This window comes from Pinus tabuliformis, chromosome 8 (assembly GCF_031772625.1).
Source record: "Pinus tabuliformis cultivar Carrire ecotype Pingquan chromosome 8, CPIR1, whole genome shotgun sequence".
NCBI classification, from domain to species: domain Eukaryota; kingdom Viridiplantae; phylum Streptophyta; class Pinopsida; order Pinales; family Pinaceae; genus Pinus; species Pinus tabuliformis.
The window spans coordinates 497,870,138-498,014,316 of NC_142294.1; the positions used below are offsets into that span (position 1 = coordinate 497,870,138).

The 144,179-nt window shown below is 36.3% G+C and overlaps 1 protein-coding gene, 1 long non-coding RNA gene and 4 pseudogenes across 5 annotated transcripts; 3 read left to right on the forward strand and 3 right to left on the reverse strand.

The window, feature by feature from the left end:
• Positions 1-22,062: 22,062 nt before the first annotated feature.
• Positions 22,063-25,888, forward strand: LOC149236259 (uncharacterized). Of its 3 annotated transcripts, none has more exons than XR_016246210.1 (5): positions 22,063-22,437; positions 22,523-22,584; positions 22,766-22,902; positions 24,863-24,949; positions 25,664-25,888. It is a non-coding gene; the product is annotated as an uncharacterized LOC149236259 (long non-coding RNA). The 3 variants fall into 3 exon arrangements; XR_016246211.1 differs by having other exon boundaries at positions 22,063-22,418; XR_016246212.1 differs by lacking the exon at positions 24,863-24,949.
• A 9,055-nt stretch (positions 25,889-34,943) lies between these two features.
• Positions 34,944-35,495, forward strand: LOC149236260 (F-box/kelch-repeat protein At5g26960 pseudogene; annotated as a pseudogene).
• Positions 35,496-44,277: 8,782 nt separating this feature from the next.
• Positions 44,278-97,902, reverse strand: LOC149236261 (uncharacterized). Of its 2 annotated transcripts, XM_089461541.1 has the most exons (6): positions 97,592-97,902; positions 97,226-97,484; positions 89,815-89,925; positions 44,948-45,034; positions 44,762-44,854; positions 44,278-44,590 (listed from the first exon to the last, which is right to left on the reverse strand). In XM_089461541.1, the coding sequence occupies exons 3-6, from the start codon at positions 89,923-89,925 to the stop codon at positions 44,393-44,395; spliced, it is 489 nt and encodes a 162-aa protein (XP_089317667.1). In that variant the 5' UTR covers positions 97,226-97,484; positions 97,592-97,902; the 3' UTR covers positions 44,278-44,392. The 2 variants fall into 2 exon arrangements, with proteins under 2 accessions (XP_089317667.1, XP_089317666.1); XM_089461540.1 differs by having other exon boundaries at positions 97,226-97,902.
• Positions 46,297-48,065, forward strand: LOC149236262 (putative potassium transporter 12 pseudogene; annotated as a pseudogene).
• A 21,590-nt stretch (positions 97,903-119,492) lies between the features above and the next one.
• On the reverse strand, positions 119,493-120,607 carry LOC149236263 (cleavage stimulation factor subunit 50 pseudogene; annotated as a pseudogene).
• Positions 120,608-123,679: 3,072 nt separating this feature from the next.
• LOC149236264 (cleavage stimulation factor subunit 50 pseudogene) lies at positions 123,680-124,658 on the reverse strand (annotated as a pseudogene).
• Positions 124,659-144,179: the final 19,521 nt, after the last annotated feature.

Genomic DNA, 144,179 nt, shown 5'->3' on the forward strand with positions numbered 1-144,179 from the left:
AATTTGAACCAAAAAATTGACCTAAATAGGTCTAACCATGAAAGTTGTTTCGTTAAACATATTGAGAACATGTAATCTACAGGTCATGAATGCATATCTGAACATAGGGGTCTGATACTTATTTGAGAATCATCAAGAAGGTCTAATGCCCTCTCATAATAGTTGCAATAACATTTGTTAGCTCATGCATTCATTAACCATTCATCAATAAATCAAACATATCAAGAGCCATAACTAGAACCTGTTATGAAACCATGCTTATAACCAACATATAACCAAAATAATAACCATGATAGAATAACCATCAAAGCCACATAATAACAAGTACAAATACTCATGAAATACAAGAGGAAAATATCTCTTATTAACATATGCAAACCCAACTAAGTTAGGGACTTCCACGTTCCACCTGACCACAGACTCAACTAAACCAAATCCTTCTTTCAGCCAATCACCCACGTATTGCATTCCAAGCATGAACGTGGGACTCAATAAAAAACAACCTGGGCATCCTGGAGATTAAACGACATCCACCTTCAGGCATTATCGCAATCCCACCAAAACCGATCAAGGGATCACTATGCCCAAAACAAGAATATAAACAACTAGGCTTTGCCGCAATCCCACAAAAACTGGTTAAGGGATCAATAGGCCCAAAACAAGCTTGGATGCCTATAAATTTATTCACCAATACTTTGAGGAATTTTCCCATCTCCAACTTAGGGTTTATTACAATCCTGCCAAAACCGGTTAAGGGATTCCTAGGCCCTTGGGATTTTTCCTGAGACCACCTCACCTAGTTCCAAAACCATCTAGAAATCCAAAGCTCAACCAAATAAGAGAACCCCACCACACCATGGCTATCCATAAATGGCAAGGCAAAGCTAAAATCACTGTCACACCTCGCAAAACCCATGCCAATGAGAACAAGAGAACCAAATACAAACATGCATGTACCATGCATTCACAAACCAACTAGCAAATCACACATGCCTGCAAGTGTTCCTACTAAGACTACTTGATCCAACTTTTCCTTGCTTGTCCTTTTCTTTCCTTGTCTTGATCCTTTGCCTTCCTTCTCTTTCTTTCCTAAATGCTAGAGTGCTCCAAGAATGATCTAAGTGTGAGAGAGTGTAGAGAATAGAGAGAATATCTAGAAATCTCCAACATAAGGCTATCGAAATCTCAATTGACAAAAGTTATGAACTCATCCTCAAAAGACATTTTATCATAGACGCCTCTATAAATATAATTTCAAACTAACCATTTATAAATATAATTTCAAAATCGCTGGCCATTACAACTTGCATCCCTTTTTGTGTAGAGACAACTATCTTAGGCCTTTTTTGGATTTGGACAAGAATCTCATGGGTGAGTGCCAATACTAATACAATAACTCATGAAATCAAAATCCACCATAGACCACATATCAAACTCTTGATATTCTTTGTGTGCCATCAACAAAACACTTTGTACAAAAACCCTGAATAGTACCATGGTGAACCTATAGGCAAGTAAGCTTCTTCAATGGGTGATAAATTATCTGAGTCAACCCACGTCTTCACAAACTCTACGATTTTATTTTGGTTGAATCGTCATACCCCTGATGAATTAGGGGCTTGACGTATTAGCAAATGGAAAATTCATGTAGGTTTTAATTTGAAAATGAAAAATTAGTTCACTCTATCCACCATGTATCAATTTTTGACACTTTGGTTTTTGTATATATTGCCTTTACACGTGGCGCTTAAAACTTGGCAACTCTTGATTGTGAATGCTTCTGCTAACTGTTATAGGATACCTGTCAATGAATTTGACACATGGTTGATCTCGCTATACCATTTCTCCCTTCTAGGCTTGACACTTGGCTTCATGTAGACGCTGGCTCCTTTTTCATTTGAGTGATTGGGCACTTCGGATCATAGGGTTTGGAAAACGTTGCCTTGTGATGCAACTTGTGAGCGCTCAGTGTATTAGATGTTGCGTTGGATTGTTTGTCTCAAGAACTTAACTGATTTTATTTTATATATTGTGGGACATATCACACATCTATAAGGTAAAATATTTTGTTTCTTTTTATATGTATCAATGCCCCATAACACCCTTGAAGTGTTGCGAAAAGACTAGCGCCCCTTGTGGGCTTGTTGCTTGGCTTGATTTTTGGTCTCATGGACTTGGTTGGAGATTGGCCCTAAGGGGATGATATTTTTTATAAAAAAGTTATAATAAGCCTGTAAAATACATGAGAGCATAATTAGAGAGTTTAAAACCAATTTATTTTTTTCCAAACATTATTCATTTCTTCCCAACTTATATCTCTTTTTCGTTTTACCCTATCGGTGCTAACATTGAATAATGGGCACTATAAAATGACCAAAACCTTCAGAACTATAAAATTATCATGTGACAAATCAGTGCTGACAAATTATCTTCCAGCACACCTCAATTTTTCCCAACCTATATCTCTTTTTCGTTTTAGCCTATCGGTGCTAACATTGACTAATCAACACTATAGAATGACCAAACCCTTCGTCACTATAAAATTATCATATGGCAAATCAGTGCTAACAAATTATCGTCCAACACGCCCCAAAGTTGTTTAAAACTTAGAACACCATATTACATTAAGTTTCCCATGAAACTTAAACTGTGATAAAAAAATACTAAAAAGGATATATCTCCTTGATCTTAGATTTGGGACAAGGTAGGAAAAAAGAGAGTTATGGGGAATTGTCATGATATTTGCAAAGTATCATTATGATCTCAATGTTGCTAAAAACAAGAAGAAGAAAATGCAAAAGTGTGATAGATATATATGCATGGAATCGAGAAAAGGGCAATGTTCATTTTAGAGAATAAAAGAGTAAGAACTTGATAGTGCAATAAATTGAATGAATAAAGTGACAATTCTCATTGTTCTAATCCTAATTTAAAGGTTTTTGATGTGGACAAGATTAATTTTGTGCAAGTTCATATCTAAACTTAATCAAGAAGCTACAAATAAAATTAAAAAATTACCAAGCTCAGTAGACTTTGTAATCCCAAACAAAATTATTAAATAATTTTATGTAAAAAAATGCATTATATTTATGATGAGTTTGACCAAACTTGTACTAGATTGTTGGATTGTTGAGAGATTTACATTCAATTCCTAGTTATGTGTTTTATTCCCAAGATATATATATATATATATATAGCGAGGATGGGATGGATTATGTGACTAAGTGATTGAGAGGTGATCCAAAATATATGACTTGATTTGTAATTTTTATGTGTGATTAGCTTGATGGGTGAATGAAGAGATTGAACTAAATAAATAAAGAGAAGAAAAGAGAGAGACAAGAAGAACTCAGGTTATTAATAGAGTTTACCTAGTTTGGACTACACCTCTGAACCAACTCCCAATGAGTTTTTGTTCCATTAAGTGATGCAAAATCAATGTTTACATTCACCAAGTTTTCAACTTGCAATAAGACTTGTCCTCTAACCTGCTACAGAGATGGTGGTTTCTAGAAAATCACTTACTTCCTCTCAGACTGCCCAAAACAAGGCCAAAATTCCCCTTTCTTCAATTACATAGACTAAAATCCCTACTCAAAAAAACATTAGCCTAACAATTCTTTCAAAATTCATCTCTATGGAAAAATAGCCAAAGCATTGTGTTAATATTATAGAGATCATACGGTCAAGCCTGTAGTGGGCTATTGGAGATATTTCAAAACTAGGAAAATTTGAAACCTTAACAACATATTTGTTATTGGTCCTTTACATGGAATATCATTTGGCATAGTGGAATACCATTGATTTATTACTGGGGAAGTCGTAAAGTTCAACCTCGTAGACCTTCTACTTCTAGCCTTCGTACAACATTCAACTTAAAATATTGATTGTTTTCAACTCATTTCCAATGATGACAGTTGGCATATTGGTAAAAGTTGTTTGGTTTGTTGGTGCCGATTGGTCCACCTATCATGCCACATGCCAATAACTATACTTCCATGTTAGCATCCATATTGTTGATACTGCCACATGTCACACCCTACAAACTTTTTTCCTATTTCATTAAAACTTCATAATTCCATAACTTCATCTGACGTTTGTTAGAATCCATTTAAGTGGTGTTGGAAATATCTCGATGAGCTCTTAAACATGGAGCCCTTTTCATTAGCATTTAAAAACATAATTTTTTTCAATCATGAGGATGCATCTCGATCAAACCTCCCCACTAAAATATTTTGACCCACCACAAGTATGGATTACATTGAAAATAAATGAGGGTGTAGCTCCCTCCCTTTCTTGATCTATATCCACTGCTCTTTGCTTAGATGTACCCATTTAAGACCCACTCAAAGGTAATCCACTATTCCCCTGCATGAATTCCTTATCTTCTTGTCAAGGATAACTTTTTTTTGCAATTAATTTTAGTATTTAAGAAAAATTCAACAACAAAAGGAACTTGACCATTCTCATCCTAATCCACAATCATAGGAGGTTCATACAACTTCAAGTTCTCAACATTTACAACTATACATATTTTCATATACTATGGAAAATCTTGGCATAAATCATTAGTACCAATCTTCTCCAAAACTACAAATGGGCCATACTTGATTGGTTTAATTTTTTCACCTTCACTTTTCAATCTTTCCTTGCTGATGTGTAGCAAAAATTGATTACCAGCTTGAAATTGATGATCCACCCAATGCTTATCATGCCTCACCTTGTACTTGACTTGGATCTACTCCATTTGTTCATGTATTGCTTGATGCACCAATTGGATTTTTTGAATAAACTTCATTGCTTTGTTAGAATCATTGTGTCCATTTGCCACAATATCTTTCCCATGAGAAAAATCCAAACGAGACTTAGGAAGGTATCCAAAACAAGTTTCAAATGGATATTTTTGCATGGAAGAAAGCACAACACAATTGTAGGAATGTTGCACATAGTGTCGTTATTCATGCCAAAGCTTAGAATGCTTGTTGTAGTATCCTCGAAGCATATGCACTACTATTTTGTTCAACTCCTTTGTTTATCCATTGGTCCATGGATGAAATTTTGTGTTCTTCTTCAACTTCGTTTCCATTAATCACCAAAAAAATTACCAAAACTCCCCAAGAAAATGAGAATCCAAATCGTAACCCAAAATGGACCCATACATGCTAAAAGAACACGTCTGTAGTTTGTTCAATATATACCTGCTTCTAACAAGGAATTAAAATGCACATCTTGTTGAACCTATCCACTACTACATACAAGTAATCATGACCCCTTATAGACATAGGTAACCCTCCCACAAAATCCATAGACACGCTTTCCCATGGATGGGAAGGTATAGGAAGTGGTGTATACAAACCTACTTTCCTATTACTTAGTTTACAAGTAGCACATAGAATACATCCTTTTACATACTTGGATATTGTTTCATACATTCAAGGCTAGTAATAATACCTTTGCAATTGAGCCACTATTTAACCTACCCAAAAATGTCTAGAAATAAGAGAAGTATGAACTCCCCTAATGACATAAATTCTTTGATCACTGGGATTCCATAATTTTATGATATAGTAATTTGTTGTACATATGATAATTTAATTCTTCTACTTGATTACCATGAGTTAATGCTTCCAATACATCCTTAAAGTCTTCATATTTAGTATATTGTGAAGTAAATTTAACTGGAGAGATAATTAAAATATTTACCAAAGAGATAAAATTAGTGAGATAAAAATATTAACACAACAACAATAATAACCCCCAACTCCAGGGAAAACCCACCCTAATTAAATTTCATTAGCCTTGGCCAAAACCTTAGCCAACTCAGCCAAGTGAGCCTTCACTACTCACCTCCCTAACCTACATTACAATGAAGTTTTCCCAATCTTTTATAGGCTTCATTACATGCAATAACATGGGCAGAAAACCATGGGTACACAATACCATGTGCCCCTAAACCATTGTTGTTTAACTTGGTCATCCTTGACTCTAACCTCGAGTCAATTTTACCTAAAATTTCCCCCTTAAACTTGACTTGGGGTTCCTTGACTAAATCCAACCAAAACTGCTAAGTGAGACAACCCCCCTAGCTTTAGCCCTTAACCCTAAAAGTTTTTACCCGAGGTACTTGTTAACGCGAAATCCCCCCTATCACTTAGGTCTAACCCAGAATTTACCAGTGACTTACCCATGGGTATGCATTCCTTACTAGGTCTTATGCCCATTTACATGCCATAAAAAATTTAACTTCATTATATATATATATATATATATATATATATATATATATATATATATATATATATATATATATATATATATATATATATATATATATATATATCTATATCATCTCACATTAACAAGCTCTAAGCCTCATGATATTCATAACTATGTGCAATCTATGGTTTCATAGTGCCTTTGCAACTTCACCATTGCTTGATCCACGAACCCATGACTGCAACCACACCCTCCACGCTTCCATTGCACCACTCTGATTTATGGTTCTCAACATAAGTAAATTCACTATTTCACCGGGCACTACAATGAATTTCTCACCATCTCCTCATGGCACTCCACCTACTCAAGGTGGTCCACGACTGTACCACCACAACAAACAACCTAATATCTTTCCATTTCCTGAGTAGGACTACTTGACATGATTGATCTCATATTGAGATATAAATTGTGGATCTACATCTCTTTAGTTGGGTCGTGCACAACAACGAGATTTGCTTTGACCAAACTAATCTCAGCCTCTTCCACACCTTCAGATTTGAGGCTCTTAAGTCCATGCTTTGAAACCTAATACACCTTCGCTATAATTATAGCTTCCTTCCTGGCTCAAGATGCTCTATGGTGTATTCATCAGTCACATTCACAATGAACATAACTCCATAGCCTTTCCCACTACACAACAACACCCATCATAGTTTCACCAATGTTAAACAACATAGGTATTGAGAGATCTTGATCCAAAATGCCTGCACTGATGGTATTAATCCACAAAGACACATTCTCCAATGTCATGGCATTTTTTCCTGACATACCTTCTAAACATGAGATGAATATCCTCTTTCCATAGCCCCAATGTCACTGAGCACAATGCCATCTTTGTAATAAGGCACCATGACTTTACCCAAAACATGGACATCATCTTGCACAACATGATTTGAAACAATGTGAATTCTAGCAAGCCTTTTACATCACCATTCCACCACAACTACAAGAATATGATACCTCTGTTATGCCTCTAGTACTTGTGCCTGCCATCTCATCCCCTAGCACCTCTATGCCAACTGATCTTTTGAATTCGGCCCTCAAACTGTAGTCGTGAAGTTTTCACGATCATGTTCTCTTTGCATATTCACCTCGACTATGAAACAACGTCAGTTAGGTTAATGCTCCTCATAGCATGTTTGTCTAGGGTATCTTGCTAACATATCACATTCGCCATGAGGATCCATTGTTCCCTTAAAATGAACCCATTTCATCTTGATCACTTGAGCATCGTACCATCAACCATGTACAATCCTTACGCTCGAAATTTCAAACAAATTTTGTGTCCCCTTCCACCATGGATGCCTATCTATCCACAATCGGGCGCTCACAATCTTTCTTTTTCCTTTTGCTATCTCCATCAATCTAGGGTTTTTTTGCATCTTCTCCATTGATTTGGGCACATTTTGGGCCTTGTTTTGTAGCATATTCTCATCATACTATCTCAACGCTGCTCCTTATTCCAAATCACTACTGCAATAGATATAATTCTTCCACAAACCACAAATTCAACCTCAGAGGCATTATCATCCCACTCATAAAAGAGTCCAGGTTAACCTGGGCTATAAGGGTATCCCTCTAAAGCCAAAACCTACACCTGATCCACCTTTGGCTTTGGTACTAGATGAAGCAAATTTAACCAAAGATATAATTAAAATGTTTACTGTAGAGATAAAATTACTGAGAGATAAAATTAATGAGAGAAAAACATTAATACAACAACTATAATAACACATAAACACAAATGGAAAAACCCCAACCCCCGGGAAAACCCACCCTAATGAAATTTCATTAGCCTTGGCCAAAACCCTGGCCAACTCAACCAAGTGAACCTTCACCACTCACCTCCCTGGCCTGCATTACAATGAAGTTTTCCCATCCTTTTATAGGCTTCATCACATACAATACCATGTGCAAAAAACCATGGGTACACGACACCATGTTCCCCAAAACCACCGTTGTTTAACCTAGTCAACCTTGACTCCAACCCTGAGTCATTTTTACCTAACATGTTGTTTTAACATAACTATCATGAGCTACATAATTGTTTTGTATAATAATGGATGCATTTGTAGGAGGTGCAGACTACATGTCAACAACTTTGTTTTGTGTACCCTTTTTATATCCAACGACCAAGTGAAATTGTTTTAAAAATCCCATCCATATAAAGTGCCTTGATATTTGTAGCTTTTTATGTGATTGAAGATATTATAATGGTCGATGATCAGTGTCTATGATTGTTTATTTACCCATTAAGTAGTGTTTCCTTTTCTTGACACTTAGAACTAAAGCATGCAATTCTTTATCATAGGTAGGATAATTAATTATGATTTTAGAGGTGGTCTCATAATGATAACATATCAAGCTCCTTTGTTGCATTACTAATACTCCCATTCCATGCTTGCTTGCATTAGTTTTAATTTCAATTGTTTGTTTTAGATCTTGTAATTCTAGCACTATTGTGGTGCTAATCTTTCCCTTCAAAGTGTCGAAGGGTTTCTTCTTCTTTCTTCCCCACTGAAAGACCTATTTAACACTTTTCAAACATGTAAAGGAGTTGCAATAGATGAGAAGCTAGCAATAAAATTCCTCCAATATCGGGCTACTCCAAGGAATCTTTTAACATCAGTTACATAATTAGGCTTGGGCCAATTAACAATAATTTCTACTTTAGAGGGGTCTATCCTCAATTCACTATCCCCTACAATATACACCAAGTATACTAAAGATGTTTTTACTGAATTCACATTTCAACATCTTTAAGTACAATTTCTCCCTTTTTAACACATCTAATACTTTCTTAACATGATTGACATGGTATTCCCAAGTTCTACTAAAAAAAAGAATGTTATCTATGTATAGTATAAAAAAATCAACAATGAATGGTCATAACACATTATTCATAACCCACAAGAAAGTAGCAGGAGCATTACAAAGTCCAAAAGGCATTATTAACCATTCAAATAATCCATGTTTTGTTTTAAAAGTAGTTTTCCACACATCACCTTCAACAATTCTTATTTGATGTTAACCACTTCTTAAGTCTAACTTAGTGAAATAAGTTGCATTATTTAATTTATCTAACAAGCCATCAATGCAAGGAAGAGGGTAACAATTTTTCATCGTGATTTTTTTCAAAACTCAAAAATATATGCACATATCCCATGTACCATCTTTCTTTGGTGCCAACACAATAGGTGACCCACATGGAGATGTACTTGGTCTTATGACTCATTTATTGAACAATTCTTGAACCCACTTCTTAATAGTTGCATTCTCTAATACTAACAACCTTTTCATACCAATTTTAGGAAGTGGGGCATCTTGTCACAACTGCGTCTCATGTTTTATCTAACTTTTTGGAGAAAATCCTTCAAGTTCTTAAAACAATTCATTATAATTAAAAATAATTTTAATTAATTCATCTTTAAGAATAGGATCACATCCTTTAAAAGAATCAGATTTATCAGTATCATTAGCCTTTACAATCATACATACAAAGTTCTTGCTAGCATTTAAGAGTCTCTTCATTTGTCCTATGCTAACAAGAGATAGACCTTGGTCTTCATGTGATGAGATCTCATAATATATTCAATTCCATCTTCAAAGAGATGGTACTTGTTATCTTCTCTTTAGAAGATGGCTTTCTAGTCATAAAGATATTGGCTTCCCAACACAATTCCATAAATATCAAGAGGTACCAGTAACCACATCAATTCAACCCCATCTATGAAGTTAGAGGTCATTGAAAATATGAGTTTACATTATGTAGTTATTTTCAATTTTACATCATCGCACACCCATCTCAAACGGTAAGGTTTTAAATGAGTTTTAGTTTCCAATCCTAACTTATTGGCAATTGCTTCAAAAATGATGTTAACATGGGAATGACTATAAAAAAATGTGTCAACCTTAGTATGCCTTGTTATATCCCTAATATTTAAAATCTCACCTTTTTTTTTCTTTCTTCATGTTTAATTTTAGAATTATGAGACTTAATAGTAAAGCTAGAACTAGCATGAGGAGATATTCCTTACACTACCATAGTTGTGATCTTAGTTTCATCACCTAAGTTGGATCTGAGATCTTGTTGAATTGGAGCAGTAGTCTTTTGTTTCCCCTTATTTCCAAATTTCTTTGGTCTCACTTCTGGATGCATCTTCCAACCTCTAGCCATGTCATGTCCTTCCTTCTTGTAATGAGTACATGTAGGCTTTTCACCCTCTTTCTTAATGGTAGTTTTCTATTTTCCTTTTCCTTTTCCTTTTGACATTCCTTCAGTATACTTAGATGGTCGCTTCAAAAAATCATCATGAATATTCTTCCCTCTAGATTCAAGATGTGTGTCTTAAATACAAGCTTCATCTAAGTTAGTTGAATTGAACATAGATAGTATGTCAAATGTAACTATGCGAACCACCAATATACTTGAGAATACTTTCTTGTGTATATAATGGAACCCAGAGTCAAATATTTCTTCCTATAATCTCGAGTGTATAAGATTACCTTACCTTGCCTTAAATTTTTCCAGTCCATTGTGGCTTGTTGCATGTAGCCTAATGGATATAGTTTTTTCTTAATGTAGCACTAAAATATGCCATGAAGAAATTATTTTACCACTGCAGAGGAGGTCTTCTTAGGTTCTTCTATACCATCAAATCAAGATTGTTCCACCTAGTCAAAGAGAGACAAGTTGGATCTTTGTGTTATCATCCACAATCTTCTGAATCCTACAATAAAATTTGAGTTTCCTGATCTAATTATCCAACTTCATTGCATTAAGTTCATCACCATTCATAGGAAAATCAAAATTAACATCAAGTTTTAACAAAGGTAATTTGGGTGCTTAGAATGTTTCTTTGAAGAAGAAATTTCACTTGAACTGGAAGAAGAAGACGATGATTATGTTGAAGATGGAGGATTGTTAGGAGGATCACCAAATTCTTCAAAGTTTATTGATTTTCCACTCTCACCATACTTCTTTCATTTATAGTACAACTCTTACATCATTCCTTCCATTGCCATGAAGGCTTCATGAAAATACTCTTAATAATTAAAAGGATTCCCTCCTCTAGGAAATATCATTTCTTTACTTTGAGTTGCACACGTCAAATTAATATCAAGGTTATATCTCTCCAATTATCCTTCTCCTCATTTACGCTTTGATCAGGTAAGTATCCACACTCATAAATTTTGTAACACCTGCTCTGATACCAAACTTGATCCAAAATTTATGATTTGATTTGTAACTATTATACATGTGATTAGCTTTATGAGTGAATGAAAATATTGAACTGGAAAAATAAAGAGAAGAAAAGAGAGAGACAAGAATAACACAGGTTGTTAATGGACTTCACACAGTGTGGGCTACGTCTTTGGGTCAGGTTCCAATGAGTGACCGCTCTATTAAGTGATGCAAAATTGATGTTTACATTCACCAAATTTTAAACTTGCAATAATACTCGTCCTCTAGTCTACTTCAAAAATTGTGGTTTTTAGAAAACCACTTATTTCCTCGAGGGCTACTGAAAAAAAGGCCAAAATTCCCCTTTCTTCGATTAAATAGACTAAAAAATCTGCTCAAAACAACATTAGTTTGAAAATATTTTATTCAACTCTATGGCGCAATGGAAAAAGCATTGTGTTGATATGATTAAGGTCTCAAGGTCGAGTTTGTAGACCATTGGGCTATTTTAGAACTAAGCAAATTTGAAACCATAACAACATATTTGTTGTCTGGCCTTTAGATGGAATATTATTTGGCATAGTGGTTAAGGTCATCTATTATTACCCCATAAGTCATGGGTTCAACCCAATGGTGTAGTATACTTAGGGAGATAGTATGGGGTACAAAGGGAGGTGCCCAAGGGAATAATGTAATAATGGGATGGGTCATAGTTATATGGTAAGCCCATGGTATTAGATATATGGTATTGAGAGAACCATGGTAATGACCCATGGTATTATTTATATGAATCATATATAGAGGCTAGAGACTCCCCATTGAGGATGTCAAGGATTATTGTATTGGAAAGCATACGGCATGTGGAGTGTTCTCCTTTCTTAAGGAGTAGTTGTACGGTGTTACCCTACCTTAAGGGTTTTGATTAATAAAGAGAAGCATTTATATATTTAGTGTTGTAATTCTCTTGAGATTATTTACAATTATTGGTATATTTGTATTCTCATATATTTATGGGATAGATCTATTACAAGTGGTATCAGAGCACTTTCTTGGGCAAAGCAGAGAATTATTTTTATTTTTTGCAAGAATTTTTTGGGCGGTGAGTTTACAGATCAGACTTGGAACTTTTGGTGCAAAATTTGCAGAAGCAAATTGCAGATATGGCTTCTTTGTGAAAAATACCCAAATTCCAAAAAACTATTGGCCAAATCAGAGTTCGGATGAGGGAGATATCGCTAATTTAAAAATCAGTTGTGTTGCAAAAAGTTTTTTTCGAAAATTTGTGGATGACGGATCTCTAGTTAATTTTGAACTTTTTTGTGGGGAATTTTGAGAAACTAATTACAGATCTGAGATCCTCTTGAAAAATGACCCAATATAAAAAAAAACGGTCGAATCAATGTCCGAATGGGGAAGATGTCGCTGATTTAAAATCAACTCTTTTTAGAAATTTTTGTGATGGCAAGACAGTCGCAGTGCAAATCCGAAATTCCAGTGCCTAGATCAGGATTTCTATCACATGGGAAGATGCAGCATGGTCGTTACGTTTCCAAAAACATGTCATAATAGGGATTCTGAGCACTATTCACTGAACTGTGACCATTTTAAATTTTCGCCAAGTAAGTGATTTTTTTTCAAACCCCTCTTCATAGCTTCTAGCAAGTTGTTTTTTACAGGAAAAGATGATAGCCCTACTATTGAAGAATTCATAAGCAATGAAAATCACATATATGGGAAAAATTGTAAAGGTTTTGTATGGCTTGGTTGGCAAGATGAGGCTGCCATATGGTGGAGATCACTTGACTGCAAGAAGTTGTTAAGGCTTACTAATGAAGAATTTGAAAAATTCCTTTTAGACAAATGGTCTCATTTTGGAAAACAAGATAATGAGAAACATATGGGGTTATTTTCTACTAGTATCTCCTTATTACAGGTTCATGGATATATTCAGAAGGAGAAGATCATGGTATCTATAAATCCAAGTTGCAAGCAAAATCTTATAAATGTTAATTTGGAAAAAAATTGCAACTTCTAGCAAAACACATGGAAAACACACAGGTTGATAATGCGGATGTTAAAGTTTATAAAGATTTGAAGATTTCTATGGATAAGTATGTCTTGCATTCTAATTTTTATGCTTTAGATATGGATAATGTGGATGTTGTTTTGGGATACCCTTGGATGGAATCTGTTTGTACTATCAATATTAATGTGTAGAAGAAATTCTTGAAGCTCTAGTATAAAAAGAAGAAAATTATGTTACAAGATATTTCTATCAATAAACAGGCAAAGTCCAAGGAGGCTGAAGCAGAAAATGTTACAGGTACTAATACATCATATGAGGAATCCGTGGTTGAATTAATATTGGAAGATGAGCAACAACAACAGGCGCCACAACATGTATTAGATACCAATCAGGCTCCATTAGGTGGTGAATTAAATAAAGATACACTGTTGGTTAAAACTTCAGCATATCACCACCCACATCACCCTGCAAGAAAACAACCAACACGATGGCAACAAATTAGCCACAAGGACAACAACCCCCGCATGAAAGATAGAGAGGGGCGACGATCCACCCACAACACATCAACATAGAAGAGCTGCCAGGGTCAACATCCATCTCAAGAGAGCAAAGCACCAGCTAGATCGAGGGTTCACCTTTCTCTTAGATGGCTAGATGCACATGCATCGTACCAGTGGACTACTCTTTTAAGTATATCTTATTATTTGTGTTCTTCTTATGTTTTGGGGACGAAACATGTTTAAGGGGGGTGGAATGTAGTATACCTAGGGGAGATAGTATGGGGTACAAAGGGAGGTAACCAAGGGAATAATGTAATAATGGGATGGGTCATAGTTATATGGTAAGCACATGGTATTAGATATATGGTATTGAGGGAACCATGGTAATAACCCATGGTATTGTTTGTATGAATCATATATAGAGGCTAGAGACTCCCCATTGAGGATGTCAAGGATTATTGTATTGGCAAACATATGGCTTGTGGAGTGTTCTCATTCCTTAAGGAGTAGTTGTATGGTGTTACCCTACCTTAAGGGTTTTTATTAATAAAGAGAAGCATTTCTATATTTTGTGTTTGTAATTCCCAGAAATATATGAAATGATGCCAATATACCCAGTAACTATAAATAATCTCAAGAGAATTACAAACACAAAATATAGAAATGCCTCTTTATTGATCAAAACCCTTAAGGTAGGGTAACACCATATAATCACTCCTTAAGGAAGGAGAACACTCCACAAGCCGTATGCTTGCCAATACAATAATCCTTGACATCCTCAATGGGGAGACTCTAGCCTCTATATATGATTCATACAAACAGTACCATGGGTCATTACCATGGTTCTATCAATACCATATATCTAATACCATGGGCTTACCATATAACTATGACCCATCCCATTTTTACATTATTCCCTTGGGTACCTCCCTTTGTACCCCATACTATCCCCCCAAGTATACTACAAATGGACATTCCACTCCCTCTCTTCGGATAACACTCAACTTCAAATATAGATTGTTGCCACCTTATTTCCAATGATGATGGTTGGTGTATAAGTGAAAGTTGTTTTTTCCATTAGCAGAGGTCATGGAGTTAATCCCCGTCGATGCCATTTATATACATGTGAAGTTTTGATGCACTTTATATATCACTATGTTCCCATCGATGTCAACTATGTTGGTTCAATTTGTTCCATCGAGGTTGGTGGTTCAAACTGCCTGCCAATATTTTCACAACCATTACTCAAACCTTCTTGGACAATTAGAGGTTGCCACATGGTGGCTTCTGATGGTCCATGTCATGCACATTCAACTTGTCAAATCAACCTTGTCGCATCATTTTTGAGTTAGCTAGCCACATCACTACATGTCAACTTGCTACATCACTAGTCATATAGTCAAAATACCATGTGTCATATATTGATTGGTCCACCTATTAGAATTTGTACTGCCACATCAACGTCCATACTATCTGTACTGCCATGTGCCACACCCTAAAAACTTTTTTCCTATTTCATTAAAACTTCAAAACATCATAAGCTCTTCATTTGACGTCTCTATGACTTCATTCAAGTGGTGTTGGAAAGCTTTCGATGAGATCTAAGATATGGAGCCCTTTTCGTCAACATTTGAAGCATCATTTTTTTATCATGAGGATCCATCTGAATTAAGAGACCTCCTAATACAACTGTGAGGATGAGATGAATTATGTGACTAAGTTATTGAGAGGTTTTTCAATGTGTTGGAATAATAATAATAATAATAATAATATACCAAAGCTATAACCATGACATGAATTTTAATAAACAAACACACAACATTGTGAATGTAGCAATTATCTATAAATCAATATGCTCGATGATATTAATGAGATGGAATATTCGAAACAATAAAAGGAGTTGTCTATAATGCGACTTTTTGGAGATTCCGGTGACCGAATCCGGCGGAAGAAATTGAGGTTAAATCTTGATTTGTTGCAGTTAAAATGGTTTTTTAACTTCATATTTGGATTCAGCACCCTCGAAAACCCCTGGGACGCTTTCATTGTGCAGAAACTAGCTATCAAACTTGTGATTCCAATAAATTCTTGCCGAATTTCGACCGGAAAAACCGGGCGGACAAGCTTTCAAAAAGTTGCGTTATAGAAAACTGCACAATAAAATAGAAATACGACTTAATTTCCATGTATTTGTTCAATATCTATTATTTTGTCTTCAAAAGAATCATTCAAAATTCATTTATAATTGATCTTACTAATAAGCTCTCACTTCCATGACAATTTACATCCATAATTTGTGACTAATTATTTTAGTTTTTCACAAAATTAAGAGTGGATGAAAAAATAACAAAAGAAATGAAACTATAATAAATATAAGATTAAAAAAATAAGTATATATCAAAATGTGATGCTAATTTTCATATTAGCGAGACTCAACAAGACCAATAACTCATAAATTCATAAATATATTGACAAAAACCATACGTCTAAACTTATTTTAGAAACTTACATTAAATGGTGATTAAATTATTATATACACAAATTAAATAATAATATATATATTTAGATGTAAAACATATAATAAATTTAATAATTTTAAATATCAAATACAAAATATTAAAAATCAATGTGGTCGCATTTAAACATTGCTCCAAAATAATGAAATTGATAAGTTATTATTTATATATATATATATAAATAATATTCCGTACAAAAAATAAATAAAGGAAATTTTTAAATTTTAATAATAATTTCAAAAATTTATAATATTAAATTAAATTAAATAATTATTTAACTAATATTTACTTAATATATTATCTTATTAAGATTAAGATTCTTATATGTATCTTATTAAGATTAAGATTCTTATATGTAGTTAGATAAAAATAAATAAATAAAATTAACTAATTAATTAATTATTTAATAAATACTTATATTTTTTATTTTAATACTTCTTGTATCAGTGTTAATATGAATTTATTTATATATGACAGGGGTTTCTGCAAATCACATTAACAACCAATTGTAGATCACATTACAATGAATTTATTTAGTTGTAAAATGAAATAATATTTTTTTGGTAAATATAAATAGACTTGTAATAAAATTCACTATTCATTTGACTAATTATTTATTTCACTAATATTTGATCCTATAATATGACTTATAGTATTATAAGTTTATATATAGTTTATTTAAGAGGATAATGAATTATTTATTAACTTTAATGTTTTTAGTTCATTAAAAAGAAATTGATTAATTAAAAGCCGGTATATTTAGATTTAAATAAAATAAATAAATCTTACAAATTAATTAATTAATTAACTAATTTTTTCCTAACTCTGGGTCTTGTCATATGTAGTCGTTGACCAGACAATTATAGTTGTTCCTTATGGTTAAAAGTAATTGTTTCTTTCTAGTCCTTGAAATGCTCGGAGCATGTGTTTCCTCCTAAGAGGTCACAGGTTCAAAACGAGAGGGGGATAGAGTATGTATGCCTTCATAGACTTAGCAGTGAAATAACTGTGGAGAAGTGGGTCCCTTATCCCACAAACAAGAGGGTCTCATACATAAATTTGGTGTCTAGCTTGACCGTGACTTTAAAAATAAATATTATTATTATTATTAAGAAATGAATTTCGATATAAATATCACCAAAAACATGTTTCAAAAAATATTAAAAAATTTTCACTCAATTTTAAAAAAAGTTTAAACCCCATTGGAAAGGAAATGGAAATTTCCATTTTGATTATGGATAGAAGGAACGTGAAAAATCGAGTTGAAAAAGTAAAATCACTTCATGCCAGCGTGGAGTTCTCTCTCTTCACATGTTGGTTGTCCATATTTAGGTCGATAGGCCTTCCTTTGAAAGGGACCTTTCGTCGTCCTTTTCTTTCTGATGTTGACACCTGGCATCTATGCCGTTCAGCGAATTCAGCGTCTTCTTCAATTACTTGTCATGCTGTCCGTTTTCTGCTCTGCCTGTTTTGCGTTCGGAGATTTGTTCGCGGTTTTCTCCGCCTGCCTGTTCTGCGTTCGGAGATTTGTTCGCGGTTTTCTCCGCCTGCCTGTTCTGCGTTCGGAGATTTGTTCGCGATTTTCTCCGCCTACCAATGCCGTCGGAGGCACAATTTCCTATTTGGTTACCTATTCTTTGCACTACAGAACTATGTCTTCTTCCACTGCTGTGCCAAAATTAAGACATTCTACAGAAAATGATGTGATGGACTCCTCTTCATCTTCATCAAGGATGGATGTCTTGTAGAGCTTCAAGCAAAGCTATAGACTGTGTTGAACGCTAGATCAATCCCAATGCACGATGGCAAATCCAACTTAAATGCCTTCTCTCAAATCTGGTGGATGATTCTCTGTGGAGTATCGACCCTATCACAGAGTTTTATGCTTTCCCTCTTTTATTTTTAAGCACTATTTCTGAAGATACACTAATGCTTTGTCTCCTACATGTGATGAAATGAATCCCAATGCACGATGGCAAATCCAGCTTAAATGCCTTCTCTCAAATCTGTTGGATGATACTCTATGGAGTATGGACCATATCACAGAGTTTTATGCTTTCTCTCTTCATTCTTTAAGCACTATTTCTAAAGATACACTAATGCTTTGTCTCCTACATGTGATGAATGGTCTCATGCCACCACAGTGCTTGAGTGTATTAATGAAGTTTCCACACAGCTCCAAATGGTCTATTTCTAAAGAATTATAATTGGAAATGAAAGTTGATAAACGACATATTCAGCCCAAAGACTATTAAGCTTATTCAAGATAATAAGCTGCTGTGCAAAGGTGTTTACAGAGTTGTTGCACTTGGTACATAAAATGACAAATCGAGCCAGAGCTTTTACACCAGGTAAGGCTCACCATGTGTTAGTGCTCAAAGAAGAGCATGATAATATAAGAGGGGACTGTTACCCACAATAGTGCCTTGCGCAAAATTGGGGTAACCAGGAGGGCTATCCCAGTAAATAAAAAATAGTGATAACAGTCAGAAGTTTGCAAGCAATGTGTACCTGTGACAGTGTTTGCAGAACTGATCAGTAAAAAAAAATATAACGCTTTTGCACTCCATAACTATGGTGATGAAGGTATGAAGAAGTCCTTGAGGAGGTTTGATACGCATTTCCTTGTTTATGCAACCCAGAAACAGCTGCGTGAGATGAGCAGTGTATCTGTAATCATGAGCACCATTAAGGGATGAGTATTCAGGTCAGAAATTTTGCATTAATATGCTGTGTTAAATCCAACGGAATTGGTTTGGATGAGATCTGTATCTACTGCCCAGAACACTACCATCAAACTTGACTATCTCATCAATAAACTGTTTTCCTCCATTTGAATGTTGCCAAAGTGTCTTGATTGCTTGATCCCTATCAGGTGGAGCATTGTCTCTGCCAGGCAATCGAATGAACTTACATAGCCTTCTTCAAGAGCAGTTCCACCATCCAAACTTAAGTTCCAGTCAACGCCTCATCATCAAATGCCAAGCTTACTGTCCACATACACCTTTGACATCAATGCTGAAATCACCAACACGTCTCTTTCTCTTCAAGTTTTCTTTCATGCAGTCAATGTCAGATCTGGTAGGTTTGCTTAAGTGCTCGAGACAATTTATTTATCTCTCTTTTTCCAGTTAGTTCTACTTATTACAGGAGAGATCGGACTAGACTATGTTGAACAAGTGCACAAGAATATTACATGTTAAAGGCAGATCCCTGGCATATCTCTTTGGAGCAGAAGAAGCCCCGTCTCCTAGCTTTTAACTTCCTTGAGGAAATTATCCAATTCACTTCTTCAAGGGACATCAACAAACAACTATCAAGGATCATATAAAAGGGTCCCACTGCAGTGAATTGTTCTTCAAAGGACTCCCTTCTGCAGGTTATGGGCAATGAATCAGTTGTTGGTGACAACGAACAGGTACTGCCTCACAGTATAAATTTTACTTATTTTTTGTACATTGTCTTCAGATTTAGATCATAGATACTGTATGTACTTGTGTACCAGATGTAAGTCCCATCCTCTAGATCAATTATAATCATACATGGGTGTTCACGCAATATCCTTCATTCTCTTTAATCATTTATGAATGGTTTGTGGTGCATTTGATTGCCCTTCATCCTCTTTTTGATGCAGGCATTGTCCAAGAGTTCCCTAAATTTTGGTGTGCATTCACTCACCATGAAACTTGGGACTTTTTTCACATCCTCCGGGGCACTGTGCAACACTATGCTTGTTTCCATATTTACTTTAGTTCCTTTGAAAGTCAGAAATTATAATCATATTGCCTTCGTCACTACTTACCTTTATATATGCTTGACTATCTATAGAACTTTCTTCCTTTCACTAATCCTATCGGCCTCTCTTTGTACCTTTTGGGACAATTGCTAGTGTAAAATTCATGCATGATATTTGTGCGCGTGGTACCTCTTCACAGGTCGGTCAGCTAGTCTCCGACTACTGGGTAGAATGAGTGACTATGAAATAACAAATGTAAGATCGCTCTATGTTGTTTCAACCTATGGAATTTCAATTTTTTTTTTGCGATGTTTTTCATACTTGTTTTTTAATTTTTTTTTATGATAATTAGTGAGTGTCAAATTTTTCTCTGGTTAAATATAAATTTTGTATGAAAATTGAGAGGTAGATTTAAAGTTGTCATCCTCAAAAAAAAAAAAAAAAAAAAATACAACACTTTAGAGTTTGGTTTTATAGGTCCAAAAATATATTGAGATTCAAGTGATTTTTGGAAACCACAAGTTTCTAAAAGTCACATTCTAAAACTTCTAAACAAAAACTGTATATTGGGGAATGGATAAACCTAAAAATAAAAATATGAAGAATGAACTTCTATTTATTTCAAAACTTTGTTTGCAATTAAAAACTATATAATAATATGACACATAGGTTAAATAAGTATTAAATATCTTTAAAAAATATGTAATTACAAAATTTCTTTTTTGCACCTTTGCATCCCATCTAAAGTATGTTTGGTTTGTTATAATTCTTTATTTCACATATATAGATATCGATGTAAAAATGGGAAATACCTTTTCTAAACTTTTAAAATTGCAATACGATACCTCTTTCACTTACTAATGGTGAAGGTTCTTAAGAGAGAGATAATGGATGGAAGGGGATTAATAATTATTATTGAATGTACATATATCCAATAAATTCTTATTTTTGATAAAGATGAATAGGGAGAACTTTCAAAACTTTATAATTGTTGAAGACAAAGTAAATGGTTTATAAATGTATGTCAGAAATGTGTAACTACAAAATGGCACCACTCCAATCTTTCTCTATATTCCCTCTTATGTTTATAAGAATCTCATTTCAAGCTAATAGACAAAGGAATGGTGATAAGAAATGGGTGCTACAACTAAGCAAAGGACATATTGTCTACCTCAGTCTTTGTATGTAAACTAATTATCAAAATTTAAACCACTAATTAAATTTATGACATGCAACTAAAATATTTAGATGGGGAATTTATGATTTGAAATTATTTTTACTATCAAATACCATTAAAAAAAATTGATCACCATTGTTGATTTTAAAACTGAATTATGATGTTCACTCCTGACAAATTGTTATATCCTCATAGTAGCATGATCACTCCTGATATATTGTGTGTAGCTCAATGTAAACAAAACATAAACAGACTGGTACTAAAAAAGATTTAACATTCATGGAATTTTCACTTGAGAGAGGCGAGGTGAACTTGAAATTCTAGGCCTTATGATGATCAATCCTAACAAATTGTTATATCCTCATAGTAGCATGATCACTCCTGATATATTGTGTGTAGCTCAATTTAAACAAAACATAAACAGACTGGTACTCAAAAAGATTTAACATTCATGGAATTTTCACTTGAGAGAGGCAAGGTGAACTTGAAATTCTAGGCCTCTTTAGGATGATTCTACCATTCAACAACCCTAAATACCATATTTAGGCCGATAGGCCTTCCTTTGAAAGGAGAGTTTCGTCGTCCCTTTGCTTGTCAGACTGACACTTGGCAGGGCATAGAGTCGGCATAAACCCTCTAACCAGCCACACCTTCATCGCCTTCTTCTGCGCTGACAGACGGTGAATTTCTTCTGCACTTACTTCGAAAAGGCAATAATCAAGCAAACAATGGAGGCGGAGAAGGAGATTCTACCGATAAAAGGAGGAGGAAACAAGAAGCCATCGCCGGTTCTTCATCATCAGCCGATGAAGAGCCATGGCAGCTAAAGGATCCAGCAGTTGCAGAGCCTTAAACTGATTTGCTTTCCTGGTCTGCATTCCAGTGCAGGGCAGTGGGCAGAGACAACCTACCAATCCATCGTCTAAAAATGATCAGCCTACTCTATTAAGTGGAACCGATTATGTTCTCACTTATGAAGATAATGAAGGGGATCGTATGCTGGTTGGAGACGTACCTTGGAGTGAGTATAATTAGATATGGAATTGTCTTGAAATACCAGTTCATATACCCAGCTGTTCTGATATCTAATCTTGGTGTTTTTGCAGCATGTTTGTGAGTACAGTGAAGAGGCTGCGTATCATGAAGAGCTCAGAAGCACGGGGATTAGGTACTAACATTTTCTGCCTTGTCTCAGTTAGAAGGCTTCTTTTGCCTATAGTTTGGGTTCATAGAGCTTCTTTCACTCAAAGATTGTCAAACTGTGGTATATACATTTTTATTTAACTGCGATGGTGTTTTGATACCTGCATATATCTTGATGCCAACCATTTTTCTGGTGTATTGAACAGCACCGAGGCATCCTCTGAAGCCACAGGGTCAAGTGACCCAGTGACTAAATGATTGAAAGCTCCAGTAAAGGGATCCGAAATGGAGGAGATCCCATTAGCAGCAGTGAAGGTTGGGGTGGTTTAAAGTGTGCGGGAAGGTAGGCAAGTTTTCATCGGGAATTGAAGAATTTTTTCTTGATGGTGGGGTGTAAAATACGATTTGAATATAATGTCAGTAAGAGTATCCAGAGAGGTATTCTCTTGCATGCATCATGACTTAATGGTTGTGTTGTATTATTTCGGCAGTTTTCTTCAAAGGCATACAAGAAATGCCTGTCTTCTCTCTTGGGATGTGCTGGAGGCATTGCCTTGTGACTCCAAGCACATTCCGGATATTGCGTGGCTTCTTTCTCTGAAACATGAACATAGACTAGGTTTTTTGCTTCCTTTTTCTCTTTTGTTAACTGACATGGGGAATGTTTCCCATCTCTGTACTTTGAGGAACTGACCTCATGTTGTTTGTATATTTATTTGTATGACCTATTAAAATATGGTTTGAAGTGCTTTCCAATTGCAAAGGTGATTTCACAATGTTTCTTTGTGAGAACAGCTCCAATGTGGGTTTTCTTTGTATGTGCTTTGGATGGGTCACGTGTGCTGATTGTGGCATTGCCATTGACATGTAGAGCTTCAGGATTGTGCTTGGAAGGGTTTGTCCAGCACATATTTCAGGTTGGATAGCTGGGGTCTCGGAGAATTAAAATGATTTGACTATTTTCTCTGCTTGGAAAATTCAAGTTGCCAACAGTTGTGTATAGCAAGTGCAGTCTTGTAAATCTGGTAGTAATGAGGTGCTGCTTGGCAGCTATGGACTTTCTGTACCTGTGGGGTACTTTTTCATTTATTTAACATTAGTTTTAGATCATGAATCTCCTTACTGTAGTGATCTGGGTCTAGTATACCTTTCTTTTTAGCAATTTACAAATCTTTTGTGAAAGCCTCTTTCTGTTTCTTTGAAAGGATAAGTGTTGCTGAATATGGTTGACTAGAAGTCTATTGGTATTTGCTAAACAATGAGAAATTATGATTGTGAATTGGAATAGCAGTGCCTATCTAATTGTGTACCAATGAGAAATTATGATTGTGAATTGGAATAGCTGTGCCTATCTAATTGTGGATGCTGAGTCTGACCCATGGTCCTCTGTCTCTCTCTAATCATGCTGTAAAAGATATTGTGGAGTATTTAACTATTGCCCCTATGTTTGCATGCATTATAATGCATCTATTAGCAGGTTTAATTTAAAGACATAATGTAGTGATTGTAACTACTGATTATAAATAACTAAATTATTTATATAATTACACAAAATATCTAAATAATGTCGGTTTATAAAAATATACTTGTGAAGAAATCGGATCCCTCTAGGCTCATGTTAGATCCTTATTTAAATTGATCTATGCTGGTTTTAAATAAAGTAGTCTAATAAACGTTTTTGTCTTTTTTGCTGGATTTAGTCGATATAATTTTTGGTAAAATTGTGAATTTTAGTTGTTTTAAATGTGTTTTTTAAGGCAGAAATAGATTGATTCAGCTCACTGGAAAATTCGTGGGGCAGATTATACAGTTGGAACTTATGATTCCAAGAAATCCTTATCAAATTTTGAACAAAATTGATAAGAAAAAATGCCTAGGAAAAAACAAAATGTCTAACAATTAGAAGGTATCATTTTTTAACAGGTAAATCAATGAGAACTGATATATTTTTAAGAAACTGTAATTCACAAAAATAATGTCATATGCACAGCCTATTGTCTCAAATTTGTAATGATTTGATCATTGAATTGGCCTTTGGGAATGATATTATTTTACAGCAACATAATGCCTATTGGTACAAAACTGTAGTGTGCTGATCATTGAATTGGCCATTGGGAATGGCAGGCTATAGAATGCATTGGAAATAGTATTTCTATTATACTAGCATAGATCTAGCTCTTCACATGCATGTTAGAGTGTCAAGTATTCTGAGTTGAGTTATTTTAGTTTCATATTGTCTACATATGGCTCTTGGGCCTTTACTCGGATTTTAAAAGTAATATCATTTTCATTTTGGAGGACAGGTTTTTTCAGTCGACATTCTTTACTGTAGATTACAGCTGCTGGATTATAATGTGGATAAGTTTAGGTCCTGTTCATCTTTCTGAAAGGTAAATGAAATGGTGTCATTGGTTGCCATCTGAAAGTTTTTGTTGCCTGGATATCAAATTTCCTCGTGGTTTACTTACATCAGCTGCTTATTTTAATAGATCAATGGAGACCGCATTCGTAAATGTTAATCTGTGCTTTTTGTTGGTTAAATGATCTGTGTTTTGCAATACGAGAAAGCAGGTTGGGCTCTAGAGCCCAAATGGCAAGATTCCTTCTACATTAAACAACAAAAACATGTCAGCATTTTATCCTTAAATCACATTCACAAACTTGAGTTTTATATCATTTGGATATTCAGCTTTCGAAGATGCTCCAGACACTCACAATGGGTTGCACACTGCTATTACTCTGTTTTCGAAAACTCTCAATTGCTTAGAAATTTGCAGATATGGACATAAATCCAATAACAATATCAATTTACCATGTCCAATAATCTCAAGATTACAAATGATAAGAAACCATCATTACAGCCACCATAATAAAGAAATAAACTACACCTTGAGTCACAGGAAACAATATTTTGCAAAGAGAATAACATAAAAATGCGCCCTGAACAATTATTCAGAAAACTGAGGAACTGTAAGTAACTGTAATTCTTATCCTTAAACTTTCATCTTTTTCTGTTATAAATGTGATGGTGGTTAAATGAATGTATAAGATTTTTAATATTTATGGCCTTTTCTTATAAATTTTGGTTAACAATTGTTGTACAGGAAAGCACGGTGGCGCTAATGGAGATGAGGAAGAAGAGCCACAACATTGGAAAGAAGATCCTTGTGGCAATTGAGATTAGCAGCAATGCCCTCCCTTGCGAAAAAAAGATCCTTGTGGCAATTGAGATTAGCAGCAATGCCCTCCCTTGCGAAAAAAAGATCCTTGTGGCAATTGAGATTAGCAGCAATGCCCTCCCTTGCGAAAAACCTGAGGATTTCTCATTAGGTCCTTCTCTAGAGATATTCAATATTTGTCATGCTTGTATTAAGTAAGTTGGCCTCATGAGAGGTGCATAACACAAAAATGTGTACATTAGAAAAATTTCATTCAACTTGGAATATTGTTTGAAGTTCATTTTATAAGGATGAGGCATTGCTCACTACCAAAGAGTCTGAATTTGCATGATTGAGTCTGAATTTGCATGATTGAAAAGCGTTGCTTGGATGATGCTACATGCACATGTTTACGGAAGAAAACTAGGTCTATGTGTTGCTTGTCTGTCAAACACGGATGTTTAGATCTGATATAACTGCTACCATTCATAATTTGACATATGACTTGCCTGCATGGTCTGTCAGCATATATCCCATTGCAAGAATGTGGCATTCAATACTGCAAAGGTGAGTTGGTTTTCCTTGGTTGCATGAAGGTTAATTGAATTGGCATTGAACTGTTACCCATCTGGCAGTGTTCCTACTCATCATTTTGTGTATTGCATAATCATCTATCATTTCTAAAAAGTTCTACTTTTGTCTGGGATAATTTTATTGGGCTATGAAGGTGGTTATTATTAGGGGTCTGATTAGTCAGGTGATAAGATTTAGAAAGCTCGTGTTTGTCTAGTGGTAGAGAAAATTAGGACACCAAGCAAAAGTTATCAAGCAACCACAAATATGGTGTTAATATTTAGAAAAAGCGTAGTTATCACACGAAGCAACAGTGTGTGCTTTTCTTAAATATTTGCAACCAAGTGATTAAGAAAGTTGAGGTAAACTCTCTTGCTGATTCATCATTGTATCACCTTTTATTGAGTACTTGCCACACTCCCTTTCCTGGTTTTTTTGTTTTGTCCAGTATATGTTGGTTGATTATTGTTCTGCTAATACTGTTGTCAATCTAGGAGTGTATCAGTAGTGAGTTTGTGCATTTCCAAACGTCTGCCTTGCAATTTTGAGATGCAGGACTGCAAATTCACATTTTTGGAGTTGATTGGGTTTATCTCTTATGTTTTTGTTATGTTTTTTTGTTGGGATTTTGGAATCAAATGAGTGGGCTTTTTGTCCATTATTTCGCTCTCTTTAAAAAGGCTTCTATGAACGCTTTCTCATCCAATTGCACAAACCTATTTTTTGGTTCATCTATATAAATGATATTAAATGAATTTTATGAAAATCAACTTACAATTAGTTAATGTTTTAGTTATAGTGTGAACCACCAATGTAAGTGATTTGTTTTAATATTTGCAAATCTAATTCCCCGCTTTTCAATTACCATGTAAAACACTGTAATTTACTTTTCCGCTGGTACACGCTGGTCATCGTGGTTAGTGCCTTCGTCACTACTGAGCTTTATATATGCTTGCCTATCTATATAGGTTTCCTTCTTTTACTAATCCTATCGGCCTCTCTTTGTACCTTTTGGGACAATTGCTAGTTATACATCTATCAAGTGCACAGGAAAACACAGTGGAATTAAGACGTGAAAGACAATGAGGATTTCAATATGGTAGACCACTCGATGTGATGAAGATAAGGATAGGGAAAACAGTACATGAATGCAGAGGGCGAACATGTAAGCACTAAAATAATCATTATATAATTCAATGAACATAAACATTGCATACCTTTGCGGCGGAGGCACAGGAGAATACAATGGAATTAAGATGTTAAAGACAATGAAGATTTCAATATAGTAGACCACTCGATGTGATGAAGATAAGGACAGAGAAGACAAGTACATGAATGTAGAGGGCAAGCATATAAGAACTAAAATAATCATTATATAATTCAATAACATAAACATTGCAGACCTTTGCAGCTCCGCCTTCTATATCTTCATCACGATTCCTTATTATATCAACAAAATTGTTTCATAAGAGGAGCAACTAGTGTTGTATGAAGTCAATTTGGGTTTTTGTTATCAATGCGATGGAGAAAGTATCAATGGTGGATATGCAAGCAAGGGCAGAGAGATAGACACGAGGAGGAACCCATGAGATTCCATGTCCACACCTCTTCCACCCCCGGGGATAGTAAGCATGAGTTCACACAAACCCCAACCAAAATCTTTGTATAGTTGTATCTCATCAAATTATGACTAACCTTTGAGACTTTGAGCTTCAAGCATTTGAGCTTTCGACTTTTAAGGTCCTTAATTACATCTCTAATAATAAAATATCATATAGAAATTCACAGGACCATAGCCACTTATATAGATGCAAATCCTCTGTTGTAAATGAGTACTATAACTTATGACAAGTACCTTAATCTCTCAGAATATCTTAATAATTATGACATGTAACTTTTACACCGAAGGTGTTACTCTGCGGGCGGGCTTTGGATGTGAAGATTTATCCAATAAAATTGTTCTATTTTAATCCTCCTCCATACAAATAAAAATTGACACATGGAACCTGCAACGTCGTGAAGTAAGCCTCACCCTCCTCCTTTTGGTGCTTCATCGTTGAATATTCAAAAAGATGGGCGAGCTTCATTTGCCTATTAGTTTCTCCTATTCATTTTTTATGAACATGATGCAGCTTTACACGCAGACATTGTTGTCGAGGATGCATTATCTTCATCCCCTTTCTGTAATGCATCTTGAAGGTTTGAGATACTAGGCAATGCAAATAGTGGCAATGCGGCTAATACGAGTCAAACCTCGAAGTGGTGGCGTATATGCTAGATATGCATTCACATTTGTGGAGCATGCATCATAGTGAGGCGAATTTTGCGGGCTTTGGTTGGGCAAATTTATCCAATAAATTTTTTCTATTTTTGTCCTCCTCATTCAAAATAAAAATTGACACATGGAATCTGCAAATGTCATGAAGTGTGCCTCACCCTCCTGCTTTCGATCCATCTCTAAGGGGTCAAAAAGATGGGCGAGCTTCATTTTTCTTTTCGTTTCTCCTATTTGTTTTTTATGAACATGATGCAGATTTATAGACATCCATTCTTACCGAGGACGCATTATCTTCATCCCCATCCTGTAACACAGCTTGAACGTTTGAGATACCAGGCAATGCAGATAGTGGCAATGTTGCTGAGACTCAGTCAAACCTCGAAGTGGTGGAGTATATGCTGGATATGAATTCACATTTGTGGAGAATGCGCCATGGTAAGGCAAATTTCTTCCCCATAATGAATGTCCTCGCTCCCATCAGAATCCCTACTCTTCATTTTTCAACAGCGCAACAGCTGGCGAAGGAGATCTGATGGTATTTCCGATTAGGTGGTTTGTTTAAAGCTCATTTCTGCCTCTGAAATATCTGACAGTATTGAAGAGACTTGTGGAATAAGGCTCTAAGGAATTGATCAAGCCCTCTGTTCAGGCTGAGCAGAGGAAAAATGGCATCGATTTGGTTCAATCTTTTGTTTCCACTAATTCTGGAACCATCTACATTAACTTTGGCGATGTCAGTGCCATGGCCTAAACTCACTCAGACTAGCCTCTCCTCACACAGAGGCATGCTCTCTATTCTCACTTTTTTTTATTGAATATTTTTTGTTAGTAGATTTATTTTTATAGTCGGTGGTTTTTGGATCTCTCTTGTTGTAGATTTGTTTTTATAGTCGGTGTTTCTTTAATGGAACACATATTTCGGAGCTGTAGAAGACATATTTTTCATATTCGAGGGCATCTTGGATAATGTAGTGGTGTCGAGACAATGATACGGTCTTAAAAAATCTGTAAATGAAGTGTCCATTATCATGGAATCATACCCAACTCTTAGAGACAAGGGCCCTGCGGATAAGGTCGTCATAGATTTCTCGGGGAAGTTTTCCTTCGTTCTTTACGACTCCACTTCCCTGGCTTCTCTTTGTTCTCAGAGTTTTTTTTAGAATTTTTTTTGTTGTATATTTATTTTTATAGTCGGTGGTTCTTGAATCTCTTTTGTTGTAGATCTGTTTTTATAGTCTATGGTTCTTTAATGGCGCACATATTTTGAAGTTGTAGATGATATATTTGACATATTTGAGGGCATCTTGGATAATGTAATGGCCGTTATCATGGAAGTGTATCAGACTCTTAGAGACAAGGGCCCTTACCCTGTAGATGAGGTCATCAAAAATATCTCGGGGAGGTTTGCCTTTGTTCTTTGGAGTAGTCTACCCAGGCGGAGGAATGCCCTGATTTCCATCGCCGCCCAGAAAAACCTCCGGCTCCGGCCACTGGCAATTCCTCCGCCATCCCACACCCTCCGCCAGCTCCGCATTAATGTCCACGACTGACAGATATCTGACAGACATTCCGATTTCCATCGCATCTTGCTTAATTCACCATGGAATTTGAATTCCTCCGCCTGGAATTAACTTCAACTTCTCGGGTTAAGGTTCTTCAGAGATTCAAATGGAGAAACCATGTTGCAGGTCCTCTGTCTTGTGTCTTCTTACTGTGTTTTTGATGCTATGTTCTGGGTTCGAATCCCACTGCGCTCAGGAGATAATAGCTCCTGCTGCAATGCTTGAATCAGAAAAAGAAACCCTGTTTTCAATATTGGGTTCTCTGGTAGGAAGTGACTCGAATCTGAGTGGGATTTATCCAGATCCTTGTGGTACCACACCTATTCAGGGATATTCAAGCGATCAATTCGGCTATTTCTGGTTCGTTACAGTGTTAAATCTTGCCGCCATTTATATAACTCGCTGAAATGCAGCGAGACCGCCAGCGTTCATCTTGCACTTTTCAGCGTGGGGCACTTGAAAACTCTCTCATTCTACATGTGCTTCAATTGGGCTCCACAGATAATGCCTTTCTCGAGGGTGGAAAAATCTAAGCAACTCTATCCAGAGCCTCACATTTCACAGCAATGAGGCCGTGGTTTGAGAGCTCTCGTCTGAGCTATGTGAGCTAGGAAACTTAGAAAATGTGGTTGTGAAAGAAAATAACATGAAGGGTCCATTGCCAGAGGAGCTGGGGAGATTGTATAAACTGAAAAAGCTCCTTGTCAGTCGGAATCAGTTCTGTGGCCAAATTCCAACTTCGATTGGCAACTTGGAGAATCTGCTAATCCTGGACCTGAGTTTCAATAAGTTGAATGGTACTTTGCCTTCTGAAATTGGGGGCTTAAAATCTCTCATGAAGATGGATTTGAGCGATAATTTTATCAGAGGGAAGATTCCGCTGGAGTTGGGCGATTTGAAAAATGTGACGCTGTTGGATCTTCGCAACAATGGGCTTCATGGCAATCTTCCACAGACATTGACGGACATGAGTAATTTGCAGGAGCTTTATCTAGGAACCAATCCTATTGGGGCCAATATTTCTCTAGCATGGGATAAGCTGCCAAAGCTAATGAGTTTCAATCTCTCGACCTCAAGATACGAGGGAAGAATACCAGAGTCTCTGGGTTCATCCAAGCAATTGCGATATATTTCTCTCAATGGCAATCGTTTCACCGGGGAAATCCCATCGAATTTGGCGGAGATTCCTTCCTTGAATACATTATATCTCAATGGAAATAATTTATCAGGCACAGTGGTTTTTCCTGAGATCTTTTGCAGGAGATTGGGAAGGCGCCTAGAATAATAGCCCGGGGCTTTGCTATGAAGGCTCTGGTATAATAATTCCTCATGGTGTCAGTTCTTGCAGCTCCGAATCATCAAAGGCAGCAAGCCACCCATCTTCTCCAACTAGTTTTGTAAGCCCAGGCATAAAGAGATATGATGTTGAATATGTTTCTGTACTGCTGTTATTACTGTATGTAGGCACTCTAATGGCTCAACAGCCATAGATAAAAAACAGAGAGCCCTTATTTTGAAGGACGAATATATAATTTTATGTGTATACTACATCAGGATACCTGTGTTCCTTTTTGTTATCGTTCATTATATTAAGAAATATAAAAAAATGTTCGGGGATATAAAATCTGTTTCACCTTTTTGTGTTTCTCTAAGTAATATTTGAGCCAATCAGTCATTTGGTGATGATATGACTCAATTACTGCGAGTACATGTTACCTTTCTGACCTTATTTTGCATAATTTTTCAGGAAAAGACTTGCTAATGTATGAATTGACCATGGCTTTAAATTCCAAACTGGCCATCGCATTTTGGTGGTAAAGTGAGGACAGTGTTTGATATAAATGTGAAGAATCAACCATATTTTAAGAGATTGTCAGTCTGTAACAGTAAACCCTAACCCTACTGTAAAACGAGAATTGACCATTGCTTTAAATTCCAAATTGGCCATGTCATTGAAACAGAGTTGGGGGAGAATCAGGCAACTTGGAATTCTGAGAAACAGAGTTGGGGGATGTCAAGTTCCCTATGGCCATAACCCATCCGGGCAAAGTGCATTTTCTCTGAGTGTACAGAACTGCAAAATCTGAGGTGAACAACAGTAATTGAAACATTGTATTCCTTGGATAAAAGGTTTGTAAGTTTATCTAAAGGACTTTTTTTGCTTAGATTACATCAATTTGTTTTAGCAGGGTTTCATTGGAGTATGGCCACTTTGTTTAAGATAGTACAAGTATCCAGATCATAGAATTGAAGTTGTTTGAATGACCATGGATAATTTTTAGTTCAGTTTGTTAGACAGTTTTTGCCCCATAAACCTGTTCACTGGCAATAAGGGCATTCCTGTGGACACTACTGAAGCAGACTTCAACTCTTTCCAGAACTCAAATGATGCTGCATCACTGCATCCTTTTTTCAAAGCAGGGTTTTATTGAAGTACAGTCACCTTATTTAAGTGAGTGCAAGTATCTAGATCATAGAATTCAAGTAGGTAGGTAGATAATCCGAACGTTTTTGGGCCAGAGAGGCACTCGTTGTGTATGATATTAGGGATTCATTCTCTGATTGTCCTTGTATATAGTCTTAGCAATTTAATAAGAGCTCTTGTCAGATTCTGTTTGGGGCCAATACATTACCAAATAGCACATGCAAAAGCCTCACAATTTCATATAAATTGACCCTGCAATTTGTAACAAGAACATGACTTCCTGAACCTTGCAAGGGAAGTAGGTAAGAGATTTCATCTTCTAATGTAACAGAACAGGATAATTGATGATTGTACAGGTTACATAGTGTTGAGTTGTAAGTAGTACATGCGACAGTGACAACACAAAGGTACGTGTTCAACTATTTCCTAAAAGAAAATTGCTTTAACTTCATATACGAAAATCCTCATGTTTTTCATAAACATTTGTCACCACCATAGATCTGTTCGAGCCTTATATTTATTAAGTACCTATGAATTAGAATTCGTAGTGTCATGAAATCCCCCATTTGTAAAATCTAATTAAAAATACATTTCTATGGTCTACCTACAGAATTTATGCACTCATCTCAACTCACTGTCACATGAAATCCCCCATTTGTAAAATCTAAATAAAAATACATTTGCAAAGTTTGTACATTGGACTCTTCCAACAAGTTGTTTCCATTATCTCATACGATGCAGAGCTTGATTTCCATTCAACTGGTTGCATTTGCTTATATTCTTGCCACCATTTTTTGAAACTGCTTCCTTCTCAGAAAACATTTGAAGAAATGGTGCACTCATTAATCATCTTTGTCACATATTTTTCAAAGTTTTCCAGACTTTCTTTCTCTTTCTCTTGGTGTAGGCCTTGTTTGATATCTTTCAATGCTTCTTATCCAGACATAGACTGCTCTCTTGAAAAATTTGTATCCAGTAGAGTAGTGGACTGATTGTAGAGATTAGCAATGTCAATACTAGCAGGGGAAACACCCAAAAGTCCAAACGTTTTATCCCACACTCGGAGAGCAATGGTCCAGTCGTTTGCTCACCTGCAAACTTTTGCTGGTTTGCAATCATATCTGTAATATGAAAACTTAGTATTGGTATCTCGATTGTTAAGTTACCAATGCAGACCCAGAGAATGTCTTCAGCGTAATGGCCTGGGATAAGAGGGCCGAGCTGGGTTATCCTGGGGAAGCTTTCGTAACATCCAAGGTCAATGAATCCCTAGTAGAGGCAAGAAACTGATGAATCACAATTGTTTCTTTCAAATTCTAACAATTTCAAATCCCATTGTGGCCATTGGAAAGGTGACTGTATCATGAGGACACCATTACTCCCCCTAGTTCAATCAAGAAATAATCAATGCCCCAAGTGTTGATTGGCAGATACTCCTCCCTCAACTTAATTCCCAGCTTTTGGATTCAATTAAAAGTTTCTTTGGAAGTCATAACTTTCACTTGCTCTCAAACAGTTCAGACCTAATACCAGAAGTCTTCAATCTTTCTACTTTGTCTGTTGTCCTGGTTTTCTTTATGCATTACTAATTGAAAAGGAAGACATTAAAATTGAAAAGGAAGGCACCTGGCCTCATTCCTTTTGACATGTCATTAGAATGGGGTAGACCATAGAAAGAATGGAGCTCGGTGGATGGCTCAATATTGTCAACCACACCAGTGAACCAAGGCCCTGCTAGAGTTTCTTTGACTTAGATGCCAAAATCTAGTCTGTGAAAGTCACCTAGGAACTGCACTAGGCCTCATCTTATAAGAAGTCAATTCATACAATCCACTTCGACGGTAGAAACTCCTTTTACAATAAATACAATACAAGACAAGATATGATGGCCCTGAGACTAGGTACCCTTGGTATATATATTGGAGACAAAGGGTAGAGTAATAGCACTCCACCAATCTAGGGTAGACTCTGCAGCTATCTTTGGGTGATAAATGATAAATGTTTATGAAAGACATGAGGATCTTTGTATATGTCAGAATTATTGAGGTTCAAGAATTTTTCTTTTGTGATAGGTGAACATAGCTCATTTATGTTGTCACCTATACTGCTTACAATTCTACATTATGCAACCTGTACAATCATCTACTATACTGTTCAGAAATGGAATTTCTATTACATTAAAGGATGAGATCTCTTACCTACTTCCCGGGCATGATCTGGGAAGTCAAGTTCATGTTACAAATTGCAGCGCCAATTTATATGAAATCGTGAGGCTTTTGCATGTTAGGTTTGGTAATATATTGCCCCCAAACAAAATCTGGCAAGAGCTCTCATTAAATTGCTATCACTATATGCATAAACTTGCTTCAAGGACAATCATAGAAGAAAATGTTCATAAACTTGCTTCTGGATTTTCATAAACTTGTTAATGGCATCTTCTATGTTATTGGTGGGCTTAAGTTTGGCAATATGAATGGACTCTCTATACACCCTTATGCTTATGTGAGTTCTATGGATTCTTTCAACCCAAAGACGAATACTTGGCTTAAGACCAAGGCATTGCCTATGGGGGGTTGTGTGATTGCTTGTACAGTGGTTGGATCCTGTATCTATATGTTGTCTAGTCATGCAGTCGAGTTATCATTCTGGAAATATGTTACAGATACTGATTCTTGGACTAGGGTTAAGCAGCCTCCCATTACATCTCCTCTAAGGATGGACAATGTATTGAAATTCAGTTGTGTTACCATGGGGAGTTTGGTTTATATTATTCAAGTTGGAGGGTCTATTGATGATCTGTTGAGGAGGAGTGGGAGGAATGCACGAGGATTGAAAGAGGGGTTGGTTCTCATTTATGATACCAAATTGCAGGAATGGAAGCGAGGGCCTGATTTACCTTATGTACAAAATGGAGCAGCTTGTGCTGTTGTAGAGTGCTGAAAGTAAAATTCAAATTGATATGACTATTTAGGTCTGCAGGACAGTGCTCACTGTCTGTTGTGGACCTCTTGAAAGCTTGTTGAGGTTAGCTACTATAATTCATTCTTTGAGCTCATCTATATTTATTAAAAAAGCAGAAATTAGTTTTCTCAATAGGTTCTAGTCTCAAGCATGACACTTTGAAGCAGCATGTCAAAGTTCAAACTGGAACTCAAAACTAGGTTCAGGTGAGTGCTCCTGTTGCTTCCTGCAATATATTACCATTGCAGACATGAACAATCCATTGAATATGTTTTCGCTGGCTACATATTTCAGCTATGAAACCAATTAGTAGAATGTTGCTATCCTTATGGATATCTTCCTTAACTACAGCAGCAAGAGAAGTGCAAAGTAATCAAAATGTATGTATGATTACTGGAATATCGATGGCTAATATCCATCATCTGCAGATCTGTATGCTTCATATGTGACCCATCAGAGGCACTATAAGATACGACTTTTAAGATTGCCATGAAACTTCTATGTGCTCTTTTATCAAAAATTTATGTAATATTGCTAAGTTTTGCTCCTGTAACATTCTAATCCGGTTTCCATCCAGTCTAAATGCAACAAAAGGTAAGTTTCTACTGCCTGTCTGATGATTGCTTGGACATATAATTGGAGAAGTGGTTTTAATGTGTTGGTTGAATTAAGAGTATTGTACACATATATGCTCTGATTAGAGATCTCTAATTTCAGCGTTTCATCTTAGTGTAGTTTTCATTAGTTTCTGTCTTAACGATTTGGGGAGAAACCGAACTCCACATGCCACAAATATCAGTCACTGAGCCATACAGAGTTACACAGCAAAAACCTTCTTCAAAATTTATGAGAATAAAAGTGCAAACAATGCCTCTATACACAAATTGGGAGAAAATTATTTCTTTGTGTTAATTTCAGAAGATTTGTGAATACACTAAACTTCACAGGAATAGTATTCAACTCTGGATTCAATCACTATATTAACTCACATTGCAGAAAGTTCTACAGAATCTTTGCAACACGGAAAGATGTTTCATCAATCTCTCTCAGACCTCACTGTCTACTCTCTGCTTCTCTGGTCCCCATAGCCTCTCTCAGCTATCTATACTCTGTAGCTATTCTATCACCATCCTTTTCTTCTCTCAGACAACTAATCGTATCTCCGAACACTGGACTCTATAGGCCACAGTTTCGGCCATTTCCTGAATATAATTTTCCATCCTTCATTTGTTCTTCAATCTCCAACTGTTCCTGTTCATCCTTTTCCACTTATGTTGGCTATCATGGTAGTCATGAACCTCCATCTGCCTCTCTGATTTGATATAACAAATTCCTTCCATCTGCTGATTCGCTGTGTTTCCAGCAAAATTGTCATCAACTGTTAGGTGTCTCATATGTTAGCACAGACCCGAGTAGGCATTCAACTATTCCAATTGACTGAGACTTTACGGTCTCTGATGTAGCTCATCTGCCCTATTAGTACAGATCAGAGTGCACACATAAATTTTGGTACTTGGAAAATTTTCTGAGCTCCCCCAATGACTTCCAAACGGCTCCTTTGGAGCAACTTATCGTTGAATTCTGCTAAGGATCCTCCTGCATCAATAACGGTATAGATTGAAGATACAAAAAAATGATGCCATCCACTTGCTCACCTTGGATGAATGAAGGCCATTCAATGTTAAAAAGCATTCAGTGGCATTTTGTTAACCCTAGGCACTCTTAGAGTTTGGTACCATCCCTTACTAAGAACTACCAGGCCTTCTAATCACAATGCAATGAATTTATCATATTAAATGCGTAAAACTGGAGAAGAAAGTGTATCAAGAAAGGATCAACCATTTAATGAGCTAATTGTATATCATTTCCTAGGTTTATTCACACCCGACATGCAGGAAGTGTTCATGAATCATTCTCTATTTAAGATGTTTGTAATCTTTATCACTGTGCTGCTGTGAGCTTCTTAGGAATAAGAACTGAAAAAACATTCTAGGGTTTTATATTTACTAAAAGAGCTTTGGTACTAGATACAACCGCCTCTGCAGTTCTTGGTCTTCATCTGCACCCTTTGTTGGTCAGATCAAGTGAACAGAGTGGAATGCGGTTTTATCAACACATTCCATAAGAAGCCTGTCAACAGCTTTCTTGGTTGCCGACATTTTGAAACCCTGATTAGTAGCAAATAAACCTTGGTTTAAATAAAATTATCGCTCAAATCCGTCTTCATGAGAGATTTTAAGCCCCCAATTTCAAAAGGCAAAGTACCATTCAACTTATTGAAACTCGCGTCCAGGATTAGCAGATTCTCCAAGTTGCCAATCGAAGTTGGAATTTGGCCACAGAACTGATTCCGACTGACAAGGAGCTTTTTCAGTTTATACAATCTCCCCAGCTCCTATGGCAATGGACCCTTCATGTTATTTTCTTTCACAACCACATTTTCTAAGTTTCCCAGCTCACATAGCTCAGACGAGAGCTCTCCAACCACAGCCTCATTGCTGCGAAATGTGAGGCTCTGGATAGAGTTGCTCAGATTTTTCCATCCTCGAGAAAGGCATTTTCTGTGGAGCCCAATTGAAGCACATGTAGAATGAGAGAGTTTTCAAGTGCCCCACGCTGAAAAGTGCAAGATGAACACTGGCGGTCTCGCTGCATTTCAGCGAGTTATATAAATGGCGGCAAGATTTAACACTTTAACGAACCAGAAATCGCCGAATTGATCGCATGAAGATCCCTGAATAGGTGTGGTACCACAAGGATCTGGATAAATCCCACTCAGATTCGAGTCACTTCCTACCAGAGAACCCAATAGTGAAAACAGGGTTTCTTTTTCTGATTCAAGCATTGGAGCAGGAGTTGTTATCTCCTGAGCGAACGGGATTCGAACCCAGAACATAGCATCAAAAACACAGTAAGAAGACACAAGACAGAGGACCTGCAACATGGTTTTTCCATTTGAATCTTTGAAGAACCTTAACTTGAGAAGTTGAAGTTAATCCCAGGTGGAGAAATTCAAATTCCATGGTAAATTAACTCCCCGGCGGCAAGACACGATGGAAATTGGAATGTCCATCAGATATTTGTCAGTCATGGACATTAATGCGGAGGGTGGCGGAGCTCGCAGAGGGTGGCATAATTGCCAGCGGCCGGAGCCGGAGGTTTTTCTGGGCGGCGACGGAAACCGGGCAATTCCTCCGCCTGGGTAGACTACTCCTTGTTTTTTACGACTCCACTTCCCAGGCTCTCTTTATAGTATTTGTACGTTTTATTTCTCATCCCTTCATTTCCTTTGCTTTATTTATTTTTCCATTGAAATATTTAACATAAGCCTTTCAAATTTTTCCATGCCAACCCCGATACATTATACATTTCCATCAATCCTTCATGCTACATGCCTTGCTTAGATAATAAACTAAATTTGAATTTTTCAAATATTTCTTCTTCCGTAGTATTTTCTAGAGAATGAGTTTTCTAGAGAATAAGTTTTCTTAATCCTCCAAGTGAGAAGGACTCATTTAAAAAAAATATACGCCTGCTCTTCTTTTTTTTAGTCCATATATTTACCATTTCAGTAGACAAGACATGTGTCCTACTCACACTGTAAACTCCCTCCAATTGATCTATTTATTTGGAGTTCCTTAATATTTGTAGATGGCTTATGATGAGTTAAATTCATAGAGAAATAGGGAAGCTTATAAAACCCCTTTGATAGGATTATTTAAGAAGAAAATCAAATTACGAACCCCAACACAAAGTATGACTATCCAATTGGCTTGTGGCCTAAGGGTAAAGTGGAGAATTTCCCAAACTTCAAGTGAATTTGTGGTCTTCAAGTTTCATCCTCACTGGAAACAATGTAAAAAACAACATTTTGTAGTGTCCATTAACTGACATTTTGGATCTAGTGCTTTAAAGGCATTAAATTTTCCGAAGTGGATAATTTTGAAATGCAGTGGCAGTTCGAGTTATATACTATGTTTTTAAATTGGACAAAGTAGAGGTATATGCTACCTCTTTTAATTTATATATTACTTCTTTTTTTTTTTTTTTTTTTTTTTTTTTTTCTGATGAGTTTCCATTTATACTAATATTATTGTAACAACCCTCGTGAAATTTTCATCTAATAAATGTCAAAAAAAAAACCACAGATGATTAGGACACTTATTCGAAGCTGAATGTTGGGCAAGACATCCTAGAGGGTGTTCATTTGATTGTTTATGGCTAAGGAAATTGGCAAAAGCAATGACTAAGGCATTAAAATGGCATTTTGGCACATTTATTTATGAAAATAATGGAAATTAGGAGAAAAAAGGGGTGAAAGGTCATAGGTTTCATGTGAGGAGGAAAATGAAAGAAAATAATGGAAAATGAAGAAAATAGAGGCCTCATTCATAAAAAAGATTCCGAGGATCAGTTGGTAACTTTTTGTTAGTTCAGTTTTGGAGCTCTCTCATTATTCTCTCTCTCTCATACTCTTGGATACTTATAGTTTTCTTGGAGCACTTTTGGAGGGTGTGGCATAATTGGATTCTTGGAGCAAGAAGGAAAAGGAAGAGCAGGAAGGCACAAGAAGGTATCGACATTAGCAGCTACATCATATTTTCTTGCAGCTACCGAGTTTCATGTATGATTTCTTCACTAGTTTTGGGTATGCATGGCATATGCATGTGGTTTCTTGGGTGTGATCTGTCATTGCCATGGAGGATTGCATGGATCAATAGTGGATTGCCCAGACTTGACATATCCTAGATAGCCATGGTTATTGTGGGTTTACTTTCATTGTTTTTTTTTGGTTGGTTCTCATGTTTCCTTAGCTTGGTTTGAGTTATTAGTCTTGGAGACCCTGGTTGAGCAAACACTCTAGAAGCACTGTAACAGCTTAGGTTGAGTTACAAGTCTTAGAAGCTCTGGTTGGAAAAACGCTTTGGAAGCCCTTGGTGGATTAAGATACTATTCGTGGAAGCCTTGGTTGGAAAAACACTCTGGAAGCCTTGTATAAGTTGTGGGTTGAGTTACTAGTTCTGGAAACCTTGGTTCAACAAACACTCTGGAAGCCCTGGAAGGCTTGGATGGAGACCAATCTGATGATGGTTTTTGGTGATGTATGACCGTGAGGTGGAATCACTATTTGATGGGTTGAGGTGGATGGCCTTTGGAAGCCCTAGATGAGTTTTGATTGATGTGTTCTATGACATCCCACCTTCATGCTTGGAATATGGCACGAGGGTGAATGGATGAAGAGAGATTTGGCTCAACCATTCTATAATCTAGTGGAACGTGGTAGTCCCATCTCCAGTTGTTTCATTGCATTCATTAATGAGAAGTGTATTCCTTTGATTTTCATGTGTAAAGGTACTGATGTATTTATGGATTTGATGGCTGATATGTTTATTGTATTTATGTTCCTATTATGTTGGTTATATGCACATTTTATGACAGTAACTATGTATGGCTCTCAGCATGTTTTTACTTGTATGTGAATGGATAATGTGTCTATGACTTAATGGAGGATAATGCAACAAATGGCATGAGGGAACAATGGTTCATAGCGATTCTCAGATAAGTATGAGATCCCTACACTTAATTTTGTTATTTACACCTGTAGATTACATGTCGATGATATGTTTGACGAAACACTTGTCATGGCTAGTAGGGTCCTGGTTATGGTCTTGTTCAATTTATTGCTTTTGCATCTTTGTTTCCTTGTATTCTTACCAATTCTAAGTGACCATTCCATTCTAGACAATGTCCCAGGCTCTAGGCCGAAAAAGGTGGCTCAAATTCCGAAATGCTAGTAAAACAGAGCATTAGTTAGAGACTAACTCGCCTGTGTGGTGTTTGGGGAGCATTATAACGTGCCTTGGCAGCGTCTGGAGAGCGTTATAACTCACCTGGGAAAATTTTGGGGAGCATCACCCCGCCCTAAGTTTCTCAAATAGCTGTGGAACGCAGAGAAGGGATGCCTGAGTGGCTGACTTGTCTCCTGAAGGTTTTGTTGATTATATTGGATGACTGTATGTGGTGTTCCATCGATTCCATTTCCTTAAAGTCACCAAGGAGGTTGAATCTTATCCATAGTGACCTCTCGTCACATGTTTACCCCGGTTGGCCAGTTGCTTCGGTAGATATGGGAGGAGGGTGTTACATAGTGGTATCAGAGTATGGTTCAACTCTCGAACTAAATGGGTTGAATGTGTGTTGGTCATGCATGCATGTTAGTTTCATGTGTGTATCTTACACTTATATACTTGTTGCATTTGCTTGATGATGAATTAGGGTTGTAGTAGGGTTATCATGGATAATTTGATATTGATTTCATGAATTATAATTGTAATGAGTATGTGACTGACTGTGTATGGAGTATATGTTGCTTAAATGTTGATTTCATGATATCTACTTACATTACAATTTTTTTAATATTTTGATTACATGCATCAGTCTTGTAGGTTGATTACAAGAACTGATCGATTATGTTTGACTATATGTGATTATGCATATTGGTAGTTGTTTTGGCATTGCTTATGCATACTGTTGGTTTCATGTGGCAATGTGTACGATGGGGCAATGATGTTGTCATGTACAAGGTCATACCATGCATTGTTGATATGGCCTTGCATTTGTGACTAGAACCTATTTAGAATGATGGTTATGAGTTGATACATTTACTTGCATATGTCGATATGCTATTATGATTATGTTATACATTTATCATGCTGATTTGGTAACCTTGCAGACAAGTATCCTCCCCGAGCTACGCTAAGGTACGTTGATTTATTGTGATATGGTTTGTTTGACATATTATGCCTTACAAGAAGAAATATCAAATGGCTAGCAAGATGGTTGACTATAGAGACTCTCCCTATGAATTTGAAGTGTAGTCACTACAACAAAACCAGCGATTTGCTCCAGATTTTAGTGCATTTTTTTGTAATTGTGATGAGCAACCTGGCGCTAAATCTGGCTCTATTGTACAATTTTTAAAGCGTCCTTTTTTGCACCTGATTTTGCATCCTTTTTCACGCTAGATTTTGCATCATTTTTTACACCAAACTATGCATCATTTTTTGCGTCAAATTTTGAACCAAGATTTGCATCTTATTTTATGACAGGTTTTGCTTCTAGTTTTGTGTCATTTTTTGCATCTATTTTTCATTCTCTTTTGCTTCCTATTTTGTGTCATTCTTTGCTTCCATTTTTGCACCATCATTTGCATCAAGTTTACACTGTATTTTGAATCCAATTTAACGTCTTTTTATGCATCCATTTTGTGTCAGTTTTTGCATCTAGTCTTACGCCAGGTTTTGTATCTAGTCTTACACTAGTTTTTGCTTCTATTTTTGCACCAGCTTTGGTGCCTATCTTTGCACCATTTGTTGAATTTGATTTAGCACCAAATTTTGCATCCATTTTTGTGCCCATTTTTGCATCTTTTTTGGACCATTTTTTACATCCACATTTACGTTTGATTTGTCTCCATTTTTCCCATCTCATTTTGCACTATATTTTGCGTCATTTGTTTCATCCAATTTTGCATCATTTTTAACACCATCTCTTGCATCTAATGTTACATCATTTTGAGCATCCAAATTTGCATTTATATTTGCATCTTATGTTGAGTCATGTGTTGTGTCCACCTTTGCATCTTATTTTGTGTCTAATGGTACATTCAATTTAGAGCCATTTTTTACGTCTACTTTTGTATTTGTTTTTGCACCAAGTTTTGCATCCAATTTTAAGCTATTTTATGCCCTTTTTTGCACCATTTTTTTGTGTCTACTTGTGTCCAATGTTGCACCATTATTTACACCGACTTTTTCATCCAATTTTGCATTTTTTTGGTGTCTAGTTTTACATCGTTTTCACCATCCAAATTTGCATCTTTTTTTGCCTCATTTTGTGTCCACATTTGCATATAATTTTGTGTCTGAGTTCGAGCCTAAATTTGCATGTGATTAGGAATCATTTTTTACATCCAATATGGCATCCTTGGTTTCACCTTTTTTCAGCCCCATTTTGCATCTTGTTTTATGTCTTTTCTTACATCTTTTTTTTTTTTTTTTTTTCCTTTTTTGCACCCAAGTTTGCATCCCAAATTTACACCATTATTTGCATCATCATTTGGCATATTAATTTGTAACGTTTTTTGCTTCTTTTTAACGCTCAACTTTGCATCTTATTTTACATCTAGTTGTTGTCCTTTTTTGCATCTAATTTGGTGCCCATTTATGTGTCCTTGTTTTTGCCCAATTTGATATCCTTTTGTATGCCATGTTTTGTTCCCTTCTTTGTGTCAACTATTGCACAATTTTTCACTTCTAATTTAAAACACTTTGTATGTCAATTGTTTGCATTTTGTATTAATTCCTAGTTTAACACCCAATTTTACTTTCAATTTTGCATCCATGGTTACATCCGCATTTGACTTCTTATATAGATTATATTTTTCTTTACATATATGACCCTCTTTATAGATTCATAGTGAAATATATGATAGTTTCTAAATATCATTAAAGCAGATATCACAATTCAAAATCATTTGTAAAGAAATTTAAGAGAAATTGACAACATCCATCCAAAAAAATAACAATGTGTCATTAACAATTTTCAAAACATGTATAAAATAGCAACATAATACTAATAAAATCAGTATTATTTTTAATCAAAACAAGTAAAATTCAAATATGATTAACAAATCAAAATATTTCATGAATATCGTTATTCTACGATAAATTAACAACATACATAAATCAAACTCATCGTATGATTACAAAATCAAAATGTCTCATTGATATAGGGTAAATTCACAACACCCATCTAAACATAACAATGTCATTCTACACAATAATTTCTTCATAAAAAACAATGCATGTGCATGCCTAGCTACCACCACCAAGATCATTCTCATGATCATCTTGACCATCCTCATTACTCTGATCCACATCATCACCAACACCGCAACTATCATCATCATCTCCTCCTTCACCACCATCATCCTCATCCTCATCCTCATCATCTCCTGATATATGTTGAACATAATTTGGATCATCGTCTTGGCAATCATTACCTATAGCATTCTGACAAAAAAATCAATATTACATGTTAGTATTAATTACATAACACAACGCATGTTTTTGTTATACAATGTTAACCATAAAATGAGGTAAGATATAATATCTAATAGTACTAAAAAATAAAATGAAAATATGGTTTAAAAGTATATTGGAAATCCAACTAAGATTACATACCATAGAGTCCATCCAAACAAAAAATTCAACCCATCTCTTTTGCTGCAGCACCTCCTTTTCCAAATGATTTGGAGGTCTTCCATATTTTAGTTCCTATCAATCAGTAAATAGGGAGAAATTAGATAACAATGACTTTCTTCTAATACAAAATTTATTAAAAAAATATCACATGTTTAATATACTTACAAAGGTTGTTATCAGTGCTTTTAAACCTTTCTGGCCACTAAGATGAGTGACTTTTGTCTTGGTTAACCTCGCCTTGGATGCCTTGTCCTTAAACATAAACCAATTCAATTTATTTTCACACAAATACATGTCTAAGATACTTATAAGTATTAATACATTCTAAATAATGTTTAATGAAAAATTCAATACCTGAATAATCTCATTGTCGGCTTTTCTTTGTGCATCCAACTTCTCATATGATTTTACAAGTTCTTTCCATACTTTAAAAGGTATGTCAATAGGTCTTTGTTTCAGTCTTTGGTCTTGAGGCATTTTTTAATTTTTCTTGTTTGGTTAAAAATTTTGGTTAAAAAAAACCGAACAAGTAATTCACATCAATGGCATGGGGACTCTATGGATATGTGTAAAAAAATGGCTATAAAGAAAACATCCAAAAAACTTATGAGCTCTCCCTTTGATGGTCACTTGGGGCATATGGCTGGAAAGGAACAACTCCATTTTCGAAAATCAAGGACAATCCTCTCTCAAAGTCCTTCCTAATATTTGCTCCAAATGTCTTAAAATGAAAAACAAAATTCAAACGTCATCCTTAAACATCTCCCTTAAATATAACGTCGGACCATAAATTCTTCACTTTTATTGTTATCGGCTCTGGAATGATTTTTCTATATGCAATTATATAATGAAATATGTGTGCACTAATGAAAAAACATTGAGTTTCATTTTTCATAATCACAAACAATGAAAAAAGAATCACACGTAACTAGCATCATTTTGGAAATTTTATATTTATTAAAAATCTTTAACATGTTTTCCTCCCATATCTCATAAAAAGGTGTGAAATTTTTTATATACTCTCCAATAAGCCTAAGGATCACATACCTTTTAGAACTTTGCATTACCATTATATGTTTCTCCTTGAAGATATATAATATGTTTCTTCTTTAACAAAAACGCTCTGATCGAAGGATGGTAATGTATTCATAGAAGTCACTGCAAAAAATCATTTGGGTATGAGGATTTTCAAGATTTCAATGGAAATCTGGATGTGGGATGCGATGTTACGATGTGGGTCGAAGAGATTGAGCTCTTTCTTTTTCTGGATTATGGGATTTGAATGCAGGAGTTGTTTCTATGGATGATAAAATTATGAGATTGAGGATTGTGGTCTTTGAATGCAGAAATTGCTTCTTTGGATGATAAACTTGTGCTTTTTTTATAAACAGTTGTGGGGATTCTCCTAAGTTTTTATTGATTTCTCTTTTGTGTATCATTCTTGTCATTGTCAACCCCATTATCATATCAATGTCTAGGATGAGAAAGACAGGGATGGGATCAGTGAGGGCTCAATGTCTTTGTTGTCATCAGAGTCTAGGTCGGTTGATGGCAGTGAAATGGAAGGGTAATCCCCAAGGTGGTTTGTTGACGATGATCAGACATGACACAAAATGAGGCGTGGGCTCGTTCTAAAGACCAAGTGAGTGGATTCCTTTGATGTGGAGGCCATGGACGTCCCCGGTGTTCATAAGGGTCATGATAAGGACCTTTCATTAGGACGGACGCTCGACTTGGCATTCCAAACACTTGGAGTGGTCTATGGAGATATGGGTACCAACTCCTTGTATGTTTTCACTAGTGTATTCATCCAAGCTCGTACCAAAGGAGAGGAAGATGTTTTGGGTGCATTAGCTTTAGTGATGTACACAATAGCCCTCATCCCTTTGGCTAAATAGGTGTTCATTATGCTCAAAGCCAATGACAATGGTGAAGGGGGGACATTTTCCTTGTACTCTTTGATTTGCACATATGCGAAGGTCAATCTGCTCCCCAACCAGCAACCATCAGATGAAAAAAATTCCAGTTTCAAGCTCAAGTTGCCCACCCCGAAACTAGAAAGATGATTAAGAATCAAAGAAAGCCTTTAGAGAAGTACAAAATTAAAGACCCTACTGCTACTCTTGTTTCTCATGGGTACTTCCATGGTAATTGGGGATGGCATACTTACACCTGCAATATCAGTCATGTCTGTTGTTAGTGGCATGCAAGATGAAATATCTAGCTTTACGGAAGACACAGTGGTCATTGTCTCAATCATATTCCTGGTGATCTTGTTCAGCATAAAACAGTTTGGTACAAGCAAAGTAGGCATGACATTTTCTCTAGCACTCATGATATGGTTTTTCTCTATTGGTTCTTTTTTACTTTACAATATTATTTAACATGACATGACAATTTTAAGGGCATTCAATCCTGTTTATATCTATTACTTGTTCAAGAGGAACATTATCAAAGCATGGATGTCCCTAGGAGCTTGCATGTTATGCATAATAGGAGCTGAAGCTATGTTTGCTGATTTGGGTCACTTCTCAGTAAGATCCATCCAGATAGCCTTCACATATGTAGTATTCCCATGCCTACTATTGGCTTACATGGATCAAGTTGCATATCTTATGAACCATCCCTCTGTGGTGGAGAACGTATTCTCTGCTTCAATTCCAGATGGTTTTATCTGGCCAGTCTTCGTGATAGCTAGTGTTGTTGCCATGATTGCAAGCCAGGCAATGATCTCAACAACAATTTCATCTATTAAAATGTCCATGGCCCTAGGATGCTTTCCCAGATTGAAAATAATTCACACATCCCGACGGTTCATGGGTCAGATCTACATTCTTGTCATCAACTGGGTTCTAATGATAATGTGTGTCTTGGTATGTGATTGTTTTAAGAGCACGGTCGAGATATCAAATGCATATGGCATTGCAAAGGTAGAGATGATTATGGTGACTACAAGCCTAGTGACTCTTGTCATGGTTCTTATATGGGCAAAAAATATATTCCTTGCGATTGAATTTCCTGTTCTATTTGGATCAACTGAGCTAATTTATTTTTCTGCAGTTTTGATGAAAGTGGGGGAAAATGGTTGGATAAATGGTTTTGCCACCTGCTTCCTTCTTGTGATGTACATTTGGAACTATGGAAGTGTTCTGAATTATCAAGAGTTGTATATCTTGTTGGTCACGGAGATGTCAAGGCTAGAAAGGATTCATGGTTTCCTAAGAAACTGGTTATAATCTACTTCTATGCTTTCATGAGGGCAAACTGCAGGGCAGGCCCTGCAAGCCTCAATGTACCTCACACCAATCTCTTGCAAGTTAGCATGACATATACTGTCTAACTTGAAGGTTTCCATGAATCAAACATGCTGAATGTTTTTCAAGGACCAAGTCACAACATCAATATGGTGATGGATAACAAAGATTTCCTTGAAGGTGGCAGAGATGAAGTGAATTTTAGTGTGAAGTTAATAATCATAAGTTTTGTTGTCGACCAAGATCTTCATTACTTAGTCCTTGATTTTGTTTGATAGAGAATAATAGCCATTCCTATGATTAATCACTGATATTTATGAAGACACCATTCTTTTTTCAATGAAGATGATAGGTGGTATTTTATATGCATGGTTAAGCCTAAGATAAGCCATGTTTTCTACATAAGAAAGTTATATTAAGTTATATCCATGAAAATCTGTGTTGCATGGGTACCCGCACCCGGGGGTAGGGTTCTCGAACCCGTCCCGGGTTCCCGCACCCAAGTACCGGATTCGGGTACGGGTTCTTCCCAGACGAACCCAGAAGAACCAGGTTCTTCCATGAAGAACCGGGTTCTTCAAAAAAAAAATTTGGGTTCTTTTCCTTTAACGGGTTCTTGGGTTCTTGGGTTCTTCGGGTTCTTCGGTTCTTCGGTTCTTCGGGTTCTTCGGGTTCTTCGTGTGCTTGGGTTCTTGGGTTCTTCGGGTTCTTCGGGTTGGGTTCTTTGGGTTCTTCGGGTTGGGTTCTTTGGGTTCTTCGGGTTCTTCATAAAAAAACTATATTAAAAATTTAATTTTCAAATAATTTTTTTATATTGAAATTTAAAAAATGATATGCCCAATGTTGCATGGCCCATTGATCTATGCAACAAAGGTTTTATGTTGACCTAACAGGGGAATGAACTCCAGTGGGCCCAATTATGGGCTATACAATATTTTTTGTTTAATAACAGAAATGATAATTTGAATAAATTATTTAAATAAGCAACCTTACTATGGGCCAGTGACACAAAGAACAATAAACTTAGAAATCTATTTTGCTGAACAAAAGAAACAAGCTTGGAGAATATTGTTACTCTAAAGATTCAACTTCAACTTCATATGACACAAAAGATGGGGTGTTAACTTACGATATTTAGCCAAAGTAAATCTGATAGGAATGACTAACTTGGAAAGTAAACAACTGGGATCCCAATGCCATTTAGCGGCCAACCTTTCATGAAACAAACAACGCAACCTTGCAGGTAGTACATTCCCACAGTGCAAGTTGTTTATGAATATCGAAAGGAAGCACTGCAAAACTGGTTTATGTAGACCTTCTGTGTTCAGTCCTCCTGTCTATCTGTTTTATACAATTTGACAGCTGTATTAACTGATACTCACATGGGGACCAACATGAGAAGCCATAAAAATTCAAAATGATTAAGCACTGAGAGAATTCTTTCTGCTCATATAGACCTGTAAAATGTCATCAAGATTAGAAAGGGAATGACATATATCAGGAAGATCATAGATCACAAATTTCACCCTACTCTACACTGTTTGTTGTTTCTGAAGTGAGGTTGTTTTGCTTTCCAGCAAGAAGATATACTTGAATTCTGAAGGATATGTTATAATGTTGATACTACTTGTGACTGCACAGAGAGGCCCTGAGTCATTGAACAACCACCATTCTTCTATGGAAAACTGGCTTCTGTATGAAGGGGTGATACCTGCAACAATGCCTATGGACAATCCTGCAGAAAAATGGGCTCTGCTTGAAAGGTGTGTGATCCCTTCAACATGCCGATAGCTGATGGTTATAATTTTGAAACATAACCCAGAGGAGAAAGAAAGGAAACTTCTTCCTAATCGCGCGCAGGGCAGCCCTTTCATATTGATTAAGCCAGATGCAACTATAGTTCCATGGGAACAAGACCAAAAGCCATCATCAAAACACAGTGTTCCATGACACTAGGAAATAGACCTTGAGTCAATCTGGTAAATGCATTATCTGTAACAGTAAGAATAGATGAACCGTATTCCTCAGTAACTGCTATTCCTCACATCTAGAATTTTGCACCCCTTGGTATCCTTAGTGAGTCTTTTCCTTCTTTCCAGAATGGAATTTTGAGTGTAGGTGATTTTGTGATTGTTTCATTGCCTTCTTGTATATTATTGGTCTCTCACGTGCATTCATGGACAGGCATAGCCCACTAGATATCTGAGAGTCTGAAACAAGCTTGACAATTCTCAAAGTTTTGTAAACTTTTCTTGTCATTTTAGTATCTAGAGTCTTGTCTGCTATGGTTTGGAACTTCTTGAAAAAAATGTTGGCATACAGAAATGATAATTTGAATAAATTATTTAAATAAGCAACCTTACTATGGGCCAGTGACACAAAGAACAATAAACTTAGAAATCTATTTTGCTGAACAAAAGAAACAAGCTTGGAGAATATTGTTACTCTAAAGATTCAACTTCAACTTCATATGACACAAAAGATGGGGTGTTAACTTACGATATTTAGCCAAAGTAAATCTGATAGGAATGACTAAACAACTGGGCTCCCAATGCCATTTAGCGGCCAGCCTTTCATGAAACAAACAACGCAACCTTGCAGGTAGTACATTCCCACATTGCAAGTTGTTTATGAATAGCAAAAGGAAGCACTGCAAAACTGGTTTATGTAGACCTTCTGTGTTCAGTCCTCCTGTCTATCTGTTTTATACAATTTGACAATAGTATTAACTGATACTCACATGGGGACCAACATGAGAAGCCATAAAAATTCAAAATGATTAAGCACTGAGAGAATTCTTTCTGCTCATACAGACCTGTAAAATGTCATCAAGATTAGAAAGGGAATGACATATATCAGGAAGATCATAGATCACAAATTTCACCCTAATCTACACTGTTTGTTGTTTCTGAAGTGAGGTTGTTTTGCTTTCCAGTGAGAAGATATACTTGAATTCTGAAAGGATATGTTATAATGCTGATACTACTTGTGACTGCACAGAGAAGCCCTGAGTCACTGAACAACCACCATTCTTTTGTGGAAAACTGGCTTCTGTATGAAGGGGTGTTACCTGCAACAATGCCTATGGACAATCCTGCAGAAAAATGGGCTCTGCTTGAAAGGTGTGTGATCCCTTCAACATGCCGATAGCTGATGGTTATAATTTTGAAACATAACCCAGAGGAGAAAGAAAGGAAACTTCTTCCTAATCGCGCACAGGGCAGCCCTTTCATATTGATTAAGCCAGATGCAACTACAGTTCCATGGGAACAAGACCAAAAGCCATCATCAAAACACAGTGTTCCATGACACTAGGAAATAGACCTTGAGTCAATCTGGTAAAGGCATTATCTGTAACAGTAAGAATAGATGAACCGTATTCCTCAGTAACTGATATTCCTCACATCTAGAATTTTGCACCCCTTGGTATCCTTAGTGAGTCTTTTCCTTCTTTCCAGAATGGAATTTTGAGTGTAGGTGCTTTTGTGATTGTTTCATTGCCTTCTTGTATATTATTGGTCTCTCACGTGCATTCATGGATAGGCATAGCCCACTAGATATCTGAGAGTCTGAAACAGGCTTGACAATTCTCAAAGTTTTGTAAACTTTTCTTGTCATTTTAGTATCTAGAGTCTTGTTTGCTATGGTTTGGAACTTCTTGAAAAAAATGTTGGCATTGGGGGTACACATGCTAGTTTTACATTTTTACCCAATATGGTGGTGTGTAGGGTATCACAAGATAATGTTTTGTTGGAAACACATCAGGATGGTTTTCCTGCTATTGATGTGAATGACTACTTCTGTTAAGCATATTTTGCTCTATGCCATGTTGTAGGAGGATGCTCTGTACTATTCACTCATCAAAGCTTGCTACAAATCAAAGAAAGTTCAAGCCGCTGCCCAGATACTGAACAAAATGCTTAGGGAACGTGTTGTTCCAAGTCATGCAAGTTTTATCTATGGCATGCATCATCTTGGGAAGGTAGGAAAAAAATTGAGGCATAAAAAGTTCTTGAAGAAGTGATAGATTGTAAATCCTCTGTACATGTTAAAGTATACACAGAAGTAATATATGCTCTATTTCAGACCAGTGAAGTGGAAAAATCATTACAATTAGAAGGCAAAATAATTAGAAGAGGTTGTGAAACTAACTTTTTGACTCTGTAAAACAATGTTTCTCTAAGGGAAAAATTGATGAGGTATCCAAGATTTTAGAAGGCATAAACCAAAGATATCCGGTACAAGGTATTACATTATGAAAAAATTGAAATGGTCAGATTTATTGTTTTTCCAAGGAGACCACTCTTGCTTGAAGGAATGGAGAGGGCTTTGCTCGTAAGAAAGTACTGAACCAAGACCATTGTCAAAAAATGTTGAACCAAGAGTATTGTTAAAAAGCAATGTTGCTTAGTTGCATGAAAATTTAATTGTCCAAAATTTAATTTTGGACTCTTTGCTGGCAAAATTTCATATAAAGGTATGCCCTTTTGCCTTATAACATGATGATTTTAATGAAAATGGAGGAAGGGAATCAACTTCAGAGAATCAAATGAAGTTAAAAAATATTAGATTATTAATTATAATCCATAGGAAGGGAGGAAAATAAAGGGAGATGTTTTAAGGCTTGATTTGATGACTCAACCTCAATTCATGATTGATTATGATGGTTGGAGATGCATCTAGCCCTTGTTTTGTATTTTTGGAGCTTTATTACCCCTAAAAGGGCATAACATCATGCTTGGGAAGAGTTTCAACCCATGCATGCGAGCATTAGTGGCTTATTTTTTTGTATTGAACTATTGAGTTGGCTTGGTAGCCCATTTACTTCAAGCCCACTCAGAATTAAGTTTCTTATAAGGCTTTTAGGAAAACTAATGGAAGTGATTGACCTCATATAAATAGAGGATCACTCCCTTGTTTATCATCATCACTTGTGGATTTCAACCTCTTTTATAAAGCTCTACTTAGCCTAGATGCAACTCGCTACTTGCGGAGATGTGATCTTTTTGGACCCATTGCTATTGGCAAATGATTTGTGTCTTGGAGGTGTCTTTTTGGGATTGAAAGAAGGCTATTTCTTGGAAGAATTTAAGTGTAATTGCAGATTTTTATTGTTTTTCATGTGATAAAATTATGCTAGGGTTTTTCTTATTCCATCTCTACATGCATATCTTATATGGAAATCTTGCTTGATTATTGCATGCTAAACCTTGAATACCATAAAGGACCTCCTAGAGAGCTTTCATCTATTTAATTCCCCCCCATTAAAAATATAGCTAGGGTTTATCAAGTGAAAACTAGGGTTTTCCCTCTTACTCCAAGCATAAATTTAATTTATCTTAAATTTAGCCCTATAGACTACATCACCCAGGTAGGAAAAGGCACTAGGAATCCTTTTGGTGATCAAAAATCATAAAAACTTTCATCTTATCTCCTCTTCTATTTTTTGAAGTCCTTTAAAGCAGGCCGCTAGGGCTAGGGCATAGGGTCAAATTCAACAAGGGTCTCCTATTGGATAGACATTGAGGCTTTAGTAGCTTGAGTTAAACTTGATTGATCCTTGGCACTCAAAATCTAGCTCTCTTCATGCTTGAATTTTTCCCAACAGTCTACCCTAGGCAATTTGTGCCCTAGCTAAATCCTAACTTTGGCTAAGGCTTCAACTTGGGTCTTAAATAGAAGGTTTGCCTTTTCTTATTTGCAAACCTTTTCTTGGTATTTGTATACCTAGGCATCCCTTTGTTGATCTACACGATGTAACCCTAGGTCACAAGTACCTCTCTAGGGCTTTGTATATGGTACACTGCTCCTACACATAGACAATTGTGTCCTTGTCCATTGAAAGTACCTTTACTTAGCTTTGATTCATCTGATATATCAACTTGATCCATATAACTTAGAATATCATTTAGGTGAAAATTGGGAAGCCTCCTGTGTGGTATAATTCCACTAAAAAGCAGAAGGAGTATTGCTGAGGTGACAATGGAAATGCACCTCATTGTTCTATTAATGTCCGGCCTTTGCCTTGTGAGAGCTTGCTAGATTTTGAAGAAACAGGCCTGATATCATTAAATGGCAGTCATGGTAGTTCGACAGTGATTATATTCCTTCCTGGAACCAACATTGCATTGAAGGCAGGGCACACTTCAAAATTGTTGAAAAAAATGTATACACCATGATAGAAAATGACAATAAAAAAGATGTATGTGGTAGATTGAGCAAGGTAATAACCATTCCTGGAAAGTATCAACTTGTAGCTATTATAGTAAATGTTGTATTCATTTTTCAGATAGTTTTTGGGGACAGTCCTTCGAGGGTGTATCAATGCCCTACTCAAGAATACATGCTTGAAGATGCCCTGAGAATGACATTGGTGCCATTCTTTGGCATACTTTAGAAAATAAAATTGATTCTCTTGTAAGGCAAAAGAACACACCAATTGGTCATATGGATCACCACATTGTTGAAATTTGTTTCGGGAATGCCTTGCAAAAGAACAGTGATTTGTGTCCAAAGGGAACAGAAGAGTGCAGAACTGATAATATGGCCTTGACATGCAAACTGCTGAATCTGTGCAAGACTCAAAAATACAACAGTCTTGTACTTTTTCATATAGTCTTAAAACCAGAATCCAAAAACATGTAGTAAAGGGGGATATTTTTTTCTCGGAAGAGATGCTCAAGAGCCAAGAAAACACCTTATGGTTTGACAACAATTATAACAGTCCTTTGCAGGGATGGGTAGATATATCATGTAGCAGAACATGTCCAAAGTTACAGCCCCTTCATGACATACTTCATTTGCAGGCATCGAAATTCATTCCCAGAGAGGCATTGACAGAGATTCCAACTTGTAGCCATTCAGAGTTTGATGTCTCCCTGTTTTCCATGATGACTAAGCACTGAGGGAAGGGGCATTGTGCTTCCAAGATGTTAAGGTGGCTGCATCGGATCACTGACTTCACCTAGTAGCTGCATTTTGTACATGCTACAGTAGGGTAGGAAAATGAATAAGTTCACTTGAGCAGTAGTGTAACAAAAATAAGCTCCCTTGAGCATTTTATTTGGTTTTATTGTCAATGATGTGTTTGTTGATGAGGAGGTCAATCTCGTGTGTAAAGAGATGCACTTCCTCAATTTCACTCATGGTTGGATTTTTGTAGCTCTCACTCCTTGGAACTTAATTGACATATCTTTCTTGGAGCATTTATGGTGTAAGGGATTCTTTTTTTGTGGATGATTGTTTTCAATTCTTGAAGCTTCTCTTTCTTGGTTATTATTTGAATTTTGGTGCATACAGATTAATGATGAAATGCTCGTCTTCTACAAGACTTCAAGATCAATCCATTTAGGGGGTAAGTTACCACTTGGAAGGGAGATGTTTTAGGGTTTTTCTTCTGCATTATTCCTTTGTTGATTTGGTGATTATTTGGCACCTTGCTATGTTTTTCCTTTGGTTCCCTAGTAAGAAGTATTAAGTACATTTATCAAAACATATTTGATCTTGTTGGTGAAGGTTTTCCATTGAAAGTTCCCTTCTTGTAGACCTTGATATTCATTTTTATTCTTCATTGAGTGAGGGATCACTCTTTCCTTTTGGTTCTAGACTCTAGTATCAAACCCTTAATCCTTGAAGGAAATAAGCCACTTCTCTGAAGAGTTTCTTCTTGACCTCATAAGCCATTTGATTCTCCTTCCATCACTTATTCTAAAACCCTAAAAACTCCAAAACTCTATTTTACTAAGGCTTCTCTCAACTTCACCTTGTGCCTCATTTCTTTGTCTTATTAATAGTATTAGGTATATCCCCTTGAGCCAAAGGAGAGCCAGCCTAAAGTGAAGAGGATAGGTTGTTGAGGTGAAGGTGGTGACCATCCTAACAGTTCCATGAAGTTGTACATTGTGGATTAGGGCTCTTATCATTACATACAATTTGAGAGGTAACAAGAAGAATGCACCCTTCCCCACAAAAGCAGCGAATGATTGGAGATGAATTGAATTCTTAAAGGAGGTGGGAGTATTTTGTGGACTCCAAGCAACTAACTATGACAAGGGGCAAGCAATAGCATTGTCTTGTGAGGGAATCTTATGGAGTTAATTTGCTAATTTTGCCGCAGTTTCTTAATTGTATTTCAAGAAAACCTGCTAGCTCATTTGCATGTGAGAGAGATTGCAAGACAGTACATTTCATTGTCCCCAATAAGAGAAACAAGTTGAAATTAAAGAAATTATGATACCTGGTTTTTGTGAATAGCAGTTTATGGTTACCGAATAACAATATGTTAAAAAAGGCCTCCAAGCATGACATTCTACTTTCTGATCATAAAACAAGAGGTTAACACTAATAATACACCTTTCATCCCCCAGTCCATGGAAGCATTATACTATTACTCATCAGTGTTTGAGTCGCTAGATGCTACACTTAAAAGGGATAGCAGAAATCGTATGAATGTTGAAAAACAATGCCTTGCCTGAGACACAGTGAACATAATTGCTTGTGAGGGAGAAGAAAGGATTGAGAGGTATGAAGTTACAGGAAAATAGAGAGCTAGAGTGACTATGGCAGGATTTAGTGTATATCATATCAGTGCTAATGTTAAGGACACGGTTAAATCTTTGCTCTGTTAATCATATTGCAATAGCTATAAGACTAAGGAAGAAGGAGGAGCTATGTATTTACTATTTTGGATGGTTGGACAAAATTCTCATTGCAACATCTGATTGGCATTGAGAGGCAACGACTATAAGAATGTTCTTGTACAAGAATTTGTTATAATTTATCAATACCATTGTTGAAACTGCATGTGACTTTCATGTGTGTCAGGGAAGAGTTTAGAAACCTGACACAATAACTTATTATAGGGGTAAAAGATGAAACTAATTTAAGGAAACAATGGTTTTTACCTGTCCTGTTCAACCAGGGATAAGATAGTTATTCGTTTGTATTTTGCTTCCTTATCCAGGTAGACAGGAAAATGCTAAGGCTTGCTAAAATCAATGATATGCCTGCCTACACAGTGGGTAATTGGATATAGATAGTTACTATTTAACTTTCAGGAACTTATACTTCACTAGCTAAAAAGTTTTGGATTTTTTTTTCTTATGACCTTGAGTACAGAGTCTCATAATCAACTAGAAGAAAAATCAAGTCTATCTTTCAATTGCTTGAACCAGGACTATATCACGGATATTGCAACAATAAAAGAAATAATTCCAGTCTATAGAAAGGTAGCATAGTAATAACATACTTGAGTTTTCGGGGTGCTTCAAACAATCTCGTCCTAAAGATAGGATTCCAAGTTGTTTGCAGATTTTAATTGGTGAGGTTGGCTCTAATTTTGGAACTTTGTTGGCTCTGCTACAGGTATCATTTTGCCCCAAATCTTCTCCAAGCCTTTTTCATGGACTCACTAAAGGACTCTCATTTTCTGCATCCTTCATATGAGTAAACCTTCGACCCAACACTGGTTTTCAATACAAACTTTCAAAGAGAGAAACTGGCAGTTTGGAGCAGGTTACAAGACCTCCTTCTATAATGAACAGAGATGACCCTGGAATGTGGCAAAAGTTCTCCCCTTCAGCCGGTGCTAAAGAAAACAAAGAAACGCAGATGAACTGTATCAAGAAACAAAGAAATCATTTTGACCACGAAGAAACGCAGATGAACTGTTGGAAGTCGTGCAGAGAGAGATCTGGTGGCTCGTGGATCGATTCTGGGGCAATGTTTATGCGATTGCAAACCATGATTGTTCATATGCGAGCTACTGAGCTCGTTGAGAGGGATACGCGCAATGGCGCCAAACTACCAAGAGGATTTGAATTTAAAGGCGGGATAGAATATCTACCGTCCGATCATGTCATCGACGGCCATATATTTGTGTTTTAGTAAAACGGATTTTGAAAGAATTTGAAATATTATACATTTTATAGAATTTGAAATATTATACATTCTATTATTTAAGCTGAATAATAGTTTTACTTTGGAAAAATAATTGGGCACATCAAATAAAATATTGATGCGACGGACATAGAACTCCGAAACAATAATGCACCCTTCTCTTACTCCAAAAACAATAATGCACCCTTCTCTAGCTGATGTGTCAATGCTTTCTTTGAAGTGGAACTTAAAGAATTAAGTAATTATTCATTATTAAATTGGGATTTTATATAAATTAATTGATTATTTATTAATGTTAATTTCATTTTATAATTTTATAGTAATTTTTAATAGATTTTTGTTAAAGATAATTATTTGAGCTATTATTGTATCAAGATTTTTGTTGTGTCTTTTATTATTATAGTTTAATCCACTTTAAACATGCTCAAAATATGTTTTCATCTTCATTTGTGGAGATTATCTACTTGCATATTCAAAAAGTTTTGATGTAGTTTTTGCCTTGAAAAATGATTATTATGATTGTAATGGTGAGAAATTATTCTATAAACAGTGTTAAGTGTTATTTAGAATAAATGAGAAATTCTTTTTGAATATATAAGACTAATCTTTGAGAGAATAGATATATATTCCCTAATTATCACATAAACAAGGGGTTAATCTTGCATTTAGTGCTTTATCTCTGTAGAGTTTCGCTAAACAAAGGGAATACCTCCTCCTGCGTGACTTCGATTGTCCCTCCCTCTTACAGGATTGCAAAGCATTAAGAATTGAATCTTCTTTATTTTAAAGATGTAGTCTTGTCGAATATACCAAAAACATAGTAGGATTCTTTCATTATTGACAAAATCAAGCACATGTGCAAGGGAAGTATTCATCTATGGATGGTTAACAAGTTCATTAATAACTACAAGCAAACGCTTCAAACTATGTATTTAATGATCTCTAGTCATCATCTAAAGAGTTCAAGAATCAAATCAATTCCAACCTAAGTTCTAAGTATATGGTAAACCTCTACTCTAGAGGTTCTATTATTGTAAAATTTCACAACTATGGAAGTTGTGGCAAGGTCTCAAAGGAGGGACTTTATTTTTGGGGCAAAACTAACCTTTTTTCAAAAGATAGTTTCTATAATTGAATCCATCTTCAATATCCATTTCTTCAACCCCACTCTGTATTTGAATATTGAATCCCCCCTACTTATTTTGGGATGAGATGATCTTTCAAAAGCCAACATAAATATATTGGGGACTTACAACAATATACAAACTAAGCAAGGAAGGGTATACACACATGTGTTAGAATTTGAATTGAAGTTGACTTGAGCAAAGGTATAACAATGCATATTTAATTAAATATTGGTGATTTTAACAACCACGTCCATTAGATTAAAATAATGATACTTTATGTGTATCTATATGCAAAGACAAAATACTTGAAAGGCACCTTCCCAACAACAAAGGTCATTATAAGAAAAATGGAAAAATAACAAGTTGATGGGTGGTATGATTGAATGAAGAATCAAAGGGCAAGAAAGAAGAGACATCCAAGTTTAGTCCTAATAAAAGATTTTATGGCCCCTTCCAAGGAGTGCGTTATTAAGAGGGACACAAACATGATCATGGAGTCTGTGCTAAAGTCTTATGGGAGAAATAGGAAGCATGTGAATGAGATATTATGGATTTCAAAGGAGAAATCATGTTATTCAATCCAATAGAAGCAAGGGGATTGGTGCTACTTGAGACTCCATAAGCTCTAAATCAATTGGTGAAAGCAAGAAGTCTAAAAGATAAATGCAAAGAAAGGAATATCCATCTATGTACAAATCTACAATAAATAAATTCAAAATTATACAGTGTTTCCATATAGACAATGTTAGGTCCCTATAACACTAGTGATTCCCCCATTACTAGTGTCATTGTGGCCCTTACTGTTATTGTTGTGCCCTTATTGTCCCCATATTGTTATTATTGTGCCCCATAGAAGCCCACTATTGTTATTTTTGTGCCCTTATATTATTATTGTTATGTTGACTTTGATTATATTGTGACCCCTTAGACTCCTATATATAGAAATGAGGCTTTGTCATTTGTATCATCCAATAATTGTTCTTTTGTGTAATGTAAAGGAGGTTGCCCCCTCGAAGAGGCTCATTTCTAAGTTGTTGATCTATCTTTTCTATCTTTTTGTGAGTTGGTTTCATAACAGACAACCTAGGTTCGAACCCTAAAAAGTGTAGGGTCTTTGTGAGTGTTTGTGAGGGAATGTGTTTGACATCACATAATTGGATTCCCTTCATCATCAAAGAGACATGTGTCCCAAAGGTCAATTTGGTTTAAGTGGATGTTAATATGATACATTGTATATTTTCTGAGGATAGTAGCACAATTGGAAAAAAGCATGTTGGCAAGCCCTTGTGTATCCAAGTGATCGAAAGTCCAATCCACCAGACATATCTCACCAATTGAACTTAAAAAAAATATGATACATTGTATATTGCAAAGCCATTAAGTTAAGTAATGACCTTGGCTAACCCAAATATTTAATTAGAATTTAAGCTCAAACACAACATTAGAAATGAAACCTTCACTCTAGATCTAAGGATATAGGGGTCAACATTGGATATTGGATACAAGACAAGGTGATCAAATGTATCTCTTGGACTAGCATTTTTTACAAAGGAATACAAATTTTAATGCTTATATTAACATGTATGTATAATATAATAATGAAATAGTCACTCTTTAGTTCATGGATAAAAGTGTTGGTGTGGAAGGAAATCTCGAGGGATGTGTCACTATAGTCATAAAAATTGCATTTCTTGTGGCACATGGAGAACTTATTAATTGGGTGTAGCTTTAAAAATGGATAGGAGTGTTATCCTCCCCACCTAACTGCAATTCCTACAAATGACATATTTAGTGATTAATGAGTATATTGTTGTAATAATTTTGAACCCTGTGTTAAGAAATCCCTATGAATCCAATTTAACTTAGGTACCATCCTCAAAATGAGGAGAAGTCATTTGTGGGTTTCCTTAGAATGTGTATTTCAAGGAAGAATGTGTACTTTGTCGATATGTTGAAAGGTTTTACGGTCTTTGTGTTTTAGTGTACCATGTCATGTTTGGCATTGAGCGTTGGGTGTGTTGGAAGCCAACTCTTGGTAAACTCAAATGCACTTGTCCTAAGGAGGGAGTTGGGGTTTTAAGGTTCTCTGGTTGTAAAAGCTTTCAAAGTCAATGTTTTTCATCCTCTTCTTGCATATTGCAGCCTCAAGGCCATTCGATGAGTTGGTGGTCATGCTTAAGGTTTTCATCCTATTCTTGCATTGTGCTTAAGGTTGATTGGTACCTTGTTCCATGAATTATGATCAACTTTGGGTCCTATTTCAGTAGACACCTCCTAGCCACAGTATTAAAGGCAACATATTGGTTTCCTTTACTAATTTTAGCTTGTAATAAATTTAGATGTAATGGTTGTCACACACGTTCATATACAACTACCTCATAACAAAGCTAACACAAGCACTTCTACCCATGCCTACATCACATCACAGAGGAGGAATCAATCAATATTATTCAATATCCCGCATTCGAGTATCCCTCCTTTGAGGATTCAATCCAACATTTATGGAGATCAGGTCATCCATTTACAATAACTAGTTTTGCCATATAGCATGTTCATATTCCTATTGTCATGGCCGAAAGTACCACCGACATATATCTTATGCAATACGAATAAATAATTAGAACGCCTCAATGGATGCAATTCATCCTATAATGCATAATGCATATATTAGATAACCCGAACCATAGGCTCTACCGTTTCAAAACAAAATCATTTATCATACATAATCAATAATCCGTCTGCCACAGTTGCATGACACGTTAACATGTGTATCTTAGGGATTATGCACAATTAATCAGAAGCGCATCATTGGATGCATAACACAAATAACTTGTACCATAGTTTATACAGTCGAGCCTTAACCACAGTTAACAAATTTGCATAGCGGCTCAAGCACGACTATTCACTATCTTAACAAAAGACAGGTTAACACCAATTCTACATAAGATCCACATACTGTGACTGTAATTAGAATTTCATTTATGTGCATCCATAAAATCATCTCATTAACGCCACATGCAGTGCATTTAAAACTCAAGCAAATTCTCTCATATGCTAAGGAATTTATAACATAGAGGGTAAGAAACCAACATACAGAACAATCCACGCAAGTGAGTCAAACTAGATCAAAAGAGAGAACGACACTTGGAAAACAGAGCACTGCTACCCAACCTAGAAATAACTCTTCAGTTCACCACCGAGTCGAGGTTCTTGCCATGGATCAACCGCCTCCAATTGATCTGTGCAATGGGTATTTAATACCTTCTTTCATGATATGGTTTCCATTAGCGGTGTCTCGCTTTTATGGATCTTTTTATCCATTTGCATAGGCTTATCTCATAAAAGCTCACCTTTCTCTCCCATGAGGATTTTCCTCATAGAAGATTGCCTTTCTCTCCCGCACAACTTTTATGTTTTTCTCAATGGATATTTATCTCCAATCCATCCAACTTATCTAGAATTAAATCGAGAAGCTTTACCATGAAAGAATTATCCTTTCCCATTCACCAATGTGATTTGGAAAGAATCTCATCTCTTGGTGTCTCACTTTTCCAAGTGATTAATTTATTAATAATGTATTTACTTTTTATATTACACATCATACCTAGATTTTCTCAGCTTAGGTTTGCAAAGTTTGACACACAAGGGAGGGGTGTTACATTTTGGATCCCTCTCTTTCCTTAAGATCCCTCCGACTGCAGCTAGAGTTCTTAGATGACTGTAAGGAGGAAGCCCCTATTGGAAAGGGACAGACAATTTGAAGGTGTCTATCTTGTTGGTAATTCCTATATCGAAAAGTTGTATTTTCATAGTCCAGGGGTTGGGAATACACAATTCCCATCCCTCTCTTTCCTTAAGATCCCTCCAACTGCAGCTAGAGTTCTTAGATGACTGTAAGGAGGAAGCCCCTGTTGGAAAGGGACAGACAGTTTGAAGGTGTCTATCTTGTTGGTAATTCCTATATCGAAAAGTTGTATTTTCATAGTCCAGGGGTTGGGAATACACAATTCCCATCCACTTGAGCTCAATTTTATCGCACAAAACTTCATTGGGATCTACCTAAACACATATGCAAACATAGGTGAAAATGCCTTTCAAAAGTCTTTCCCTGTCTACTTTGACAAATCTTCCAATAAAATTGCCCACTTTTTCTAAGAGATCTAGATGGGTAAAGTGAATGGGAAAACTGGGAATCTTACCCATACTAGAGTAGTCATCGGCAACATAGTGAGAGGATTGAAGTTGGGAAACCATGGCTTCACTAGAAGACCAACTCATCCCCAAAACCATGGACCTTGGTCAAGGATTTTTTTCTTATCCTCAAGACATTTGAAGATCACCACAAAAAAACATGGGTCTACATCCACCCAAACCGGCGTTCATCCAATCCTATCATAATCGAACAGAAAAACGCTACTTTTTCAATAGAAAATGGGGAATAAAAGTATCACCCAAGGATAATGACCATCGCATCAAGCGCTCAATCATAAGGGAGGAGCAATAATTTGACAATCACACGTCCTTGATTTCTGTTGATTTAACTCTGAACACTCACGTAATATTCTCTTGCTTGGCGAATTAAACACCACTGCATGGAATGGACGAGGATTGAGCCGAACCCAGGATGAAGCCCACTTCATTCTCATCTAAACACAAAACTATATATACGTCAAAGCTATTACAATAGATTCTAACTGTCAACACCTCGAGGTTCTGTTTATATGTGGCTACCTTTTATGGTTACTATTGAATGTGTGATTGGCAATAGTAATGGCAACTTAGGGCTGCCAAATTTCCTTCGATTCCCTCACTACATCCTAACGCAAATAGTTGTTCAATGCCTTGGTTGTCTTTCAAAACTGGTAGGCAGCGTCTTCTTTGATATTTCTCGATGGTTTTAATTCCACTACAATCACAACTTTCATTTACATAAACTTCGTGTTTTCGCACGAGCGACGATTGTTCCAAGGTGAAATGTCACTTGGATGGTTTCAATGTTGTTGACCCATCATAACTAACTAACGGATATGCCCATTACAATTTTATACCACCCCATTATCAATATCAATTATGCATGGGAACCAATTAAAGCAACTTTTCACATTAATTTTATATGAGCATGAGAACATGTGTTAACAAGCAGCCCATAAAGCCTCATTTTGAATGCCATAGTCACTTAGAAGGAATTCCTCTTGTAGTAGCATCCTCCCTACTAAACTTTGCTAGTGCTAACATTAGAACCACCATTACAACAAGATATCTTTCTAGTGTTGACAACACCATTATAGTAAGATACCTCAAGAGAGACATAAAATTTAAAAAGTATGATCGTAATACGTATCCAGAAGATGGTATTGAAACTAGTAATTGTTCACGAATCCATAAGATTGTAAGGTCATTCTCATTATCATAATCATTGTCATCATCATCACCATCATCCTTGTCATTGTTATTGCCATCATTACATTATCATCATAATCACCATTCATGCCATCATCATCATCATTATGGACATTGTTTGCGTCATTACTGTAATTTCTATCGACATTGTTGTAATCATGCATCATCATCATTCATGCCATTATTGTTTTTGATGATGACCTAGATGAAAATGATGATCATGACACCAAAGATAATGCTTATGATTATGACAATGACAACATCTAAAATTGGGAAGATTCGCCAACGTCATTAGCATCGTCATCATCATAATCATTGCCATCATCATCATTGTCATTGTAACCACTATCGTCTTTATCATCATAATCACAATTCATGTCATCGCCATCATCTTCATTTTCATCATTGTCAATATTATTGACATTGTCATCAATTGTTCATAATTGTCAATGCCATAAGGAATATCATCAATGCAGAAAATATGATGAGTGTTGGAAAAGGGATGCAAAAGCGAACTTAGAAATGGGCGCAACAATAGAAGTAAAATTGGATGAAAAGTGGATACAACATAAGTAGATGCACAACAACATGAAAAACCTGACACAAAAGTGGATGCAAAAGTAGATGCAGTTGTCAATGCAAACTTGGATGCAAACATGAAGGCAAAAGTGGAAGCAAACATGGGTCCAATGGTAGGTGTAAAACTTGGCACAAATTGTGGTGAAACAAATGTGGATGCAACAACGGAAACAAAAGTATATGCAAAAATGGATGAAACAAAAGTGGATGCAATAGGGGATGCAAACGTGGAAGCAAATGTGGTTGCAATGGTAGGCGCAAGATATGGTGCAACAAAAGTGGATGTAACAATAGACAAAAAAATATGCAAAATAAGATGCAAAAATGGATGTAAAAGTGGAAGCAAACATTGATGCAACAGGCAAAACAAAATTGGATGCAAAAAATGGATATAATGTAAGTAGATGCAAAAGTAGATACAAAACGAGATGCAAAACCCAATGCATAAACCTGACATAAAAGTGGATGCAAAAATAGATGCAATATTTGATGCAAAAGAGGATGTCAACATGGATGCAAAATTGGAAGCAAAAGTGGATACAACAGTGAGTGCAAAACATGGTGCAAATTGTGGCATAACAAAAGTGGATGTAATGATAGATGCAAAAAAAGAATCAAAGTATGATGCAAATGAAGATGTAAAAAGGGATGCAAAAAGTGAAATTTAAAATGGGTGCATCAGTGGATGCAAAATTGTGTGCAAAAGTGGATGCAATAGAAGTCGATGCAAAAGTAGATGCAAAACGAGACACAAAACCCGATGCAAATCCCGATCCAAAATTGGATACAAAAAGGGATGCAAAAATAGATGTAGTAGTTGATGAAAACCTAGACGCAAATGAGGATGCAAACGTGGATGCAAAATTATAATCAAAAGTGGGTGCAAAAGGAGGTGCCAAACTAGGCGCTAATTGTGGCACAAAAATATTATATGCAATAGTGGGTACAATAATAGATGCAAAAGAGGATGTAAATATGGATGCCAAACAAGAGGGAAAAGTGGATGCAAAATTTTATGCAAAACTAGACACAAAACACGATGTAAAACTTGGCGCAAAAGGGATGCACAAATGGATGAAAAAATGGATGCAAAAAATGATTTAAAAAAGGATGCAAAAGTTGATGCAAGTGTAGGTGCAAAAAGTGGATGCAAATGAGGATGCAAAAGTATGTCAAACAAAATTAGGTGCCAAACTTGATGCAAAACCTGGAACAAAACCCGGTGTAAAGGATGACACAAAACTTGGCATAAAATTTGGTGCAAAATGTGGTGCAAAACCTATTGCAATACCTGGTGCTAAACTTGGTGTAAGATTTGGTGCAAAACTTGTGTCAAGTTTTGCACCATATTTGATAAATGGATGCAAATAGCACCAAAAATGGGCTCTAGATGCAAAAAAAGAAGTAAAAAGGGACGCTAATCGCTGGTTTTGTTGTAGTGAGTGTGGTGTTGGGAACCCCTTCGACTTGGTAGTCACATTGAGAAGTTTAAAGGAGGAGATAAGTAGTTGTAAGGAAGATAATGATAGAATCATACAATCACATGAAAAATTAGCAGAGGTGAATGCAATAATACTTCAGAGCTTGTCATATTTGCAGCGACAGGGACCACTATGGATCAGTTAGGCACAGGAAGATAAAACTAATGGGCATATGGTAGTAAATTGCATGGCAGTCACCGATCAGATAGAGAGGACACAATTCAGGATGGAAAATTATTGGACACTCTGGAGAGGAGGAGAGATAGACATAGGTATGATTCTAGTTCCGATTCATATAGGCACTATGATTGTCATCGATATCATCCTTACAAGAGGAGTGATAGGGGGTATTTGTTGGATGAATTTAAGAAGGCAAAGGCACCTACCTTGTATGGAGATATAAAGAGATCACAGGAGGCAGAGGCATGGTTTCTTGGCATGAGGAAGTTTTTCAGGTTTCTTGATTATTCAGAGAACATAAAAGCTAGAGTAACTACTTTCAGTGTTAATGGTAAAGCATATATCTAGTGGGAAGATGTGAAGAATGTCGAAGACATAGATGAGGAAGATCTAACTTGGAGTGAATTCGAGAAACTATTCAAGAAGTATTTGTCTGAAAGGTACTTTAATGATAGAGCAAAATTATTTTTATGAACTAAAGATGGGATCCATGACAACTGACGAGTACACCAGTAAATTCTTGGAACTATTGAGGTATGTGCCTTACCTCAAGGAGGAGAAAGATAAGATTCAAAGATTTGTTTGTGGGTTACCAGTTGCGTTCAAATATAGGATTTAATTCGATGAGCATAGATCATTGGAGGAGGCCATTCGAAAGCTAAAGCATTGCTATGAGCCATTGAAGCATAGAATAGAGACTAAGCCAGTCTGGAGAGGTAATGAAAGGAATAAAGGCAAATGGGATAAAAAGCAGGAAAGGCCACAAAGTACAGATAACAAGGAGAATGTTGCACCACCTAAGAGGTTCAATGCATCAGATAGAGGACATGGACATAGAGCGGAAGAGAAGAACTAGGATGGAGGTTGGAAGCCTATCAAGTATTGGAATTGTGGCAAAGACCATTGCAGGAGAGATTGTTTGCAGAATCAGGGTGGTAGACCCCAGATATACAGTGCACAGGAGGCGTAGACTGTTGGAGATGTTGGCCAAAGTATTGCTCGTATCTACACAACTGTGGACAATAGGCAGGCAGAACACCAAGCTTCTATCATTGAGATGGACGGTAAGCTTCGTGATCAAATTATTTCTATTTTTATTGACACTAGATCTAATTGCATGCAAATTCTTGGTTAGTTCAGTTGGCTACAGGTACGAAGAAGCAAGTTCATCATTGGGTAAGAGCTTGCGCATTTGATTTGAATGGTATGCCTATCACAACACATTTGAATGTTTTACCATTAGGTTCATACAATATGTTATTGGGCATGGATTGGTTGTATCTACATAGAACTAAGGTTGAATGCTATAACAAAGCTATTGAATGTGTTGATGACAATGGGGAACTAAGAGTTTTGCAAGGTAAGAGGAAAGCCACATTAGTGAAGATAGTGACAGCTATGCAAGCCAAGCATAGTCGTAGGAAAGGGTATAGCCTATTTGTAGTGCATATTTCTAGTGATAAGGGTAAGGAGATTGAGGATGCAGATGTGTTGAACAAGTACCTGATTTTATAGAAATTCAGGGATGTATTTCTTGAGGACATTATAGAGTTGCCACCTAATAGGGAGGTAGACTTTTCTATTGAGTTAGTGCAAGGGAAATTCCAACATTGAAAGCACCTTACAGGATGAGCACACCTGAGTTAGTTGAGTTAAAGTTGCCGCTGAAGGAGATGTTGGACACAGGGTACATTAGGCCAAGTGTATCAACTTGGGGCGCACCGGTCTTGTTTGTGAGAAAGAAATATGATACCCTCAGATTATGTATTGACTATAGGCAGTTGAACAAAGTGACTATTAAGAAAAAATACACTTTTTCGAGGATTGATGACTCGTTTGATCAGTTGAAGGGAGCAATAATGTTCTGGAAGATTGATATGATATCTGGATACCATCATGTACACATCAAAGAGGAGGACATATAGAAGGCTACGTTTAAGACCAAGTATGGGCATTATGAATTTGTTGTTGTTCCATTTGGCTTAACTAATGCTCCAGCTACAGTCATGTGTTTGATAAATAGTTTGTTGCATCCATATTTGGATAAGTTTGTTATTGTGTTCATTGATGATATACTGGTATATTCTAAAAATGAGGAAGAGTGTGCCGATAATTTAACAACAATATTGAGGTTGTTGAAAGAGCATCAATTGTATGCTAAGCTTAGTAAGTGTATTTTCTTTCAGACTGAGGTGCACTACTTGGGGCATGTTGTCTCAAAGGAAGGTATTGCAGTAAATCCATAGAAGATAAGGGCCATCATGGAGTGGGTAGCTCCTAAGAATGTGTATTAGGTGAGATATTTCATGGGTCTGGCAAGCTATTATAGGAGGTTCATCAAGAACTTCTCACAGATTTCTTATCCTATCACATCATTACAGAGGAAAGGTAAGAAGTTCAAATGGACCACAAAGTGTGAGACTAGCTTTGAGCAGCTTAAGGAGTTGCTAACACATGCACCAGTGCTACAGATTGCAGATCCAGACAAAGAGTTCGTAGTATGTACATATGCTTGCAAGAGAGGGCTTGGTGGAGTCCTTATGCAAGATGGTAAGTGGTATGTTATGAGTCCCTAAAAATAAAAGAGCACGAGAAGAACTATCCCACACATGATCTCGAGTTGGCAACAATTATACATGCATTGAATATGTGGAGACATTATCTTCTTGGTAGGCAGTTTGTGCCTATGAGTGATGACATTAGATTGAGTTATTTGTTTGACTAGCCAAATCTGAATGCCAGGCAGGCTAGATGGTTGGCCACGATTAACAAGTTTGACTTCGATATTAGGTACACAAAAGGCAAGGAGAACAATGTGGTAGATACTTTCAATAGACGGATACAGATACATCACTTGGCAGCTATGAGCTCATATGGGACAGATTTACAGGATAGGATCTTGCGGGCAGGATAGCAGGATGTTAGATATATGGAGATTGTGCATAGGTTGCAGCAGAGTACATGTACAGGTATAGGTACAGGTGATAGTATAGGTACATGTATATGTGATGACACTGGTATATGTATAGGTATTGGTACAGGTATAGGTGTAGGTGCATAGGACTTGGATCATTGTCTTACAGAAGATGGGTTGGTCAGGATTCACGACAGGATATATGTATGAGACAATAATGAACTCAAGAAGGTGATCTTCAGGGAATTTCATGCGAAACTGTATTCAGGGTACCTAGGTTATCAGAAGACACTCACAACGGTGAAGAGGTATTACTATTGGATGACTCTGAAAAGGGATGTAGAAGAGTTTGTGGCAAGATGTTTCAATTGTCAGTGAGTGAAGTCAGAGTGAAAACATCCAAGTGGACTGCTATGGCCGATCCCGATTCTGGAGTGGAAATGGGAGGTCATTTCCGTGGATTTCATAACAGGGTTTCAGAAGACAATGAAGCAACATTATTCCATGATGGTCATTGTAGACAGGTTAACAATGGTTGCACACTTTGTTTGGGTAAATTCTACATTCTTGGCATAGATATTCATCCGAGATGTGGCATAGATATTCATCCGAGATGTGGTTAGACTACATGGTGTTCCGAAGAAGATTGTGTCAGACAAGGATGAAAAGTTCACTTCCAAGTTTTAGAAGGAGTTATTTATAGGTTTGGGCACCAATTTGGCCTTCAACACAACTTATCATCTGCAGATAGATGGATAGATAGAGAGGGTCAATAAGATATTGGAGGACATGTTGAGGATATATGTGATGCATCGGCAAAGGAAGTGGGAAGAGTATCTCCCTTTGGTTGAGTTTTCATACAACAATTGTTATTAGGAGTCACTGAGGATGTCCCTTTGAGGCATTGTATGGGTGGAGTTGTAACACTCCCATTACTTGGAGTGATCCGGTTAGTAGAGTATTGATCGGACCAGATATGTTGGAAGACATGGAATAGGAGATATAGGTGATCAAGAAGAATCTCAAGGCATCATAGGATCAGAAGAAAAGTTATGTAGACAAGAATAGGTTGTTCAAGGAATTTTAGGTTGGGGAATAGGTCCACTTGCGCATCAAACTGAAGAAGAGCTCCTTGCGGATTGGCTCATGTGCCAAGATGGAACCACAATTTTGTGGACCCTTCAGTATCATTGAGTGGATTGGGCCAGTAGCCTATCAACTTACACTACCTTCGACAGTGAAATTCCACGATGTTTTCCATGTATCTTTGCTTAAGAAGTATGTTAAGGATGTTGATCATGTGATTGATTGGTCTGTATTGCAGGTGGAACCAGATGGATAATTCCAGCTGGAGCTTCACTGTATATAGCAGAAAAAGGTGCTCATGCTTATAAACAGAGCAATAGAGCAAGTTAAAGTGCAATGTAAGCACTTTGGGCCCGAGGAAGCTACATGGGAGATGATGGATTAGATGTAGGCCATGTATCTTTCCTTGTTTGATAGTTGAGGCAAAGCAACCTTGATATGGTGGTTTGGTGATTTCTTATGGTAGTTTGATGATTGCTTATGGTGGCTTGTTAGTTGCTTATGGTGGTTTGGTAGTTTATTTATGGTGGTTTAGTATTAACTTATGATGGATTCGTATATGCTTTATGGTGGTTTAGTATTTGCCTTATGCTGGTCTAGTATATGCTTTATGTTGGTTGATACATGCCATATGATGTTTTGATATATGCCTTATGATGTTTTGATATATGCTATATGATGTTAGTATATGTTTGATATATGATTTGGCATATGTTTTGGGTATATATATTTTGATGATGTTCTTACATGTACACCCGTGTATGGATGTAGATACCGTAACGAGTTGTGTTATAAAGCTCCACTATGCGATATGTTTTCAAGTTATCATGGTGTTTTTCTCTTGAGTAGATATTTCATTGTAAATACTGAATCGAGCTATGTTATAAAGCTCCATGAGTAGTATGTCTTCTTTCAGCAAGTTCCTGAGGTATATGTGTGATTGAACATTGAGGACGTTGTCCCCCAAGGGGAAGGGTTCTGTAATAGCCTTGGTAAAAATTCCATGTAATAAATGTCAAAAAACAATAACCCTTGATGACTAGGAAACTTATTCTAAGTTGAATGTTGGGCAAGACATCCTAGAGGGTGTTCATTTGATTGTTTATGGCTAAGGAAATTGGCAAAGACAATGGCTAAGGCATTAAAATGGCATTTTGGCACATTCATTTATGAAAATAATGGAAATTAGGAGAAAAAGGAGGTGAAAGGTCACATGTTGCATGTGAAGAGGAAAATGAAGGAAAATAATGGAAAATGAAGAAAATAAAGGTCTCATTCATAAAAAGGCTTCCGAGGATCAATTGGTAACCTTTTGTCAGTTCAATGTTGGAGCTCTCTCATTATTCTCTCTCTCTTTCTCATACTGTTGGATACATAGAGTTTTCTTGGATAACCCTTAGAGGGTGTGAAATAATTGGATTCTTGAAGCAAGAAGGCAAAGGAAGAAAAGGAAAGCGCAAGAGAAATCTACATCAACAACCACATCAGATTTTCTTGCAGGTACCGAGTTGCATGTATGATTTATTCACTAGTTTTGGGCATGCATGACATATGCATGTGGCTTCTTGGTTGTGATCTGTCACTAGCATGGAGGATTTCCTAGATCGACAGTGGATTGCATAGCCTTTCCATTTCTTGGATAGTTATGGTGCTTGTGGGTTTACTTTCATTTTTTTGTTTTGGTTGGTTTTCATATTTCCTTAGATTGGGTTGAGTTATTAGTCTTGGAAGCCCTGGTTGAACAAACGCTCTAGAAGCCTTGTAATAGCTTGAGTTGAGTTACTAGTTATGGAAGCCCTTGGTGGGTTGAGTTACTAGTCCTGGAAGCCTTGGTTGGACAAATGCTCTGGAAGCCCTGTATAAGTTGTGGGTTGAGTTACTAGTTCTAGAAGCCTTGGTTGGACAAACACTCTAGAAGCCCTGGAAGGCTTGGATGGAGACCAATTTGATGATGGATTTTGGTGATGTCCGACTGTGAGGTGGAATCATTGTTTGATGGGTTGAGGTGGATTTCCTCTGGATGCCCTGAATGAGTTTTAATTGAAGTGTTCTATGATATTCCACCTTCATGCTTGGAATATGGCACGGGGGTGAATGACTGAAGAGAGATTTGACTAAGCCATTCTATGACCAGGTGGAATGTGGTAGTCCCATCTCTAGTTGGATCATTGCATTCATTAATGAGAAATCCATTCCCTTGATTTTCATGTGTAAAGGTACTGATGTATTTATGGATTTGATCGCTGATATGTTTATTGTATTTATTTTCCTATTATGCTGGTTATATGCACATTTGATGACAACAAATATGTACGACTCTCACCATGTTTTTACTTGTATGTGAATGGATAATGTGTTTATGACTTAATGGAGGCTAATGCAACAAATGGAATGAGGGACCAATGGTTCATAGAGATTCTCAGATAAGTATGAGATCTCTACACTTAATTCTATTATTTACACTTGTAGATTACATGTCGATGATATGTTTGACGAAACGCCTGTCATGGCTAGTAGGGTCCTGGTTATGGTCTTGTTCAATTTATTGCTTTTGCATCCTTGTTTCCTTGTGTTCTTACCAATTCTAAGTGATCATTCCATTCTAGACAATGTCCCGAGCTCTGGGCCAAAAAAGGTGGCTCGAAATCCGAAGCAAAACAGAGAGTTAGTTGGAGACTAACTTGCCTGCGTGGTGTCTGGGGAGCATTATAACGTGCCTTGGCAGTGTCTGGAGAGCATTATAACTCGCCTGGAAATTTTTTGGGGAGAATTACCTCGCCCTAAGTTTTTCAAACAATAGTGGAACCCAGGGAAGGGATGTCTGAGTCGCTGACTTGTCTCCCGAAGGTTCTGTTTATGATATTGGATGATTGTGTGTGATGTTCCATTGATTCCATTTCCTTAAAGTCACATAGGAGGTTGAATATTATCCATAGTGGCCTCTCATCACAATTATCATATATATTATCAACTTATGGAAATTTATAGAACAAAACTGCCAAATTCATGACTTTCAATCCTTTCTTTTGGGGCCCTGAAGTTGTTGATTACCTTATCCTATATGATGATATAAATGTCCTGAAGAAGGATGTGGAGAATATTTTTCTTCGTTTCCCCCATGTAATATAGGACTACTAAATTAGAGCTTATCTATTTTTTTTTGCTATCTGGCACATCAAAGTGTCGTTAAATGGTGGCTATAGAGCTTATGATGTAGTATTGTTGGTTGCATTTCCCTTCACGGGTTGTTACTTCTCTACATCAGGCAGATTCTAGAGCTTTGAACATCCTTTGAATAAGTTAATGCTAATGCCTCGTGTTGATTGTGATGGGAAAATGTGCAGGACCAACTTCAAAGTAAATGTGTGTGCCAAGAAGCAGGCTAACATGCCTAGGCTGGGTAGTGAGGCCAATTGGGCTAACTAATTATGATATGATCAATTTGGAATTAGGAGTAGGTGTTAGAAGTATATATTTGTCCCATTAGTGGTCATATAGGAGGGGTTGGTACAAATGAGTAGTTTCAAGCTGGATTGGGATTACTCCAATTCATTCTTCTGGTCGTTGAATTATTTATTTGAATTTAAAAATAAATTGTGTTTTGTGTTTGGTTATTTCCTCTCGCATTTTTTATGTAAAAGTGTAGGATGAGGTCTGTAAAATTGAATTGAATTGGTTAAATATATTATAAATGTGTAATTTCTTCATTTTCACAGATCAATAAATTCTATTTTAAAATCAAGGCTTTTTTTAGAAAAGAAAAATCAATAAATTTTCTATTAATAAAAATGAAAAATCATTACATAGATCAAAGTTCATAATGTTCACATATACCCATACCCATATCCCTATTATACATAAAAAACAACTTATAAAATCAATACAAAATCTATTTACTACATCATTCATCAGGAACAACTTTCAAGATGTTATTCTTTTAGTTAATGATATATTCATTTTCCCTTAATTTTGGATTCAACTTTATTCTATAATTTATTTATTTATTTTTATTTTTAATTTTTTTACAGTTTAATTAGATGAATAATTGGAACCTTTAAATTTAATTAGATCAAGAACTTTCCTTATGAGGTTCATGTTGTTATTTAAGTGTACAACATAATACTAAAATATATATAAATATAAAATTCCAGATTGATTATATATATATATATATATATATATATATATATATATTAAAAACCTAATTATGTCGATAAGCGCCCCTTTTTGAATCTCATCTCAGAGGGATTTGTCATCCCTTTTGATGCTAACTTCACATATATCTACAACTAAACCTAGTTATGATTGTATAGAGGCTTACTAATTTTAGTAGCGCAGAGAAATATGAACAGGGTACGAGGAATTTGCCAAATTTAGTTACATGGGGGAATATGAAGTTAGTTTATAGAGGCTCGCAAAATTTGGTAATGCAACACTTTGGAGAGGAGAAATATGAACAGGGTGCGAGGAATTTTCCAAATTTAGTTTCATGGAGGAATCTGAAGTTAGTTACGATTTTATAGAGGCTCGCCAAATTTGGTAACACGACACTTCGGAGAATGTTGGTCCTTGGGGCAGAGCCTCAACTGGAGACCATGGCGTGATTTCGAAAGTTGCCTCTCCCATTTCAGCGTTCCGCCCAATAAGGGTTCGCAAGAGAACGAGTTATGTTCAGAGGACCATGGTGAATCGTGAGATCAGAAGTATTTGTAAGTGCTTGATGGAATTGCTTTTTCCAGAAGAGATAAATCTTAATTTTTGTTCATTTTTATTTAGGTAAGGTTTGAAGAAGGGTTTTGACATCTTGTCTGCATGAACGAGAGCACTTTGCTGAGATTCAACTACATCTTATTCCCTCCTTTTTCATATTTTCCTTTTTTCTGCACTGTCATGGATGCTCTAGACAACAAGGAAAATGGTCCAAATTGCACTCATAAACCCTTACATTTACTGTAAATTTCACTTCACATCTATCATAAATCTGCTACTATTCTTTCAATATCCTTTCCGAAATAAATTCTACATACAACAATGGTTTTCTTGTAGAAAAAAAATGAAGTCTCCTTGTCAAAAACCTTAGAGTCTGATATTGTGGATCATGTTTGTGGGTTTCTGCGTGACAATCAATGGAATCTGTTGTAAAAAAGGGTGCCGAGATTGATGCCTTCCAAAGTCGTCACAATGTTGTTAAGATATAGGGACGAACCATGAGTTTCTCTGGAATTTTTCTATCAGTAGGAAAACATCCAAGGTTTCAACACAATTGAATCGTATTGTGCTATAATTGATATCATGAGCAGAAGAAGAATGTGGGCTTATGTCCAGGCTTTACTTCAACACCTTGTGATGGAAAAGAGTAAGGATTCAGTGTTGGAAACTATTCAGTATTTGGTGAATAAATGTCAGAATTCAATGGTTTATGATATGTTGGTTGATTTGTTTACCAAGGCTAATGTTTGGCCTCAAATATGCCCATGTTTTCATCATTCAATACCACCATTCATAACCTATATTCATGTACCATTACACTCATTTCACACCATAATTCCATCACTTGTCGCCAATTCACGTCTTACGCCTCATGGTTGATTATCATTAGTTTTCTTATATTTTCTATGATTAAAGATTATTTTTCCATGATTTACTAATGACGGTTTTGCTAAGTTCATTTGTCACAGGGTTCCATCACCAAAATTCTTCACAAGTCAGTTGAACTAGTTGGTACAAGTAGAGTACGGGAATATCCAATTTAGGGTTTCGACATTTCGGCACGCTTCTGGGGAAAATCAAGGGAGGTTATTGTTAAAAATGGTGTTTTAATACCTTTCCATCTGTTGTATTGCAACCAGTTTGCACATGTGGGTTCCTAGGAGCTAATTAAAAAATCTGCTCAAAATGTCCATAGTTTCCAAACTGCCAAGTTTGACCTCGATTTCCATGCATTTTGAGGTGAATCTGGAAAATATACACAAATGGGTTTGTTAACCATATAACCAATTATCTATATCCAAAACCATACTTTCATATTAAAATTTTTATAAAAATTATAAGCGGGTCTTGGAGGCAGTTTTATAAAACATGGTTGTTTTTCCAGAGTTCTAGAATCTTGCAAAAAGAGCCAGACAACCAACTTTGGGCACGATTTACGAGGATATGGATTTTAATGAAACAAATAAAAGAGAGGTTTTTGTTGAAAATATAACAATTTAGGTTCCCTCCAAACAGTTTTCCAAAATTCGCCATGGTTAGGAAGATATGCCAATATCTTTGGGGCGAGTTTGTTAAAATTGTTCAATTTTCCATAATTGAGGAAAATGACTAATTCGCCTTGTAAATCTTATAAATGGCTCAACCATGGTTTGTATTGTAAGATTTGGAAGTTTGTAAAAGGAAGAGAAGCAGGGAAGGAATAAACAAGGGATTGAAGCTCTTTAGTAATAATAATTGAATTTTAATTGAATGTTGCTTCATCTCTAAATTATTTGTAAGTATTATGACTGTGTTTTGAATTTAATTTTTATTGAGTTAGTTTACGCTTGCTCCAGGAGTGGCAAGGGCCCAACACAACTGGAAACAAGTCCTTTAGCTTATTTAGATCATAGGATTTACATTCAAAGTGTGAATTTCATTGAAAAGATTGTTATGTGAAATGTAACATCATTCTGTACTTAAAACTCTATCTTGTAGATTTGAAATTAAAAATTCTAGAAGTCTTCTTGTTTTTCATAGCATAATCATTTCTTTGTAAGAGCAAGTCTGAGTGTGAATTCAATTGTGCAATTAGATATATCAGTTTAATGCAGATTGATTTGGTTTTCCTTTACTTTTTAGTTTTGATTATGAGTTTCCTGATTATGAAGAGTGAGCTTTATTTCGAATGATTTATTTCATTTAGATTAGGAGTCTTGAATTGAAGATCTTTCATAGATTTATTTGCAATGAGTTTCTTTTAATAGATCTCTTAAGTTAGAATCGCTATCATAGGTGTTCTTTTTTAGCAAGTGTATGGTGTGTTCTTTTAAGAATTTCTTTTATAACCATAATTGGTGTTCTTTTATAGCAATAAAACAATAAATTGATTTCACACTCTAATTTAGCTTAGATGCTTTGATCCTACGTTACCTGCACTTGTTCCTCGAAGCTTAAGAGTCTTGGATTGGTAATTTAATGTTGGAATTATTACACATATAATTTCCCCAACATTTTTGGCGTCATTATCGGGGAGGTGCTAAAGGGATTAGAGCTTAGTTTCTTTCGCAAGTTTTTTGTGTGATCTTAGTTGCAGGGAAATCAGAGGGTGGAGAGTGTACGATAAGACGTGAGTGAAGAGACACGCATCCATTATTGTGGGGTTTCTCCAAAGTTTGGTTGTCCAAATAAGCAAGTTTGGTGAGTTTTATTGCAATTAGCAGTTTTTAATTCATTTAGGTTAAAATTTCAAAGCTCTTTAAAGATAAAATATTTTTGGGGTGCTATAAGAACCCCTTTGTACTAATCCATGTTGCAAGACAGGGATCATAAAATAACAAGAGAAATTCAAAGAACGATTGAGAGCTTGAAGAATGTCCCTCGAAATACTTTCTCAAATCCTAGCAGTAGCTGGGATATCTGCCTCTCAGGAAGAGTTCATCTTCACCACATTCAAGAAATTATCTGTCTCTCCACAACCAGAAGAGGATTTGGAAATATCCCTTGATTCCTCTTGCCTATCTACCAAGGAGATTGAGAAATCATGTACAAAATCTGATGAGGAGCATCCAGCTGAACCTGAGATCGAAGAATGTTCACCATGCCCAGCAGCAAGCCTTGTATGCATTATGGAGTCCAATTATCCAAGTTTGGTTGGCATGACCGAGGGGGACTTTCAAAGTGGTCCAAATGAAGAAATGGGCCAATACCGCCAAGATTACACCGAGCATTGGTTCCAAATCACAATCCGGTCAAAGTACCACTCTCATCTTCAAATACTCTTTGTATCATGTCTTTCAAAGTGTTGATTTCTCATGCTCTTGTACATTCTAACTCTTATATGTTAAATTTGAGCATGAATATATCCTTGTACCTGATCTGCACATGGCTTCATTGGAAATTCTCTTTCAATTGAAGTAGGACATATGTTCTTCAGTATAGTAGGAAAGTTAGTATTGTAATAAATAAATGAAAATAGGAAGGAGAAAAATAAGTCCTTTTGCGAAAACCAGTTTGTCTGGCACATCTGGGGAGGGAATTTTCTTGGAAACTAGGTAACTAGCGGGCAAGGTTCCCATTAAAGTTTGTAAATTTGTATGAGTTCTTCAAATCATGTATATTTCAAGTCATTATGCTTGTACTCGAGTTGGTTGATGCAGGATCGCTTAAGGCCCACTTGCCAACAAGCCTTGTCCCATCGACATGAGCAAATTATCTTGGACCAAGAATAGGGTTAGATAAGGTACCTGGGAGCCTGCATGCCTTAATGGCAGGTGTCCTTGTCATCTACTGAGGAAATACATCAATGTTTCTTGGTGGATGAATTCTGTAGTCCATTCGACTATGCCAAATCCATTCATTGCTAGTAGAATGTACCTAGTGCCTTGATTCCCATTAACATCAAAGGTGGGATATCTCACATTGGTTAATGAATCCAATGATTCTTGCTTATGTTCGACATTGACACCATTTATTCACATATGCAAGATTGGACATGGGTGTGTAGCGGTTGAAGAATATACGGATTTGTGATCTCAACACAGATTTGCAGCAGTTTGGTTCTTTGTATCAGCATTTCCATTGTCACTTGCAGCAGCGATCACATTTCCTCAGTGTTTGGGTACATAAAACTCCTTAGGCATGGGGTAGAAGGGAACCTTCAATTCATCCTTCTTCTCTTTAGTTCAACCTTCCGCCTTCTTCAGTAGGTCAAATCAACAGTCACATCAACTCCAGCCATTCCATCCTCTACTTCAGCCTACATCTATCATCACGGTAAAGGTAAAACTTGAGGTAAAGTTGGCTTAAGATTATTTAATTCATTAAAGATTTAAGAAAGATTTGATGATTAACCACCACATATTCCATATATTTTGTTTTTCATATACCCTCCATTTGCAAACTCCTCATTCATAATAGAATGCATGCTACTCTAATAAGGTCATAATCATGAAAAGAAAAGTATATTGGTTCATGTAAACAAAGCAATAACTATAGTACCTTCTCCTCCTACATTCACATATATTGTCATTTGAATGTGTCCAAGAGAGGATGAATTCATTGCTTCCTTTCATAAAGTAACCATCCAATAACATTGGCCTCACAAAAACCGAGCATGTAAGCACCTATTGTACCATCTCTAGCACCACCTCATCTTATCCACCATTTTCATTGCCACCTATCATCGCATTTATCATTTCCTCCTACCACATCTATTGTTTATCCTCAATTTGTATTGATCTCAAAATCAAGTATATGGAAGTCAAATAAAAATGGTGTTGCTCCACAAGAACCAACACTCTCAAATGTTCACGCAATGTTGCTCCACAAGAACCAACCTTGCCCAAAGCCATGATGCCATAAAATCTATATATGAGCAAAGTCATTGTTTGCATGAGGACATGAAAATCCTCAGGAATGGGGGGATGTTGGACCTCGAATATGTCCTTGTTTTCATCATTCAATACCACCATTCATAACCTATATTCATGTACTATTACACTCATTTCACACCGTAATTGCATCACTTGTCGCCAATTCACGTCTTACGCCTCATGGTTGATTATCACCAAATTTCTTATATTTTCTATGATTAAAGATTATTTTTCCATGATTTAATAATGTCGACTTTTCTAAGTTCATTTGCCATAGGGTTCCATCGCCGAAATTATTCACAAGTCAGTTGAACTAGTTGGTACAAGTAGAGTATGAGAATATCCAATTTGAGGTTTCGACATTTCATCGTGCTTTTGGCGAAAACCAAGGGAGGTTATTGTCTAAAATAATGTTTTAATACATTTTTATGTGTTGGATTGCAACCAGGTCACATAGGTGGGTCCCTAGGAGCTAATTAACAAATCTGCTCAAAATGTGCACAGTTGCCAAACTGCCAAGTTTGACCTTGATTTCCGTGCATATGGAAATATGAGAAAATGGGTTTGTTAGAAATATAACCAATTATCTATATCCAAAACCGTTTCTCAATATTCAAATTTTTCTAAAAGTTATAAGCGGGTCTTAGAGGTCGTTTTATAAAAAATGACTGTTTTTTCAGAGTTCTAGAATCTTGCAAAGAGTCAGAGAGCCAACTTTGGGCATGATTTCCGAGGAGATGGATTTGAATGCGACAAATAAAAGAGAGGTTTTTTTGAAAATATAACAAGTTAGGTTCCCTCCAAACAGTTTTCCAAAATTGGCAATGGTTAGGAAGATATGCCAATATCGTTGGGGTCAGTTTATTATTCAATTTTACAGAATTGAGGAAAATGAATAATTCGCGTTGTAAATATTATAAATGGCTCAACCATAGTTTGTATTGTAATATTTGGAAGTTTGTAAAAGGAAGAGAAGCAGGGAAGGAATAAACAAGGGATTGAAGCTCTTTTGTAATAATAATAATTGAATTTTAATTGAATTTTGCTTCATCTCTAAATTCTTTGTAAGTATTATGACTGTGTTTTGAATTTCATTTTTATCGAGTTAGTTTAGGCTTGCTCCAGGAGTGGCAAGGGCCCACCACAACTGGAAACAAGTCCTTTAGCATATTTAGATCATAGGATTTACATTCAAAGTGTGAATTTCATTGAAAAATTTGTTATGTGAAATGTAACATCATTCTGTACTTAAAACTCTATCTTGTAGATTTGAAATTAAAAATTCTAGAAGTCTTCTTGTTTTTCATAGCATAATCATTTCTTTGTAAGAGCAAGTCTGAGTGTGAATTCAATTGCGCAAGTAGAGATATCAGTTTAATGCAGATTTATTTGTCTTTCATTTACTTTTCAGTTTTGATTATGATTTTCCTGATTATGAAGAGTGAGATTCTTTCGAATGATTTATTTCATTTAAATTAGGGGTCTTGAATTGAAGGTTTTTCATAGATTAAGTTGCAATGAGTTTCTTTTGATATATCTTTCTGTAGGAATTCTCACTGTGGATTAATCGGATTATGCAATGTACTAAAGAAAAATACTCAATCTACTTCTACTATCAAACTTGCTGAAGCTTAATCGATTTGAGCAAGATCAAATAGAACACATATAACAGAGAAGGAGATTCAATCACACATGAAACACAAAAGAGTACTCTAGGGAAAGCCTCTGCTCAAAACCCCGCTATTTGTATTATCATACAATGGAAATATCTCAGAGATTACACACAGCTTTAGCTCTCACAAAGCTATCCAGCGCTCAGTACAATCCCTCACTGCTCATAGAAAGAACAAGTAACTCATGTGCCTTTTCCTCTGTCCTCCAAGCCTCCTATTTCCTTGCACAATTTTTCTTAGGTGCTCCAGCTGTAACCTAGTGTGACACTGATCTCACACACTGTCTAAACTGCACAATCCTGAAGGAATGAATTCCTTCTGCATGCAGGATATTTCCTTATAGGAAAAATCTAGCAAATGATAGTACATTGTCCCTGCATCTGATCTTAATTGGGTCTCTGTCTGAACTGACATGCATGAGTTATTCATAAGAGAATATTCAATTATCTGGAGAACACTAGTTACATGCATGCAAGCATTAATTAACTGAACTTACAATTAGTTTCTCCAACTGTTTAGAACTAATTTAACTGGACTTAACTCAATTAATTGAGCTAACTAATTACAATTCAAATACAATTCATCCTCATCTCCTTAACTAAGGGATAAATTCCTCAATTAAAGGGATAATTGTTGCATGTTTTCACAAAGACTTAATTTTTGAATTTCTCCAACTAATTAACTCAAGATGAATTAATTAATTATTATTCAAACAGCTGGTGGGACCAAATTCGAATTTTAATTCTCAATTTTGATTCAAGGAGAAATCAAAATTGGAATATATCTCGAAATTCTACTTATAGGAATGCTATTTTTAGCGTTTCTTGTTGCTATTTTCAACACTCCCTCTCAACAAGAAAGGGATTATCAGTCACCCCAATCCTGTCTCTATGGAACTCGAATTTGTATTTTGACAATGCCTTAGTCAAAATATCAGCATCCTGCTCCTCGGTTGAAATGTATTGCAACAACATGATCCTTCTCGCCACACAGTCTCTAAGATGATGATACTAGATATTGATGTGCTTGGACCTGTCATGAAACACTAGATTGTCAGAGAGTTTGATACAACTTTGATTATCACAATATATCATTGTTGGATCCATCCTCTAATCAAACAACCCAACTAGAATTTTCGACATCTAGATAGCCTCACATGTTGCTTAACTTGCAGCCATGTATTCGGCCTCCGCTGTGCTGAGTGCAAACGACCTTTGTTTTCTGTTGTACCAAGAAACTGCCGCTAACCGAAGGTTGAAAATTCCACTTGAAGTGCTCTTCCGATCTGATGGACTCCCTGCCCAATCTGCATCTGTGAAGCCTTGAAGCTTCACTCCCTCTGTCCGCCTGTACCATAATCCATAATGAGATGTGCCTCTGAGGTATCTCAATACATGCTTCGCTGCCTTCCAAAATAGCTTGGTGGGCTGAACCATAGCTTGACTCAGCTGGTTCACCGCAAAACACAAATCTGGTCGTGTGTTCATTAAGTACATCAATGAACCCACAAGCTATCGATGAATAGTACCAACTACTACCTCACCTGAAGTAACATCCTCCTTCCTCCAGTTACTAGCTAGAGGAGTCTGCATGGTCTTGCACTTCTCCATGTGGAATCTCCTGAGTATCTCATTGGCATATTTTCCTTGAGACACAAACAACTCCCCATCCTTCTGCCACACTTCCATGCCTAGAAAATAGTGCATGAGGCCCATGTATTTCATCTCGAATTCTCTTGCAAGGTCCTCCTTTCAAGACATGATCAACTAATCATCACCTGTCAATATGAGATCATCAACATAAAGAACAATGATCAACTGCTTACCTTCTACCATGATGTGGTACAGGTTCGCATCTGCTTCACTCTTTGTGAAGCCTAACCCGGTGAAGTAGTTGTTGATCTTGGTGTACCAAGCACAAGGTGCTTGCTTTAGCCCATACAAGGCTCTCTTGAGCCGGCACACATGCGACTCGCAATCGAAGGTCTAAAAACCTTCTGGTTGCTCTATGTACACCTCTTCCTCAATCTTGCCATTGAGGAAGGCCGTCTTCACATCCATCTGATGGATCTTCCAACCCATCTGCGCTGATAGTGCCAACATTGATTTGATAGATGAGTACCTTGCTACAGGAGCAAAAGTCTCATCATATTCAATCCCCTCGACCTCTGAGAAACCATGGGCAACAGAACTTGCCTTGTGTTTCTCAACACTACCATTAGCTACATGATTTACCTTGTAAAGCCAACGAGAACTCACCACTGACTTGTTCTCCGGTCTTAGGACTACATCCCAAACACTGTTCTGAACGATGGAGTCATACTCCTCCACTTTCGCATCAACGCAAATCAACTGCTGCACTGCTTCCTCAAAAGAAGAAGGCTCGGTCTCAATACATTCCCCAACAAGGGCCATGTATCCGGTGTACCTAACAGGTGACCTCCTCTATCTGCGCTGAGAAGATGGTTCTCCCAAATTCTCTCTCGCATCCGACAACAATCTGTCAGCTTCCTTGGTGCGCTTCCGTCAATCTTTGGAAGACTCTGCATGAGTGGATGTCTCCTAGATCCTCTGCATGCGGCTGCTCCACATCAGTCTGAGGCTCCTCCTCCTTAGGAACCAAAGTTCCTCCTCTGCTTGTAGTTGGAGATCTCTCTCAAGGGAAACTATCAAGGCCTTCTGCTCATTGAACTTAAGATCTTTGCGGACCACTGTCCTCTGACTGGTCATAAAAAACACCCGATAGTTGTAGGGTGTATCAATGTAACCCACAAGTATCCCCAACTCAGCTGTTGGCTCAAGTTTCTTCCAGGCATCCTTGGTCACATGGAAATAAATCGATGAGCCAAAGATCTTGAAGTGACTCACATCTGGTCTCTTCCTGGAAAAATCTTCCTCTGGTGTCTTCATCCCAAGTATGTGATGCGGACTTCTATTCTACAAATAGATAGTTGTATTGCATGCCTCAACCCACAAATGAAGTGGTAGGCCTTGGTCATGCAGTGTTGTCCGAGCAACTCCCACAATCGTCTTGTTCTTCCTCTCGGCCACCCCATTCTGCTGTGGGTTATGGGGTGTCGTCAATTCTCGTTTAATTCCTTCTGCTGCACAGAAGTCTTTAAACACTTGAGAGACATACTCTCCACCATTGTCGCTCCTCAAGGCTTTGATTTTCCTTCCAGATTCTTTCTCAACCAAAGCTTTGAAATCACAAAACTTGGAGAAGGTTTGATCCTTCTTCTGCATGAAATAGATCCAGCATCTACGAGAGAAATCATCAATAAAAATCACATAGTACCTTTGTTTAGCGGTGGAGGCTGTCAAGAATGGTCCACACACATCTGAGTGAACTCGCTCCAATATTGCTTCTGCTCGACTGTCTCAATCCTGAAAGGAAGACTTTGCATACTTACCCAAGGTACAACCTTTGCATGTATCTACCTGCTCAAGTTTACCTTTGGGAAGTCCAGTAGAAATCTGTTGCATGATCTTCAAGGCTCCATGATGCAAGTGGCCCAACCGTCTGTGCCATAACTCGCCAATATCTTGGCTTTGCACCTTCTCTACCTTCGAACTCAATGCAACATAGTCATCTACCTCCAACTTGTAGAGATTCTTTATTCGAATCCCAATCCTCTTGGTCTGGCCCATGGCTATGTGTCTCAGGAACGCCTTTCCTTTACTGAAGACTACATCATAGCCCTTATCTTCCAACATAGCTACTGAGACCAAGTTCTTCATCAGACCAGGCACATACTTTACTCCAGTCAGGGTGAGAGGAGCTCCATGCTCCCTCTGAAACACAACCATACCTTCACCTGAAACACGGTACTTTCCATCATCGCCCATCTCTATGTGCATCTGGAGGTCTTTCTCCTCCAAGGTACTGAATAAAATTTTGTCTCCGGTCATGTGGAAAGAGGCTCCACTGTCCAGATACCAAACACACCCAACCATCGATGAAACCATACATGCGATGAGGGAGAAATCCAATTTGAATTGTGAAGCCAGTGCCTCACCTTCTGATCCCTTCGAGGATCCCTTCTTGGATTTCTTCTGTGGGCAATTAGTTGCATAATGACCCACTTCATGACAATTAAAGCATCTCACTTTAGATTTTTCAAACTTCTTCCCACCATGAGAAGAACTCGATTTGGAATGGGAAGCCTTCCCTTTCCCTTTCCTTGCCTTACTGGCCAAGGCTATATTTTCTTCATCATCAGGTTTAGATGAAGAACCATCTCTGGTGCTCCTCCTTATCTCCTCCTGCATCAGATCCGACCATAGTCGTTCCCAATCTGGAAGTTTCTCTCTTCCATTCACTGAGTCTTGGTAGCTATTCCAGCTCTTAGGAAGACCGAGGAGAGCAAGGCTCACCATATCATCATCGACTGTCGTGATTCCTACACTTCCAAGCTCATCCCTGCAGGTGGTGAGCTTGTTCAAATATGTAGAAATGTTGTTGCTCTTTTCCATTTTGATTTTTCGAAGCTTGTCCTTTAGTGCCAACTTCCTCTGGTCACTATTGTTCTGATATATGTCCTTCAATGTCTTCCACATTGAATACAGTGTCTCCTTCCCATGGAGATTCGAGACAATATGGTCTCGAACTCTCTCCAGAAGAATCCTTCTCGCTCTTGCCACACATTTCTTCCATTCCACCAATTCTTGGGCATTAGTTGCAGATGGCTTGGGGACTTCTTGATCAATGAAGTCCTTCAAACCATTGTCCTCTATTGCAGCTTCCATGCGATCCTTCCAAGCTATGTAATTCGAGCTGCCATCCAGGGCATACTTGAGTCTCAAGCCATTGAACGCCATTGGTGAAATTTGAGATGTGATAAGAAATCGATATTGTACCTGCAATCAAGAACTTCAAGCTTCTCCCTTCTCAATATGTTGTTCATAGCTTTGATCACCTATGCTTTGATACCATGTAGAAATTCTCACTGTAGATTAATCGGATTATGCAATGTACTAAAGCAAAATACTCAATCTACTTCTACTATCAAACTTGCGGAAGCTTAATCGATTTGAGCAAGATCAAACAGAACACATATAACAGAGAAGAAGATTTAATCACACATGAAACACAGAAGAATACTCCAGGGAAAGCCTCAGCTCAAAACCCCGCCATCTGTATTATCATACAATGGAAATATCTCAGAGATTACACACAACTTTAGCTCTCACACAGCGATCCAACTCTCAGTACAATCCCTCAATGCTCATAGACAGAACAAACAACTCATATGCCTTTCCCTCTGTCCTCCAAGCCTCCTATTTCCTTGTGCAGTTTTTCCTGGGTGTTCTAGCTGTAACCTAGTGTGACACTGATCTCACACACTGCTCTCACACACTGTCTGAACTACGCAATCCTGAAGGAATGAATTCCTTCTGCATGCAGGATATTTCCTTATAGGAAAAATCTAGCAACTGATAGTACATTGTCCCTGCATCTGATCTCAACTGGGTCTTTGTCTGAACTGACATGCATGAGTTATTCATGAGAGAATATTCAGTTATCTGGAGAACACTAGTTACATGCATGCAAGCATTAACTAACTGAACTCACAATTAGTTCCTCCAACTGTTTGGAACTAATTTAACTGGACTTAACTCAGTTAACTGAGCTAACTAATTACAACTCAAATACAACTCATCCTCATCTCCTTAACTAAGGGATAAATTCCTCAATCAAAGGGATAATTGTTGCATGTTTTCACAAAGACTTCATGTTTGAATTTCTCCAACTAATTAACTAAAGATGAATGAATTAATTATTATTCAAATAGCTGGTGAGACCAAATTCAAATTTTAATTCTTAATTTTGATTCAAGGACACATCAAAATTGGAATATATCCAAAAAAGCTATTTATAGGAATGCTATTTTTAGCACTTCTATTTTTAGCATTTCTTGTTGCTATTTTCAACACTTTCAATTTAGAATTGCTACCATAGGCGTTTTTTTAGAGCAAGTGTATGGTGTGTTCTTTTAAGAATTTCTTTTATAGCAGTAATTGGTGTTCTTTTATAGCCGTAAAACAATAAATTGATTTCACACTCTAATTTAGGTTAGCTTCTTTGATGTTGCATTACCTGCGGTTGTGCCTCGAAGCTTACGAGTCCCAGATTGATAATTTAATGTTGGAATTATCACACATGTAATTTCCCCAACATCTCAGATGTTTCATGAGATTATTGCAATGTTTAAGTCATGTGAATGTGGGTTTGGTCATTCTGATATGAGTTACAATAATCTATTGATAAGTCTAAAGATTAAGAAAGTAGGGTTATTTTCATATTTTGACATTACGATGTTGCAGTAGAAAAAATTGAGGAGTAATAGATAAATGTATTCGGTTAAATCTAGGAGTTTGGGCTATAGATATTGGAGAGAAGGAGGAACCAGTGGTTTTTATTATTATTATTTAAATCGTAAAATTCCAATGGATGGGCATTATTACAAGGATGGAAGGAAGGAATTGAAGCTTGTAGGTACAAAAAACGAAAAGGGAATTGAATCATCAAGAGAGCAATGGATATTGTCGTATGGCAGAAACTAATGGATAATATGTGGTATGATAGTCGTGGAGAGACAACATATCCTCTCAAATGTGATGGAAGTCTAGAGCCAGATGCAGGATGCAGAATGTAAATTTTGGAGTCATTGGTGACCCTTAATGATCTCTTTAAGTGATAAGGGGAATTCCTGGCAGTTATTTTGCACCTGAGGCCTTATTCTCATTTGGATTGAACTTTATTTAATTATGTTCATAAACATATAATTTGTGTGGATATACAGTTTGGTAGGTTGATAAAAAAATCGTGAACATGATTGTCCATAACTTGCAAGGGATTGTTTGGTTTGTAGTAGGGTCATAATTAACAAATTTTCAATGCAAAAATGTTTGTGAACTTTTATACCGGTTTCATCTTTCAGGGAAGTTCAAAAGATTAGAATCCATTTCCATTTCCAACTGCATGAAGCTCGTGAACAGGTGGCTTATTCCATCCCAGCTAAGAAGGTTGAGATCTTTAAATATTTGGAGGAGTGGGCTAAAAAAAAATTACATTGATTTATTTAAAGCCCTTTAATAAGTCTTTCCAGCCACATGACCTTTTGCATGATCCTTCTTCTGAGGGCTTCATTGACCAAGTTATAGAATTGCACAAGCAATTCCATGAATTGCTGGATGACTATTTAGTTTTTCTAGTGGGAGACATGATTACAAAGAAATCATTGCCTACTTACCAGACTATATTGAACATGTTTGATGATGTAAGCAATGAGACTAGTGCAGTTCCACTTCATGGGAAAGATGGACACGTATATGGACAATTGAGGAGACTCAGACACTGTGATATTCTTCATAACTATCTTATCTTGTGTGGCCGAGTGGACATGAGGTAGATTGAAAATACCATACAGTATCTTATTGGCTTTGGAATGGTCCAGTGTCTTAACGCTGAAAGCATTTTGTCAAAGTATTTTATCATGTTTACTATTGATAGCAATTTTTCAAAGTATTTTATCATTTTACTATTGATACCACAAGATGTGGGATTCCACTATTTATTTAGCCAAACATATTGCAATTCTGCAGGATATTTATATGCAAAACATAAATATAGACAAAGCTTAATTTCTAAAATCACATTGACCCACAAATGTAGAATTCTACCTCAATTTCCTTGTATAATTTTTGCCATAAGGCACCATTCCTAGCCATATGGTTAACGATCTAGGCTCTTTGTCCTTCATATGGCGTAATTACACCAATCTAACTCGAGACAACATCAAAGGATCACAAAAGTTCATGAAAAAATCTTTCAAATCCATACATACATACATATGTTAGGACAAAGGAATTATACCTGGATGGGAATAACTCCACTAAAAAATGTAGTCACAATCTTTTCAACATTCGAGACCTCTGCCCTCTTCAGATATGATGTAACACTAGCACCAATCTCTTCTTGACCCATCTGAAATTATGAATTAGCAAAATCAAACAAACATCACCCATGACTACGTTAACCCAAGTTAGAATGAATCATAAAATCGTAAGCACAAGCATACTAAAACAGAAAAACTATGTTGGAAAATCAATGAAAAATGATACAAATTCGTAAAAAGTACACTAATAAATAACCTACATATACTTAGAAAAACATAGGTCTGTTTGGAACCGGCGCAGAAATAAATAAATCGTAAGTCTGTTTGACTGTTTAGTGTCCTGGCATAGAAAATATTCACATTTATCCAATGGAAAATATTCACAAGTATATGATGGTATGTAGATTCCATGTTAATAGAATTAATTTGGAAGCCTCATATTACCATTAATTGGCCTTTTCATAACACAAAACGCAAAAAACCAGAAATATTCACAAGTATATGATGGTATGTAGATTCCACGTTAATAGAATTAATTTGGAAGCCTCCATATTACCATTAATTGGCCTTTTCATATTACCATTAATTTATATGTGTATTATTTATTTACCATTAATTTATATGTGTATTATTTATTGTGATGAATAGTTTTACATTTTTTAATAAATTACAATATTAATATTATTAATAATATTATTTCAAAATAGAAAAGTTTATAATATTTAAGATTATTGGTTTAATTTTTGTTGATATAGTTTTTGATGCAATAATATTATTGAATCCAAAAAAGAATTGTCCACTTGAAATGAGATATTGAAATCAGATTTTTACATGCAGAAGCGTCATATGTAAGCAAAATTGTCATATGAATATCTCATTGGTGCTTCACAAGGAAAAATATATCTACTCTTTATAGATGCCTTTGTCATGGGTTGTGTTTGTATATTGAATGAAAATTAGATTGAACTATGAAGAATGTATTTGGAAAAAGAATAAAAATCAAAGTGGAATTAACAGATCAATATTTGATCGTTCTATATTGTGATTATCATCGAAAGTGTCTCTCTAGGGTTGGTTTGGGTAGACACTAATCATCCCAACCAATAATATGCATCCATTTTCATCTTCCTTGATCAAACCATTTTTTTACACGTGGCACTTTGAATAGTGCCCATCATGGTTGTCTTCTGATGGTCAGCGTCTCATATTTTTGTTTCTAGACCCAAATCCCCATATAAGGATCACCAGCTCGCTATTAATGGGAACCCCTTGGTTTTTTTGGGCTTTAAACACTTGTAAGCCAAGATTGATGTTGATCTTGGGGTTTTCAATGTGGCACTCAAAAGAGTGGAAATATGCAACTTGAAGCTTTGTCTACTACTCTTGTCCCTTAACCAACTTGAAATACATCAATGAAGACGAGGAGCTATGCTTTGGGTACAAATTCTTTTTGAAAATATCTTTTGCTGCCAAGTTCTTGAAATCTTGCGGCCTTGCAACTCAAACCTTCGTTTACTAGCTTTAGATTACAAAAACCAGGACTATGAGCTTTACTTTGGAGATCAATGGTTTTCTTCACAGACAATCCATATGCCGAGCTCAAGCAAATCTCAGGGCCTTGTGATTCTAATCATTGTTTGCTCCTCCTTTTGCTTAACAAACATAAACTACAAAAAACAAGAGCATATTAAGCTTTGCTCCAGACGCAAGTTTTTGATCTTACCCAACTCTTTTTGTTAAACCGAATTCAATTAATCATCATAAGATGAGGATGTTTCCTATAGAAACAAGATCTTGATCAAGCTATTTTGTCAGCGAGCTCGTAGAAATCCTATTAGAAATTGTGGTAGACCTTTGGTAGACCTTATGCACATGCATTCAACAAAGGTTGTATTCTTAGGGAGATAATCTTCTCGAATCTTCCATTCCTTCTATATATCTTTAGACCTCTAAAAACAATTGTTAGTTTAATATACTTGTGAAATACGACCTAGAGTGACAAGTTTGTATGACAGCCGAGAGTGCTCTCCCTTGAGAGTCTCCTCCCTTCACATGTTAGTCGCCCACAAAGTAAATGTAGTGGATGATATTAGAGAAAGTGGTAACTCTTCACGTATTGGTGGGCCATTAAAGAAAAATCCATTGATGCATGGAAGCCATTGATGCATATAGGGAAGCATTCAACAAGGATTTCATGCAATGTAGACTTCAAAGTAAAATCAGTGGATGATATTTGAGAAACTGGTACCTCTTCACGGTGGACCATTAAAATAAAGCCATTGATGTGTGTTGGGAAGTATTCCATACAATGTGGACCACAAAGTAGAAGTAGTGGATGATATTTGGAATCACGCGTCTTTGGAATCCAAAGCACCCACATCATATCATTGCTCAATGTCTGGTAAACTGTGTGCTCAGAGGAATTCATACATAAAAGTTGTTTTTCCCTTGAAGTTTCATCTTGTTGTTATTCAGTTTATCACTATAAACCTTTCCAGATTTGAGTATCCATGGCGAGCGTAACCGTATGCCCTCAGGGTTCTACTGATTCCTCCTCCGTGGTTTCATCATCTTCTGCCTCGACTTCTTACTCTCCACCTTCGGATGTTTTTATTAATCACAGGGGCCCCGACGTGAAAATGACCTTCACCAGCTATCTGTACCGACGCCTTCCTGGCAGGGGATTGAGAGTTTTTTTGGATAAGGAGGAGTTGGAGAAGGGACAGAATATTACTTCCCAGATACAATAGGTTATCTGTGGTGCGTCTATCCACATTGCAATTTTTTCACTAAGGTACGCGATGGACTTGTCCTCATGGTAGAGTCTATGGAGTCTGTAAGTCATGGAAAATCATTCTTCCAGTATTTTAAAAAGTTCAACCTTTTGTGCTCTATCATACGATCAAAGACAGAGCGTATACTCATGCCTTCCGAAAGCTTGAACAGAAAAATGCACACGATCCCGAAACTGGTGAAGAGAAGCCACGCTACAACTCAGACAGTTTTCAGAAATGGAAAGGTGCACTTTCTTTTGTTGCTTATGTAAGTGGTTTCGTGATTTGTGAGTTGCATTTCCTATTGTCCTTTATAATATGATTATGCAATTCTCTGACTGATTATGTGATTCTGTGAGTTGCATCTTTTGATTCTGTCAGTTTTAATTTGTTAGGATTTGCTTAAGCAGGTAATTCTCACTTGCTTCGTTTACACTATTCAGGGACGAGGACGACGGAGGTGAACTACTGGATTAGGTAGTGGAAAGCGTTCTAAAAATGTTCCAAAGCCATTGTTGAATGTGGCAAAATATCCAACTGGATTGAACCAAAAATCAGAAGAATTTGAAACCACGGTCCTATAGAAGCAGGAGACGGAGTTCGTGGAGGCCAAGGTTGTGGGAATTTTGGGTGTGGGTGGAGTTGGGAAAACCACTCTATCCAAATAATTATTCAATCTTAAGAGATCATATTACAATAAATCCAATTTTCTATTTGATATAAGAGAAACCACAAATAGAAAACCTGTAAATTATTTGCAGAGTAAGATTTTAGAAGAATTAACAGGTATTAAGAAACAAATTGAGAGTGGTGATGAAGAAGTATGGATACTTCGAAAAAAATCTCACATCTTGTCACGCTCTTATAGTTCTAGATGATATAGATGATGTCTCTCAAATGGAAGTGCTTTTTCCAATTATGGATATCCTTAACGATGATGATAACTTTATTTTGGCTACCTCCAGGGACAAACATGTCCTCACAAGCTTAAGAGTGTTAGAGTTCTCAATTTATAATTTGAAGGGGTTGAGTCAATCACACTCCAAATATCTCTTCTGTTGCTATGCCTTGAATCAACGATTTCCATCACAAGAATTTGCAGATCTGACAGATTGATTTGTGAAAGCTTGCGATGGGTTGCCATTGTCGCTGAAAGTATTCGGGGTGCTGGTTTGTGGACAAAGTGAATGTTACTGGGAAGTGACACTAGACGAACTTGATAAGATACTGCCTAACACTGAGATAGTTAGGTGTTTACATATACAAAAAGATATTTTATAATGATTACTCCAGTCTTAGATATGAGTCGCTCAGTTTAGATGATCAACAAATATTTTTAGATATTGCTTCATTTTTCATAGGAGAAAAAACGAGTGTTTTTTGGAAGTAGATGCAAAAAATAGTATTAGAATGCATGATCAAATTCGTGACCTGGGAAGAAATCTTGCGCAGGGATTAGAGACCTGTCGTCTTTGGCAGCGATCCACCAAAGACGTGGATGATTTGCTGGAGCAATCCTCACATGTAAGTGCTTCAATCATTGAAACCTTTATATTCAACTTAAATTTGAATATTTAAAGTTCACAAGAAATATATTTGTTTAAAGTTCGTGGGATTACGATGCTTGGTTGTACTTTTTGTGACTTGGGGTCAACAATGCCAATGCCACGACACAAAATAGGGTAGGATGAGGTGTTTGGAAAAATACATCTCTTCCATGATTCTCGTTCAATGATATCTTTAGAATTTGTTGCATCTGAGGAAGGTTATTTAGAACTCATATTGAACAAAGCGCGGTCAGCAAATCTCAAATGGCTACGCTGGTATAATTGTCCATACACTAGCCTGCTTTATTGGATACCGATGGAGAACCTAAGAGTTTTAGAAGTGGTCGGGAACAAGTTGAAAACAATATGGTAGGGGAATATCAGGTATGCTGATTTTTCTTTTCTAAATTCATTTCATTTTGTAAGCAAAAATCGTTTGGTACCCCTTTTTGATGGTTGAAACGTCAAACATTGCAGGCTCCTCTTCAGTTGCGAGAGTTACATATCTGGGCTTGTTCCTCATTTTCAAATTTTCCAAAGTCCATAGGACAGTTGAAGTACCTTGAAAACATTAGCCTATCAAAAGATATTTCCATGGAGACCAACTGACAAGTGTGCCGAAAGAATTTTGTGAACTGCCCTCCCTGAAATACTTAGCCTTAGAGAACTGTCATGAAATGGTATCACTGCCTGATTACGTGAAATGGTATCACTGCCTGATTCTTTTGGAAGGCTAACACGCCTCCAGAACATTAAATTATTTGGTTCCATCAGCTTGGCGATGCTTCCAGAATCTTTTGGGAATTTAACATAAACATTCAACAAGAACCAGATAAGGGTTGTGGAACTACAATCACTTTATTTAATTAATTACTACAAATGATATGTGCCAAAATATTTAATATAAGAAACCTTTACCAATGGCATGCAAGGCTACTCAACAAATGATATTGAAGCACAATGGTAGACTCTCGATGGATCCACTAGGAAAATTATTCCCATTGGGTTTTCAATCCTGGGATCAAACTAGAATTGGCCTTTCCAAGTTATCAACAAATGAAAGGTTGGAAGTAGGACCTTGTTCAACCCTTGAAGGTTTTCTACTATCAGCTGCAATATCTCCGTCATGATATCATTGTTGTAAGGTGGTAGTGCCGATGTTATAGCTATGATTCAACTGAAACAAGAGGCTTTGTGAGTCTAACATTTTCACAAGAATGCTCCAAAAATAAAGGTTTTAACGAAGCAATGACCTTTTCCAATCTAATTTCTCTATCAAGGACAACGCCATATCTAATGTGTCCAACCATAAGAGTACATCTTCAAACTTTGTATACTACAATTTGGATCCAAGTTCAAAGAGACACTTGCTTTTTACATCTTCCTTCTGGATGTCCTTTGACTGCCGAAGGATAACATGAACCTTCTGAGAGAAAGGCTTGTTGTTCTGTTCTTTCTTCTGATCTGTAAATTGTTGCCATTTTTTATTTGCAGAAGTATTGTAGCTCAAAGGGTCGACTGATGTGTTACCATGTCTATTCCTGAGGTTCTTCCAAAAATAAAATGACAACATTATGGTTGGACATTAATGGATTCTTATACTTAGCCTCCTTTCTCTTTCCCCAACTTCTTCAATAAAATTGATTCACCACTATGGAAGAAATTCCTCTGCAATAATAAATCCCAATGCTCTTGCAAAATGAAAACTTAGAAGCTCTACTATATTGGTATTTTTCTTGACTCAATTGACCGCCCAATGCTCTTTTTCTAACTTTGGATCGACTGAAATAATCTGCTTCCATGCTACCTTGGCCTCCTCCCTAAGCTTCATACCTGCGGCTTTTTGCCTTTATTTTTCTCCCATTGTTTGCCTTTGAAGGACTTCTTTCTACATAAGTATACCTGCCAACTCATCAAAAGCAGGAGCCTTCTCTCTCGCTAAAAGACTAGTGATAAAAATTTGATATTCATCAAGCATTCCATTTAGTGTCACAAACCAAATCTGTGCTAGATATTGTTTCACCAATGCCACATAATTTATCCTTTAGATCCTTTATTATAGAATTAAAATTACTAACACTTTCATTTTCTTCCATCTTAATTGAAAGAAGCTTAATCTTTAAATACAATATTCAATTTGTAGTCTTCGTCTCATACAAATTTTTGAGAGTGTCCCATGTATCCTTGGATGTTTTGCACTCTCTAACGTGTGGAATAATGTTGTCCTTAACAGACATCCGTTAACGTGTGGAATAATGTTGTCCTTAACAGACATCCACAAAAGCACTTTCGCTTTATTTTCTCGTCGCTCCCAATCTTAAATTGCAACATTTGTGGCTTGAGGGGACACTCGCTTAACTTTAGCGCCAGACACAACCATCCATATATTGTAGCCTTCCATTAAAGTCTGCAACTTAAATTTCCAATTTGCATAATTTTCACCATCTAACTTGTTAGAATTAGATAAATAAGATTTTGCCAATATATTAGCCATTGTCAATAAATTTATGAATCCTCAAGTACCAACCACAAAGATATTAACTTTTCACAACTTCAATAATTTATTTTCCCACTCCTTAATCACAAATAATAACACCTCAACCACAAACCATTAAATTTTATTAAGCTTAACAACTCAAATATCATTAAACAATATGACTGCCTCTTTTCTCTCTTTATTAATATTTTATTTTAATTTTTCCTATTTATATATATAATGCCTTGATCCAAAAACAAACCAAGATTTCACCATTCACTGCCATGGTAGTTGCTTGTCTTGATTAATTCTTTAAAAAAGAACCTTCAATATACTCATTTTTCATAACTTAAATACCATATAATATTCTCCCAAATCAAAAAACAAAAACAAAGACGACAACTACTTTTTTTAGTTGGAATTTCCAATATATGAAATATCTTACTTTTACCTGATCTTTGGATTAATTCCAAATAAAACCAATTATAAATTTCTGGTGATAATTCCAGACAAAACCAATAAGAAATCGCTTTTATCACAAGTATGGATGTAGCAGATTTAAAAAAAAAAATATTCAGAGTATCATTTTAACCTTGCTAACTCCGTGTACCAGTGAAGGCTCCTCAAACGGTGGTCTTGGTCAAGAAGCAACAGAGTTCTTGCTAACTCCGTGTACCAGTGAAGGCTCCTCAAACGGTGGTCTTGGTCAAGAAGCAACAGAGTTGTCTCACTGTCACTACAACAACTCTTTCCTCCCGCGGTTAGGTAATCTATACGCATCAGCGCTTTCCTCTAGCAGTTCGGCCTCCAGTAGATTGCATCCTGTAGCCAATCGCCCTTCACTAGAAGCTCTGCACAGAAACTCTCTCAAATATTCAACACAACAGTCTTTCAAAGGATCACACAGAAAAATTCGCAACCCTCTCTACAACACAACAGTCCCATAACTGCAGCATACCGACTTATCTGATGTCACACCCTCAATGATCTCATAGAAGGACCTTACGCTCTCAGCACTCAACCTTGCAGCACTCCTCAATAGCAAAATTCCAAATTTTCAACACACCGGTCTCTCACAAAAACTCACACAAAGGCCTCACACCTCACTCTCTCAACGCTCAACACTGAAAGAGTCTCTAATACCATATCAAAGAACGCAGACACAGAACTCAGAACTGAACACAAACGTACAAAACTTGTCCATTCTATACACAATGGAGAAGCTTTTTATACACAATGGAGAAGCTTCTCGATCACCTAGACTCTGGGTGGCGATGGCTTCTTCAAAAAGCTAAAAGAATCTCCAGAAGCTCCGAAGGGATGGGCATTTAATATGTTAGGTGTTGGAATTACTGTTTATCCAGCAAATTTCTGGACTATTCTATGGATATTTTTTTAGGCTACCCACCTTCAAATTCGAAAGGTCAATCTCTTGTTGGTCGACATCAGTGGTAGATATTTGCAGAGAAGTGCAACACTCAATTTTTTCAGAGTACTCAATCCACGTCAGCCTGGATGTTGTTCCTGGTTGTCACAGCGCCTGCAGATTCAGTGATCTCTTAAAGTAGCCAGAGTAGAGCGCAGAGGTTGTCGAGGCCTTATTCATTGAAAATCTTGTCAAGACACCATTCATATTTGACAAGGTTTTGCCGTGATCAATTTGGTGATCCTTTTAATTTTCCCATGATTTCTTATTAACTAAAAGTGAAAATCTTATTTTAATACTCTCTATTTTTTCATAAAGGAGAAAGCCTATTAGAAATGGAGAAAGGAACTTAATTATTATTTTTTTATTCCAAAAACGGGAGAAAGCCTATTAATAAAATGAAAAAGGTAGTTCATAAAATTGTGTTTTGGATCTGAAAAAGAAAGACACATTTAAAACAAGGAGAATATGGGAAAAATTATTGGACTTGTATTTATAGGCAAGGGTTAACGAGCTTGCTATCGGGTATTAAATGTCCGCTTAGCTGCAAGCTCGATAGCCATATAGCTTTCGGTGGGGACGGAGTGTTTGGAAAGCACCGATAGCCATATAGCTTTCTGTGGGGACTAAGTGTTCGGAAAGCACCGCGCGCGTCTGTTTTATATGGCTATCGAGCTTGCAGCTAAGCGGGCATTTAATGCCTGATAGCAGGCTCATTAGCCCTTTCCGTATTTATAGAGTAAAAAGGGAGAAAGGTTGAAATGTTATGAAAATGATTTCTATTCGAGAATAATTATATTTGGGTGGTTTTGATACCCTTCCTAATTGGCTATTCATGCAAAGCTACGTGGATAGATCATATTGATATCATGCTTTGAAGTATAAAGAAATTATTGTTGTCATTATTAGCTTTGTTGTGTAGTAATTTATGCTTTGTGACTTTGGTATTTTCAATATGGGTAAAAGGTTGCAAGAACTTTGTGAGAATAAGGTAGTTGATGAAATTCGTAAAGAGGTATTTTAGTTGCAATTAGTGGTAGTTATTTTGCAAGCGGAAATTGCAACACTTAAAAATAGGTTACCAATTTCAATCACTAAAAAAATCAAGAAGGTTGACCATTTGGATTCAACCATGGGAAATTTCAAGAGAATATTGACCTCCTTGATGACTTGAAGGAGGAAGTCGAGTCTTTTTTGACTCAAGAACAAAAAATTTAAAGAAGCAGCTGGAAGAGAAAAATAATCGACATGTTATGGATATTAATTATTTCAAAGAAACGATGTTGGAATAATATCGAATTTTGAAACAAAAATATGATGCATTGTCACAACAAATGATTGAGAAGGATGAGGTCATTCAAAATATTCAAGAGTGTAAGGAGGAACTTGAATTAGAAGTTAGTCATCTTCATAAATTTGAGATGCAAATAGTTGATGTTAAGGTGCCAAGCTATCCTTGCACACTTGATGATGTTGAAAGTCAAAAGCCTGATGTTGATCATCATGACTCATCACGTGCCTTTGTCACACGCAGTTTTGAAAACCATACTACCGGTATTGGCTCTCGATTACTGAGAAACATGGGATATACCGGAGGATGACTTGGGAAGAATGGATAGAAAATTGTTGCTCCTATTAACCCTATAGTGAAGACATCAAGATTAGGTTTTGGATACGATCTTGTTGCTTCCTCATCACCTACATCCAACTGTGAGGTGCTTGAAGAAAATGCTCCTGTTAATTGTGATAAACATATTGATGACATGGATGCTAATTTTATTCCAAATGAAAATGTTGTGGCACCCAACTTTGAGTCTGAAAAAACAAAAAATGAGTTATATGTGCATCCTCATCAGAAGAAATTACCCAAGAATCACCATTCTTAGTCAATTACTAGTCCTGTATTCAGATCTCTATAGAAGATACGTGAGAGAATGAATCGTGGACCAGTGTCGACCATCAAGATCATTTGTGGATGGGTCGATGGATGGTCATGGCGTCAATTGAACTAATGCTTGTAAAATTCATATCATCATGTTGCATCAGTTTCTCATTATTGATTGCCACTATTCTCTTAGTTCCATTTTAGGGGGGGCGATTTTGATTGTTTTGGAGCCATTAGAGACATAATTTTGACTGTTTTGGAGCCATTGGAGACATAATTTTTATATTATGAGCACTATAAATCCATGTAAACACAAAATTGAGAACTTCATGAAAGAGGCCCAACATTGGAAGCTAGACCAAGAGATGTAGCCTAGGAGGGGTGAACTCCTTTATCATTTTCCTGTCTTGTATTTTTGATATGGTATATTTGTCTCTCTTTTTATGATGTTAACTAAGTTTTAAAGTCATTATTTTATGTACTTTTGCAAAGTGATCCATTGCCTAAAAGACAAAATTTTACTTACAAATTTTCCCATCACCTTCAAGTTTATATAACAAATCAATTTGGTATCGGAGCTCAAGGTTATTTTGAAGGTTTGATTTTCTTTGCAAGTGCTTTTTGATGCTTACAAGGTTGAAGCTAAAAAGAGGATAAAGAGCACTTGTGGAGCCAAGGTCTCTAATTGTTTCAAAGAGAACACACATATCTCAAGTTTCATCAATCATGGCACATGAAGAAGGTCATGAAGGGATCTCTAAAGATGAGAGAAGTATAAGAAAAGCTTCCTTTAAAATGTCTGAAATAGTGAAAGTTCTTTATGAGGAGAGGAACTCAAGGTTGCAAGGAGAGAGATTAAAACCTCCAAAAGGAAATGGAGGAAATGGAAAAAAACCTCCAAAAGGGAATGGAGGGAATGGTGACAAGGCACCACCTTCACCTCCATCCTCATCGTCATCTTATTCTACTTCTATCCCTTCACAAACACCTCCAAATTATCCAAAGGGACATGGTAAAACTCCTTTGTTAGATCTTGACATAAAGTTTTAATTTCCTATGTACAATGGAGAGGTAAATGCTGAGAAATTAGATAATTGAGTTCATTAGATTGAAGTGTACTGCAGGATACAAAGAATCAAGGATGATGAAACTAAAATTCAGCTTGCTTCTCTTAGGTTGGAAAGTGTAACACTCATTTGGTGGGAGGCCAAAACTCAAGAAGACATGAAGAAAAGTGGTAAGGTTTTATCCTCTTGGAATGATTTTTTTGTTGCAATAAGAAGACAATTTTATCCATTAGAATACATGCAAAAATCTATAATGGATTGGAAGAACTTTAGGTAAGCTAAGGGTCAAAATGTGCAAAGATATACTCAAGAAATTAGGAAAAGATCTTTGATTTTGGGTATAGATTTATCTTCACAAGACACTATACTAAAATACATTGGAGGGTTCACATAGTTATTTGAGACACACAATTCTCATGTTTAACCCTAAAAACTAGATGAAGTTTGTGTACATGCCACTCATTTAGAAGCAAGAGGGAAGAATGTTCCCCAAGAGGGCAACAAAAAGCCATTCAAGAGTGGATACAAAGGAAAGGGGAAATTTAAAGGCAAAGGGAAGAAGAATGCTTTATCAAGGAGGGAGAAAAACTCACATGTAAACACTATTCAAAAGAAGGCCATGATGAAGGCCATTGTTGGAAACTTAATCCTGAGATGAGACACAAAAAGTTTAACAACAAAGGGAACAAAAGACTACTACAACTACACAATATTATTTAGGATCCGATTCTGGGGATTAAACAAAGATCACAACCATGGGATTTAAAGGTAATGACTCTATAGCAAGTACTAGTTCTTCTAGTAACCTCAATGAAACTCAACATGAAAAAGAAAGAATAGAGATTTTCCACATTAGATTCATTTCAAGACATACCAAGATAGATACTTTGTTTGATAGTGTATCACAAGAAAACCTTATTTCAGAAGACATAGTTAAGAAATTAAAATTGGAAACCATTCCTCATTCCAAACCTTATCCCTAAATTAGGATGGATACGTGACAATGCAAAATTGCATGTGACATAAATATGTAAACTGAAATTTTCCATCACTGCAAAATTTATAGATGAGGTAGAGCTTGATGTAATTCCACTTGAAATTTTTGGTATTGTTTTGGGAAGCCCATACCTATGTGATAGTTGAGCCATCTTTCATTTCCATGAGAAGAAATATCATTTGTTTAAAAATTGGATTGAGTACATTGTTAGAGCACATAGCAAGAAGTCAAATTTATGACTTGTGAATGTTGGACATATGAATTTATCACTTCTGTCCTAAAGATGGATCCACATTGGGATTCGAAATGTCGAAAAGAGGCACACAATACTGTGGATGATCTGAATAAAAAATCTCTAGCTGAAGAGGTTTGTTAATGCCGGTAAGAATTTGGTACTCTTGATGATCAAACCCAAAGAGAATTTTGAAAAATGAAGCCTTGCAAGCATGTGATGCAAGATTAAAATCTGATTTGATTGAGGTAGTTAACACCTGTGATGAGATGTTTGAGGAACCTGAAGGATTTCCTCCTAAAAGAGGAATCCAACATGAGATCCAATTGCAACAAGATTGTCCTCTTCCAAACATTATCATGTACAAGATGTAAATCATGGAGAATGCAGAAATTAAGAAACAAATCCAAGAGTTTCTTGATAAAGGGGTCATCAAACCAAGCACATCACCATGCGGGTCTACAATTATTTTAGTACCAAAGAAATATGTTACATGACACATGTATGTGGATTTCAAGTCCTTGAATAAGATCATGGTAAATAATCATTACCCTCTTCCTCGAATTGATGATTTACTTGATCAGTTCGAATATGTTGTGTATTTCACTAGGTTGGACTTGAGAAGTGGCTATCATCCGATTAGGGTTGCTGAAGGAGACATATGGAGGAAAACATTCAAAACAAATTTATTTGAATGGTTGGTTATGCCATTTGGGATTTGTAATTCTCCTACAACATTCATGAGAGTTATGAATGATGTCTTAAGACCTTTTCTTGATGACTTTGTGATAGTTTACTTAGATGACATATTGATTTTCAACAAGACTCGTGAAGAACATGTCAAGCATGTTAGGCAAGTCTTAGATGTCTTAAAGAAAGAAAAGCTATTTTTAAATATGTTTAAATGTGAATTTGGAAAAAAATTATTGATATATTTGGGTCATATTGTTGGAGGGGGTGAATTGAAGATAGATCCCTCAAAGGTCAAAGTCATTGTCGATTGGCCTAAACCCAATAATGTAACAGAGGTTAGGAACTTTTTGGGAGAAACCAAATATTGGAGAATGTTCATTTCTAACTTTCCATCAATTCCAGCTCCATTACATGCCTTGATAAGTGTGAAACATATTTTTCAGTGGGGACGCAAGAAACAAAAAGCCTTCGATGGATTGAAAGAGAGAATCATAAAAACATCAGTACTTGCACTTCTTTATTTACGACAACCATTTGAGATACAAACCGATGCAAGTGACTATGCTATGAGAGAGGTATTGATGCAACATGGTAAGCCTATTTGTCATCATTATGAAAAAAAAATTGATGTAGTAGTTAAATATCCTACATATGATAAACAATTGTATGCATTGGTGCAAAGTGTGAAAAAATGGAAACACTATTTGATGGGAAAGAAAGCTATCATTCACACTAATCATCAACCATTACAATACTTGCAATCACAAACCAAGCTACAAAAAGTGATGCATTTCAGATGGATGAGTTTCTTCAACAATTCCACTTGGTGATAAGGTATAAGAAAGGTATCTATAACAAAGTTGCTGATATGATTTCTAGACTAATCGTTAGTGTATCAGTTATTCTTAAACATAATTCTATCATGCATGAGATCTATGTTAAACAATATGCTTTAGATGCATATTTTAAAGATGCATATGAAACTTTGTGTCAAGGAAACTAGGTAGAGGAATTAGATTACCATGTTCTTGATAAACTTTTGTATCATCTAGGCAAGCTATGCATTCCACGGGATGAAAGAGTCAACATCATAAGGGAAGCACATACTTTTCTTATTGCTGCCCATTTTGGCGTAGGCAAGATGGTGGCACAATTAAAGAGGTATTGTTATTGGCCTCGTATGAATGAAAATGTGTCACGATATGTAAGAGGATGTTATTTATGTGCTACTAGTAAGCCTAGCAATTGAAAGTTAGGATTGTATACTCCACTTCCAGTTCCTTCTAGTCCGTGGGAAAGTGTTTCTATGGACTTTGTAGGAGGGTTTCCTATGTCTAAGAAAGATCATGATTATCTTTATGTTGTGGTGGACCATTTTAGCAAAATGTGTATTTTGATGCCTTTTAATAAGTAGGTTACATCTGAAAACATTGCACAAATGTTCTTTCAAAATGTATGGGTGCATTTTGGGTTTCCCAAATCCATTATTTTTTATCGAGATTCTAGATTTGTCTGGAAATTTCGGTCAAGATTATGGGGACTCATGGACACCAAGTTATAAAAGAGCACAACATTCCATCCACAAACTGATGGTCAGACAGAAGTGGTGAATATAATAGTAGTACATCTTCTTCGTGTTTATTGCAACAAACATCCTAAGCTTTGGGATGAACACTTACAGTACATTCAACATGCTTACAACTGGGAAAAGCGTTCATAGACTCAAACATCTCCATTTCAGGCATGCTTTGGATACTTACCAAAATATCCTTTAGATTTTATATTTGGGAATGATGTTGCTATTTATGGACATAGGGACATTGATTAGGCCAAGCGATTCATTGAACAAGTTCAATTTGTGCATCAGATGGTTCAAGAACAATTGGAAAAGAGTTAAGCCAAGTACAAGACAAGAAATGTTAAGCATCATGTTGACCACAATTTTCAGGTTGGAGATGAAGTTTGGATTTACATAGAAAAGAGACGCTTCAAGGAGAAGGTAAAAATATGAAACCAATAAGGTATGGGCTTTTTAAGATTCTATAAAAGATTGGGAATAATGCCTTCCGGTTGGATTTGCCTCCATATATGAAAATTTATGCAGTTGTTAATGTTGAGAATTTGAGATTATATGAGTCTCCTTTGATTGAAGATCAAGGATAGCATGTTCAACTTCCTTCAATAGAAGATTTATCTCTTGAATTTCTTGAAGAATTGTAACAAGATATTATCCTCGAAAGAAAAACAAGGACCTCAAGAATAGGGAATTTTGAGTACCTTCATGTGGGGTTTAAAGGTACAAATCCAAGAAAATCCAAATGGATTGAGATTGGAAGGGTGAGGTAACTGTACCATCATCTATTTTTTGACTGGAAATAGTCTTTTGGAGGTCCAAAAGCTTATAGTGGGGAGGAGTGAAGTGCTAAAAAATTGAAGTGTTCAAAAGTGCTCGAAACTAGTGCTAAAGCGCGGAGCTCGCTGACATGAATCCAACGTAACTTGAATCGCTCAAAATTGATATCATATGTTCCCGATATCGCGTTCTGATCATTTTTCCAAACAGGTAAAACTTTTATAGGTTGGGTGCAATACTGTTGACTAGGAAGTCTGTATGATGACTCAATCCTGTGTAGGTTGGCTAGGATTCTTGGACCAATGGAAGGCTGTCAAGTGGCCTCATGTGATTGGTTAAATTTGGCAAGTTCTAATTGGTGGTTGGAGTTTTTAAGTGGACCAATGGTGGGATGCCACGTGACACCCCTATTTTGTACAAACATTTGGTTAAGGTCTGAATGAGCCTCCACAGGGTTTGATCATAGGACCTCTAAATAAGAAGCATAGTGCTCTACCGCAGCGCCAATGGTATGAATTAATAACTATGGTCGTGAAAACATATTTAAAACTTTGGTGGATTGAAGTTTTGAGAGAGGTTTGGGGCTAAGCCCCTGGCCCTTGATCACTATAAAAACACACGAGACTGTGGGCAAAGCGACCAAGGGCTTAGGGCTTAGCCCCAACCCATGTTCTAAACACAACAATGTAACCGGAGGTGGATCACACATGATGCTTAGCATGCGGGTGTGGAAATGTGGGGACCAACCCTAGGTTATAAATGCCATGGAACTGAATGCTGGCGGTCTGGGGAGCTATGCTGACGGGGGTGTGCGGTTAGCCCTAGTGCCCGGGCGCATGGCTCCATGTGGCCCAAATTTTCCATCAATAGACCTTATTTCGCATTTAAAAGAAGCAACAAATTGCACCTGAACCGACAAGAATCTCATTGACGCCGGGAGAAAATGGCGCTCGACGAACTCTCAAATTGTGGAGTAGAATAGTTAGCAGAACAGTCCAATTTGTAGAGAAGTTAGTAGAAAAACTTCTTTAGATCGTAACTTCTTCAAATTTTTTCCAAATTGAACCCAACAAGAACCCAACTTGGGGTTTTTTACTATTCTGGAGCCATTAGAGAGATAATTTTTACATTATGAGCATTATAATCCATGTAAAGAAAAATTTGAGCACTTAATGAAAGAGGTCCAACATTGGAAGCTGGACTAGGAGATGTAGCCCGGGAGAGGGGTGAACTCCTTTATCATTTTGTTGTCTTGTGTTTCTGATATGATATATTTGTCTCTGTTTTTATGCGGTTAACTGATTTTTAAAATCATTATTTTATGTACTTTTGCAAAGTGATCCATTTCCTAAAAGACATAAAATTTTACTTACAAATTTTCCCATCGCCTTCAAGTTATATAACATATCACTTTTACTTATCTCTCTCACATTAACACTAACAATGATCAAATTCTCTCACATATTCGAATGGTATGGGCTCTTCTCATGCTAATATTCGTCTTCAATATTTGTATAGTAATACCGTATTCCAAACCCCATTTTATATGCTAATAGTGTATATTAAAGTTCTCTACTTTAAATAATGGAGGATGTCAAAGCTTCTTGCGAATATTAAGCTCTGTCGAGATTTATTTGAATGTTTTTCCTTGTTCGCTTTGGCTACCATGAGAATGTCAAAGTTGTTGGAGGAAAGTCACATCTAACAGCCTCATTCGACTTTAAATGAGGTTCAAGATTTTATTTAAACATATAATTTTGGAACCGTTTCGCTGAAATCAATGCCTTGTCTGCTTATTCAAGCCATGAATCCAAGAATTGTGGCATGACAATATTTTGGGGTTTTCTTGCCTTCAATTTTCCTCGAGGGCCATTTATATGATTGGTTGTTGGATTTTAATTCAACCATCTAAGGAACTATTTGAAGGCTCATTCAGTGTTGTTTCACAAAGAAAAGAAATATGGTGTCATTAAAAGGAGAAGGGAAAAGGTAGCATGGCGGAAAACTTGAGGTTATAAATGTGGAGAAACCTTGATATTCAAAGTCCTTTTCCAAATGTCCTACTTTATAAAATTGAATTAAAGTAGCTATTATCTATGCCTTACAACGAGCTAAGAAATGAAATTCCCTTGCTAGTTTGTCGAATCAGCAAAATATTGCTACTAATTTGAAGTTTGTAGAGACCTTTATTTCTTCCTTGCTAAACTATCAGGTATTTCTTGATTTTGTTTTTATTTTTTTCATTATTTTCTTGGCAAAAGGGTTTCAGATGGAGAGAACACACAAAATCTATATTTGTCTAGATTTGCTTAGATTTTCAATCTGCACATTTTGTCCTTTATTTTTCATTAGGTATAAACGTGTGACGGGGTCTATAAATACTAATTGTAGTCTAGAAACACACAAACTGTTGGACATGACTTGACTAATTTGAAATGTTGACTTTATCATAGTTCTGCAAACTTGCAATTTATTGAAATTAGATCGATTTTCTCATATATGCTCTATTGTTTAAAACAAATCAAATCTATTAGAGTGGCTTACTTAAAGTATCTCTGGCATATTACACCAAATGTTGACTTCCCTAAGGTAGACATAATCTAAAACATAATATTCAACAAATTAATTAATAGAAGAAACAATTATAACAATGATATGCTCAAAGATTCCAGGATCATGTGAAAAGAACCTTAAATGGTTTGATCAATAACCGAAGTCATGGAAACCCAAGCACAAAGTTCTTTTACAAAATGATACTCTCCCTGAGCTTAGCTTGAATAATACAATAAAGACAAGAATATTTATAGGATCATTCAAGTCAGGGGCATTCAACTCTTTTCAGATTTCCATAATCAAGTCTACATATGGTAGAATTTTCTTACTTTCCCCTACTTTCTATCCAACTAACCATTTTACAACCTAAATTTTAAATCATACTTTTTTTATCAAAATAAGATTTGTGAAACAGTTTCAAGTATATTCAAAGGCAGTCAAATTTAAACTAAACAAAAACCTTCACGGACTTCAGCAAAGGCACTTTAAATATTATCTCCATTAATCTATCCATAATAGGCGTCCTCATGAATGCACTGTTAGATTGTGCTAAAGTTCGTAGGTGATCTATGTTTTGGCAAAGTTCCTTTTAATTTCCAATTCCTTTGAAGTCGTTTGATTGTAAATCCATTAAAAATATTTTAAAAATTGGCATATTTGGGAAAAACAAAATGGTTTGTATAATGTGTTATGTGATTTATGGACTGGACATCTGAAAATAACATGAAAAAAGCTAGTGTTGGAAATTTTAATTAATTTATCTTAGGATTTATTGATTTATTGATTGTTTTATTTTCTACTTGATTGCATTAACTTCCACACAAATTGATAATGGGCAATTCAATTTGATTCTTGAAATAAGTTTTCATCAGTAGTTGTATGCTTGGGTGGACACTAGACTCTGATACAATTAACTTATGCCAATATTTTAGGTCATAATTGGGATATATATAGTGTATTCAAGTAGCCAAGAATATTTACTTCAATTTTTTTTGGTGATCAATTGAATTTGAAGTTGTTTGACCATGTGAGCATTGATATGCCATTCACATGACAATTTAATTCGGTAGTAGGAGTTTAACATTAGATGATTGGTTAGTTTGTGAAACACATTAAGGTTTAATTTATTTTTGATTTCTTTGATCTTGCAAACATTTGAGTAAAACTATTGTAAGAGGTGATCTTTGGCTCAGTATTTGGAATAGTTTTGTTAGATGGCTCAATATTATAAGAATTTGAAAACTTTAATTCTTTATGAAGTACATTTATATTTGATTAGGTTCAACTATTTATGATTGTATAGAGTTCAAATTTAGTCAAATGTGACATAAAGAAGAATGATTAATTTACGTTTTTGAATTCTAGAAACTAATGGGTAGCTAAGAATTTAAGAATTATGTTCCTTTTTCTAGCAATGAAGTATAGATTTGAACATGTTTCCAAATGTGGGTTTGACTATCCCAATTTTGAAATCAAATCACGAAAAACATAAATTCATTGACTTAAAAGGTAGACAAGATGCAACAACTTATCTAATTTATTTGTCTATGAAGGGTCTTGTTGAAACTTCAAAGGTAAATATAAAGTTTCTCAACTCAAGAAACGTTAATGGTCTGCAATATAATGTTGGGGAAGTTTTTATTCTGAAACAACCCATACTGCAAGTCTCCATCAAATGAAGTTCATCAAGGAACAATTAAACTTGCAATGCTCTTGTACCATTTTATCCCACTAGTTGCTGGATAGATGGAGAATTAGAGTCTATGAATGAAATCATGTCAACTAGTAATTCTACAAAAAGTTTAGAGGTTGAATATATGGATAATGATAATTCCATAGTTGTTGCTTCTCTAGAGAAGAAAACCTTGCAGAATCTGTACATTTCAAAGCATTCAAACTGAAATTCAAGACAAGGTGTGGTTTTGAAGAGCTAAATTCTCAACTTCTATTTTTAAATGATATTTGTTTCATATTGTTAGTTATTTTCCATGTTTTCCTAATATCTCCCTTTTCAATATTTTAAAACTTTTCAAATTTCTGATGTTTCCCACTTGGTGAATTAAATTTTTCTATGGCAACTTCAGCCACATCTTCAATAATTATCTAGCAATCATGTTTGATATGCACTTCCCAAGGCATGGCCTTTATTCTACAATGTTTTTGAATTTAGATGACTAGAATGAACCTATTCACATTGCATACTATAGAACTTTGTGGTAACAAATTCGATCACTATACTGGTAGACAAAGGGTAAATGAAGCTAAATGGAATCTTTGTGGGTTGAAAAATTATGATTCATTTTAGTGATGGAAATAAAGTATTTTTACATCAATGAAACTACGCTTCCTAGAAGCAAATTGAAGAGAATAACTTGATTATTGGTTTTCATGACAGTCTAAAACTCAAGTTTAGTAGGCACTTTTGTGATATGGCATCGTAGGGCCTATTCATCCTATTAATCCTCTAGCTCAGAGGGTGTTTTTTTTGGGTTATATTATTGTCCTTTTATAGAAAAACGGACCATGCAGAAATGACAAATATAAGAACATTGTATATGGGTTGGGAACTTTACCCATTCCTCTCATCTAAGGAAGGTTTCTATTATCTTGTACATGAATAATTTGGATATATTTTGGATTACATTTGTATATAAAAAATGGAATATTTTTGGGGTGTATGATATAGAGTATCTTACACACCTGCCTTTGATATATGATCACTCTTGAGTTCATGGTTGATGTTTAAGGAAATGTTCTTAATCATTTTCAGTCACTCAAGTTGATGTTTAAGGAAACGTTCTTAATCATTTTCAGTCACTCAAATTGATGTTCAAGGCAATGTTTTTAATATTTTTCCTCTAACATTGTTCATAGTATGTTCTTTGTTATTCCTAAAGTTTGTCCAACAATTATGCATACAGGGTTCTCTAGTTCTAACCTACATGTGGTTTATTTGTACTCTTTCGTCTGGAGTCAATATTTAGTTATGGTGTCTTGCATGTCCCCATGGATAAGGGAAAGGTTCCAAAGCCATTGTTCAATGTGGAAAAATATCGAACTAGATTGAACCAAAAATTAGAAGAATTTGAAACCACAATCCTACAGAAGTTGGAGGCTAAGTGCGTGGATAGGTTGTGGGTATTGTGGGTTTGGGTGGAGTCGGGAAAACCACTCTATTAAAAGAATTCTTCAACCTTAGGATATCATATTAAAATAAATCCTCTTTTTTATTTGATGTGAAAGAAACCACAAATAGAAAACCTTTAATTTATTTGAGGAGTAAGCTTTTAGAAGGCTTAATAGGTATTAAGAAAAAAATTGAGAGTTGTGATGGAATAAAGATTCTTTGAAAAAATATCTCATCTTGTCACGCTCTTATATTTTTAGATGATATTGATGATGTCTCTCAAATGGAAGCCCTTTTACCAATTAGGGATATCCAAAACCCTGATAGCTTGATTTTGGCTACCTCGAGGGACAACATGTCGTCATAAGATCAAGAGTGTTAGAGTCCTCAATTTATAATCTAAAGGGGTTGAGTCAATCACACTCCAAAAATCTCTTTTGTTGCTATGCATTGAATCGACGATTTCCATCACAAGAATATTCATATTTGGTAAATCGATTTGTAGAAGCATGTGATGGGTTGCCATTGTCAATAAAAGTATTCAGGACGCTTGTTTGTGGAAAATGTGACTCTTATTGGGAAGTGACACTGGATGAACTTGACAAGACACCGCCTAAGATTGAGATACAAAAAATCCTAAAAATAAGTTACGAGTTGCTTAGTTTAGATGATCAAAAAACATTTTTAGACATTATTTCATTTTTCATAGGAGAAAAAATAGATGTTTCTATAAGAATATGGGGTTTGCGGTGGTTAAAAAATCTATAGGAAAAGTGTTTGTTAGAAGTGGATGCATAAAATAGTATAAGAATGCATGATCACATTCATGATCTGGGAAGAAATATTGCATAGGGATTAGGGAACCATCGTCTTTGGAAGCAATCCACCAAAGACATTGATGATTTGTTGGAGAAATACTCATTTGTGAGTTCTTCAATTATTGAAACCTTTATATTCATCCTAAATTTGAATATTTAAAGTTCACAAGAAATATATTATTCATTAGAAATAAAGATACAATCTGTGATATGTATATTTTTCATATGCGAGCAGACACTGACTGAAGTTCACAGGATTATGATTCCTCGCTATAATTATCATCATATCATATTTTTAGGGATTGATTTTTATTTATTGATTTTTATTAAATTTCTAAGTTTATTAATGCTTTATACCATATTTAAACACTTACAAAATGTAATAGGTTTTTACTTTAAATGAAATAGAATATGATTTAGATGTTTTATAAAATGTAAGTTATGGACATAAAAAATTATGAAACAAAAATCCTAAAAAGAGAGGATTTGTCTTTCTTCCTTCACATGGGGAGTCAAGAAAGAAGGTGACCTTATATCCCCCCACTAGATCCATTGAATAATATTAGAATATTATATAGCTTTAAGAATGCAATAGTGATGAAGATACTCATTCCATTTCTGTCATTGGCCAAATCCTTCAATTTATATAATGTATTGAAGATAGTTAAACCCATGATTTTCTTGTTAATCTTGATTCCTTGTAGAATTCTGGTTTATTTGGTCATATTTTTAGTTCTATATTTTAGGAGAATTGTAGCCTTAACGCTTCATCATTTTGCATAATTTAGTCAACCATAGATACCCATAAATTTGATGATGTATTTGTTGAGATTAGTCCAGGAAAATCCTTATACATAAACTCACAACTCGAACAATCTCAGCAAGAGCCATTGATAAAAATGCTAGAAAACCACACTAATGCCTTCACTTGGAGCTATCAGAATATGAAAGGCATTCCTCCTACAACATGTACTAGTCATATTTATACTCAAGAGGGAGCCTGAGTTGTCTGATAACCCCAAAGGTGAATGAATCTTGTGCTCAAGGATATTATTGAAGAAATTTAGAAACTCTTTGATGCCAACTTCATCTAGCCCATATTTGATAGTCGATGGGTCTTTCCTATTATAGTACTCCTAAAAAAGGATGGTAGGTAGGGTATTTGAATAAACTATATAGAAATTAACAAATCCACCCTTAAGGACTACATTAACCTCCCATTTATAGATTTCATGTAGGACACCATGGCTAGTAAAAAATACTTTTCCTTTCTTGATGAATTCAACGAATATAACCAAATACAAATTGCACTTGAAGGTCAAGACAAAATACCTTTACATGCCCCTTAGGAACATATGCTTATAGGGTGCTTCCCTTTGGTTTTAATAATGCCCTTGATACTCTTCAGTCGATGATTCTAGTTATTTCTTTAATATTGAGTTTGTTCATATATGCATGGATGATTTTTCTATTTATTATAACTCTTTTCATGAAGCCTTAGAGAATTTAAAATAAGTATTGACAATATGTCAAGAGGTTAATATTTCTTTAAGTAATATTAAATATCCTATGATGTTTAAGGTAAGAATAGATCTTGTTCATCTTATTTCTAGTGAAAGTATACAGGTTGATCTTGCTAAGGTCGAGGTTATTGTGCATTTTCCAATGCCAAAATCACAAAAGAAGGTGAGAAGTTTCTTAGGCAATGCCAACTATTATAGGATAATTATTGAGTATTTCATTGGGATAGTTGTTCCTTTATTTCATTTTATTTCTAAGGATACTTACTTTTCCTAGAATAATGATTGCCAACATGTTTTTTAGGAGCTTAAGAAAAACTTACTCAGACACGGATTTTGAGGGGACTTGATTGGTCACTTCCATTTCATATTTCTATGGATGCCTTTGTAGATTTTCCTGTAGATTCACAACTCATATAATGTACTAAAACACAATAAAATAATCTACACTACTCTCAAAAAACGGAAACCAATAGATCGATGAAAACAATAATTAACAATATGAAGATAACCAATGACACATAAAACAATATTTCTCTATGGAAATCCACTGCTCAAAACCCCGACTATCTATATTGCATTAATTATAAATTTGAGTGAAAATACAAAGCTTGTTCTCACTAGAATAATTCCTACACAAGTATGATCAAATCTCTGGCTCACAAGCCCACTCTAGCCAACACTTAGCCAATTATGTTGCCTGCCAAGCCCCTATTTCCTTGCACAGTCCTTGTGAGGATCAACCCATATTTAATTAGGAAATTCTTCCTCCATAACTATGCAATCCAAAACTAGGTCATTCTTTGATTGCATGCATGATTTTTACAACTTAGAAAATAATACAACTGATAGTACGTTGTCCCTTCACTCTAGACTCAACTAGGTATTTCTCTGAGTTGACATGCATGATTTTCTCATGAGTGGATCTTTAGCTAGCTAGAGTATCACTGAGGATGCACCGGTGCACCAACTCACTATTAGACCTTTACTAATTCCTCCAACAGTTAGAACTAGTTTAACTCTCTATAACTCAGTCAAATTGAGTTAATTAATTAAAACTCAAATAAACTCATCCTGGACCCCTAAAATTTAGGGATCACAAATACATGGCTATAGAAAAACTTCCAACTCGAAATTCCTATGCTAATTAATTCAATTATAATTAATTAACTATTTACAAGTTTCTATGAGAATATAATTCGATTTTAATTCACAGTTCCATTCAAGGAAAAAGTAAACTAGAATTTCTTGTTTCCATTTCTGAACACTCCCTCTCAACAAGAAAGGGATTATCATCTACCCTCATACTCTCTTTGTGAAATTATAATTTACATCTTGACAATTCCTTTGCCAAAATGTAAGCATCTTTCTCCTCTGTGGGAATATACTCCAACAACATAATTTTCCTCAATACACAATCTCGAAGATGATGATATCAAATGTCAATATGCTTGGACTGATCATGAAAAACTACATTTTCAGAGAGTTTGATACAAATCTAATTATCATAGTAAATTACAGTTGTATCCATCTACTAACCAAACAAATCAACCAAAATCTTCCTCATCTAGATGGCCTCACATGCTGCTTGACTTGTAGCCATGTACTCTGCCTCTACTAAATTGTGTGTTTCCTATTGTACCAAGAAACAACTGCTAACCCAAGACTGAATATCCCTCCTGGTGTGCTCTGCATGTCGAATGGAATTCCTACCCAATCCGCATCAATGAAGCCTTGAAGCTTCACTCCCTCTATCTATTTGTACCACAATCCATACTGAGTAGTGCCTCTGAGGTATCTCAACATATGCTTTGTCGCCTTCCAATATAGCTTGGTAGGCCTAACCATCGCTTGACTAATTTTCTTAACTTCATAGCACATATATGGTCGTGTGTTCACCAAATACATGAGTGAACCCACAAGCTTCCTATAAATATTAGCTTCCACTAATTCACCTGAAGTAGCATCTTCCTTCCTCTAGTTACCTGCTATAGGAGTCTCCATGGGTTTTCTACTCTCCATGTGGAACCTCCTAAGTGTCTCATTGGAATACTTTCCCTGAGACACAAACAACTCCACATCACCCTACCATACTTCCATGCCCAAAAATTAATGCATGAACCCCATGTCCTTCATCTCAAACTCTCTTCCAAGATCTTCCTTGCAAGACTTGATCAGTTGATCATCACCTACCATAATCAAATTGTCGACATATAAAAAAATGATCAACAATTTACCTTCTACCACTATGTGGTACAGGTTCACATCTACTTCAACTTTGGTGAAGCCCAACCCGATGAACTAGTTATCAATCCTAGTGTACCAAGCAAGGCATGCTTGCTTCAGCCCATACAATGCTCTCTTGAGTTGGCACACATGCAACTCACGGTAAAAGGTCTCAAAACCTTCAGGCTAAATATACATCTCTTCCTCAATCATGCCATTAAGGAAGATTGTGTTTACATCAATATGATGTATATTCCAACCCATCTGTGTTGATAGTGCCAATATGGATTTGATTAATGAGTACCTTGTAATAGGGAAAATGGTCTCATCATAGTCAATCCCATCTACTTGTGAAAATCCACGGACCACAAACCTGGCCTTATGCTTCTCCACACTACCATCTGCAACTTGCTTTACTTTACCTTGTAAATCCATCAGGAGCTCATGACTAACTTGTCCACTGGTCTTGGGACCACATCCCAAACACTATTACGAACTATGGAGTCATACTCCTCAAAGGAAGATGGATTTTTCTCAACACATCTGCTCATAAGATCCATGTATCCAATGTACCTCTCAAGTGACCTTCTCTATTTATACTATGATGTGGGTGCTCCGGCATTCTCTCTTGCATCATGCAATAACCTGTCAGCCTCTCTGGTGTGCATTCTCCCATCTATGGAATACTCTACCTGAGTGAGTGTCTCCACTCTCGAATCCTCTGCATGTGGCTGCTCCACATCAATATGAGGCTCCTTAACCTTAGGAGCTAAAATCTCCTCAATCACATGTAGTTGAAGCTCCCTCTCAAGGGAACACTGCATGGCCTTCTCCTCATTGAATCTGACATCCTCGGGAAACATTGTCATCATGTTGGTCAACATATACACCCGATATTTGTGAGGTGTATCAGTGTACCCCAAAAATATCCCCAAATATGTTATCTGCTCAAGCTTCTTCCATACATCTTTGGCCACATGGCAATATATTGATGACCCAAAATTCTTGAAGTGACCAACATCTAGTCTCTTATCGGAGAAAGCCTCCTCTGGTGTTTTCATCTCAATAATCCGATGCAGGATTTTGTTATGCAAATAAACAGCTATGTTACATGCCTTAGCCCACAATGACTACATGATTAAATAGCTAGGTTGAAGGGAGAGGAAGACAATGACTCTGTAATTTGGCTCCATAGTGACTTATGGAAGGTCGCACTATGGACTAGAATTGTGCAATGCGCAGAGGATGCCGAGACAGAGTAAGGTATGGTGCAGGGAGTCTCATTAGAAGGGAAGATCGTGTAGTTGGTTGAGACAAGAAATAAAATTTAAGTCACTTTGTCTAAAGAGTATTCACTACACTATGAAGGGAGGAAGACCAAGAGGATCTCTAGAATGGCCAAGTGAGGGATCAATTGAGTAAGAGAAGGAAAAACATATAAATGAGACTCAAACACAGATCGCACACATGAATTCCATCAATAACATCCAAGGGAATGCACAAGACTCATGATCAGTAATCACACCTTGAAATGACAACAAAGTGACACTTATCTCTAAGTGCGATAGTGAAACGTAGAATTATGACACTTAGAATACAAGTTGCGGCATAAGTGTTGATTGTGATTAGGAAGTGCACTAAGCCACAAGAATGTATTTAGCACATATTCTTATGATATATAGGACCATTTAATGTATATGGGTGTGCTAGATTTTCCTCTAGTGATGTCCAGAGGTTTGACAAATACATGAGTGAAAATGGTTAGAAGCAACTTTTAGGACAATAAGAAAATGTGAAAATGACACTTCCAAAATCTAGAAAAAGTGAAAGTGACAAATGCCGGAGTGAAGGTAACATGAAAACAACACTCGTTAAAGTGAAAACAAGAAAAAAAATGTCGTGAAAGTGAAAGCGACACTTGTGAAAGAAAAGGTGCACAAAAGCGACAATTGAGAAAACTCACTGAAATAGAAGTACAATTGCAACCAAAGTTAGAGAGAGACTCTCAAATGATGTTGTGCACTGACAGCCAACATATATTGCGCAATGCACTATCATTATGAACTACGCAGTCACTATCATGATGATGATGATGATGAAAATTATGATGATGATTACATTAATGATGATGATGATGATTCAAATGACCAAGAGTACCAAGAGGAGCTCCAGAATGCCTAAGTGTGGGATCAACAGAGTAAGAGAAGGAAAAATAGCTAAATGAGACTCAAACATAGATCATGTTAGCGCTTGAGATTTCACCCTAGGCTGAGGAAGGTAAACCTTCAAGGCAACATCAAACCATTTCACCTCGTAGCTAGCCCTACGGGGTATGAGAAGGCTCTCTCCGGTCAATCTCAGTAGATTTTCAATAGGATGAGATGACCAATCAAAGGTAACATTGATATTAGGCTAGTAAACTGATTAGAATGATTGATTTGGGGTTTTTAATTAAATAACGGGGTTTTTCTGGGCTGCATGGGCAAAATCACAGCTTCAAACAGAGAAATATAATGAACAACACAGGTTGACGACTGAGGCAAGGTAGGCAAGGAATTTAGCATCAAATCTAGATTTTTAAATGGGATGGCAAGACTGGTGAGGAGCTAAGGAGGGCAAACAATAACTTTGAATCCTCCTTAAACAGAAGAAAACATTGAATTGAACAAACTTAAAAGTGGAGCATGGCAGGCATGAATTCTCACTTTAACACTTCATTTGTTCATTTAGATATGACCATGTAGTGAAATGGAACACAACAGATTACATATGAAACACAAGAAACACTTATGCTAAATTAACATACCACATGGATCTCAGAAATCAGAGCTGTGTAATTTCCATTAAATTCTCTGCCAAACTGTACATTGAAAGCTCTGTTCCAGCACTCAGCACTCAGAAACTCTCCCCCCTCTCCTTTTCTTTACAAATCAAATTTTATAAACTATCCTAAAACAAAAACAACAGATCGACCCACAATCTGGGCGCTGTTTGAACAATTTACAATAAAATTAGAAAAGAGAACAACTTTCTATTCTAAAATAATACAATGTCCCTCTAAAAATCCTCTGATTGACTAATAAAAATATAAATGCTGGAGCGCAGATCCTCATATAATCCGGACTGAAGACATTAGTGAGAAACCGGTTGCTATATTTGGACCCATTACTTCAGTGACAAGCTGTCCATTGCTTGTATCGATGAAATCAATTGGATGCAAGCTATGCCTTTGAAATTATCACTTATGTAACAACCAATAACTGCAAGGCACTCGGACGGATCCTTTGGATCCCATTCGGCACGAAAACAGGTCAAGTAACTATCGACGATCTCATGGCTTGGATAGCGCAAATCACCATAGATAGAATCCTATACACGTATCCGATAATCCTGGCAGATAGTTATGATTTAGAGACATTAGGTGTTTGAGTTCTGTGCCAAGTTTTGCTATGGCATTGCTGTCACTACTACAATTCCGCCCTTTAGATTATCTTGCAGCCGATCAGGACGATGTAGTCGTTCAGGATCCAATCCACAGAGTCTAAACTTTTTAGGTTTTGTTTTAAAACTTCACACTCGGCCATGTTGGATTGTAAGGAGGAGGTTCCTTCAGAAAATGAATTACAACTGCGGACTCGAATTGTAAAAGCCGGTAACTCTCACGACATCACCAAGCCTGTACCTATAGAGCCCAGCAAATGTTATCAAAACCGTTTCATATTGCTGACCAACCTTCACTTCACAGGTTCTGATACTATATAATTAACAGTAGCTACCCTTTCACCTAATTTCAAGTCTCCCAGACGCAGATGAAGAGGAACGAATTCAAAATATCCATTATTGGGAACCACTGTGAAAATTTTATTTTCTGGTGAGGATGTGGGATCTATATTTCAACCTTCAGTAGACCCATATTCTGAAACCAACAATAGCAAATTAGCTCATGTTTCTCACCTCCCATTGATCTCATCCATTATTATGTACAGTAGCTAACTGTGGAAGCAGTATTCTTTTAGATTGAACCAGAAACCTGAAACTGCTAATGATCAATCACTTATGGCTCTTCACCAGATTCAACAAAATCCTCAATTAAAACACTTAAAGAGATTCCCTCCAGACGCGCACAGATCGATCCGCTCCACATGTGATAAAAGCTGCTTCAGTTGGGGAATGCTCTAACCAACGTGGTACACCACTATGATTAGAAGGCCAGCGAGCAACTATGTCACCCGTGAGAGTATCCCAGATAATCACCTCCTTGCTTGGTTCATCAATGGACAAGACAAACTGCTCTGTTTGGTTGAAGACTGCCTGGCAACGAATCTGTGTGTGTTGAGCTCCAATGATAGCGCGAGTACATTGAGCTGACACACCATCCCATATTCGCACACCCCCATCTTTGGAAGCAGTCACATACATGCTACCATTCGATGAATACCGAACCTGATTTATAGCCCCACCGACATCTCTCTCCTGCGAGGTTGATGACAAGCAGCATTGAAAAGTATGGACATCATATAAATGTGCAATATGATGGTCAGTCTCTGCTAAAATGAAGTCTCCAGAAGAGTGGAAAGAAACAGATCGAACATTGTGTGTATCCTGGATAACTCGATGAGCTCTTCTTGTCCCTGTCCTTGCAATATCTAAAAACTTTATGGTATGATCCTTAGCACCAGATATTAATACAGCAGACCGTGGATGGAAATCCAAATCATTGATAGGATGCATGTGATCATAAAATGTTCGGATAACAGGCCGGAGAGGTCCATCCCTTCCACTTGCATCTGGCATCGGCATTTACCTAACCTTTGCAACCTCAAACAGCTTAATTGATGTATCAGTACTCCCTGTTGCCATGAAACATTGATCTGGACTAAATCTTGCACATCTAGCAACATTCAGATAATTCCAATTTGAAGAAAGGCCAGCAGTATAGTTATTGAGTTAAAAATTTCCATGAGAACAAGTGAGCCACCTTATACTCTGAAACATGTCTAGTGTCGTGCTTTGGAAAGCTCTTGGATGTGCCCTTAGATGGTATTTTCTTGGTGGAGGACGAGTAGGATTTATTCATAGTCACTTCAAATATCCAAATAAACTGAAGATGCCCTCTTTGTTTGAGACTAATGATATTTTGAATTGTGCTTATGCAGGGATAGGAGCGTTGAAGTTTGCTGCTGCCTTAGAGAATAAATTACATAATCCAGAGCTGGAGCATAAATTACATAATTTAAAACAACACATTAATGATTTCTTCTTCAAAACAGGGTTTTGAAGAAGAATCAATCTCTGACATGAGACAGAGTCTAACATTGGCTCCATTTGGGATGGCAGCTGCAGCTTCCTGGAGGTGCCAAGAACCGCAGAACTTTGGGAGAGCAGACAGTGCCTCCATCCATTGGGCAATGGAGTCATCATCAACACAACTCTTGACTTATTTTCAAACTGAAACTGAACTCAAACAATCTTCAAGCAAACTAAAACAAGATGTTGCCCTTATGGCTGCTTATTTATTTACAAATCCTACTCTAATCTACTGTACAAATAATAGATCAGGTAATGCTAAAATGCCATATTAACCATTCAAGTAAACCTGAAAATGAAGTTGCTTGAGAATGCTCCCACGAAGTCACAGATGCAGATGCTGGCAGCCCTTCATGCACGTACTGAGCCTGGTCATGTACAAGGCAGTCTGCTCCATCAATCAAAGTGAAAAATGTGTCCATGTATGTTGCCACTGGATCGCGGAAGCCGGACTCTGTTGGCTGTCCCAACTCTGCAATGCAAATTTCCAGCTGCACATTGTCAATGTATACATCTATAGGCAAGTCTGTTATTGCTTGTTGTGGAGGAAGGATTTCCAAGAACCTTTTAGGGTCTTGGAAATCATATGACTGAATCTGCTCATCGAGACACTGAATCTCGTTTTCAACTCTTTCAACAACCAACTCACAAAATCTAGTTTTTCCTTCAAGATGAAGCTTTGGAGATTTCAAACATTGAAGGAAAATACTGAAAAATTCTTCATTAATTTCAATATCTACTAACCACTCTCTAACTCCGTTTAGAGCTTCACAAAGTGCAGGGTCTGCCACATACCCTACCATTGCATGAACATATCAACAGGCACTGGAATGTCTGGATCGAGTTGGAGTCGCCAGGTGAATGATTCAGCCTGCATATGTATCTGACTGCTTTCCACCATCAGCATCAGATCTGTAATTTGATTGCATGTACCGGGACAAAACAATCAACAAGTTGAATGTTCTCCCCAGTATGGTCGCCACTATGTTAGCGCTTGAGATTTCACCCTAGGCTGAGGAAGGTAAACCTTCAAGGCAACATCAAACCATTTCACCTCGTAGCTAGCCCTACGGGGTATGAGAAGGCTCTCTCCTGCCAATCTCAGTAGATTTTCAATAGGATGAGATGACCAATCAAAGGTAACATTGATATTAGGCTAGTAAACTGATTAGAATGATTGATTTGGGGTTTTTAATTAAATAACATGGTTTTTCTAGGATGCATGGGCAAAATCACAGCTTCAAACAGAGAAATATAATGAACAACACAGGTTGACGACTGAGGCAAGGTAGGCAAGGAATTTAGCATCAAATCTAGATTTTTAAATGGGATGGAAAGACTGGTGAGGAGCTAAGGAGGGCAAACAATACCTTTGAATCCTCCTTAAACAGAAGAAAACATTGAATTGAACAAACTTAAAAGTGGAGCATGGCAGGCATGAATTCTCACTTTAACACTTCATTTGTTCATTTAGATATGACCATGTAGTGAAATGGAACACAACAGATTACATATGAAACACAATAAACACTTATGCTAAATTAACATACCACATGGATCTCAGAAATCAGAGCTGTGTAATTTCCATTAAATTCTCTGCCAAACTGTACATTGAAAGCTCTGTTCCAGCACTCAGCACTCAGAAACTCTCCCCCCTCTCCTTTTCTTTACAAATCAAATTTTATAAACTATCCTAAAACAAAAACAACAGATCGACCCACAATCTGGGCGTTGTTTGAACAATTTACAATAAAAATAGAAAAGAGAACAACTTTCTATTCTAAAATAATACAATGTCCCTCTAAAAATCCTCTGATTGACCAATAAAAATATAAATGTTGGAGCGCAGATCCTCATATAATCCGGATTGAAGACATTAGTGAGAAACCGGTTGCTATATTCGGACCCATTACTTCAGTGACAAGCTATCCATTACTTGTATCAATGAAATCAATTGGATGCAAGCTATGCCTTTGAAATTATCACTTATGTAACAACCAATAACTGCAAGGCACTCGGACGGATCCTTTGGATCCCATTCGGCACGAAAACAGGTCAAGTAACTATCGACGATCTCATGGCTTGGATAGCGCAAATCACCATAGATAGAATCCTATACACGTATCTGATAATCCTGGCAGATAGTTATGATTTAGAGACATTAGGTGTTTGAGTTCTGTGCCAAGTTTTGCTATGGCATTGCTGTCACTACTACAATTCCGCCCTTTAGATTATCTTGCAGCCGATCAGGACGATGTAGTCGTTCAGGATCCAATCCACAGAGTCTAAACTTTTTAGGTTTTGTTTTAAAACTTCACACTCGGCCATGTTGGATTGTAAGGAGGAGGTTCCTTCAGAAAATTAATTACAACTGCGGACTCGAATTGTAAAAGCCGGTAACTCTCACGACATCACCAAGCCTGTACTTATAGAGCCCAACAAATGTTATCAAAACTGTTTCATATTGCTGACCAACCTTCACTTCACAAGTTCTGATACTATATAATTAACAGTAGCTACCCTTTCACCTAATTTCAAGTCTCCCAGACGCAGATAAAGAGGAACGAATTCAAAATATCCATTATTGGGAACCACTGTGAAAATTTTATTTTCTGGTGAGGATGTGGGATCTATATTTCAACCTTCAGTAGACCCATATTCTGAAACCAACAATAGCAAATTAGGTCATGTTTCTCACCTCCCATTGATCTCATCCATTATTATGTATAGTAGCTAACTGTGGAAGCAGTATTCTTTTAGATTGAACCAGAAACCTGAAACTAATAATGATCAATCACTTATGGCTCTTCACCAGATTCAACAAAATCCTCAATTAAAACACTTAAAGAGATTCCCTCCAGACGCGCACAGATCGATTCGCTCCACATGCGATAAAAGCTGTTTCAGTTGGGGAATGCTCTAACCAACGTGGTACACCACTATGATTAGAAGGCCAGCGAGCAACTATGTCACCCGTGAGAGTATCCCAGATAATCACCTCCTTGCTTGGTTCATCAATGGACAAGACAAACTGCTCTGTTTGGTTGAAGACTGCCTGGCAACGAATCTGTGTGTGTTGAGCTCCAATGATAGCGCGAGTACATTGAGCTGACACACCATCCCATATTCGCACACCCCCATCTTTGGAAGCAGTCACATACATGCTACCATTCGATGAATACCGAACCTGATTTATAGCCCCACCGACATCTCTCTCCTGCGAGGTTGATGACAAGCAGCATTGAAAAGTATGGACATCGTATAAATGTGCAATATGATGGTCAGTCTCTGCTAAAATGAAGTCTCCAGAAGAGTGGAAAGCAACAGATCGAACATTGTGTGTATCCTGGATAACTCGATGAGCTCTCCTTGTCCCTGTCCTTGCAATATCAAAAAACTTTATGGTATGATCCTTAGCACCAGATATTAATACAGCAGACCGTGGATGGAAATCCAAATCATTGGTAGGATGCATGTGATCATAAAATGTTCGGATAACAGGCCGGAGAGATCTATCCCTTCCACTTGCATCTGGCATCGGCATTTACCTAACCTTTGCAACCTCAAACAGCTTAATTGATGTATCAATACTCCCTGTTGCCATGAAACATTGATCTGGACTAAATCTTGCACATCTAGCAACATTCAGATAATTCCAATTTGAAGAAAGGCCAGCAGTATAGTTATTGAGTTAAAAATTTCCATGAGAACAAGTGAGCCACCTTATACTCTGAAACATGTCTAGTGTCGTGCTTTGGAAAGCTCTTGGATGTGCCCTTAGATGGTATTTTCTTGGTGGAGGACGAGTAGGATTTATTCATAGTCACTTCAAATATCCAAATAAACTGAAGATGCCCTCTTTGTTTGAGACTAATGATATTTTGAATTGTGCTTATGCAGGGATAGGAGCGTTGAAGTTTGCTGCTGCCTTAGAGAATAAATTACATAATCCAGAGCTGGAGCATAAATTACATAATTTAAAACAACACATTAATGATTTCTTCTTCAAAACAGGGTTTTGAAGAAGAATCAATCTCTGACATGAGACGGAGTCTAACAGATCACACACTTGAATTCCATCTGTTGGCATTATGAGACAAGTGTTGTCCTTGATGGCAAATCACACAAATGATAAATTATAGTGCAGCAAATTTATTTGATAAATTATAGTGCAACAAAGTTTATTCCATGTAGAGAAAAGTTCACGCACTTTTATGCAGAGAAAATTTTATTCCATGTAGAGAAAAGTTGACGCACTTTTATGCAGAGAAAAGTTTATTCCATGTAGAGAAAAGTTCACGCACTTTTATGCAGAGAAAAGTTTATTTCATGTAGAGAAAAGTTCACGCACTTTTATGCAGAGAAGAGTTTATTTCATGTAGAGAAAAGTTCACGCACTTTTATGCAGAGAAAAGTTTATTTCATGTAGAGAAAAGTTTACGCACTTTCATGCAGAGAAAAGTTCCCTTCATGCAAGAGAAAAGTTCACACACTTTCATGGTTGGTTCATGGTATTAGTCCGACAGTTTTTGATCCTATGGTTTTGGTCCGTGGTATTGCATCCAAAAGTGTTGATCTCACGCACTTTCATGGTTGGTTCATGGTATTAGTACGACAGTTTTTGATCCTATGGTTTTGGTCCGTGGTATTGCATCCAAAAGTGTTGATCTCACGCACTTTCATGGTTGGTTCATGGTATTACTCCAACAGTTTTTTGATCTTATGGTTTTGGACCGTGGTATTGAGAAAGGACTAAGGCTATAAAAGAGGAAGGAGATAATTTGGCAAAGCATCTTCTGAATTATTGAATATCTGATAAAGTGCTAGATCTGGAATATGGTGATTGGGTTATGGTGCAGATCTGGATCTGAATGAAGAAGGAACCTGAGCGTAAGGAGAAGGATAAGTTCTATTGATGGGTCAAAATCTTAAGGCTGGAATAGTGGTATGTGGCACACGCTTGATCTATAAATCTAATAATCTGGGTCTGAATTATTGATGCATGTTTTATTGTACACATGTTATGATCTGGGTATGTCTGATGTATGGAACAACTGCAAAGTTATAAGGAAATATTTGCAGATCTGTATGCGGGTTGGCTTTGGTGAAATCAGAGATTGGTGATGCAAGTGTAGTTGATGGGTTTTTGATGTTCTTGGATCCAGTCTGAAACTTAATGAAAAGTGGTCCTTGAAAGAAAAGAAGTAGGGGGTTGTAGCTCCCTTCTAGGAGAGACTGGAAAACGAGAGAGAGAGTTGTAGCTCTCTGCAGGTTGTAGCTTGCGTACTGGTAAAGGACTGCACCAGTACAAAATCATTGTAAAAGGAGTTTCTTATTAAAAGAAGATAGATACATATTGCAGCAGGTGGTTTTCACCCACATTGGGTTTCCACCTTATATCTGGTGTTCTTTTGTGTGACTATTTGCTTTTCTTGTTCCTGCTCATTATTTTATGATACTGACATACAAAGTAATGATCAATATTTGAAGAATTATTCAAAGTATAAATAAAGAAGATATATTGAAAAGAATTTGATAATACGGATTCACCCCCCTCTCAGTATTATTTCCAACACCATCAATAAAAACTAGGGGAATGCATAGGACTCATGATCAACAATCACACCTTGAAACAACAGAAAAGTGGCACTTATTTCTAAGTGCGACAATTGAAACATAGAATTACGACACTTAGAATCTGAGGTGCGACAAAAGTGTCAATTGTGATCAGGAAGTACGTTATGCTGTAGGAATGTATCTAGCACATATTATTATGATATATAGGACCATCTAATGTAGAAGGATGCACTATAGTTTCATATAGTGATGTGAAAATGTGTGACACATACAAGAGCGAAAATGTTTAGAAGTGCACTTAGACAGTAAGAAAATGTGAAAATGACACTTGAAAAAGCTAGAAAAAGTGAAAGTGACACATGTCAAAGCAAAGATAATATGAAATGACACTTGTTAAAGTGAAAGAAATAAAAAATGAAAGTCATGAAAGTGAAAACAAAACTTGTGAAAACAAAGGTGTGAAAAGAAATAGTTGAGAAAATTCACTTAAATAGAAGTAAAATTGCAACCAAAGTGAGAGAGAGACTATCAAATGATGTTATGCACTAATTGTTAGCATATGTTGTGTAGTGCACTATCCTTATGGACTGGGTAGTCATTATGATGATGATGATTCAAGTGATGATGGTATTAATGACAATGATGAAGACAAAGCTAATAATGATGAGGGTGATGAAAATTATGATGATGATGACGATGATGATGATGATGTTTCTGAAAAAGATGACGATGATCACAATATTAATGATGACGATAATGATGATGTTGATGAAGATGACAAATATGACAGTGATGATGATGATGTTGATGATGGTTATGATGTATGTGTTGTACTTGATGGCAACCCACTTGTAGCAGAACAATTCTCTTGTATATGGTAACTAGATAAATCTACAGAAGACACATCAGATTTGATAGAATGAATAACAATAACATTTACAGATGTGATGATTTATAGTTCAGGCTACATAGAATGAAGAAAGAAGGGTATACGCAGGTTCTGCATTGACCAAGCTGCTTATACATGTGTGTTCACAGACCAAAAGGCGCGTATGGCGTACACACGCACTTTCATGGAAGGAAAGGTGCGTACATTTTAGAAAACTTAGTTTTGGTTTGTGGTATTTAGTCCATGGTATTGGTCCAAGGTATCTTGTATGAAGTGTTGACCCCAGGTATTTGGTCCAAGGTATTGGTTCTAAGTGGTTTTGGTCCATGGTATTGAGTAAGGCCTAAGACTATAAAAGGAGGAGAAGATCATTAGGCAAAGGCACTCTAGGATTGAATATCTAATGAAGAGTAAGATCTAGTATGCTCGTTATGGGTTTGTGATGCTTTGCTTGATCTGAACCAAGGATGCACCTATGCGGTTGATGATGGATGATGGACCAGAATCATGAAGGCTTAAATGTATTAGCATTATGTGGCTTGATCTTGAACTACTAGATATGAATACTGACACATGCTTTTATTATGTAAATGTGATGATCTGGGTATGAATGAAGTTTGAAATAGTTGTGATGCTTTAAGTTAGCATTTCGAGATCTATACGCAGGTTGGCTTTGGTAAAACAATGTATACACGATGGTTCAACATATAGAAGTAGTGTATACATCATAAAATGAAATTTGCAGATAGGTACGGTGGATCCCCTTGGTAAAAGGGCGTATACACGCTAGTTCGACCTATGAATGTAGTGTATATCTTCTGAAGTATGATCTATAAGGTTTCTATTTGTTGTTGCAGTGTTCAGGATTATGTATTGTGTTCTGGTGACTATTTATTGGTGACAGTATTTTGCATATTCAGATTGGTTGATTGTGATTTGCTTCAGTGTTGATGAATGGAATCTAATGATGGATCAGGATCATATTGACTTATCATTATCTGATAATGGAGAGATCTGATCACTAACACATGTTTTATCCTTTATGTATGGTTATTTTTGAAGTTTGGAAGTGCAGTAAAGTATTTGCAGATCTATACGCTGGTTTGCTTCAGGGAAGCTGCATATACACACAAGTTGGTTTTAGCCGAGTAGCATATACACTGTGAACTTTGTTTTTTTTTAGGCTACAGTAGGTTTTGAATGATTATGCAGTGTTCTGGTTACAAATCTGTGCACTGGTTACAGTGATTTGTTGAAGTTAATTAAAGTATGAATGAATGGTTGATTCAGTTGTGTCAGAGGTTCAAAACTTGATTGAGTTTGGTTGACTTAGAAAGTTATGATTGAGCTTTAGTGATTGGGTGATGCAGATGTATCTGATAGTTGTATTATAGTGTTGATTGATTTTGAGCTTCAATGTAGTTGATGGGTCTAGTATGAAAATTGGATGAAACGTGGCCATCAAATTTTGATGTTGTGTTCCAGGAGTATCCAATATGAAAATTTATGAAACACGGTCCTTGGATTAAGTGAGAAGGTTGTAGCCTTCAGTAGGTCGGCACTTACGTACTGGTAAACATATCGGCCAATACAAAAGAAAAGGGGTTGTAGCACCCTTCTAGTAGAAGCTAAAGAACAAGAGAAGGTGGTAGCCTTCTGCAGGTAGAAGCCTGCGTACTGGTATGAGTCTGCGCAAGTACAATGTTGCAAACAATTTTTCTTATTATTAAAAGAAGACAGAGATGACTGCAACAGGTGGTTTTCACCCACATTGGGTTTCCACCTTACATCCTGGTGTTCATGTGTGTTTCTTATGTGTGATGGTTCTTTCTGTTATTAACTACACATGGTTATTGTTTAATGTTTAATAAAGTACTGATGCTCATACTAAAGATCAACATATGATAATTATCTGAATCATGAGGTTACTGGGTATACTCTTGTTTCTTTAAACACAGTTGCATGCACACACAGGTTACCTTCATTGAAGTAGCATATATGAAATTGAGTATGAAAAGAAAAATATTATTAACTTGACTAATACTGATTCACCCTCCCCCCCTCTTAGTATTATTTCCAATAATTGGAATCAGAGCAGGTCCTTTGGTAGAAGCTTGATCACTTGAAGGAGATCCGTAGAAAAATGGGAAAGAAGCTAAAGAGGAAAGTGCCTCAGAAGAAGAAGAAATCTCAAAGGAACTATGACACTGGGAGAATCGATTCGGGATTATGTGGAAGCAACTCTTCAGATTCAGAATCACCTCAGAATGAAGATGAACAAGCAAAAGAACTATCGGGTATGAATTTTTTATCCTCTGGTGATACATTTCTCCATCCATTTGAAGATGATTAAAGTGATAGCAAAACAACTGAATTTGCTCTTATGGGTGAGGAAGAAAGATATCAAATAGAGGCATAATTTAAAAGGATTACGGACAAAATTAGAGATCAACAAGATCTATTGGAAAAAAGGGAATGTGCCTTCAAAGAAGAATCTACCAAACTAAAAGCTCAACTAGAGGAATGAAACAAAGTAAGGAAGCAACTCAAGGAAAAGGAAGACCAATGTCAAAAGCTACAAGATGAAGTGACATCATTAAGAGATGAAGTAAATGAAAGGAGCACAACAATCAAGGAACTCAAAGATAGATCTAGTTACTATGAAATTCTTGAAGCTAAGATCCTCTCATTAAAAGAAGATCTTGAAAGATCAAATAAGCATAATAAAGAACTACTCCAAGCTCTTGAAAAACAAGAAAATGAAGTTCTTGAATTAAGGCAACAGATGGAAGAAGGAAGAAAAGCTGAAGAAAGCATAAAGAAGCAGTATCTTGAAAAGGAAGAGCAACATCAGGTTGAGGTAAATATACTAAAAGGTAAATTAGAAGAAAAGGATAAGCTCATGCGATTTCAAGATAGTACTAAGATCTTGGATGATATTCTTAGTAGTCAAAGGTCTCCTGCCATCAAAACTGGTCTTGGTTTTCATGAATCTATTGAAGGTGAATCTAGCTCACAAAGTAAGACAAGGAACTCTAATACAAAATCTGAAATACTCAACAAGGAAATGAGAGATCAATCCCATCAACAACCAAGGAAAGAAATTCTTCAAAGAAAATCTTTCACTCCTAACTATGCAAGTGATAGTCGGTCATTTCCCCAAATGAATAATGTTGAATGCTTTATATGTCATAATCTTGGACATGTAGCAGCGAGATGTGGAAGGAGAATGGTTCAAGATCATCAGCTTCCAGGTACTTTAAGGGATATTGTTTTTCTTGCAATATGTTTGGTCACAAAGCCATTGACTGCTACAAAAGAAATATGAAACATGTAAGATGTTATGCATGTCACAAGTTTGGACATATAGCAAAGGACTGCAGGAGGAAATTTTAGGCACCATACCAAAAGGAGAAGTCATCATCACTCTTGAAGATATGGAAGAAGAAGGAAGTATAGTCAGAAAAATGTGGCATGGCATAGTACACAGACATAACAAACTTAGGGGGAGCTGGAAGTGTGAAACTTCAATGTTCTAAATATCATACGCAAGTTTCCTGAAGACAAGCCGCATATATACGTGAGTTCGAAGCTGCACAGTCGCGTATATGTGGTTTGAGAAAAATGTAGTAGGACAGACTCAGAGAAACTAATTTGATATGATTCAGACAATTATCAGTTATCTTCTCTGTCGTGATGATAGATGTCTACAGTCTATGGAGGTTATTTAGAAGTGTTTTTTATCCTCACAAGTTATTGATAACTTGATGTATATCTGATTGATGGTGATGCCTTGATTCTTCTTACTGATATATGCAGTGATCAGATCTGACAATGAACAGGTGAAACAGGTTCAAGGGGAGAACATGCTATGCTTCTAATAAAGCATTGTTGGCATTATGATTAGAAGTCCTTGGTACTTAATCAATGATGATGATGCTTATATGGATACATCTTGCTATGTCACGATTAAGAGTTGCCCATGATAAAATCTCATATGATTCTTGGGGTCACATAGTTGGTATTCAGATCAGATTTATGGATGATTGTAGATGACTCGTTGATGATGCATATAGTACATATATGTTGCTTATATGATGATCTTCATAAGGACAAAGAGAAGTACAAAGCTTGAGTACACAACTTCATTATTTGATGATGAAGCCACTCATTTCTTTTATGATGTTGTCATCATGCCTTCTAAAGATCATATGGTGCAGTTATGATACAGGATTCCTATAGTTCTTGGCTCTCACATGGTTGAGGATTGTTGTTGTTGAGGATATCAAGAAATCTTGACAAATGACCATGAGCTCATAGTTTACTAGACACATATTGCTATACTAGATACATGGATGATTACTTAAGTTGCAAATATTATTGGTTGGCCAAGAGAATTATGTTATTGCAAGTCTCATGAAGACATATCTATTTGAAGACATGGATATTCGAAGACATGACTTACTTAGTCACATAATGATGATGAGTCCTTACCTCATGATGATAGGTTGATACTCACATATGTTGATTATCATGATTGAGGCTTATCAGATGTGGGATGTTCCCTAGTGATGATACATGATTGCTATATTGAAGGTTCTCGTGGAAAGATCATGCAGTTCTTAATAATGATGTTATGATCATGGATGATGAATATGGTATTTTCACATACATGTATGATGTAAATGACTTGGTGCTACCGCTTGGAGATATGACATTCGCTTAGTTGATTCCTGGAAGGTTATGAAAATGAAGCAAGTCGATCTTGATGAGATCAAGAAGATGAGTTGATATCTATATGCAGACTAATGATGGACATATACAGGTTGTTGGTCTGGATGCTGTTGACAGATACTTATGGAGTTGATCATACATGGTGTATGATAGTTGCTGAAGACTATCATGGTCTTGTTTAGATATTTGGTCTTTGTTATAAATGTCATGTATGTAAAGATCATATCAAAAACCATGATGTGATAATTTGTCTCTATCTGTTGTAGTCTTTTGATGAGTCCCTTTTTGGTCATATGATGTAATTTGTACCCCCTCTATGCATGGGAAGGACGATGTAATGATTTCTATATTTTAGTCATGTATAAACAATTGGTATATCTCCACTTGGTTGGGTGGATGAGTCAAACTTGGTATATCCCCACTTGGTTGGGAGATGGATGTATGTATGAGTCATTGGTGATAGGAAGGTCATTTATGATGTATAGAGTCATGTTCTTATTTTAGAACATCTTTTTGCAGACCTTGCTTATTTTAGGGGGGAGCATGGACCCGAGCATACTACATCATATTAGAGAATTCAACATGTGCTCAGGGGGAGCATGTATGATACAATACATCTCAACATCAACAAAAGGGAAGTTTAATAAGAAAATTCAGCATGTCAGAGGGGGAGCATGATTAATGTTTATATTCAGTGGTTCAGATATGGAAGTCTTCTTTTGATCAGCCCTTTACCCTCGATAATATCCTGATTCACCCTTTGCCCTTGATGTCAAAGGGGGAGAGTATTTTGGTGTTTCTTGATTTCTACAACTTGCAGTAATCAACACCAACATGGTTGCCATCAAATCCAAAGGGGGAGATTGTTGGCATTATGATGTATGTGTTGTACTTGATGGAAACCCACTTGTAGCAGAACAACTCTCTTGTATATGGTAACTAGATGAATTTACAAAAGACATATCAGATGTGATAGAATGCATAACAATAGCATTTACAAATGTGATGATTTACAGTTCAAGCTACACAAAATGAAGAAAGAAGGGTATACGCAGGTTTTTCATTGACCAAGCCGCGTATACACGCGTGTTCACATGCCAAAAGGCACGTATGGCATACACATGCACTTTCACGGAAGAAAATGCGCGTACATGTTGGAAAACTTAGTTTTGGTTTGTGGTATTTGGTCCATGGTATTGTGATCCATGGTATTGGTCCAAGGTATCTTGTCTGAAGTGTTGACCCCAGGTATTTGGTCCAAGGTATTGGTTCTAATTGGTTTTGGTCCATGGTATTGAGTAAGGCCTAAGACTATAAAAGGAGGAGAAGATCATTAGGTAAAGGCACTCAAGGATTGAATATCTAATGAAGAGTAAGATCTAGTATGCTGGTTATGGGTTTGTGATGCTTTGCTTGATCTGAACCAAGGATGCACCTATGCGGTTGATGATGGATGATGGACCGGAATCATGAAGGCTTAAATGTATTAGCATTATGTGGTTTGATCTTGAACATGCTAGATACTGACGCATGCTTTTATTATGTAAATGTGATGATCTGGGTATGAATGAAGTCTGAAATAGTTGTGATGCTTTAAGTTAGCATTTTGAGATCTGTACGTAGGTTGGCTTTGGTAAAACAACGTATACATGCTGGTTCAGCATACAGAAGTAGCGTATACATCATAGAATGAAATTTGCAAATCGGTACGCTAGATCCCCTTGGTAAAAGGGCGTATACACGCTAGTTCGGCCTATGAATGTAGCGTATATCTTCTGAAGTATGATCTATAAGGTTTCTGTTTGTTGTTGCAGTGTTCAGGATTATGTATTGTGTTCTGGTGACTATTTACTGGTGATAGTATTCTGCATATTCAGATTGGTTGATTGTGATTTGCTTCAGTGTTGATGAATGAAATCTAATGATGGATCAGGATCATAATGACTTATTATTATCTGATAATGGAGAGATCTGATCACTAACACATGTTTTATCCTTTATGTGTGATTATGTCTGAAGTCTGGAAGTGCAGCAAAGTATTTGCAGATCTATACACTGGTTTGCTTCAGGGAAGCTGCATATACACGCAGGTTGGTTTCAGCCAAGTAGCGTATACACTCTGAAGTTTGGTTTTGAGGTTACAGCAGGTTCTGAATGATGATGTAGTGTTCTGGGTACAAATCTGTGCACTGGTTACAGTGATCTCTCTGTTCCAGTTGATTTGTTGAAGTTGATTAAAGTATGAATGAATGGTTGATTCAGTTGTGTCAGAGGTTCAGAAGTTGATTGAGTTTGGTTGATTCAGAAAGTAATGATTGAGTTTCAGTGATTGGCTGATGCAGATGTATCTGATAGTTGTATTACAGTGTTGATTGATTTTGAGCTTCAATGTAGTTGATGGGTCCAGTATGAAAATTGGATGAAACACGGCTGTTAGATTTTGATGTTGTGTTCCAAGAGTATCCAGTATGAAAATTTATGAAATGCGGTCCCTGGAGTAAGTGAGAAAGTTATAGCCTTCAGTAGGCCAGCACCTACGTACTGGTAAACATATTGGCTAGTACAAGAACAAAGGGGTTGTAGCTCCCTTCCAGTAGAAGCTAGAGAACAAGAGAAGGTGGTAGCCTTCTGCAGGTAGAAGTCTACGTACTGGTATGAGTCTGTGCTAGTACAATGTTGTAAACAATTTTTCTTATTATTAAAAGAAGACAGAGACGACTGCAGCAGGTCGCTTTTACCCACATTGGGTTTCCACCTTACATCCTGGTGTTCATGTGTGTTGCTTATGTGTGATGGTTCTTTCTGTTATTAACTACACATGGTTACTGTTTAATTTTTAATAAAGTACTGATGCTCAGACTAAAGATCAACATATGATAATTAACTGAATCATGAGGTTACTGGGTATATGCTTGTTTCCTTAAACACAATTGCGTGCATACGCGGGTTACCTTCATTGAAGTAGTATATATGAAATTGAGTATGAAAAGAAAAAGATTATTAACTTGACTAACACTGATTCACCACCCCCCCCACCCCCTCAGTTTTATTTCCAACAGATGACGATGACAACAAAGATGAATATGATGACATTAATGTTGATGATGATGAAATTAATGAAAATGATGAAGACAAATATGATAATGATGAGGGTGATGAAAATGATGATGATGACGATAATGAAAATGTTGTTGCTGATGATGATAATGATGATGACAATTTAAACGTTGATGACATTAATGACAATGATGATGACGATGATGATGGTGATTATGACGACAATGATGAGGATGATGATGTTATTGTTGTTGATGATGATGATGATAATGATGACTGACAATGATGACAATGATGATGATGTTAATGAAAAATATGACGACAATGATGATATTGATGATGACGACGATTATTATGTTGATGAAGATGACAAAGATTATGGTGATGATGGCGATGTTGACGATGATGTTGATAATGACAATGAAGATAAAGATGATGATGATGGAATTAATGGTGATGATGATGATTATAAAAATGACATGGATGATGATTGAAATGATGATAGTGATGAATATAAATATGTGATTATATGGTGATGATGATGATGATTTTGATAATGATGATGATGATGATGATGATGAGGGTGGTAATGATGATGATGATGAAAATGAAGAAGATTTTGATGTTGATTATGATGAGGATGATGATGATGATGGTGACAATGATGATGATGATGATGATGATGTTAATAATGATGTTGATGAAAAAATATGACGATGATTTGAATGTAGGTTTGTCATGTCATTTTGATTTGAACTTAGGTTTTTCATTTATGAACTCTATGAATTAGTCATTTGAAATTAGGTTTGTCTTTGGCCCCATTCACAGGTCACTCTATGCAGGGTCAAAGAATAATTTCCACTAATTAGTAAATGGAAAACCTTGGAAATTATTAGACAAACCAAAGTTAAAATTGGAGATGATGGTATAAACCTAAATGAGATTCTCTTCATTTCAAGAATAATATATTCTCTACTGGACAAGGTCAACCACATGAAGGTGGAAGATCATATAGCCCCTCTCCTCCCTCACATCACTCTCAATTCCCCAATAACCAATCTATCTACTATAATATATTTGAAAGAAACAATACAATAACAATCAAATATAAAAACTAGGAAAATAAAAATTTAAGGTGAGTGAAAGAGAAAAACCAACTGAAAACATATAAATACATACCTCGTACATTTCAACTTTTTGATATCATTAATATTCTTCCTCATCCAACTCATCATCGGTATCATCTAGTTTTGAATTCACGTTCAAAGGATTTTATATATCAACATCATAATCATAGTCTATATCATCATCTGAAACACACTCTTCTACATTTGATTCGACTTCTTCAAGTTCTTCATTCGACACATCGTCAAAATCCTTTAGTTCATCCAAATTAATAATGTCTCAATTAACATATCCTTCAACTTATTTGATGTCTTCATATGACACATGAACCCTATGCTCCTCTACATGATATTATTCTTCAATTTCATCTTCTTCCAGTACATTATACTTTACCAACCTTCCTCTTCGATCATATATAAAAAAGATATGATCAATTTTCTCTACCTAGAACCTCTACATAAAATTCTTGCTCGCATTGACTTGGAAGAACATAGGGATCTGATCTTGGCTCAACATTCCTTGTATTAACCATTGCAAATTCATTACCATGCTAAAAAACAATCCTATCAGGGTCATGTTCATGAACTCATAGCCTAAACCATTTGACATCGAACATAACCAATTTGAAGGATTTGAAGTCACTCTCAAGTATGGCATGAAGATAACCATAGTATCAATTGTTGGATACTTCTGGATGTCTATCACGTTTATAGGTAACATTGATAATTTGAAATATTTCAATTATCCCACTATCATAAATTTTAATCTTTTCATCCAACCTTTTGATGTGAAATTTGTGGTCATTGCACCACCTTTTGTTGTGTTGTTTCAACTGAAATATGCCAAACACAAAAAAAAGGATTTTCAATTGATAAACATTTTATACTTATAAATTTTGTAAATTAAGAAAAAAACACGACATATTCATCAATATAATTGTAAAATAAAATAAGTAGTATGGGTGAATATGCTTTCCTAATAATCTTTTAAGCTATATTCTAAATCAATTTCCCTTTGTGTAAGATTGGTATCTCCACTATGTTCAACTTCTTTGACCAATGTAAACACACCATAGCACAATAACCTACCATTATTAGCTTCTTTGCATCATTCAATCTATACTTTCATCTAATCAAGATTGTTTGCAATGTATAAATGTATTTCATCCCACTCTTGATCGATTGTATTAAAATAAAACAATTCACATATATATAATTAGTTACCATGTTATAACTTGATAATAATGGATTATGCAGGAAGACTAAAAATTAAATAAGTACAATATACATAAAAACAAAAAGGTCAATGTACTATAAATCTCCACTATCTACTTACATCTCACTTTCCTCAATTTACCTTTCCCCAACAGGTGTTCCCCTTCAAATTTTTTCATGGAGTTGACATGCCAAATGTGATCCAATACATTAATATTTTTTCCAACTACAACACTATATTCACTAATACAAACCATGGTTTGATATATTATATATCCCTTTACCATAGAACCCTCATGATGTGCTATTTGTCTGACCAAAGAATTCAATGATTTCATGTGCTTCTCAACCATCCACATTGATATTGTATGTACAGGTCCACACTTTTCAATCTCCTCGACTTGGGGTATGATGTAGTGTTCTTGTGCATTGAAAAATGATGAAGGTAGATACTTTTTCACTTCACACATTACATGAGGAATTTGTTTCCTCCGGTAATTTATATATTATTTATCGATTTATTTAGATGAAAACCATCTACAAATGAAGAAATAAAATCATAGGTTTGGACAAAACAATATATAGTGCATGACAAGTAAAACACATGTACTCAAAATATAAGTTGTACAACAAATTATTGAACAAATTACACTTTCCACATAAATCTCCATTTACCTCATGTATTCTCCAAGATCATATATAATTTGTTTCACATTGTTGTCAAATATTTCTAGGAGAGATAGAGGTAGAACATATTGTATTAAAAATAATGACCGATCGTTATTTATTCCCAAATTAGTAGAAAAAGGACACTAATAAGATATTTCACCAATGTACAAATATATAGACCAAAATAGTTGCCTTAATGAAAGTATGCCAATCATGAGATTTAACCCCACCTAATTTACCTCTCTTTGCTAGGATGTTGTTTATGTTTAAAGAAAATCCAACTAGATTTTTTGTTTTTCAATAACCTCTTTAACATCCTTGCTTTGTTGCTCTGTCAATAACCATGGAAGAGCACTTATATTTTGGCCATCTCCATCACTATTTTAATGAATCACACTTTGCATTGCATGATTGACCTCCTTAATGTCATTACAAATCTTGGAAATTTTTTCTTTATCTCTCCTTCCATCTAATGTTCGTCATAAGGTCTCTGTCACATTCCTCTCGATGCGCATTGTATCAAACAAATGAATGATTTCTAGGTGCTCATAGTAGGGGAGTCTCATTAGAGGAAATTTCATCTTAAAAGTTCCCATGAAATTTTTTGTGCATAAAATATTTATACCAATCAAAATCCTTTAAATTTAAAAATAGGTACATGTAAATATTTAGGAGGGATTTTTTTTTTGTATTTTTGACTTATCTCCTTACAATTTTACTCGAATTTCAAGTGTAGACACTCATTGGATGTGGAATTAAAATCCACATCCAATGAGTACCCATTATGCATACTTCTAAAAAGGTCCACATTGGTAAAAATTGAATGATGCAGGAGCATCTAGACTTAGACAACAATGTGAAAGTTTGTTCACATGTTGTGGCTAAACAAGTTGAAATTCATTGACTGATTGGTCAAACACAGTTTTACTGAGAGGGTTGGATCTCTCAAGAAATCAGTTGTATTTCATTATTGTAATAAGTTAGAAATGGTCTTATTTTAGATTAAAAGATAGGATTGTTAGCATAGATCTAGGAGTTATAGATTTGTTGTTAGATTTATTAAAAATAGAGATTTTGTTGTTAGATATGGTTGGAGTGATATCTGATGGATTAAAGGAAGGCAAGTGTAATGAATAGAGAGAGAGAGAGGATTGAGAGAGGGGTGGAGAGAGAACCCAATATTTGTGTGCGGGTTTTCATGTGAAACAAAGGTCTTACATTTATGAATCGGGCCAAGGCCGAGACTCTGTAATTTCCTTTAGTTTTGAATAAATGATGTTGTGTGTGTAATTGTTTATTAAATCTATGGAAAACCTCGATTTGTTTGTGTTTCTGTGTATGCGGCTAAATTGATCATTCCTTTATTTTCACGCTTCACAATAGAAGCTGCAGCGTTGATAGAAGTCATAAGTTTTCATATGAATCTTATTGTTTGAGGTCGATTTAATCCTAGACATCGGATCACCCATATCGGGTTTGGCAAAGTTTATTAGTGTGATTTCGGCAAGAAGCGAAAATCCAATCTACACAGAGAAATCGCACATAAACACTTAGCGGATCCGTAAAGTAGATTTGAAATATTATGTATGGGAGTTTTGAGTCTTATCGGGTCCGGACACCTTATCACATCGCAACAACAGAGTGGTCAGCGTTAAAGTATAAACCTCGAACCTTTACGACTACCGATCGCCGACATATCACATCGGCGTTCTGAAGGGGGAGCGGTAAAGCGCTAAGTGGGAGTAGCAACGATCGTCGATAGCAATTAGTGATAATCGCATCAGACGTCCACCAAAGGGAAGTGCCAATAGCGCAGAACTTGCGTTTGCCGACTACCGATAAATGGATTTAATCTAGACCATCCGATCGGCCAGATCCCGATTTGCGGCATTAACACATATATTTATTCAAAAAGGGAAAAAGTATTGTTTGGGAATTTTAAAGGACCTTTCGATTCCTAAAGGAAAAGACATAATTTGTTGAAAAGGGTGTTAGGCGGGATGATTATTAGGTTTATAAATCCATTTCTTCCGCCTGTGTCAATTTTTGGTATCAGAGCAGAAGCTGAGGTTGATTGCAGCAAAAATGCTGCCAAGGAGAGGAGCTAGAATTAGTCGATGAAGACCAGAAGCAAACGCAGTTTTTCTAGAGGAGATCTAAAGTTTGCAGATGAGGATGGATGCTATGGAGGTTTCCTAGAGAAGAGCACCTGATGAAGGCATTGATAGTGCTACAGAATAATCTTCTGCAAAGGAGGAAGAATAAGAAGAAAATGAGGCTACTAAACTCATCAAGATGTTGGCTAAGGTAGGAGGAAAACCAAAAGTGGAAATTCCTACCTATGAAGGAAGTTTAAATGCAGAGGAGCTAATGGATTGGATCAGATCCTTAGACAAGTACTTTGATTATGAAGAGGTCGGTGAGAAGAATATGGTGAAGTTTGCAGTCACCAGATTGAGGGATCATGCAGTGATCTGGTGGGATGAATTACAAACATCCAGGACGAGGAAAGGAAAGCCTAAGATCAAGCAATGGGACAAAATGGTAAGTAAAATGAAAGCCAAGTTTTTTCCTAGATATTATTGAATCGTTTTAACAAATGCAAAATTTAAGGCAAAAGGGAATGTCTGTTAAGGAATACACAGAAGAATTTTATAAATTAAGTATTAGAGTAGGACATGTAGAAGATGACCTGGAGAAAGTAGCTAGATACATAAATGGCTTAAGATATGATGTGTAAGATGATATTAGTTTGTTAACTCTGAAAAATATTGAGGATGCCTATCAAGCAAGTTTGAAGGCAAAGGAGAAGATATTGAGAGAACAGAGTCAAAGGAATAGAGGGAGAAGCTCAGTTAGAGGTAGAGGGACTACTAGATCAAGGGGACAACAACATCAGCATGAAGCAAGAAACTCAAGCAGAAGACCACCACAGAGAGGAGAGTGGAACAGAGGAAGATTCGCACCCAGAGGAAGAGGCTGAGGAAGAGATGTTCGATGTTACAGATCTGGAAAGTGGGGACATATATCATGGGACTGTCCTCATAATAAACTAGCAAATCAAAGGAATGTGAATGTGGCTGAGGCAAAGCCAGAACCACCTCAACATATGGAGAAGGAATAACCCCCTGAAGAAGGAGAGTCCTTGTTATTAAGAAGGACTTTGCTTAAGACAAAAAAGGAGATTGAAGAGCTAGCGCAGAGGAAGAATTTGTTGAGAATTGCGTGTAAATCAAAAGGTAAGTGTTGCAAAGTAATAATTGACAGTGGAAGTACTGACAATATGGTTTCTACAGAGATGGTGGACAAGCTCAAACTAGCAAAGACCATGCACCCTACTCCTTACAAGGTGTCATGGTTACAGAAGGGACATCAAGTCATTATGACAAAACAATGCAAGGTGGAGATACAAATTGGTATGTATAAAGATGTGATTTTATGTGATGTAATGCCCATGGATGTATGTCATATATTATTGGGGAGACCATGGCAGTTTGATTGGAAAGTGATTCATGATGGGAGGAGGAACACTTATACCATGGAGAAGGATGGAACTAAGCATACATTGTTGCCATTGAAGAATGATGTTGACAAAGGAACACCTGGAAGTAGGAAGGGAGTTGCTACAGGAGGTAGTGAAAAGTGAGGAGTTGCATTTTGCCATTGTGGGAAGAACAAAGGTAATTTTAACTTCCACAAATTTGGATGATTTTCTTGAAGAAGTTAAAGTACTGTTAGATGATTTTGCTGATATCATTGTGGATGAGTTACCAAATGTGTTGCCATCGATCAGGAGTATTAGCCATCATATAGATCTAATACCAGGGGCAAGTTTACCAAATAAAGTAGCGTATAGATTAACTCCTCAAGAAAATGCAGAAGTTGCAAGGCAAGTGCAGGAGCTGATGGATAAGGGGCTAGTCAGGGAAAGTCTTAGTCCATGTGTTGTACCAACAGTACTCAGTTCGAAGAAAGGAGGAGAATGGAGGATGTGCACAGATTCCAGAGCTATCAATAAAATCACTATCAGGTATAGATTTCCTTTGCCACGTATGGATGATTTAATGGACTATTTGAGTGGATCCAAATATTTTACTAAAATAGATTTGAAGAGTGGGTATCATCAAATAAGGATTCGGGAAGGCAATGAATGGAAGACTGCCTTTAAAACAAACAATGGATTGTATGAGTGGTTAGTGATGCCTTTTGGGCTCACTAATGCACCCAACATGTTCATGCGATTAATGAATGAACTCTTAAAGGAGTATGCAGGAAAGTTTGTTATTGTGTACCTTGATGATATTCTAATTTTTAGCAAAAGTAAGGAAGAACATTTAGAGCATGTTAAATTAGTTTTAAGAACTCTATAGAAAGAGAAACTACTTATCAATATGAAGAAATGCAGTTTCATGAAGGAAGAATTGATTTACTTGGGATTTGTAGTTTCCAAAGAAGGATTTAAGATGGATCTAGAAAAGGTCCAAGCGATTTGGAATTGACCTATTCCCAGAAACGTATTTGAGGTAAGAAGTTTCCATGGACTTGCAAGTTTTTACTGAAAGTTTATAAGAGGTTTTAGTCAGATTTGTGCACCTATTCTTGAAACAATTAAGGAGATCAATCAACCATTCAAGTGGACAGAAGCAATAGAAAAAAATTTTAAATCGCTGAAGAAGAAGATCACGGAGGAACCAATTTTAGCTTTGCCCAATTTTGAAAAAGTATTTCAAGTTCCGACAGATGCTAGTGGAGTTTCAGTGGAGCAGTTCTGAGCCAAGAACAAAGACCGATAGCGTATTTCAGTGAGAAACTGAATGAAGCGAAGAGGAAATATTCTTCCTTTGACAAAGAGTTTTATGCTATTGTGAAAGCCTTGAAGAAATGGAGACATTATTTGCTGCCAAAGCAATTCATATTATATTCAGACAATCATGCCTTACAGTTCATCAACAACTAGCCGAAGCTGAACCAAAAACATGCCAAGTGGGTAGAATTTTTGTAAATTTTTACTTTTGTGATAAAACACAAGAGTGGTAAGTCAAATAAAGTTGTTGATGCATTGAGCAGGGTAAGTTTAATTGTGCAAGAATTCAAGGTGGGTGTTGTAGGATTTGAGGAAATGATTGAAATGTAAAATGATGATTGTTGAGTCTTGAAAATGTCATTCATTTCCATTACATTTTCACTATTATTTCCATTATATCACCTCCATTTCACCTCCATTTCACTACTATGTCACCACATTCATCCCACTTACATTATCATTGGGCCACCTTTATGTTTTTCCAATCTTTATTAATTCTAAGCCTTTTAAGTGAATTTGTGGTTAAACATTAGAAAATAATGTGCATATGCTTATACCTAACAAATGGGTTGAGATTGTTGACATGTGTAGGTTGAAAGGAGGCTTCTAGAAGACCCTTATGTGGAACCCCAAGGCCAAATTCGAATTTGAGTGGAAAGAATCATGGGATCATGAGGATATGTGTCACATCTCCTAATTGTATTGTAACTCTAAGAAGGCATGTGTCTTATCAGTTCCTATTTTGATTAGGACTCTAGAGGTAGAGGGAGAGATTCATGGATTCTCATTAATGAGATGGCTCTCATCTTTTTGTATAAATAGGAGATCTCTCTCCTTCATTTGTTAGTCTTTTTTTAGCTTGTTAGTCCCTAGTTCTTCCTTGATGGCTTTTGAAAACCTTGGAGGACTTTGTTGTACTTTGTACTTTTGAAGAAATTGAATAAAGCTTTGATGTTCTCAACATGGAAGGAGATGTGAAGTAAATGTCATGGAGCATATTAGGATGTAAGGTAGAGTAGATTTCATTTTGTAAATATTGCTTTGTAGAATGTAAGGTAGAGTAGATTTCATTTTGTAAATATTGCTTTGATTTGATTTGATTTCTTTCAAGTTTGATAGATTAGATTTTTCATTCATGCAATTTTAATTCATGCAAGTGTGTTCAATTTTGCTTTGATTTCATAGGTGGCAGAGGGCCCCTGCCTTGTATAGTTGTCATTTAATTTTGCATTTAATTTTGTTGTGCTTATGTATATTAGCTGTACATAAATTG

What these genes read in the sequence shown, in the direction of transcription:
- LOC149236261 (XM_089461541.1), bottom strand. Translation starts at nt 89,925, where the DNA reads ATGGGTCAAGAAGAGATTGGTGCTAGTGTTACATCATATCTGAAGAGG. An exon ending in GTGGAGTTATTCCCATCCAG is followed by an intron (nt 45,035 to 89,814) that starts GTATAATTCCTT and finishes TTTATGTTTAAG; the next exon opens with GACAAGGCATCCAAGGCGAG. An exon ending in AAGCACTGATAACAACCTTT is followed by an intron (nt 44,855 to 44,947) that starts GTAAGTATATTA and finishes ACTGATTGATAG; the next exon opens with GAACTAAAATATGGAAGACC.